Genomic DNA, 132,234 nt, shown 5'->3' on the forward strand with positions numbered 1-132,234 from the left:
AAACGAGATGGTGGAGCATATCCACTTGTTGCTGCAAAAGGAGACAAAGAAGTACGAGAAAAACAGAGTCTTCCTCCAAAACCTCAAACGCCTCGAAGACCCAAAGCAAGAAACCAAACTGAGCCTAGAAGTGTGCCGGCCACTCAAAGTGACGCTGTACGAGGCTCTGCCTAACACCTGGCTGAGCAGAGCGGGCCTGATGAAGGAGGTTCAGATCGCCTTGTTGGCCTGCAGCTTCATAGCCACAGAGATCGTAAACCACCTCAAGCCCACTGTGAGCTTTGCGGCCGACACCAAGCCTGGAGATGAGACTCCATATAGCCTCAACATCCCCATCAAGAGAGAGGGAACAGAGCCTGAAAGAGAGCTGAGCCAGCTGGAGCTGTGTCTGCAGGAGGAGCGAGCACGAGCCAGAGAGGAAGTCTTCTCTGCAGCTGTGACAGAGCCGAAAAAGAAGCCCAAGAAGAACAACGAGTTCCTCTCTTGACTCCATAAACTGGTCAGATCACATATAAAAACATAAACAGAGACATTAACCCCAAGCACCAAGAGCTTTCTATACCTTTTGTGGTGAAAGCGGGAGGTTGATTCTTTATTGTACCAGGAGCTCATGAAGTGACTGTAGAACTGGAGCGCATTGCATTGACATCCCTCCCCACACACACACACACACACTTTGGAGCTTTGCAGAATTATTTGTGCACCAGTAGGTGGCAGAAACAGATAACTGCTGTCTGCAGGATGATATAACTGTTGAACAGCTGGGGAAAGCTGCTCTGATAAACAAAATTAATGACACATGTAGGAAATTTACTAATGTTGACAATTTACAAATTTAAAAGCCTTGTTTCTGCTTTATATTGGAGGCACAATCATTCCCACAATGTCTGACTGGACTGAGACAAGTCGTTTCTCTCTGAATCTTTCACTTCAACTTTTACCTATGTTTGATGATTGACCTATTAATATTCTTTGACATTAACCCCAAGCACCAAGAGCTCTCTATACCTTTTGTGGTGTGTGTTTTTTTTCTTGTTTTTATTTGTGCACATTTCATTTGTTGCATTATTGCATTTGATAAATATGTTTAGCATGTGCTTTAAACTAAAATTGGTTCCGTTTTGTACTGTGAGCCAATGACGTGGCTCAAGTACTGTGAGTAATATGAACACATGAACACACACACGCACACCAGTAGGTGGCAGGAACAGACAACTGCTTAAAATGATATCAGTTTGTTGGTTGGTTGCTGCAATTGTCGCTGCTCTGGCCATCAAGAGATCTGCTCCTAATGCGCTTTCAATATAAGTGATGTGGGACAAAATCCACAGTTTACAGTCTTGTGTAAAAAAATACTTATTATATTTTTTCTTAATACTTTTTTCAATTTCTTTCTCCCAGTTGTTGCTTTAAATGTTTGTTAAGTGTATTTCTTTTTAGTTTTTAAGTGTGCTTTCACTCTCTATAAAACCCTACCTGCTTAATTCTAACAATGCAAGAATTTTTCCGTATGAGTAAAGTTTGATTAATTGAATTAAGAAATGTGATCACGATACAACTGTCGTGATGGCCGAGAGCTACGCTTCAGGTCAGTGTGACACTGAAACAGCATCACCAGGTTATCCATTATTCCAAGGCTTAGCATAAACTCATTTTACACAAGCAGGGAGGTTTAAGCACTAAATAATCATGCCTGATGTTTGCACTCCCTTCCTGTTGGCCTGATTTCTTCAGAAAACCCATAAAATCTGTATCTCTAACTCAAAGCTATACCTGATAGGATAGTAAAGGACAGCCCACAGAGGAGAGTCACCCAGAGGACGACAGAGAAGCACTGGACATCACTTAAGCGCAAACCATTGTAACCACTGAGAGCTGCATCCTTGTAACAGAACTGGAGTTGTGCTAAGCCTTTTTTCCAGCAGAGGATGAGCAAAGAGAAAGACTCGGGGGTGGAGGAGAGACCAAAATGGGACAACAAGGTTCAGTACCTGTTAACATGTATTGGCTTTGCAGTTGGACTTGGAAACGTCTGGCGTTTTCCCTACCTATGCCAAGTCTATGGAGGAGGTGAGATGCTATTATATGAGCTGCATTACATTTCTCTCATCTTACATCACACCATTAAATTTGCTGTTAGAAATTTTATTATTTATTTTATTTTTTCACTGTATTTCTGGAATTGAATTGCTCTGAGTATTTCATCCCATCATGAGACACTTTAATCTTGGTGACAATTAAATTACAAAAACACTTTTTTTTTTTCTCTTTTTGTCTCAGTGTAATTAGTCAGTAAGAAATGCACTAGGGCAGTCTTTTTCACTATGCTCTGGAAATGGTTATCTATGTTTGATTGATCACGGTGAACATTAGGGATTGCTTCTGCTAAACTGCTCCAATTCCTGTATCTATTTCCTCATAGTTCTCAGTAAGATAAAGAGCCCCAAAGCCACAAAATCCTAAAGGATCTGGCTCAGTGTCAAGCTGGGTAAACGCCCAATCCTGTAAATGTATACAGGGTCTGTCAACTTCACATATTGACTGAGATTCCTGATTACCACAGGCAATGTTACACTTAGCAGAGCCTCTATTTGACCTCGGCTTAGTGATCAATTGTGCTGAGTACCTTCAGCCTAAGACATGGTATTTGAAGCGGTGCTGTGTTTTACACATTTTTAACAAGCTGAAATATTCCAGTGATCACCTCACATGTAAATGTATTTTAATGTCTGGAGGTGTTTTAGCATTGCAGTGCACTTACTTAGCATGGGCTGAAATCTCACTTAGCATGGCTTGACCAAGATAATAAAAAAGTAGTCATCATTTGTTTCTTTAAGATGGTTCAAATAGCCACTCGTGATCATGGCCCTCATTTTAAAATCTCTCTGTCTAGCTGTAAATGTTTACTTCATGTCTTCAGGTGCATTCCTCATCCCCTACCTGATAGCGCTGGTGTTTGAGGGCCTCCCCCTGCTCTACCTGGAGCTGGCTATAGGACAGAGGCTCCGCCTGGGCAGCATCGGTGTCTGGAACTCAATCTCACCACTGCTGGGTGGAGTCGGTGCGTGGCCTAGAAATATCAAAATCACAACATATTAGAATTTCTATTTGTTAGATGTTGCTTATCATATATTTCCTGTGTGTAGGAATTGCCTCCATGTTGGTGTCATTCCTGGTGAGCATTTTCTATAACACCATCCTGGCCTGGGTGCTCTGGTACTTCTGTCACTCTTTCCAAAACCCTTTGCCGTGGAGCCAGTGTCCACTCAATGAAAACAAGACAGGTAACAAGAAAACCCACTAGCAGTCATCGTAGCTGCTCTTGAGACATTTATTGTCACACACACTGATTGTTACTATTGCAGTTTGAGAATAAGGATAATTACAATCAAGATTATAACCAAGAGGAGGGGTTACCTCTAAGGCTCCACGTGGCATTTCAGGTCGAATTTAATAGGAAAACTACTGGACTGTTTTATGGCACAAAGCGATATTGTGCCACAACATAAAATAGAAAGAGCATGCTTTTCTTTTCCGAGGTAAGCTTCAGAGTCTTACCTGGAGACAGATAGCTGAGAGAGCAAATCAGGATCTCAGCTGTTCTCAATTATCACATCAAGACATTAAAATCAGTTTCACAGTGATAAATAGTGTTTAAAAGCTACACTTTTCCACAATACAAAAGATATTTTAATACTAAGCCTTGAAAGTACATGAACTTAACTGTTCCAAAATCAATGCATGTTTAAAGAAAAAATAAACACTCATAACTTAAGCCCATGTAGATCTCATGTTGTCATTGTCATTTTTCACTTGTGTGTTCATCCATATAGGCTATAACATGGAGTGTGAGGTGAGCACTCCAGTGAATTACTTCTGGTACCGTGAGACCCTGAACATCACACCTGACATCGAGATCAGTGGCTCCCTGCAGTGGGGGATGGTCATCTGTCTGGCCAGCGCCTGGTGTGTGGTCTACATCTGCTTCATCAAAGGCATCGAATCCATCGGAAAGGTGACACCTATTATAATTATAGTAAGATGTAGAAGGTGAGAGTTAATGAGAGCTACACCTCATACTTTTTTGTTTCAGGCTGTGTATGTGACGGCCACGTTCCCTTACCTGGTGCTGACTATTTTCCTGATCCGTGCCCTCACTCTGCCTGGAGCCACCGATGGATTGATGTACCTTTTCACTCCTGAGGTGAGTTTGGCTAGTTGCTCCCAGCACAGGTGATGTAAGATTCAATCTTCCAACCCAGAAACACTCCCCTCGTGTGTTGTTTTTGCTCTCGCTGTAGTGGGAGAAACTGAAGAACCCTCAAGTGTGGCTGGACGCTGCCACCCAGATCTTCTTCTCACTTTCTGTGGCCTTTGGAGGTCTCATAGCTTTCTCCAGCTATAATGCAGAAAGGTGAGGGGCGACTCCTTTAGTAAAATTGGGATAGTTTATGTGACGATTTACAAAGCTGTTTTTTTCCTCTTCTGTGTCCATTAGAAATAACTGCGAGAGGGATGCTGTTTTAGTGGGAGTGATAAATAGTGCCACATCTCTATACGCCTCCATTCCCATCTTCGCCATCCTGGGATTTAAAGCAAACACCGCCTTCAATTCCTGTGTGCAGGGGTAAATACACACATATTCTATGTCATTTCAAAGCTTCTTTTTTTTCTTGCTGACACCAGTGAGTGAGATATTTTGTATCCCACTTGCAGAAACATCTTGGATCTGACCAACCAGTTTGACTTTTCAGAAGACACCATAACGCATGACAACTATCATCACTGGGTTGAGCATTTCAACCGTACATCTCCAGAAGAGTTGGCCAAAGTATCCCTGGAGACCTGTAACCTAAAAGAATTCCTTGACCAGGTACTGTATCTATGAAAACACATCCAGGCTTGTCCATTGCATTTTTTTTGCCTGAGTCTCTAATTTTTCTCTTCTCTGAAATCCTGTTTGTTCTCTCCTCTCGCCTCCCCTTTCTTTCCCAGAGTACATCATGTGCTGGTCAAACATGTACAGTCAGTCCAAGCTTCCTCATTAGTTCCATCTTGTCTCTCTTTCATATTTTCCTCCCTCAGAGTGCATCAGGTACTGGCCTGGCTTTTATTGTGTTCACTGAAGCAGTGATAGAGATGCCAGGCTCACAGGTATGGGCCATTTTGTTCTTCATCATGCTCTTCAGCTTGGGCCTCTCCTCCATGTTTGGCAACATAGAGGGAGTCCTCACGCCCATCAACGACCTCAAACTAGTGCCCAAGTGGATCCCTAATGAAGTCATGACAGGTACCTGCAGCTTAAATTGGGTCAAAAAGATAAGAGCTTTTTCCTTTGAACTCCCTCTCTGAAAAACTTTTTTGCTCACTTCCTTAGCAATCATCTGCTTGATATCCTTCTTGACGGCTCTAATCTTTGCCCTGCGTTCGGGGAACTACTGGTTGGAGGTCTTTAACAGCTATGTGGGCTCTGTGCCACTGCTCATCATTGCATTTTTTGAGATAACTGGAGTCGTTTATGTCTATGGAATGAAAAAGTAACTTCTTCTTCATTTTGTGGTTTTATGAGATTTGTATACAATTTTGATCCCTACGGATTTTATAATTTTCTCTGGTCCCTGTGTCCTCTGACAGTTTCAGTGAAGACATCTATTTCATGACTGGAAGGAGGCCTAACATCTACTGGAAGGCATGCTGGATGGTGATCAGTCCTTTGATGCTCTTGGTGGTGCTGGTTGCCTACGTGGTGGTCCAGGCCCAGAAACACCCCACCTATCCCGCATGGAACCCAGATTATGTAAGCAAGTAAAGTGTGCTGACAGAGAAAAGTTTAACAAATCATAAGTACCAATTCCAGTATCGCACTGTAACATTTTTTCCAAATATGCATATCAAATTCTTGCAGAGAGTTTGACAGGAAAATTGATACACTCTCTGTATGCTAAATATGAGATTAGTGCCAGCAGCAAAGACCCAATGGACCAGCTTGTCCAAAAGTAAAAAGTGACGTTCAAGAACTTTTTTTTCTTGGTCAGGCACTGTCACTTTAAGCTATTATGCTATGCTAAGCTAAGCTAATCGCCTATGTGCTCTAACTTTAGAATCTAGTACACAGACAAAAGAGTGGTATGAAACTACGCTGCTCAAAAAAATTAAGGGAACACTTAAATCGCACATCGGATCTCAATGAACTAAATATTCAAGTTCTAAATCTTTACTGACGCATAACAACGGTCAATGAAAACCAAAATCGTCAACCGACTGACTCAAAATCAAAGTAAAAAACTGAAATCACAGGCTGATCCAACTTGGATTAATCTAATCATGGCAATTTATAATGTGACTCAGTAGTGTGTATGGCCCCCACGTGCCTGTATGCACTTCCAACAATGTCTGGGTATGCTCCTGATGAGACAGTGTCCTGGGGGATCTCCTCCCAGACCTGGATCAGGACATCAGTGAATTTGTGGCGCTACTTGCCGGTGTCAGATGAACCAATACATTACGTCCCAGAGGTTCTCAATTGGATTCAGGTCTGGGGAACATGAGGGTCAGTCAATGGCATCAAAGCCTTCATCATCCAGGAGCTGCCTACACACTCTGGCCATATGAGGCCGGGCGTTGTCCTGCACCAGGAGCAACCCAGGGCCCACTGCACCAGCATAAGGTCTGACAATGGCTCTGAGGATTTCATCCTGGTACCTAACAGCAGTCATGGTACCGCCGGCTAGCACGTGAAGGTCTGTGTGACCCTCCAAGGATATGCCTCCCCAGACCATCACTGACCCACCACCAAACCAGCCATGCTAGATGATGTTGCAGGCAGCGGAACGTTCACCACGGCGTCTCCAGACACTTTCACATCTGTCACATACCGGTCCTGCTGCTGGGCTGATGCCCTTCTACGGCCCTGTCCAGCTCTCCTCGTGTAACGGCCTGTCTCCTGGTGCCTCCTCCATGCTCTTAAGACTGTACTGGGAGACACAGCAAACCCAAGCATGGATGTGCCATCCTGGAGCAGCTGGACTACCTGTGCAAACTAAATGGGCTGCAGGTACCGCCTCATGCTACAAGTAGTGACAAGGAAACTAGCAAAAAGCAAAACTACAGAAGAATCTGTCAGGATTAGAAGAGAGCGATCGTCTGTGGCCACCACCTGCAAAACCATTCCCTTTCTGGGGGGTAGCCTTGCTGTTGCCTCTCCAGTGCAATGATTCACTTATCGCTTATGCTTCCTAAGTGGATAGATTGATATTCCTGAAGTTAAGTGTTCCCTTAATTTAACTTAAGAGTATTTTTTACACTTCATTGGAAAATGAACTTGTATAATATTCTACACATTACATGTTTCATTGCTGTTTCTCTTTAGGAAAAATTCCCCGAAAGTGAAATGAAGCCCTACCCCGACTGGGTGTTTGCCATTATCATCCTCCTCTCTGTACTACCCGTCATCTCCATCCCTCTGGTGGCTCTCTACAGACTGATCTGCTGTAGAATGAAGAAGTCCTCTGATAGCGCTGACCTAAATTCCTACAGCAATGACGGCTTTGAGGTTGAAAGACAGGAACAGCACAGGGGAGCTTGAGAAATGATATAAAGTTACTGCATTCCTGAACAGAAAAGGACATCCTGACAACCACATCGCTGCTTTTATGGGATTTTCATCCTGATATACCGAAAAGCTGACATATAATCACTCACACTAAGCCGTATATCAGACACTCCTATTGATTTTTTATGTTTACATTTATCAGGACCTGGGCCCAGTTCTTTGTATGTGGGTAACTGAATTATCAAGATTAAATGTGGACATTTTGACGTGAGTCTGGAGCTTTTGGTTCTTCAAAGCTGGTTTAAAAGTCATTTGGACCAGTTGTCAGAGCAACAAGTCAGTAAGACAAAACCTGAAAAAGTGCAGGTTTATTAAGATTTAGCTGGATCATGACCAAGACATTTTAGGCTGAAAACCAAACATGAACCCATTTTCACAAATGCCACACTTTCTCAGATTTATAATCAGAGTGTGATTATAATTATTATTTTTGAAGGCACATGCAGGTTATTGGAAAATCACTATGGTCTTTGGCGTAATTATCACAATTAAATAAAAGTGTGTAAACAAAAAAGTAAATTTAATTTTGAGATATGATTAAAGCGACATTCACTCAACTAAAAGAATCTGCTGACCAGTGAAAGCACAACATACGATATCAAATTTTATGATGGGAATTCGTCATTTTAAGACTAACACTAATTTTAATGATTAACTACAGAATTCGATTTGCTGTAAGGGGTCATTTTCATAGCAGGCTTATGATTATCAGTCTCTTACAAGTCCATGGGAACCTCAACCCATCATGTCTGACCATATTCATTAGAAATATTCAATGCCACCACTTCCATGTTCACAAAACCTTAATTTTGATCATAATTGTATCTTCCCTCATTTTAAGTATCACGAAATATTGCATGAGATCTTAAGATTCCCCGCTATTAGAAAGAACTCTGAGAGCTTAAAACAAGTGTAATGTACAGAAATGAAGTGCATCAAATCTGAAAGCATCTTGTAAAAAAGTCACTTGGCTTATTCATGTGATGGCTGATGGATGGATTTCTGTGAACTTAGTTACATATAAATTATTTTCCAAGCGACGTGTTCTTTGTGGAAAAGTACCACAGGTGTAAATCAAAGTCCAGAGAGACAAACAGCTGTGGGATGAGACAGAGTCTGGGACAGTCGATGGTTTTCAATTATCCATCTTTATTGATCTGGTGGTTGTTGCTTCATTGGGTGTGTTTATGACTGAGGTTTTATCATTTGAGTGTTTTATATCAGAGATATAAGGACTGTATTTCTCTTTCTCGGCAGCCAGCTTTTCTCTAAAACGGATACATTTTTTTGGCAGATCAGATAGATCCAGATTACTGATTTCAACACACTTCGCCTCTCACGTCCTTGGAACCTGAGGATGAGACAAAAAAAAAAACAACTTTTGTGCCACATTTTTATCGGTGTCTACATGTTCAATGGACTTTGAAGAGAAACATGAACATTTCCGAGAAGCTGGACTGAATACTTATCTATACCTGTCAGCTGCTGACGGTCTCGTGGTTGTGTTGGGAGCTCTAATTGGATCTAGCTGGTTTCCTACTTCTGGATGGCCAAGAAGTCCAGTGGGGTCCTGGGGTTGGTGGCCTGTCGGACCCTGGCCAGCCTCAGATCCCCCAGACGCCGCTCTAAACTACGTTTCCCTGTCAAGAAGATGACAGCAGAGGATAGAAAGTTTTTTTTTTTTTTCCTCTCTGGTGGTGAAGTGTAAAATCACATTAAAAGTGGCAGTAAATTGACTTGTTTTCTTGTAAAGTCGTCTTGTACGTAGACTTGTTGGGTTGGGTGCACCTCTCTCAAAGTCCACATTCAAAGGGGTTGGCCTTCCTAGCAAGTTGGAACGAGGATGTCTTCATATTGCTCATTTAAGGAGTCTTTTCTCAAGGGGACTGAGGGCTCGATTTTCCAGCAGAAGCAAAGCAGACTGTTGTAGTCTTTCTGTCTCAGGTGGAAGTCTATGTGTTGGCCTTGTTGTAATTTCCTGGCTCCAAACCAAGGCTTTGTGCTCATGACTAAATATTGATAGTTTTAGTTGGCAGAGGCACGCACACGTACAGTAGACCTCTCCAGAATCACAAAACACCTGTCGCCATTTTGACAAATGAGCTGAGGTTTTTTTTGCAGCCGTTTATAAACCTGTTGCCAGTAATAAATCTCCCGGCATCGGTAATTAATTGTCAATTCATGGCAGTTATGACATAACTATGGGTCACTTTAACACCTTTCAACAGACATCGTGCTGACTGATGCTGGCTGTTGGTTGGACTAAATGAGACTGATCTGATCATTTAATCTCCTTTGCTTTTAAATGGTGCTGTTCCTTGTGTCCATCTTTTTATGCAGATGTTTTATCTTTTGCATAGCACATTTTGTTTCATCTGTTTGTAAGAAATGTGCTATATAAACTTTATTTCTATTGCAATTTGAAGACTGTCATGACAACAGTGTATGTGCATTGTATAGTTCCCATGTGATATTTTTGTGTATGTGCGAGTGTTTCCTGAGGACACATACGTTTGTGTAGGTGTGGGAGCAGGTCCTTATAGAGAGGACGGTGTTGTGACAGCACCAGCAAGAAGGAAAGACAGAAAAGCAGCTCCACTGCTTCATACTGCACAATGCCAGTCTGGGCCTTACAGCCTAAAGTCAGCCCTGAAGAAAGAACAAGAGATTAAAAAAAATAATGAAAATGCAAGTTTTGAACTTGATGTTGCCGAGAATATTTTCAGAAGTATGAATGTGTTGCCTTTGTTGCTGAGCCTGATAAGCTGATTGGTGTACTCAGCCATATCCCATATCATCTGTAGGAAGTACACGGGGTTCTTAGCAACCGTCTGACCAAAGGGCAGACTCTGAGCGCACACATGGAACCTAAAGAGAAAAACATAAAAACATACAAAAAAAAAAAATAGAGAGACGAGTCCTGCTGCCCATTCAGATATTTACACTGTGAGATAAAAGCATGGGTATTGATTGACAACCATCCTATGCTTATTTTAATAGCAGTGATACCTTTACAGGTAACTCTATTTACCAAGCCAAAGCCAGTGAGCACATATGAGAGAGGAAGCAGGCAGTGTGCACGGTTCCTAATTTGTGTTTATCACTACCAAATTTCAGTACTTAAAATGGGTAACGAAAACAAATTATTCTGTGCCGATTTAATTCATAAAATCTGAAAACTAATAAAGAGTGGTATCTGTGCATAATCATAATGTGTTTTACTGTGCTTTACTGTGCTTTACGTTTAGAAAAAGAGAGTCCAAAGTGGGCCACTGACTTTACCTGCATGCATGAAGCAGCACTAGCTTGTAGATGTTCTTGTAGACTGCCTCAACGGAATTGGTCTGAGAAGGAAAAGGTATCCATTATTAAATTCGGCACAAAACTGATGCAAACTGTCTTTAATATTTGTACATGATATTTAACATAAGAAATACTAAATAGCTGTATTTTCTATTCCCTGATCTGTTTCACTATTTGCTTTGTACGTAATCAATGGTATTTATAAGTTTGCAACATTGTTTGCCCTTTGTGTCTCATATAACTCACAGTCAGTTATCATGAAACTTGACAAGTCGTTTATAGCTGTTATCAACCACTCTGTTGCTGTTTGAGAATAACGTGCAGCAGGATATTTTTGACTCTACGTGCTTAGAAATGTCACCTGACTGCATCATGTGTTAGAGGAAGTGTAGGCTCAGGTTTCTACCTCTGTAGGCCGTGTACCTCAAAACAGGGCGATCTCTAAACATACAGTGGTGTTAAGAGCTTTTTTGAAGATAGTGTGAGATAATTAGAGGGCTCAAGTTCTGGCCCATTTTCAAGTAGGTCACTATTGCTTGAATGTAATGTCTACAGCTGTGCTAGTGGCTCTGTGAGGCTGTACTTGGGCATTGCAGTGCTTTGTGCTAAATGCTAACGCCAGTATGCTCACAGTGACAATGTTATTACACTGAAGTTGACTTAGTTTTAGTGTGTTGGCATTTGAGTTTTTGGGTTAAGTACAGCTGAGGCTGATGAGAATGATATTAGTTTTGAAGGTTTGGTGATAAAAAATACCTAATATTTGAATTAAAACTTTGACCTGATGATGACCTTAAAAGTATAGGATCGCCAAAGTGATTATAAGCTCATGAATGTCTTTATCACACATCATGGCAATCCATCAAATAGTTCAATCCAAACCACAAATTGTCACCAAAGGCAGTAGGAACATGGATAAAAGTCCTAATTTGTATCATATATGCGTATATACATATCATTTAGACTTGCAGCATATAAAGAAACCAGCTTCAGCGTTGATCTGTTTTTCATACGTAATAACATATATATATATTCCAGGGTGGTCACTTCTAGGCCTCTTGTTAATTGTGAGTATTCACAGGATTTTGAAAACTTTTGAGCTTTTAAAACCAGCATTCCCCTGACCTTCAGGTCCATGAACAAGGCATGGCACTTGAGTCTGAGGATAGCCGTCAGTTTCCTCCTCATTTGCTGTCCCGCTGAGTGTAAAGAGCCCAAAGTGAGGCTGTAGCGCAAAGACAGGCCTGCATAGCTGTGAGAGGTGGAAAAGTAAATGGAGAGGAAAAACAATAAGAAAACTTTCCATGACAAAATATTGCAAATGCAGATGTAGTTATAATGTTTCTGTGTTCTGTGCAAGAATACTTTTCATCCATGCTCGACTGGGAGTTGTCTCTAATGATGTTTAGTAGGTACAAGGTACACGGGGGGGTTCACTCAGCTTACAAGAAACCATAAAGACTGCAAAAAGCCCAATAAATTCTCACACAAGGAGCACACTTGAGGAAAGAATTCTACAATATAATTACATCCGACGGGCTGCTTTACCTAGAATAGTCTTTGTAGACGTCCAGGGAGTGTGTGTCCAGCAGCAGTCCACACCAGGGGAAGAGGCAGTGAGGGGGCAGCACGCGAATGTCAGGACAAGAGCCCACGTTTCTGGACACCTGAAAGTTGACCACCACCTTCTGCGGGTTGACCACCAGACCATACTGTGGTACCCCGGCCAGCAAGATCCTACACACAACGTGCAAGTGCCATTATCAGCTGCTAAATTAAAATTAAGCACCATGTTATGTTAAATGTCTCTCAACGTTTTCGTTAGTAGTAATTTATATAAATCAGATTCAAGTTATTTGAGCTTTGAGCACCATATCACAATTTAATTTAAGACACAAAGTCCATTATACATGTTTGCAAATAATTTCCTTCGGGATTAATAAAGTTGATCTTATTTTATCTTATCTTATCTTATATCTCCTGCCACCATGATTACTGCAGCAGCCTTGTCTTGTCCAAAAATCTATTCAACGACTACAGACAGTATAAAACCCAGGTCATGCTAGATCCTCAGGCAAGTCTTTTATTCATTTCAAGGGCCCAGATTAAAACTGGAGGATAAAGACTGTTTGGAGCCCAAGACTCTGAAACAACCCAAGGAAATCAGCCAATTAAGCTCAGTAACAACAAGTGAATGTGGTCCCCTTGCATTTGCCTTTTCCTACAGTCATCATAGTGTGACTGCACCATCTTAGGTCTGGTTAATAATGACGTTAATACTAGATTTTCAAAATTAATCATCATATTTGAGAAATGAATTGAAAAATAGGGTGCCATACTTGAGAAGGGTTTGTGCTTCGTTCAAGTCTGGGGTAATCAGAAGGAAGTCGTCCACCAGTCTCATCAAACATCTACAGGACACAGAGAGAGGAAAGTAACACGTACAGTAAATAGAGAAGAGTTACAATACAGAAAGACTGCCTCCTGCTGCTGCAGATGTGTTATTACATCTAGGGAAGATGAGTGAAACACACACACACACACACACACAGCCATCTGCAGTACCCTTTCTTGTCAGTAATCTCTTTGAACAGGTTGTTCTCCATGTGACCGTAGCAGAGACAGCAGAGCAGACTGGACACGACCGATCCCTGAGGAATCCCTCGGCACTGACGGTACGTTCTGAAACACAGAGGGCCAAAATCAGCTTCTAACTACATAGAGGTGTATTAAGTAGAAATTCTGCACAGAGCATTTGTAATGCTGTTGTATAGACTCCATTATGTACCAAGTTCTTCACGTGGGATCTATGACTATTTGATGTTGGTAAAGCTTACTTCTTCCCAAACTGAACAACACTGCCAGTTAGCATTTGGGTGAAGAACTGCAACGCCTCTCTGCCATAAAGATCTGAGCAGAAATACTGAAAGGAGGAAAAGGAAAGTGGAATGCTCTGGTTAAAGGAGCTATCAAACATCCTTATCTAAAAGCATACCTGAGGAGGTCACTCTCACCTGCTCTACCAGTATGGTGTGATGAACTTTTTCTCTTTTCTGCAGTGACATCACAAACCCTTTCATGTTGGTGGACCCCATGTTATCCTCCAGGAAATCTGCCTGTTTTAACAAACATTGGGTGAAATATTACGTGTATATGTATACACACACACACACACAAGCATACTGTGTACAATGTGTTACCTGTCTAACAAAGGACTTTTTCAGGCCCTCGTGAGAATCAGCCCAGATCTTGGCATAGCGGCGGATAGTGAAGAGTTCATCCTGGACAGGCGACAGAGCCTGGCCGATCACCTCAGTGAGTTTGTCATGAGGCAGACTGTCATAGGCTCCACTCACATCCACCTTAAATGCAGCGATTAGGAGGAGGAAATCAGCATTTAACAAAAAAAAAAAACTGTAACACATTTCCACAGGTTTAAGTGTGGTAAAACTACAGTTTATATACAGTTTTTATGTTCGTAGCAGCATCATCACAGAAATGTATGCATAAGACTGAATGAAATATGTCTCTAACATTGTGTCAGTCAGGACAAATGAGTAAAGACAAAAAACAACCTTGACAAAGTAGAGGGGTTGTGGCTGGTCCTTCTGGGCTGAAGCTATAGAGCGCATCACCTTGTGGATATCAGTCAACCCCCACACTGTGGAACCTAAGAGGGATGGAGAGGAGCGCACGCAGGCCCTCAGCATATCCAGCAAGTCCCGGACCCGCCCTCTGTAGAGCTGTAGGGGAATGAAAAGTCCTAAAAAATGTGCACACTTAACATGTAATAACATACGACTTGTGGATTTGTAAGGGAGGACTTTAATGTCGGTATAAGTTTTTTTAAAAATGTACCCTCGTTTTGGCATCTGCTCCTATGACTCGTGTGATGGGCCTCATGCCATCGGTCTTGGGAATGAAGCGAAGGCGGGAGATGACTGTGGCTTTGGGGAGAGATGCCACCTCAGCTGGAGTCAACTCCTCCATCTGACCCTTGGAAATGTGGCCTCTAAGTCACAAAAATGCTTTGTGAGCTTGTGGGAGCATGGCTGTGTGCACCTCTGCATGTGTGCGTACTGTGTGTGTACCTGAAGGCAAAGTCTTGCAGTTTTGCCCAGACTTCCTGTCTGTAGAACCTGACGGCGTTCTTCTGGCCTGCACTCTCAGAGACATAGAAACAGGCTCGAACCAGGCCTACAACATAGCCATCCAGAAGCCAAGCCAGGAACTGACCCAGGATCTGTGTCCGATATGAGAGCTCACTTGGCGGGACCCTGCCTGCAGATCAGAGTGGTTTCTTTTAGTCGGCTAAAATAAATGTAGAAAAACAGTTTACCACTTATGACAATCTTACCTGTTTTACTGATCTTCAACCAGTCGCAGACGTTCACCTTCATCTTCCACATTAGTTCAGCCAATGAGAGCCTCTCGAACTTGCCACTTTTTAAGAAGCCCCTGACACTGACAAAGAAATTAAGTCTGTTGTGGTTGGAGCCCCACAGCTCCTGAGGGATCACAGCGGTGAGGCATTCCCTGACAAACAGGTAGACTCTGTGAGGTGCACAGTGCTTCGACAAGAGGGAGCTTAATTCCCCTTGTCCCACATCCCTCTCCTCCATCAGCGGACACATCCTCTGTAGTATTCTGCTGTAAGGACATCGCCTGTGCTGACGCAACAGCTGACTAAACAGGGGGACCATGTTAAAAAAGCGCCTGGGAAGTTTCTTTGGCTTCCTCTCGAGCCCATTTAGATGCGCCAGTCCCTCAAAGAAGACAGTTCGTACCAAATCTTGCCCTTGTAGCCTTCTGCAACCATCGACACTCTTCTTCTTCCTATTTAGAAGGAAGCCACGCATGCCCCTTCCCCCATACAGGAATCCCAGAGTGCGGATAAAACATTGCGAAGGAGGCAAAGGCGGGAAAATCCCAGATCTCCAACTTGGTCCTCCCTCCAGTGGAGGTATGGTAGTTTGCGTTTCAACAGGCTGTTTAAAACCAGGAGCTTGTGATGGCCCCACAGATAGGGGCTGCCCTTCCTCCACTGTTTCACAACATGCCTGTTGGATTTCCTGTGTCGGATCTCGCTGTCCTACTCGCCTCCTCTTTCTTGAGGAAGCCATAATCTCCTCCTCATCCTTCTGATCAGTTTCTCTCTTTCTTTTCCCCTTCTTCACTCCTACATCCTTTCTGTTCCTCTTCTTGGTGGCAGAAGGATTCCCAACTTCCTGTCTCCTTTTTAAGGTCAATGCACCTCTGTACCTCCCAAACGGAGTGCTGTAATGTCTCCTGGACCGGGGCTGGAGATGAAAGCCAGCGGAGGCAGTAGTCATTGACACCCTGTCATAGACGGGAACGCCACACACCTGAAAAACACACGAAGGAGGGACTGCCACAAACACAGAGCAGCTCTCCAACAGGTAGCGTGTGATGTCTGTGCCGAGACGTACTGAGACTTTCTTCCACAGGTCACTGCCATGGATGTAGGCAGCACTTTGAGTTACATCTCCTTGGAATTTGAAGTGATCCGCATCCCGCTCCTCCTGAGCCAGGGATAGATAATTGTAGCCATGTGCCAAGACGTTTCTTTTCCTTTTTCTTTTCAGACTGTTAAGAACAAAAGCTAGCAATTCAGGCAGGGTGCAGATCTGTGGGAGGCATAAAGTACAGTCACATCAGCATAAGCAGTGTCTCTTATTTCAGTCACATTAAATCATCAAATTCAGTCTCTCGTGAACCTGACAGCTTTCTATTTTACAATTAAATGCATCACGTTTAGAGTTCACTGTTCACTTCCTAAACTACTGCCAACTACTACTGTTGTGTAGTTACTGCTACCTTTGATGACAGTCACTACAACATCAAGTTAAACGCTTGTAACTTCAGTTTGCTACTGAAGTGTCAACTCACATTTTAACTTTTGGGGAAACGTTACCTGGTTGCAGCTTGGCACTTGCTGTAGCTCCTTGTCAAAGCACACAAAAACACCCCGGACGAAGGCTTTGAAGCGGTTTGTGTCGGACTGTTCAATGAGCTCTGCTCTCCGTCCTTCCCTGAACACGACGCTGTCCGCAAACTCCTCCAGAGTCTGAATGTGCTGATACAGTGAACGGAGAATGTCCAGAGTGCGGGACATGTCAGTCGTAGACATACTGACAGCTGTGTTATTACTCAAGACGTGGTGGACAGGGTGCTTAGCAAGAGCTATATTTACAGTTCAATAGCCCGCGTCATCCTCAGCCAATGAGACATCAGTTTACTGTCAGTGTCCAATCAGATGGCTTCATACTCCCGAGGCGAACTCCCAGTTGACCAATAGCGAACAAGAACAGGACTGTTGTCCCTTTTTCCATGAACGGATGTGAAAATTGATAGTTTCACATGTAAAAAACGATATATGAGTACAATGTAAGTATTGGCAAAAGTGAGAGCTGTTTAATTAGTCTCTGAAATGTTTCTCAAAGTTCCCGCACGGTTTGCATGTTGGTCTGATCTGGAAATAATGTGACTGAGCCAAATGATTCTAGGAGTCTTTTAGTTCACTGACAGACACTGTAACTACATACACACACACACACATCTGTGCAATAAACAATAAAACTGTATGAAACACCATAGCTGTCCGAAAAACGGCGTGTTAAGCATGAAATAATCGAATATGGAAATATTGCGCTCACTTTTGATTTGATTGATTTCATTTGACATCATATAAACAATGAACGGATCGAGGGATAAACCACAAGATGGCTACAAAGGTTCACACTAAGTAATGTCAGCAGTGCTTTAAAATGTGTTCCTTTAACTGCTTTGGATCTGGTCGTAATAGAGTCTGTATATCTGACCAAAATGGCAGCACACGCGGCCCCTGCTGGTTGACACGAGCTGCGCTCTGATTGGTGGAAGGACGCCCCCCTCACTTGTCCCGAGCGCGCGAATGTACCGACGTACCTCACAGTCAGCTCGCGCTGTTAGCTGTTAGCTGTTAGCATAGCGTCGTCCGCGCTGTGCTTCAAACGGAGCACACCAAAGGAGGACCCGAGACTAGGCTCTTTGTGTCCGCATCCCAGTTAACCTCGAGTCTCCGTGCTCTGTATCTACAATGGCGGACAAGGAAGGTAATGTGAAGGCTTTTAATTGTGCAGCGACAAATAACGCGGTTATCTGGCACGTCTTAACTAGCTAGCAGGCTAGCTTAAGTAGCAGCTAGCTGCCGTAGTTCCTGAGCTGGCCTTTTTCAGTTGTAACAAAAGCCGGGTACGTTTTCATTGTATGAGCCGCAACAATCAACGTTTTAGCTCGCAGTTCTTGTTTTTGCATTGTTTGCCGCTAGCTGACTTTGCCTACTATATACCTTGGTAGTAAATAAGGCCGCGGCACGTCTAAATTATAATCATTACGCTAACGCGAGAAAGAGGGTAATCATGATGGACAGGGAAGGGAAGCCTACGGTGACATGTTTGTGAAAACACTCTTTCCCTTCTGCTGCATACTGATCACTAGGCAGGCCGGGAGTTGATTTATGTTATCTTTGTTGTATGCTAACAGACTCTTAAACGGCAGCTGGTTTAAGTGCCATTGACTGTCATTCACACATCGACGGTCTTGCATACACCGGCAGTCTTCCTAATAACACATCTGTTAGGCATAATAGACATGCTTAGGAATAGAAATAGGTGTGGGTCATTCATCACACTGTGTCTTCTCTCAGCAGGTGCATTTGATGATGCGGTTGAGGAGAGGGTGATAAATGAGGAGTACAAGATCTGGAAGAAAAACACTCCCTTTCTTTATGACCTGGTTATGACCCACGCTTTAGAGTGGCCCAGCCTTACCGCTCAGTGGCTGCCTGACGTCTCCAGGTACAAACTTCTACTCATTGTGGATACCAACACACGCACTCTGTCAATAAGTGTGAATGGCGTTAAGAATTAAACATTTGTTTTTCCTCACCAGGCCAGAGGGGAAAGATTACAGTGTGCACCGGCTGGTGTTGGGAACTCACACATCTGATGAGCAGAATCACCTGGTGATTGCCAGCGTCCAGCTGCCCAATGATGACGCCCAGTTTGACGCCTCACATTATGACAGTGAAAAAGGAGGTTGGAGAGCTATACACTCAAATGCTAAAGTGTGAATATTCAGGCCATGTGTCTAATCATGTTGCAAAAATTATTATAAGTTATATTGCATAGTGTCTGAAAACTATTAAAACATTTTATTGTGTTTTCCTACAGAGTTTGGAGGCTTTGGCTCAGTAAGCGGCAAGATTGAGATAGAAATCAAGATCAGCCATGAAGGAGAGGTGAACCGGGCCCGTTATATGCCCCAGAACCCCTGCATCATCGCCACCAAGACCCCCACCTCCGACGTGCTGGTCTTTGACTACACCAAGCACCCATCCAAGCCAGGTATATAGATCACACACAGTGCAAGACAGTGCTAAAAGCATGCTTTTTGAGTGGGTTTTGAAAGTAAAGTGAGCTAATTAATAACTTTTTAATAACTCTTTAAGACATCCTCATTACAGTTTATCAGCTTTTGTTTATGCTGTGCAAGAAACAGACAATGGGAGTTTATTTCATTATCCATAGATGCTTCTGGAGAGTGCCGTCCTGATCTGCGTCTCAGAGGCCATCAGAAAGAAGGCTATGGTCTCTCCTGGAATCCTAATCTGTCCGGCTCACTACTTAGTGCATCAGATGACCATGTAAGTCTGGTTTTATTGCTGTACTCAAGTGTCATCAAAGATTTTCCCATATTTTATTTAGTTACTAATTTAGTATTACGTAATAAGTGACACTACCAAAAAATAGACGTATGCTGCATTTGATGAAATTAAACATGGGATCTGAAATACTGATGCATTTCTTTCTCCCGTTCTTCCCAATCTAGACAGTCTGTCTGTGGGACATAAGTGCTGTGCCAAAGGAGGGGAAGATAGTGGATGCGAAGACGATCTTCACCGGTCACACTGCTGTGGTGGAGGATGTTTCCTGGCACTTGCTCCACGAATCACTCTTTGGATCTGTAGCAGATGACCAGAAGCTCATGATGTAAGAAGTCTGTCAAATATTCACACCTGACAAGTACATGAAACTGTTCACCTGAAACATTATGTGATCTTACACATGGAATGATGTCTCTAATTTTTCTCCTCAGCTGGGACACTCGTTCAAACAACACCTCCAAACCCAGCCATGCAGTAGACGCCCACACAGCAGAGGTCAACTGTTTGTCATTTAACCCTTACAGCGAGTTCATCCTTGCCTCTGGCTCTGCAGACAAGGTAATGCACTATTCCACCACACCTCAATTGTTGCTTCTCAGTCTAATTTATAGAGGTAAATTATCTCCTTGATATCATGTGCATTGTACAACTCTTTGACCAAATAAGAATAACTGCAGTCTTATTGCAGAGATTAAGATAATCTGGCAATCTGTGTGTAATATCTCTCTGCTGCTCACAGACTGTGGCTCTTTGGGACCTGAGAAACTTGAAACTGAAGCTGCATTCCTTCGAGTCACATAAGGATGAGATCTTCCAGGTAAGATATTTATTATTCATGACATTTTCTCGAAATAATGATAGCAGGATATAGTAAAAGAAATTGATCACACTGATGTAATTTTATGAGTTCCCAGACAAAGCACTTTGGGGAGTTTTTGATGTATAAGCCAAAAAGTACATCCAAAGCATTAAAACTTGTCAAACAAACACATACTTTGACACAAACAATCTTTTATATTTGTGAAGATCGTGTCAGTGTCCTATTCAGGATGACCTATTCTGAGTTCTCTGACTGTTCCAGGTTCAGTGGTCACCTCATAATGAGACCATACTGGCATCCAGCGGAACAGACCGTCGCCTCAACGTATGGGACCTCAGGTAAACTAGCAACCGTCTTGCCCCTGATGTCCACTGAATGCGACTGTGTCTCACTTTAACATTCTTTGGTACCAAGTTCAACTCTTCTAACCATCTTTTGCAGTAAAATCGGAGAGGAGCAGTCACCAGAAGATGCAGAGGATGGCCCACCCGAGCTACTGGTGAGTCTCATTAGCCTGCTGAACTTTGGAGGTTGCTATTCTTTGTTCATTGGTAAACCTCATTTGGTGTCACTGTAATGAAAATTGAGGCATGTCTTTTATCCACTAGTTTATCCACGGAGGCCACACAGCCAAGATCTCTGACTTCTCCTGGAACCCCAATGAGCCCTGGGTCATCTGCTCGGTGTCTGAAGACAACATTATGCAAGTCTGGCAAATGGTAAGACAGCTGAGACCACATTTCACTAAAACACTCCAGCTTCTCAAAGACCATATAGAAGATAATGAATGTTACAGCAGCATCTTAAGGTCACTGACAGTAGGCGCCGCTGCCCTCAGGATCCATTGTGTCTCACCAAAACTATAAACTGTGGATCAGAGCAGGCATCAGTTTACAGGGAAATGTCTTGTGATGGGAGGTTCCTGATAACAACTGCAAAAAGAAAATCTGGCAAGATCGATTTTTGTCATAACATTTCAAGGGATTCAGTCAGGGGAAAAAGTTGTGTGTTTACTTTCGTCACTTGCAACACTTTATATATATATATTACTTCTGACTTTCCTGTAACACTGTACTGTCGTAGATGTCAGAAGAGCTAGCAGCTAAGCATGTAGTAGCTTAATTTTTGGTTAAGATGTACCTCTTTGAAATCCTTGAAAGTTTTTCTGGTTGTCCTGGAATCAAAAACTGCCTCTCACTAGTAAATGTGTCTCCACAACCCGATCGTATGAGGTTTCAGGACTGACACTGATTCTCCTGTTTTAGGCTGAGAACATCTACAACGACGAAGATCCAGAAGGCTCGACAGACCCTGAAGCCACAGCATAACACCTCTGCCTGCTGTCTGTCTTAACTTACAACCTCATCACAAACTGCCAAACTGCCACCTCAGTAGTTTTATGCAGCTACTTCTTCCCATCTCTCTTTTTTCTTTACTGGTGGGACACGTAAATCACTGTAAATACAAGAAAGACAATAATCATGTGCATCAGCCCTGGTCTCTTTTGGAATACTCAAAGTGAAGAACTCTTCACTTTTAAGTGAGTAATTTATTGCCTGAAGAATCTCACCTGTGTTTTTCACAGTGCATATAAACATATATTTTTGTAACCAAATTTGGCTCTCCCTTCTACACCAAAATGTTTTAGCAAATGCTTTTTCTAGTAATTAATAAAAGGCGTTTCTAGAACCTAAAGTGGTGATCATACTGACTGCCCACACCAAGTGGTCATTTACAATAACCTGCTGTTAAAGAGGTAACGGCTTCTTCTGCACGTATTGGAAATGTTGCGGAAACAAACATGTTTTAAGAGAAATGCAGTCCGGCTTTTTGACACGATGCACAGTGACGGTTACTGTGACTTTGGTAGAGGTTGTTTGCAGGCTAGCTTATGTCCCTTAAATATGTCTCATTTTCATTGCTTCAGTCTGGTCATCACCCAAATGTTCTGACACCGACTTTCACACCAGCTTCTTTTGAATGACGTTACAGTTTTGGAGTGAAATCTGTTTGAAATATTGATTTGTGGTCCCACCTCATTGTAGTTAGACATTAATCAGTTAGACGTTGTCGTGATTTAGATTTGTGGTTGAACTTTTTCTATGTTCAATATTTGTACAGTGAGTGCATTCTTAATAAAAATGTGTTTCATTAGTCTTTGTACACACTTTGTGCCCACATTTTTCATGAATATGTTCCCTAGGTGTTTTTTTGTTTTTTTATAAGGATCAGCATCTTGCTAAGCTTGGAAGTATTTTTAAACAATCCTAAATCCTTTCAGTGAAACAGTTGGCCATGTCTCATGACACTTTGCTCAGACTCTTTTTTTGTGTCTGGTGTGACATGTTGGAGCTTTCCTGAGTGCCAAACTCTCACTCTCACTCTATTACTCCCACTGTCTCACTGTTTAGCTCTTCAGCCATGTTGCCCATATAAGTCCATGAACCCCTCTCTGCTCTTCGTGCACAGACATTAACTCATCAGTTGCACTCAGGTTACAACAAACGCAAAGCCTTTATTCATTACAAGTACCTCATCGCAAGCTGCAGTCTAGTTCATCTTTACAGACTTCTAACAAATGTTCAAACAGTATATCTCTTAGTGTGTGTAAAGTGCATTAATTGAACCTTGAAGTTCACTAATTTGCAAATAACAAAAATGATCATTTTACTGTTAAATCGCAAAACTTAAAATCAAGATCATACGCTCATGTTTTTTGCTTCTCACACTTGTTCTGGTCCTCAATGGCAGCTCTGTAAGAAATAAAATGTTCTCATTAGACCTGTTCCCCAAAGGTAATTACATTTGGATTATGGTTCAGAATAAAGGAGCACATCTCACCTGTAAAGGAGCAGTTGTTTGGTTAGGCTCTCTCTCATCTCCTCTATCTCTTTGGTTTTTCTCTTCTGGATCTTCAGCTCGGTCTTCAGCTCTCTGCTGCTCTCCTCCAAATAGCTCACTGTCTCCTATAAGAAAGGCAGAGCTTTATTTTCTTTGCAGTTCAGGTGATAGAGCCTTCCTAAACTCCCCTCCCTTCTGCCTCTGCCTTTAATCTTTTTTTGTATTTTCATTCTTCTTACCCATTTTACACGCACCCCTGACCTGCTGTCTTGCTTACCTTGTACTGCTCAACATCTTCTCTCCTCTGCGCGTAACTTAGGTTGAGTTTTTCCTCCAGACAAACCCTCTGGAGGTTCAGTTTTTGGATCTCCTCCTTCAGGGGTCTCAGCTGGCCCCTCAGCTCCTGGGCCTGCTCTTTGGCCTTCACTAGTGCTGCGGCTGTTATCTCTCTCCTCTTCAGCAGCGCCAGCAAAATGGGCTCATACCTGGCCAAGACAATAATTAAAATCAGCCACTACAGGTCTGTGTTTAAAATCCTAAAAACATTAAAAGGCCTAGACAGTGGCATCACCTCTCCTCCAGCGCTCTCAGCCCACCCTGCAGGTACTGCTGGATGTCCCCACAGGAGTGCCTCCTGCACTGGGTGAGCTCGTCCTGGGTGTTGGAGGTCTGACTGGAGCTCTGGACGTGAAGCGCTGCTTGTAGGTCTGAGAGCTTTTGTTGGTGGGCTGACCTGAGCTGGGAGCCCTCTTCTGTTAGCTGGAGAACAAGTGACTGCAGCTTCTCCTGGAAGAAGAAGCAAATTCTAATATTGAGTTTTCTTCAGAATTGTGATGAACAGAAAGCTTTTTTTCTTGAGTTCCTTACCTCTTCCCTCTTTAGCAGCTCCACCTCTCTGTGCTGGTTGTTGAGGGCAAACTGGCTCTGAGCACAATCCCTTGCCATGGCGAACAGCCTCCTCTTCAGCTTTCTGAGCTCCTCCTGAAGGCCCTGTCTCTCCAGGTTCACCTTCCACATCCTCCTCTCCTCCTCTGCTCTCTCCTCCCTGAGGCTCTGAATCTCCCTCTTCCTCTCCTCTCTTCTGCCCTGTTCCTCGCTCTTCAGTGCTTTCATCAGCTCTGCCACTTTGCTATCAATTGACTCCTCTGTCTCCTCTTCATTGCTCCCCTCTGCCTCCTCTATATCTCTGTTCCCTCTCAACTCCAGCACCTCCGCCAGCAGTTCCTTCCGTCTCTTTTCTAAACTCTGTACCTCTTGTATGCAGTCCTCCATCTGAGATCCCAGTGTGTCTAGTTCATTCCTGCTGGATCCCAGATCAATGGTGTCCATCTTGACCTCCTCCATCTCTTCACCTGGCTGACCTATTTCAATCCCACTTACACCTCCCTTTGTGTACTTGCCTTCATTTGTAGGCATATATCCCATCGTCATTGCCTCGCAGTATGTTGGATCTGAAAACCCGAACTGAGGATCAAGAACCATCTGGTCTGTTTTCAGATTCCCTTGCCTCTCCAGTCTTCCTACTGAGAAGCCACCCATGTTGTCACAGCTAAACTCAGGATTCTGCCTGCTCTCATTTGTCGCTGAACTTACTGTCACTACATTTCTGTTTCCATCGGACGCTTTATCTTCCCCTGCACGTTGACAAGCCCAGGATGCTGATTGCATCGCCTCGGTCTCTGACTTCACTGGCCTCCCTTGCTGAATGGGCACCAGTGTTGTGCCTCTATAAAGATGAGGATTCTTGCTGATGTGTACATACTCTTGGCTTGCATCCGTAGCCCAGTCTTGGGGCTCGAAGTCCATCCCAGCCTCCTCCATGCAGCCTTCCAGCATGGCCAACATCCCCAACAGCTGGCCCTCGTACTCCACCATGGTTTCACTCAGTTTATTCCCCACTGAAGTGAGAGGCATTTCTGTCTGGCGAGGAACTTCTGTGGTCACTCCAGTCCTGTCGAGGATGGTGTCCGGTCCTTGCGACTGGCCTTGCGCTGGCTGATCTTCTGTCGCAGCTCCATCCATGTGTGTGTCCATGTAGCTTGGGGAAAGATATGCGTGGGGAGAAGTTCTTGTTTCTCCGTAGCTCTCCATTGTGTCTCTCTCTTTGCCGCGGCTGAGAGTTGATTCAGTCAGGCTCGTTTCATTGTAACTTGCTGAGAAGTGAGAGCCAAAAGGGATACCGGTGAGCTCCTCGCAGCTTTTCAGCAGGTCATCCATCTCCTGTAAGTATGGCTTCATCAAAGCTGATTGATTCAGCTGTGTTCCTGTGAAGGTGAGTCCAGACTGTGCTGTATCCTCCTCTTTAATGAAGAGAGGGTCAAGCTCAGTAGGTGACATGTTATCGTCCACGTCCTCCATCGGTTCAGCTTAATTCTTGTAGCCCTTTTAGATGTAGAAGACTCTTTTACAGCCCTCTCATACCTTGACAAAAGCAGATTAATATGTTAGACAATCCAGCTGACGCATATTAAGCATGGTTGCTGTGGCTGTTGGGAGTTGTGTTGCATGTCACAAATACTAGTCCTGGCCTGTACAGCAGACATGTCAACAGGGCAGTGGGGCTAATATTTTGGCCAGGCTTCTGTGCAAGCTATGCTGATGTCATTAGCACATGTAGGCATGCAGAGCTGGGCAGGGGGGTAGTTTAGCACAGGGTATGCAACCAGCAGCTGTCCCGCTAGTCTGAATGCCCCAAGGACCAACAGACTGCTTGCCAGTGATTAGACACACACCTTAAACAAGCCAACTCATGCACTCACATGAACACTGCATCACTACTAATATAAACACATAGAAATGGCTTCTGTCTGAAGCTCCAGGAAGTGGCATTACAGATTACATTAGGGAGCAGGCTATCATAACACGCCATTGTGCCGATGGATGGGCATTTGCACTCTCCCTTGGTGAATAATGTAGCTGTAATTTCACCCTTTGAGGTGTTTGCCAAGACAGGCCAGAGACTCCCAGAGAGTAAATTGATCAAATTGACCCAATACTGTCATCTGCAGAGATCAGCAATGTATAAAGGGCATGGAAGACTGGTGTGCCATTTATTTGATAGCTGCTGTTTCCCCACCAAAATTCAAGACACGGCATTTGTGTTAAACTAGGTCAGATAATACAAATAGTACTCAAGTTCTTAAATCTTTACGGCATGAACAACTTTCTTCGTTCTTTGGCTGTGTTTTGTCTTTTTTGATGTTCCAAGTGCACAAGGACTGGACATTGTTATGCTATGCATGCTGACCCCTGGGGAAGACATGACAGCCACCAGCTGTCTCGCTGCAGGACAGGCGTGGGCACAAGTCACATTCCTTTAGACCTCCACCACCCAAAGACAGAGCTGGCCTATACTTGCTGGGTATTCTGAACACTAACTTTACTTCTTATATTAAACATGAAAACCTAACTTCATTTTAAGCTTTTTTCAACTGCTAAGTTAGTTTACAGAGTTAGTTATTGAAAGATGGCTCTCTCTCAGGTAGTGTTTGAATTTTCTTCAGAGGTTTTCATTCAGATTTGATCAACGTCAATCACACAAGCCCTCATATATATATATATATATATATATATATACACACATGAAATATAATTGTACTTACTTCTGTGAGCGCTTGCTTTTTCTGCTGTGTGTGGTGCCCTCAGGTTGGATCCGTTAGAAATATGTTGTGGTTCAAACGACAAAAGCAAAGTGAGCGGGAGCGGTGTGTGCAGATGAACTGGGAGAGATGTGTGTGTGGGGGGGGTGGTGGTAAAGACAGTTGACCCAGCCCCTCTCTCTCAGCCATAGTGCTGCTATGTGTGACCATGACTACCTCAAATCTGTTTAGGTTTATTAATAAACACTGGGCTGGGAGAAAGAGGAGCCACAGCGGGCTGTTTTAATCCAAGAGAGATACAGGATTTGCCAAAGTGGACCAAGAGTTATACTTAACACCTGTTAGCCAAATGTAGTTCATATTCACTTGGTGTAGTTTTGTATCTGTTGAAAGGTTTCACAATGACCTCTTATTGTCTGAAACCTTCATTAATTAAGTGACATTGTCTTTATAAAGAAAGAGTAATCAGCCTTATTCCAAGATAAAACAGTGCTTTTAGATTGAACTATAATGCCAGATTGACAGGTGGAGTTACAGCTGGATGCATCTATTATGGCTGTGGGGAGGAGGGTGTGTTCGGAGGGTTTATGGTGCGTGTGTTTATGATGAAAGAGGACATGGCTCCAGGATTCCCCTCGTGCCTCCTCATTATCGAGAAGTCTTTAAATAGCTCTCAGCACTTTTTTGGCTGCTTCCCACGGGAGGATTGGTTTTCGCGTAAACTCCTGACCCCGACAATGGACCACAGGCGGTCCTCCATGGTCTGAGGAGAGGGCAGGGAGGATGAGCTAGGGCTGTAAAAGACATGAAAAGAAGTGGCAGGTGTTGGGTAGGGAGGGGAAAAAGGACGGAACAGAAAAGAAAAAAGACCGAAGGATAAAGGAGAAGACGGTGGAGATGGTGAAATGTTGAGAAAGACAGATAAGTGAAAAGCAGATTTCACTGCGACCTGAATCTGGAGCTGTGAAGACTACTTGATTTTTAGTTATACCCCTAAAATTATGATTTAAATTTGCCCCGCTTACTTTTACGTATTAAGAGTTCATCACTCATTTGACGTCCAAGGGTTTTGGTTTTTGCTTCATATTTCATGCCTTTCATAACGCACCATTTTGGAAAATTTCTCAATATGTAGGAACACAAGTAACAAACAGTCACCACTAGATGGCCTCACAGTTTAATTTAATCTCTTCTCATCCAAAGAGTGACATAAAAGAAAATGTAGAATGTCTAAAATTCAGTTTAGTTCAGACAGCCCTGTCTTCCTGTGCTCTTTTTTCTGTAGGAATACAAGCAAATAATTCAATAAGTCATGATACAAGTTTACCTTAATGCTACAGATAACCCTATTTGCTATGCATTTGTCTGTCTTGTTATTTTCTCAAATTCGTCATTGAAGGCTGTTTCTGCTATAAAATGAACAACACTATCCAAGATTGATTTACTGCAAGTCCCACTTCAGAGTATTTACATGACCCTTTTCTACTGAAGATACTTTTATTTGCAGTTAGCACCCTACGGTCATTCCTGTGACATACTGTTTCCATGACAAGATTACATCCCTTGTGCTCAAGAAAAGATGTAATGTTTATCCAATATCTAATCTGTGACTTCGTGTTTTGGCATGTCTAGGCTTTGGGACAGAGACAGTCATTTAGATGAAGTTATGTCCACGGTTTATCTGTTTCAACACACTGTTTAACTCTGTTGTGCTGATACACGCCCACACAGCCACTGGGATCTAGAGAGAGACTTTGAGACTCTCCTTCACTTGCCTGCCAAAAAAATCATCTTCTTTTTAGCTCTTTTCTATCATTTCCTTCCTAGAGGATGGAGAGATCGTCAGGGTGTGTGCGTGGGTGTAGATTAGGACAAGGGGGAAACCAAATATTTAAGGGGGCGTTGTGGTTGAAGACTAAATGTCCCGCTGAGATAGGCCATATGCTGGACTTTGAGTTGGACTGGTCTGTTACCGTCTGCTCTAATGTGCAGTACTGTCCAAACTCACCAGAACATCCTGTCAGTGTGTCTTCTTCTTCCTCCTGTTTCTCTTCTCTTTCCACCCCTTAATCTGTCTCACAAACAGCAATAATGCATCACTATCCAGAGAGAGCACAAAGCTTTTTATTTTTCCAGCTTCCTTTGGTATAGTGGTACAGGGTTTCTGAAGTTCATATTGTTCAAATTCCTATTGTTTTCTGCCATTAAGGGTCAGTGGGACAGTATTCCTTGGCTCAAAATTGGGCTTTGGTGGGAGACCACCTGTGCAGAACAGTGTGATAATGTGTATAATTCACTAAAATCTGTTCTGGGATCAGTTAACCTTCCTAGTGATGATCCGTTCATGCCTCTTCATAATATACTGTCCATTCAAAACAATGTGCATACGGTCTAACCATGTTTGGTCATCAGGGATTTAGCGTTTTATCTTGGGCGATTTGGAAACAAAGTAAGGTTAAGGCATTGCTGCTGATTACTTGTAATACAAGATAGTAGTTCATAAAATAGCACCCAAACAAACCACTGTAATCACAATGGTAGCTCCACAAGTGTTTTATTTAGAAATCAACTGAGGAGACAATACAGCAGTTTTCTTTGTATTGTATTTTTGAGAGAAAAAGTGGTCAAAAAGTCCATATTAAATGCATTAAATCAGAATATGGTCATCCTTACTAATAAAAAAAAAGTATTTAGAGGAGCGCTCCTGCAAAATGTGAAATAATGCTAGACAGAAAAAGAATTAATACATTGATGGCAACACCAGCACCTGTTCATTTAGTCAACAGACTCCAAAAACTTTGAGTCATTAAGAAAGGATTCACAACACTGACTTTATTTGGGCTGTTGCTCTATTCATTATAAAGAATAAGTCTAAGTATGTCTGAAATCATTGATTAAATGCTCCACTTATGTGCTAGAATACACTCATAACATTTTTCTTTACAGGAAGTCAGGACAGCGTGGATGCTATTGTCACTCACAGTCTTACTTTATAATCTCACTTTCACACTGGTCCTTTCCAGTACAGCCATTCTGCTGAAATAAGAGATAAAATGCCTTGCTCAAGGGCACCTTGACACCCATTTATTGTGGCAGGGGAGAATATTGCTCCTTCAATTTTCTCAGTTGTCTGTGGATTTGAACTGATAACAAATGCACTTTTACAAACTCCTGTTCTCTTACTTTGTTATTCTCTGCCATCTGTCACGCCGTCCATTATGCAGCATTGTCTCACTGTGGCTGAGTGTGTTTTAATGACGGTGAACTTATCGGGTGTTTATTTTAAAGAGAGTGCCTCTGCTACATAATTGTCAGCCAGCATCTTCTTACTGTCACCAGCCACCCAGTGTTTCTACCAGTTGGTTTTTCATGGTCTTAAGGGACCACTTAATATAATGTAGTAGGGGGGCCCCCATGTCCTTCTTCAGTGTGTTTTTCCACTGTTCTGGATTAAGCATGTTTCCTCTATTTGAACATGACAGACACACTTGGCCTTTAAAAGACACAGAGCAGGTACAACTTGCTCCCACGTTTTTATTTCACCCAAAAGTCTTTTCAAACTTGGCTACTTCACTTTAAAATCAAACGTTTTTACACCTTCCAGCTGTTTTTTTAAAGTGCCGGGAAAGAGCTCAGGTTTTAGTATTTAGTATTGCATCAAGCTGTTTCGACAATCGTTTATTGTTCATTGTATCACCTTTACAGTGTTGCGCAGTCACAACCGGTTCCCATGAAGAGACTCTGCAGATGAGAACAGCAGATATGGAGAGATGAGACGAGGTGACAGAGATGAGATCACATTCGCGCTTTCGAGTGAGAACCGTTCAACAATTAAACCGTCAGGAGATGCAATGTTGATCTGTATATCTTTATCCAAGGTTCAGGGATTTTAGGTCGAAATAGAGACTGGGTTTGCATCAGTGTATTGGTGTTTGTTTAGGTGTCTAGCAGGCTGTGCTTGTGTGTATGCAAAGCTGCGTGTACAAGTTTGTACGAAGTGTCCCACAGTATTCCTCCTACTAAAATCATGATCTGATAAGCTTTGGAATCTCCAGCCAACTGGGTGACGTAACACCTCCTCCCTCATCTAGGAATTATTTTGTATTCATTAATGTTGGGAGAATCCAGTGATGGCAGAGTCAGTGTCGCAAGAGCCGCATGTATTGTTCACTTGTTTTAGGAGATGTTTCGCAGTTTTAGCCACACTAATGGCATAGATGTCAACTGTTGGGCAGTCAGTTGACTGTTTGGTCCTTCCACCACTTTGGTCCCAACAACTATGACACCACCACGTCAGTGACGTTGTTTAGTTTCAAGCAAAATATCTCAGACGATGTACCCTATGATTTGCTGACTTCTTCGGTGGTGGTACCATGAGTTTGATAGTAGTGGCTTTGGGTGAAATGCCTTGACAACTATCAGAGCACCACAAAGTTTGGTACAGACATTCATGTTCTCGTATGAACTGTAATCATTGTATTGATTCTTTATTTCCTTATGTATCTAGGAGCCTCACACCTTGACTCCCACCCCCCACCATCCCTCCCTCCCCCAACAGCACGTCGGTACAACCATCGGAGAGATGCGGCGTGTCACTATTTGAGGTTGGCTGTGGCTCAAGTGAGTAGTCCATCAATCAGAAAGTTGCTGGTTCGATAATGTAAACGTGCTTGGAGTAGTCGAAATGACTAGAAAGGTGCTATATAAATGCAGACCATTTAACTAAACTTGACCACATACCCGTAAAACTAATAATATTCCCATCAGTCTCAACTGTACTTTGAATTTAGTGCTAATTATAGTACCAAACATGAAAATATCAAATCAATATATGCTAACATTGAGCTCAGAGCGCCAGTGTGCCTGAGTATAGCCGCACAGAGCTGCAGACTAGAGTAGTCTTGTTTCAATACACTTGGATCCAGACGGTGAAAGAGACAGAAAGAGCACCAACATATTATCCACCACACTAGTCAGCATGAATTGTAGCATTCCTCTGGTCTTACTCATCTCTGTCCAGTAGAGGCTCACCCAGCTCTTACTGGTGCCACTGTTGGCACAACCATGTATCACAAAGGCTCTAAGAGGACACTCTGTCCACCTGAAGCTTAGACTAAAAGTTAATGTTGTTACTGCTTTGAGTCAATGGTGTGTGTGTTCTGTGTGTGTGGATGTGTGCATGTCCATAAATGAGCTCAAATTTTCTGTTTTAATGGTGTGTTGTAAATGTTAGTTTGAGACACTACAGTAAATATTTAGAAGACTACTTGCAATAAATAAGTTTCATGACTTTTCAAAAGTTAACTAATACGTCCTTGCACACTTCCAAAAGCCTTAGACTGCACAAACATGTTCTTAAACCCTGCTGTCTTCAGATATGGGTTCAACCAGAGAGAATCACCTCTGTTTTCATCTGTCTTAATTAGATGTTGTACGAGTGCCAATCCTGTTATTTTGATAAAAAATCGGCAGAGGTCACCCCAGGTTTCCTGGTTGTGACGTCATTTGCCTCATTTAAACGACCCCCCAGAGAGAGTGAAAACAGGCGGATAGTTCCTCTGCCAATGCAGAGAGGGAGAGACAAAGAAATAAAGAGGGAGAGATGGTTGGATGGATGCATGGAAACTTGTGGCCTGTTTTTTGTCCAGTCCCAAACAACCCAGCAACCACACCCTCTCAGGAATTCCTGCAGCAAAAATATTTCATGTCGTGTTTTTAAAGGAGCAGTTCACCCTTAACATAACATGTTCAGTGTTTTCTCACTTGAAAAGCCTCCATGTTGCCTTCCGCAGTTGAGAAGAGTTGGTTTTGACGTTGATGTTTTATGTGGGGGGGGGGGGGGGGTACTTTACAAGATGAATAGAAATGAGGATAAATGTAAAGTAAGTCAACGAGAGAACAAATTTTACACTAAAAAAGAAAGAGATGCGATGAATGTTTTTTGGAGTTACCAACCATATCTAACCCTAACCGAGACATAGACCTTGGGGTTAGTCAGTTAAGACAGCGAAACATGCCAACAACCAAAGGTTAAATTAACAGTTTAGATGAAAAGAAAAGAAAACAATTGCATGATGTAGTCTAAAACCAAAACAACAATGTTGAGTGTTATCAAAAGTATGTTGTATCTTAATATTTCTCTGTGTATTTTTGTGTGTGTGTTTCTTCATGTGAGTTGCCGGCCAGATGTCTGTGTACACAGCCGGTGTTTTTTGGCTCTGAACGCTCCTTAATGTCCATCGTGCAGAAAGTTTCACTGTGAACATTGGACACACAGGGCTTTGTATGTTTGCTCTGACTATGTTTTATTATTTCATCTTATAGTCAAAACACAAGGTCCAGTGTAGCTGGTCACGGACCATTTATAGCATTTACTGTTCCCTTTATCTAATTTATGTCTATCTTTGTATGTACAGAAAGAGCGATGTCACCTTAGAGCACGAACCGTCAACAGGCCAGCTTCAACTTGTCCAGGCAGAAACAAACACTCATTGGCCAATAAAAACTGACGGACGGCTTAAGGGTCACAAAGCTGATCTACGATCTACGTTACACACACATGGAGATCCCACCCACCTCCTCTTCTCTAGATGGTATCAGACAGATAGACACACTGAACCAGGGTCAGCATCACAGTTCAACTTCTCCAGTTCCTCCATTACATCACAGCTTTTTAGTTGGAAGAACTACAGCTGATAAACATGTGTTTTAGAGGCACCTTCAAAGCAGCGAGAAGAAGCCATTAGTGGCAGCAGTGAATACAGTTTACAATATGGTGATGTACAGTATACGGTGTCCTTTCTGGATTATAGGCGCATTTTGTAGTTTGTATCAAGGAATTGAATAGCACAGGCTTACTTTAGAATGACAGTGTAGTAACTTTAAGAGTCACAAACTGCAGTGTTTCAAGGGTATTACTTTGTTTTAGGGTAGAACTCTCAGCTCGTCTGAAAATGACCCTCCTTTAGCCTTATTGCCTCTGTCGTCTGGCTCTTGGATGAAATTGCTCCCCAAAGGCACCATAAAACAGACAAGAGCCAAGTCTTACAGCTTCACTTTCAGCAGGCTCAACCCATGTTTTCTCCTTCCTGTCCTCCTCATCCCACTTAACCAGAGACGTGACTCAACAATATTTCCTCTTCGTTTGCCCTGTTCTCATGAAAGCAACGGAATGGACACCTCTCTTCTGCTTATATACTGTATAACCGAGGCTTTTTGTGCCTCCATTAAAGGCAGGTCAGAGGAATGCAGAGGGGACAGTGAGAGGCTGCTGCAACAACATGTCTGGATAGGGAAAACTGGAGTGCAGCGGGGTTAGAAAATAGTTTTTTTTGCACTTTTACACTCTTCTTCTTCTTCTTCTACACTGCTTTGGTTCCTACTTTTGCTCAGTCGTCCTCTTATACCCGCTCTCCAACCAGACCTCACTGCCAGCAGAGACTGTAACATCTATTCTCGTCGTGGGCTGGTGAGACAAAGCTGTCTCTGTTGCACACAGGAATCCCCTCTGTGTGTTTCACAGCTGCGTATCAACCTGGAACCTCTCCCTCTCCTCTTTAAAACTATTATTACATGCCACGATTCTCTCTCTGCCCTCATTTCTCTTTCTCTCACAAACCCCTTTCCACCCCTCCCATCCTCTCAGTTGGTTGACGTTAAAAATAGTGCCCTGTGGAATGCCATTTTGGAGAGTTTTTCTGTGCTTTTGATTAGTCACTCGTGCTCAGAAACGCACGCTCACTCATGTTATAAAGGCGATGGAAGAAAACAACAGATTAGACCTGTTTTTGGTGCAGTTTCAGTGTTGTACGCTTTTGTTTGAGGAATGGACAGAGAGAAGCAGTCGGTGCAGAAAGAATGCGTCTGTCGCTGGACAAAGGCAGGTTGGGAATGATAATGCTGGTCCGAGAGAGCTGGGCTTATCCCAGCCGGCAGTATGGATTTCCTGCCTGCAGCCTCCTTTCAGTCACATCTAACACACACACATACACACAAATCACTGACAGAAAGTCTGTGTTGCTGTTCGTAGTGATAAGAACACTGACTGGAGAGCGAGGTCCTTGAACTGGGTGCTTACACCAAGTTACTCCATTGTTTGATGTCGTTATACCCATTCAATCACTTGTATTCTTTAACTGCAGTATATCGGTGTGGATGTCATAATATTACATTAAAATGTTAACGGCATCCAGGAGTTTTATCTGCAAAACAGCATGTTCACATTGTGATTGTGGGCACGTTAGCACGCTGACTTTAGCATTCATCTTAACCCTAACCCATGGCTGAGCCTAATTGCAGTCTCACAGAGTTGTATTCATGACTCTATTTCAGTTTAATTCACTGAATCGGCCAAAACAAGCTTGTTGCGTGGGATTATCTTATCAATAAGACAATCCAAAACTTTTCCAGAAAATGTACTATACCATGATATATACCAATATTGTTATATAAGATTTATATTATCCTTGATATAAGATTTTATCCATATCGACACCTTAGTCTCTTTGTGTTTGCTGTTATTTTTTGGGCTTCTTTTGGGCTGTGGTTTTCTCTTTTACGCACACGGTGCTCCAGATACTAACTCATTTTCTGCAATTTACTTATTTATGCATAACAGGCTGACTGTATGTCTCTATAATCACGTGTCCACGAATAAACAGAATCCTTGCATGTCTGTATCACTCCACTAATGATATAGAATTACGTTTGTTGCAACTACATCTGAAATGGATTTCAATACTTGCTCTGACTTATACTGCATCTTATCATACAACTGTTTGCATGAGAGTCTGCCTTCAGCACAAAAATATCCATGTTTCATCGTTTCTCTTGCAGAAGGAAGGCTTTGAAAAAGTATACGGGTGTGCGTGTAAACATGGCGAGCAAATGTAGCTGCAACTGTTAGAAAAGTAGAGATGGAGAAAGAGGGATACAGAAGGAAACAGAGTAAGGGAGGATTGGTGATACATTCCCCAGTAGGCTCACAGTGTTCTGCTGGTTAATGATTTTGTACCTCTTACACACACACACACACACACACACACACACACACACACACACAGACTGTACAGCTACTTTGTAGACATGCAGAGGGTGGCTGTTTTCTATTGTATCACCATGGAAACGTTAAAACATTTCAATCTGTTAGGCATGAGTGAACTAAACTATGACTCATTTTAACCCCTCCCAACACACCAGCACACACATACAGTACGAATTCCTCGACCACACCAACCAAAAAACCCCATCACATACAGAGAAATCATGAATCATCACTCGCTCAAAAATGTGCAACAGGTCAAAACTCTTGAGGAAAAAGCAAATGAATATTTCATTTAAGGGAAACAAAGGGCAGCATGGTCTTAATGTGACAATAGTTGTAAGCAAATGTACTCCATGTGTAGAAATCCACTCCTGGCTGAGGACTATGCTTACGATTCTCCATCATGTTTGCTCATTGGGGTACAGCAAGATGCTGTGAGTGTATGATCTACTTAAGGGAAGAAGGCCATTGAAGTTGCAGCACATCAGCACTGTACTGACTGTGATCTCCTCAGGTCCTGGCGCTAGGATTAGCCCAGGAGTCCCAACGGACAGGTAATTTAGCCGCCTCATCTAAGGAGCTAAATGAAGACAGTGACCTACTGGCAGATGAAACAGACCTTGTGAGAGTTCGGTAATATTTGTCACACATAATATGACAAAGATACACACGTATTTTTTCTGATGTCAACTGGATCCAGATGCAAATGTAAAACTGGATCAAATTTACAACCCGTTGGTAATAAATTAGTATAGATTAATAATAGTAGCAGTTTAGTTAGAGTTAATAGCTGGAAAAGTGATAAAAAATCATGTCACCTTAAACAGTTATTGATAAGTGTTGTTACGCCAGTTGCTTTGGAGATTGAGACAAAAAAACTACAAAAACAATCAGCATAATCATACCTGTATTTTGCATGTGGATGTATTCTGCTTTAATTAACAAATGTACTTCTGCAATGTTGGTTATAGGGTGCTGTTCAGCAAAGGGGGTTTTACAGTTCTTTATGGTTCATTGTTTAACAATGATATTTATGTTCAGTCTACAGACAGTGCTGAATTTACATAAGTTGAATGAAGACCCTTACTGCTAATACACACACTGGGCTATGGTCACAGGTGTGTCTCAGGCTGTTCCCCCAAGGCTGCTACACCTCCTCCTCCTCCTGCTTCCCCTTCCTTCCCTAGTCTAGTGGGTCTTCTCCACACTCAAACCAGATGAGCCAGTCCCACAACACACACACACACACACACACACACACACTCCACCCACTTATGACAAGTGTCTCCACCCACCCACATACATACAGTGATGTCAGCTTGTCTCGTCACCACCACAGTGCAATTTGAATCACACTTCAGTGTTCAGCAGCACAGCTTGAATGTTGAGTACAAATGGACAAGAGCTGTAGCTCACTGGCCCCTTGTGACTACCTGTCTGCCTGATTGTGTGTGTCATGTTTAACAAGGGGTGTCAGGTTTCCACCTGGCTGCACAGTGACAGGAAAGAGCCACTCCCGCGTACCTTTACCAGGCCACCTCTCCAACACTGGAGTGCTCAGTAGTTCCCCATGACTTTGTCATTAGATTTCCTTTAGACACCTTTTTTTTAACTAAAATCCCCTCTCTCCTCTGTGAAAACTACACAAGAGTTGTTGGGGTTGTTTTTGCTTATAGAGTGATCTGTCTATATATACACTGGTCCAAGGTGTGAATTATTCTTTCCAAGCTGCCATGATGCTTCATGACCCAGGGGTTCCCCTCCTGAGGGAGACTGGATTGACTGCACCTGATCCCTGGAAAGGAGGCTGGGAGAAAAGACAAAGGGGAAGCCAGCAGCAGGACAAGAAACTGCTAATGACCCATGCAGCTCAAGTGAAAGACTCAATACTGGAGCTAAAATGGTAAATACCAGTTGTCTGGAACACGAGGAGAAGCAGCTCGCGCTGGAATGGTGTGGCTAACTCCTAACAACACTGTGTGAGGTGGGAGGAGAGGCTGGCTCTCATACAGAGGGAGGGACTCAGAGAGCATGGAGCTTCATTCACTCTGCTGAACACACACACACACACACACACACACACACACACACACACATTCATACACACACACTCTGCAAAGCTGTTCTCAGGCTGAGAGAAAAGAGGGAAGCAGAGGACAGGACAGCACGCTCGCTGAGTAAGTGATATACAGTTATGTTCTGTCTGATCATTTCACAGCAAATACTCGGCAGTGTTTGCTAATGCAACAACACATAGACAAAGAGCATGTGTTCATCTCTTTTCTTTCTGTGTGTCTTTATGAAGTAGAAAGTATGCATTTGAAGTATTTTTTCCACTGCTAGTTTTATTGAATTGAGGTTCTTTCTCTTCCTCACTCACTCACCCATACACCATTTTCTGCTGATGTGAACCACATGTCTCACACACACACACACAAACACACACATAGACGCTGCAGAGGTCCAGCTCCCCTCCCTGGGGCTTCTCCTCTACATATGCAAAAATGAGAGAATAGGAAAAGGGGGAGTGGGGGTGGACGAGAGGAGGAAAAACTTTAGTAGGACAATGTGGGAATATTGGTGTTACATTGTTAACAGTTAGCCTGGTGTATTTTTTCGTTTTATCCTCTGCGTTTTATAATTTGCTATTTCATAATGTTTTTTTTTTAAACTTTTTAATAATCCTCTGTGAGTTTGACTTATTCCAGTTAATCCCCCCATTCTAATGAAGCTCTTTTTCTTCATCTTGTTCTTGCTCTCTCATGTCACTCTGTCCTCCCTCTGGCTTTGGCTTTATCCTATTTTTCTGTCTTCCATCTCGCCATCTCTCTCTCTCTCTCTCTCTCTCTCTCTCTCTCTCTCTCTCTCTCTCTCTCTCTCTCTCTCTCTCTCTCTCTCTCTCTCTCTCTCTCTCTCTCTCTCTCTCTCTCTCTCTCTCTCATCCTGCTGATCTCATTGTTGTCCCAGGTGGTGACAGACAGGAAAAACAGAGACACTGAGGGCCAAAGAGGGACGGAGGGGTTCATCAGACCCTGGAGAGAAGGGAGGTTTAGCATCCTGGGACTTGTTCCCCGACAGAAGATACACTGATCTGGGTGGAGGTAGCGGGCCGTAGCTCCACGGATCAACCTCCAGGATGTCCCGGAGGAGGTCTACAGGCGACCTGGTGCCCAGGGACGTCACTGAGACCTTAGCCCGTGAGGCGAGGGCTCAGCGTGGGCAGAGGAAGCCGGGAAGCTCCCTGGGACAGGCCTTAAGCTGGTTAAAGGGGAGCCGGAGGAAGAAGAACATTGGCAATGGGCTAAATCGAACCGGTGTTGCAGTGACAGATGCCAAACTGGGACTTCAGAACCATGACCCTGCAAAAGGTGAGCAGGTCAAGATGTTTCACTTAACCTTTTTGTTGTTCTGCTAATGCCTCCATACAGCGTGACAATAGGTAAGACAACAGAAGAAGCTTTATGTCCTTTATGTCCTAAATGATTTTAGGCTTTTACCATCACAGGCACATTAAATGTTGAGTTGAGGGAGAGGCGGCCCACTGTCCTTTTACACATCAACAGTGAATAATCACTGGACTGTGCAGCTCCCATCAGCTCTGTGAATCATTTTATTGTCCTTCAGCTCATTCCTTTGATTGATTTGTTGGCTCACAATAACTGTTCACGCTCGCTGCTCTCATGCAACTCATTTTTAGCCATAGCAGGCAGCGAAAAACTAAAAGTAAACCCACCGTACAGAACTCAGCCAGCACTAAACAGCTGACGAACAAAGTTGGCAACTGGCTGGTGAACATGCATAACAGCTAAAAAGCCAGATATCGTAAGTTGGTGGAGACATAAACAGAGCTAAAAGTTTCCAGGTGGTCAGATACACAACTCCAAATATAAAGTAACGTTGTATCTGCTGGAAGTCAGATGTGTTAACTGTGTTCACCGTAACACCTTCATAAGATGTAATAGAAACTTAATAATTATTTAACTTATAATGACTATTCATATATAATTATGATATAATGTGTGTAATTATAATTATGCACAATAAACTGCTAGCAAGAAATGCACTTTGTTCATTAGTAAAGTGATCAATGTTATTGTTTCTCAGTCAACACAGAAGCTCTTAAACAGGATTTTGAGTTGAAAGGATCGTATACAGAAATCAGCCCGATATCAATGAGAGAAGTTTCTGTCTCTAATAAAAGGTACTTGGAAGTTCTGTCAGGATGGATGTTCCTTGTCGAGGCTCCGTTTAGTTGAGGATCAGTTTTGAGGCCACGGCTTTTCTTGTTTGGCAACTCGACTATATAATTCTGTCTTGTTTTGTCTGCCATGATCACAGGCTGTCTGGCCATGATGTTTCCAAGAAATGTGTTGACTTTTGGATTAAGATGGAAAGGTAAAAGGGATTTAGTTATCCTCAGGACATCGGTCTGTACTTTTATAACTTGGCAAATGTGACACACGCACGTAGACTGACACAGGGGTCTAATCCCCCTTTCTGTTTACTGATGCGTTTGCTTGGTCGGCAGCATAGAGATTACCCACAGTCCCCATTTCCTGTTTTTGTTCCACCTCTAAAGCCATCTCTTTCTCCTTTCTCTTCTGTCATTGTGTGTGCATATATATGTGTGTGTGTGTGTGTGTGTGTGTGTGTGTGTGTGTTACTCTAGTAACTATCCAACAACTCTTGGAAATTCAGATTCTCAGTCTTTCAGACCTTTTTTGGTAGTTTGTGGTTTTGTGCTTGTACCACCTCAAAGGGACTTCCATGATCCCTTACGATGTCTTACACAGTGGTTTTGTAAAGACTGTGGAGAACTATGAAAGCTGGATGGGTAACAGACAGTGATTCCATTTAAAACCCAAGATTAATCAGGAGTGGGGCTAATAATTCCCCAGCAGAGGATGTGGTCAAAGGCTGATGGTAAGAATGTGTGGGAAACATGTTTTTTGGCATTTTGTCTCAGTGATTTTCTGATTTTACGACTAGAGGGTCACTGTCAAGCATGTCCAAGAAACAGATTGGAGATAATCATGAACGTCCAGCCGCTCAGGAGTTGCATATTCAAAAGTAACAATAATAGTAGTAGTGGTGGTGGTGATATAGTGTTACCGAGGTTTTTGCCCATTCCCTGTATACGCGTCCAACAGAAGGCAGCAAATGCATTGTTGTTGTATTATGGAACTGCAGACGTGTGTACTATTGGTCAAAAGTTTTATTTTGGAGAAAAAAAATCTGTGGAATCAGAAAGTGGAAGGTGAGCAGGACGCTGTCCTCTGTTTTGTCTTAACTCTCGCACTATTCCAAATTGCAGGCTTGACTGGATCTTGTCAAAGTTAAGCTGCTGTCAGCATATGCAGGAGGTCTGTAGCCCGGTCTTGTGCCGTCTGTCACAATGATTTGTTCCTTATTTCACGAGCATGAACAGCTGGTTCTCTCTGTCTCACCTGTGTGTGTGGACGAAGTGTTCGGTTTGAATTGTCTTGAAACATGTTTTCCCACCAGTAAATAATTATTACTGTTTCCCTCTTTCTGTTTCTGAACCTGCTGGGCAACTTTACCAACCTGACATGACAAAGCATAATTCTGTACAAAGAAACAGACACACGGACACACATATGGTCGTGTCTCTCAACACAGACATTACACACATCCTCTAGTCCCCTTTTCTATCTGCTCGACATATATGACTTGATGATGACTCATTAAATCTTTATCATTTGGAAACTAGTGAATGCATAATGGACAAATGATTCTAGTCTTGTTGTGTGCAGACATTTGGCATGTTTCAGCCACTGCACCTTTTTTATCCTGTAGCAGTGACATGTAGCTCTTACTCTAATATGTCTTTGTTGCTCGCTGTACATTGGCTTTGTTGTCCCTGCAATACTGGGTCAGATCTGCTCATCTGTGATGCACAGCTCTGCAGTCCAGCGCTGACTGCCGGCCATATTTTACAAAGATACCTCTCCTATAGAGAAAAAAAACCACACACACACACACTTTGATGTGCTGAATTCCTGGGAGCCGTGCATCAGAGCGGTTTGTGTGAGTGTGTCAAGGTCTGTTAGTCTGTTAGTGTGCATGTGTGTGTGTGTGTGTGTGTGTGTGTGTGTGCGTGGCAGCCTGGATGCCAGATTGGGCCTAGAGTTATGCGATGGAGAGGAGAGATTACAACGAATCACAAAGCCCCATTCAGCCTTGAGAGGACTCTTAGGGAACACTCTCTCAATGCTTTTTTAATTAGAGCAACTTCTCAGCACACAAACACACACATAGACACACACACACACACACACACCTATCACTATTTCTCTCAGTCTCTTTGCCTACTCATTACTGCATATTACTGTTTTTGATTTGCTTCTCAGATTGCTCAACACCCTCTATTCAGCACTGCTGCGGGTGTGTTGGTCTTCACTGCTTATTATTGTGTAATCAGCGTGTGCTTAAAAGTTTGTGTGTGGACGTCTGCAGTGCCGTCTGAGGGTGTGTGACGGAGCGCTACTCTGTATCAGAGGGTATCTCTATGTTTGTGTCAGCAGCATATTGCTGGGCTTAGGGCGGCGCCAATCCACCGCTAGTACACATTACATCACCTCCACACACACACACACACACACACACACACACACAAGGGCGTATAGAGCCCCCGCAAGTACCTGCTTTGTCCAGCACAGCCCATCTTCGACTGCTGGCTGTTTGTGCGGTGAGGTCATTTTGCACAATCCCTGGGATTCCATGTGTGCGTCCGTGTGTGAAGTCATTGTTTACGGCATGTGTGAAGTTGTGTGCGTATCTCACTGCATGAGAATAAGTTTTATTGTGTCACAAATGTAAGCATTGGTCATAATGGATCCCATTCTGTCCTTTCTGTATCTGCATGGGTGTGTGTGTGTGTGTGTGTGTGTGTGTGTGTGTGGCTGCCACATCACATCATCAGTAAGGGTGTGTGGATTCACAAACTATACTGCAGATTACAGACCTAACAGAGTAATTGAAGAGCAAACATCTCATTACATGGAGAACACCGTATACAGCCTTAGCTCTATTACAGGCCACAACTCAGGGCTACTTTAATACAGTTCGACAGGATGAAGGCAGTGAGTGGAGGGCAAAGAAAGGCATGTGGCACAGAGGGAGGAGTGTGAAACTTTAATGCAACCACATAACAATCCCCACAAGCATCATTCACCGCTCACACACACTCTCTCACACACACACACACACACACTTTGATTAGCGAGGTAATTTTACCTGGGTAAGCAGATACCTCCGAACCCTCATCCATCACCACGGACCTAAAGCCACAGCGGTGAGGTAAACGTCTCCCAGGCAACAGCATTGTGAGGAGCACGTTGCTGTGGCAGCAATACTGTGAGGCAACAATAGGGTCCGAGTGTGAGGTTGGAGCGAAGCAATAATCGTCTCTCTCCTGTCACGTGTAATGCGAGGATATACAGTAGAGTGGCATGCAGAGATGTGTTGCAGCAGAGAGCTGATGGAGAGAACATGAAGACTAGGAAAGCATCATGACTCTTAAGGTCACGATCCTCCACTGTTCGTATGTCTGGTTTTATTTCAGCCTCGTGATGTTGTGGCCCATTCACACACATACACAGAGCAGAGTAACATACTGTGTTTGTTCTTATTGTCCTTTATTGTAGCTAAAAGGGCATTGCGTATGGCTCATAACTGCATTTTTGAATATATTTATACTATATTCCTTTCATCATGCACACATACTGGGTGAAAACCCATGCAGATAACACACACGGAGATACACCTACATTTGCATACGAAGGGGTGACTAAAATTACTTGTGCTCAACATCCGAAGCTTTTCTCCAAAGGTATTGTTTATGGAATAAGAGCTAATGGGTTGTTTTGTAGGACGTGGAGTGTGTTTGATGTAGTTGGGAAGCAGCTGGAAGACATCAGTGTGGGACAGAGGGAGTGGGAGTCTGTATACACAGTGATATACAACTGATTTTACCCTCAAGGCTGTGTGTGTGTGTGTGTGTGTGTGTGTGTGTGTGTGTGTGTGTGTGTGTGTGGCTCTGTTATGTAACTTGTTGTAATAAATACACCTGTTGAACACTGTTTACCTGATCCAGCTGCGTATCGCCGCTCTCTCTGACTGTTTTCTCTGTGAAGAGAAGAATAGAGCAGACGATGACAAAGCAGCTGAGGAATTCAGTCAGTCTTGACTAAAGTGGCATTTGGGACCATATATGTTCTTACAGCTTTGGTTGGGTAAAACTTCTGGGAACACGGACCAGTGTCACTTTATCTTAATGTGTTGAATGTCTGATTTAAGCTGCAATGGTTCACTGTGATGTATCTGATTGGCCTCTTGAAGCCTCACAAGCTCAGACTCCCATATCTATATTTAGCAGGCTGCAAGAGCTGTTCAGTCATCTTACGCCTTCGAAGGCCACCAATAAGGGAAGTAACAGCAGCAATTTAGACCTACAGATGTATATTCAATGTCACTTTCTACAGACAAAGAATGAATAGCTGCTGCAATTATAACATTTGTTCCACCTGCAGGCACTGAGCACAATAGCTGCAGCTGCTTTCTGTCTCTCATAGCTGCTGTTAAATGTGTGTTGATGAGGTTTTACATGCATCAACTGTTAACTAAAATAGTAAAAGTAAAAGTAAAATATATAATTGATAGAATTAGATCACCACTCCTTTAACACTTACGTTCAATAGATGTGAAATAATAACATACAATTCACGGCGTAGTTGCAAAACAGCTTATTTAGCTTTGCATAAATTAAAGTTTTGAAAATTAATCTAGATTTTTTTTTTCATGTAATTTATTCAAGCCAAGAGCTTTTTGGCCATTTGACCATCAGATAAGAGAGCCTCAGGGCTAGAAAATAACTATTCAAAGCAGTTTAACAATCCCCTCTGGTTTAGTTTGTTTGTAAATTACACAGAGAAAAAGTCTATAGTCATGGATGGTATTTATAGTTATAGATATAGATATATTAAAGATAATATGTCTTGATATATTTGGGTCTAACCAGGAGGACAGAGGACTCACAGTAACATTCAGAGCAGTGTGAACTTTGTACTTTCCCCTGTATTCAGCAGAAAAATATGCTGCATTAACAGAACTCTTTACATTTTGCAAGTTGATGCCTCAAACACACACACATTCACGTGAACAGCAGCTATAACTTGCAGTTGAACCACACGTTACTTTCATTGCCTGTAGATGGCGCACGTTGGCATGTCTGCGTATGCATCTGCTTTCTCTGCCAGTAGGTGGCAGTAGTTAGACTGGAGCTGCATTTCCACCTCTGAAACTGCTGCTCTCGCAGGAGTGCGGCTCTGCTATACTGGATGTTATTGACTGGGCATGGTGTTGAGTGCTTTGCATCAATGTCTTTGTGTGCCTTTAGGGCTTTTATTGTGACAGCAGGGCCTTGCCACAAGATGGGAGTGCTGGGCTAAAATTGGCGGATTCATTGGATGTGGAAATTAAACTGTAGACTGGTACTACGGAGAATAGATGCCATCAGTGCCACAGAGGTCAATCTTTTAATGACTGTCAGCATTTTATGTCGCAACTTTCTTAAACAAAACTTCTCATTCAGGCCACCAGTTGCTCCAGTACACGCTCATCAATAAAAGTAAAGGTAGATCTCTCTCTTAATCCTGTTTTGAGGCCCTGGTGATAGTCACCCTGACAACCACCGTCCCTGACAACTATTCCCTAACAACGGCATTCCTCCACACAAATGTCCTTTAACGTATGTGTACGTGCACACACAGCCTCGCTACACTCTCCTTTGAGTTCCCGGCAGCTGTCAAATCCAAAAATCTCTCTTGACAATGATACGTACTTTGATCGCACTCATATTTAAATGTATCTAGGGCATGTTTGCAGCTCGTAGGTGAAGGCAGGGTACAGAGCACCCAACACACACACACACACTCACACACACACAGATACACACTGTGTAAGTGCACTAGCTCTACTACAGATGAGATAGTGAGTACTCTACCAGCACAAATGTACTGGGTGTGGTTCTGGTGGGGCTGCATTAAGAGGCAGCATCACTCTGTGAGCCTGTTATTGCAGATCATTTTACACTCAATGGGAAGCTTGACTGATATCACACTCTTTCACTTCTGTTTCTCTCATGCAGATATATTTATACACACACACTGTAAGGATTTATATTCATATCTGGAAATTCCCAGTAACTCCTCCTGCTCCTCAGACACCACATCGATTCCTCTTCCAGAAAAATGAGGGATAGTAAATTCTCTGCCCTTCCTCGCAGCTCCCCCAGTCAGTAAATCTGCCTTTTATTGGAGGCTTTTTATCTTCCAGCGGTTCCCTACACATTAGAGGGAGGGGGGGACGGGGGGGGAGGGTGGGGTGGGAAGAAACATGATCATGGTATATGGTCTTCATCATCACACAGCCTTCCTCTCTTCCTCCATTTTCCTCCCACAATGACTCCGGCGTGATGGGAGCAGTGTGCTACACGCTGATGGCGTTCATATCATTTCTCTTCTTCCAACCGTCTCTCTGACCTCATTCTGGATGACTGCTATCAATTCACAAGATGTTGGAGGGGTGTCACCAGCATTTCAGTGACGACAAAGACTATGACATCATCGTCGTGGGACATACGCTGCCAAGTCATCGTGGAATTCGAGGACTGTTCAACACCGTTAGATGTGTTTATTTTTAGGGATAGAGGATATTGGGAGGAGGCAAAGGGGAAGCTGAACATGAGGAAGTAGGAAGATGAGGAGTTTCAGTAAATGTTGGGGGTAACACAGAGTTGCCCTTGTCTGTACTTGCTTCCTCATGTTTGTTGAATATCATCATCCCTGTTTTTCAAACTTACCCATCTGGCTGAGCATCTGTATTTCCTCTAAGCATAGCTGGAATGTACTCATCTCACAGCAAGCTTTGATCTGTCTGACCGGTTGGCTGGCATATATCCTGCTCTTTTTAGTTTTTATCAGTACAACAGTAGAGCTGCACCTGTGAAGATCACTTGAATTATTGAGCATCCCTCCGCTGTTTTCAGTTTCCACTCCTGCCTTTATCTCAGTATTTATTCCCTCTCTTTGTTACTCATTCCAACACATAAACATCGCTGATATACTGCTCTGTTCCCATAGGCAGCTTTCAGTGTGTGTGTGTGTGTTGTAGAGGAATCTGTGTTTTCTCCATCACCACATTGTGTTGACAGGATCTGTCAGCTGTGCTTATAATGGTTTCCAATAAAGACAACTGAGCACTGCTCGCTAGAAAAGGAAATTAGAGGAGGTACACAACTGAGGAGTACCGTTAAAAGGGAAAGGAGTGTGAGTCATTTGATGATCTACATGATGGGGATACGTGTACGTGTGTGCGTGTGTGTGTGTATCTGTGTGTGTGTGTTTTCACCCCTCTCCAACATCTGAAAATGCTCGGCTGTGTGAATGCTCAGCTTGGGAGCTCAGCGATCACAGAGGCAGTGAGTGGGAGGGGCACTCGCACACACAATCACACACATGCATACATACACACACACACTTGGCAGTGAGCTTGTCAGCGTTGGATGCTGCCGTTGCTTCGGCAGCTGGATGTACAGGACTGGAAGTGTGTCAGCTCGGAGAACGGGAGTGATTTGAGTGTTTGAGTGTGTATTTTTGCATGCAGGCTCTGTGTGTGTGTGTGTGTGTGTGTGTGAAAGCGTTGGAGGTGGAGTGTGTTTGTTTTGTAGTAATGGTGTCAGTGGGTCTTTAGCACACATACACTATACAGTGGTGTGCGTGAGTGTGTGTCAGCAGCACTGAATCAGCGGGAACCGTTTGACCACAAGGATTCAGGAGCACGTTTTCAGCTTTTGACTCAGGGTGTGTTTTCATGCTGGAGAGCGAAGGATTGTGGGAAGGTCTTAAGAGAAGGATCACAGATGTAATATCGCAGGACGACAAGATGATAGACCCCCTTTAGGCTCCAGGACTGCCCCAAAATGGGGAACAGCGTCCAGAAGAGGAAAGTCCAAGCAGAGAAAAACTTGTCAGCACCCTTGTCTCCAAGCCCCAAGCGGGGAAAACCTAAAGGCTTCTCACTGTTTGGACGTCAAGACAAACTGAAAACAGGTAAGAGGAACGCAGGATGTCTAGAGCGGATACACAGATATCAGTCCCCATAGATAGTCAACAATAGTCTTGTTCTTGAAAGATTTGAGAAAAGTAGCATTTTATTCATATTTTGAATGTGTATTTATAAAATGGTTTTGGTTTGGATGTGGTTGGAAGTGGCTTATGTTGCTGGCTGTGTACACCTGTGGCTGTGCGGGCTTGTTTGTGTGAATTTGCTCCTACTGTAAGCTTTTTCGATGCACAATATTCCCATGCTGACTTAACCTTAGTCAGCTTCAAGGCTTCCTGCGTATTGCACAAGTGTGCAGAAGGGAGTTGTGTGTGTGTGCTTTTTTTTTTTTTCTCTCCTCTTTTCGTTCCGGTGATTTGTTTCTCCTGCTGACAGATGCATAAGGTAACAGGATTGTAATTCAGCACAGACTATGATTTTTGTCAGTTTTCCCTCAAACCTCACTGCCACAGTGTACGTCTTCTGTACATGATCCTGTGGGTAAAAGTGAGCATTATTTTCTGATTATGTGAGTTCTCAGACCACTATACCTGCAGAAGAAAACAGAGCCTGTCCCACGCTGATCATTGTCTCTGCTAACAGTCCCCGAAGCAACAAAAACCACCAGACAAACAGGTTTGACACGAGCTCACACTGACACAGACTGATTGTCAGATAATGCTCTGACACTCAGATTTGTCTTTCACAAGGCTGCTGTTGACATTTTCTGTTTCTCAGGTGTTGTTGTCTTTTTCATGTTTTCTGTCCTCACCCTGGACTATTCTTATCCTTCTGGACTTCCTCACATGATTCCATCCTGTCTCTTTTCTGCCTCTCATTATTGACAATAAAGCGCCTCCTTAAGTTTCTGGACACAGTCGCTGGTACCAGTACTAGCCTTAAAGCTGCAATACTGGATACTCTTATTATCCACGCTATATGTATACAAGAGACCACAACCTTCAAAGAATTATGACCCAACTCTGCAGTTCCTTTCATTTCTACAGAGCTTTTTAGCATCTTTCAGTGCATTGTTTGAGTTTTCTTACCCACAACTTTCAGTTTTGGTTCACTCTGTTCTCATCACCCTTATTTCTAGTCACAGAGGAAAGCTGTTTCCAGCAAAGCTCTGAAATACCCACAACATGTTTCCTGCCCAGCACCAAATAGCAGCCAAACAAATTAAACGACTAGAACAAAATGCATTTTGCAGCCAAAGGGGCCACATTTTCACACAGAAGCAGGTACAGACAATTAAAAAAACGTTAAAAGTTGAGTCAATATTGGAGTTAACATCTGTCAAAAATTCAGAAATGGCCAGAAATCTGTCTACAAGTTGTGGCCAAGTGGCCAAAAAAATCAATTACTGCCGCTTTATTAAGGGACACTTGGACCCATGCCGGTTGAATTTATAATCTGCTCTGATAAACGCAGCAAATTAGAAGCATTCAAGATGCTGATAATCTTTCTTTCTTTCTTTCCCTCTTTTGGCACATTCTCCATTGCCTCAACAAAGAATGTCATAAGTATACACCCATAAGGAACCACAATTGAGACTTTCATTTTGACTTTAGTCACTCTACTGATTTCTATCCAACTGCTTTTAAGCCAACAATGATGCACCAGGTCCTAAAGGCTACATCAGTGAGGCCACATTTTGTTAGAATACATCTACTGTTGCCAAAAACAGGTTTTTACATTTGCTTCAAGCTGATGATTTTAAATACATTCTTTTGACTTTTGATGAACGGATGCTGATGAAATCATTTGTCCACCACAAGCCTATCAAAGATCTGTGTTGTCCTCTCTGTTAGGCAGATGTCATGGTTAAATTGCCATTAGAGGAGACACATTTACCTGCTTGTTTCATTAGACAGGAACATGAAATATGATGAGCATTAGCTGGAACTAAACAGCAATAACAATCAGACCAAGACTAATCAATTGCTGACAGACTTCCATTTTGTGGGTGTGTTTCCTGTTGACGTTAGACGTTCAAATGACAGAAATACAGTGAAGCCTGTATTTAGCAAAAACGGTTCACTTATAATTGCCCTGATAGCATCTTGTGTTTCACCAGTATGGCCCCAGTGTGGTCCCTGATGCTACTGGTTTCCATCGTGGCAGCTGACCCTACTGAACCATAAGTGTTAATGGTATGGAGGTATGCGTCAGCTGTCAGTAAAACAAGACGGGGCAGTTAAGGAAATTCTCTTATCAAAACATTAGGATGGTGTTTGTGTGTGTATACGAAAAAATGGTCTATGTTTGCTCTAGGTAATGAACGTGTGTGTATGCAAACACATCTTGATTTCATTTTCTCTCAGGGTGGTCGATGCTTATGTGGGTGCGTGTGATTGTCGTCTTCTCTTTTTCTGCATTCACCGCTTCATTCATGGAGAGTTTATTCAGACTCTCGGGGTGTGAATGCATTCCTACATTCCTGCCGATTTCCTTACGCATGGTCACCCATCCAGCACACAAACACATAATTTCTCTGAGGTTCTTGAAATGAGGCTGGATCCTGTTTTTTGAGGTGATTGTTGCTGCTTTTTGCTCCACAACATCCCCAGAATGAAGCCAGAGAAAGGCTTGAGAAAGAGAAAATACGTAGATTTGTCATTGCACGCATGTTCATGTGCTGCTGTATTGATGGAATACTGCACAAAGTTGTCTCCAAGTTGTTGCCTTTATTTAGATACCAGTAAACCATAGCCAACGGATCATAGCCACAATATAGCAGCAACCGCTCCGTGCATGGTGTCTCTGTGCTGCTTCAGACTAATGAAACATGCAGGAGATGAACTCAGCGACAAGATCCTTGTGCTGAAATATGTGTCATGTCTGTGGTTTTGGCCATTTTCCAAACAGAAACCCTGCCTGCGTCCTTCACAACACCTGAGAGGTTGTGCATGTTGAGGAATGCAACACTTAACAGACTGAGCAACGACTGGATTTCGCACATTTAATGTCTGTATTTTTAGTCAAGGTCATCCATGGGTGTGTTTACTTCTTCACATCACATTTCTATTGGTGTTCGCTCAGTCACTGACAGGATCATTTTACAGAGGGATGTTAATGTGTTCAAAAAAAAGAAATGTTCTCAATTTTTCATTATCTATTTTGATTTTTTCCCCTTTATTTCATAGATGAAACTGCATCAAAAAAGAGACAAGAAACATGGTGGGGGGTCAGGGGGTGTGACCACAGTTCCATAGCTACAATCAAACTTTTAGGGTTGCAACTAATGATTTTTGTAGTACAAGACGATGTGTTCTTTTGTATTTACTATCACAAAGACGAGAAATAACAAAAATGAAAGGGTTAACTGATGGTAAAAAGTAGGTGCGTATTCATTTTCTGTCAATCAGCTGATAGGTTAGTCTACGTATTGTCTCACTGTATGAATTGTCTTATGTAGGATTTTTGAATTTTGTCCCACTATCAACTCATTGGTATTAGTTACCGATATGTGTGTGTGTGTGTGCAGAGTTGAGATGTTGCAAGCTGAGCTCCAAAGTCACAAAGATGCTAATTCACGTGGTGATGTGAGCTCTGGGACAGTGGCTGCAGCGGATACGATTAGCTCACCATGAACTCACTTCACTGCATCCACAGGTGGTCAGTGGCGCACCCACACACACAGACTGTGCACCGTCAACCTCTCACTCTTTAGCCATTTTGAGGTTTTATGAACTCATGCGGAGCAGCTGATGGGTCTCCAGATGTTTCATATTGCCTTCTCACAACTGTCCACTCTGCAGGGAGAACCTCAGCTGGCTTTCATCACAGGAGAGACTCACTCAGTTTGTCTCTGCCTGCAGTAAGATGAGAGGTCAGAACGATCCGTCTAATTAACTAGCGTGGCTAGGACATATTGTTGAAATCACACACCATCTCTGCCTTTCATCTTCCTCTCGTTCCTTCACCCCCTGCCACCCCCACCTCCTCCCCTTTATGCTGTTATCATCATAACCTTGAATTGTTGGCTGGTTATTTATCTTCCAGCATTCCAAAAGGGAGATATTTGCATTCATAAGCAGTAAGATTTACACTGACTGCTCACCTTTCACTGGGAAATAATTGTGACTTTAGAGACAATGAAGGATTGAGAGGTGAAATGAAGTGAAAACTGATGACCGAATTAGGGAGAAAGAACGGAAAGAAGGTGACTCTAGTGTAGAGAATACAATCAGCCGAGAAGAAGAGAGGAACACGTTGTATAGGGCTGTGTATAATTCGAGAACAAGGCTGCCAGCAGATTTTCCTGCCATTTTCATAATGTCTGTCTTATGTAGGGTATGATATTCCATATTCCATTATCCTGCAGGGTAAGTCTTGCCTAAGCCTTTTGATTTCTGTAAGCGGGGCTAAGACGCTCTCCTCTTGGTCCTCCTTTGAAGATCCCATTTACTGTGTGCCACTGACTCCCTACAGAGAGCTTAGGCAACACACAGTTGGATAAAGAGAAGATGACTTTTCGTCTCAGCTATCTACCCCTCCTACGCCTCGCCCCGTCTCGTCCTTCAGCCCTGATCTTTCATGTTCTGTCGCTGTTTCTCTTTGTGCATCTCACTGCTCTCCTCTGCTGTTCATGCAGGCAAGCAACACCTGCACACACAGGCACATCTCGACAGTATACATATATAACTTCCATCACGCTTCTTTTCGTTTCTGTTCTGCTCTTTTGAAGCTGTATTTCCCACCACAAGAGACAAAACAATAGGAAGAATAAGGGAGTTAACCTCTGTCATCTTACTTCCCTCTTCGTCTTACTTTCCGCGTCTTCTCCTCCATCTGTAACTTTCTTTTTTTTTTTCTGCGCTTTAGATTCCTGGGTCTTGTTTAAAGTCAGCTAAGAGCCCTGTCATTCATCACTCCTCTCCTCCGTCCTGTGACATTAGGCTTTCAGCACCCTAATTGCAGCATTGACTGTCTTGGCTCTGCCCGTTTTCGCTGTCGTCATTAGTTTTTCACCTGTAGCATCATGCTCTGGCCTGTCACACCAACGTGTCGCCAAAGTGTTCTTTGGAGATGAAGGGAGATCCTCGCTCTGTCCTGTCCTCTCATGCCCTTTCGCAGTTTAAACCTTTGTCATCTTCCTTAAAACGAAAGGACATTTTCGGCAGCATGCAATTGTGGTTAGTCTGCATACTCTGGTCCTAAATGTAGCATGGGAATTTTTGTAGCCATTGGATGGCAGCTTCAGAGCACTTTAAAGTGCAGATAATTCCTTCTAAATTATCCACAACCCATTAGCAAGTCAAAAATTTATATTTGTAAGTTTGCTGTGTGATTATTTAACCCAAATTTAACTTAAGCTGCCACTGGGAGAGAAATCCTGTTATTTCTGGCATGGTCAGGAGCAGTGTTGGGCTCATTACTCGTTTAAAAAACATATGATTACTACGTAAAGGCAGTAATCCGTCATACTACTTATTAAATTCATTCTCCATTACAATAAGCACTCCTTTGCTTATGCAAAACCTGCCCTTGACAACACAGTTATACAAACAATGGATCAAATGACCTGTGTAATGTGAACTGGGGTGCTCATAGTAACAAATCTCAGAGAGTTTTCACACGACTCTGCTGTTCACCTTTTAGCATCAACCCTTCGACTCTTCCCTTATTTGCCAGGTTTCCAGGCTGCTTTTAGTAAAAATGCTCTGATCAAACCACTCTACCTGCCCACCACCACCACAGTGGAGCATTTAGCAGCTTAAGATTCAGTTGTTTTCCTCTTGAGTCGATGGGGACCAAAAACAGAGCCAAGACTGTTTGGTAACATCAACAAAATATTAATTGATACAGTTTCAAGTTTCAGAAAGGGGAATATTTGCTCAATATTATATGTAGATGAGGTGACAGGAAAAACAAATACTACATTTTTCTTTAAAAATGTTGTGTCATTGGGAGTTTGAGTCACATTTATGTCAAGAAACGTAACACTGGTTATAACCATATAAGACTGTAAGTCATGTTGTTGGTCAAAAATCCCCCCGTAGCTTCAGAGTATTGCAGTGATGTCACTGTCTTCAATATAAAAGGACCCTGTGTTTGGATTGCTCTGTAATGGGGCTCAGTCCAGTGGCTTCCTGCATCGCCACCTAAATTGAATTAAAGCATCAGACCGTTCCATTAAACAGCGCACACACGGACACACAGACCTGTGTGTGACCTTGCTTTCAAGGGTCATTACTTCAACTTTGGACATGGCTTGGTTTTGATGTTCAGCATTTTGGAACGAGAACAAAATCAGCTTTTATTTCTTATGTTAAGCTTCATTTTCCAACATCACTGTGTTCAATCTGTAATTTGAAACTTGTGACAGTCTCGACTAAGCATGCCACGCCCTGGTAATGGAGTGCAAAGCGATATCAAACCTAAGATTAAACCTTACATCAGGGGTGTCCAAACTTTTTTCACTAAGGGCCACATACAGAAAAACATCCAAAGGGCTGGGCCACTCACTAGAAGTGAGCTATATTACTAACTTTAATCCACTAGAGGTGATGTATATCGCCTCACCTCTAGTGGATTTAAGTTGGCAAAATCAATCAAATGTAGGTAAAGAAGCTCATGAAGAGCTCATTCTCTCTTCAAATCTGGTCCATTTCTGATCTCAGGGAATAAAACTGCTGCAGCACAGAGCCACGACTTAGCCAGCGCCCCCCACAGCACCAGCATCAGAGAGGGAAGCTTGAAATAGTCTGTGCTAGAGCTCTGGTGCTCGAATCAACAGACTTACCTCGACTTTCTTGCCCCTCGGCGGACACCGTAGATTCCTTTGCGCTGGCCTGTCCCAGCTGGAGCCCCATCCGTCGTACCTCCACACAGCTCGTCCCATTTAACTCCGATCATGCCAACTGCTCTTTAGACTGCTAACATCAAGCAGCTCCTCCGTAATGCAAAGTGATCTTCATTAGTTATTAGCTGTGCTCTCATCGCACACTGCGTCTGAAACTTTCTACATTCACTTGCTCTCTTACGTTTCCTTAATTCTGCCATTTTGGGTCACCTGTAGCAAATTTCTTCTTCTATTACTCATTTTATAGAGAAGCTGCCTCGCTCAAGACAGTTACTCCACCTAGTGGTGAGACTAAGAAGTACAACACAGTCCAGCGCAGGTTCCATGTGTGGGCCGTGTTCCAATACATTTTTAGAATTTCCTGCGGGCCAATGAAAATTGGACCACGGGCCGCAGTTGGCCCGCGGGCCGTAGTTTGGACACCCCTGCCTTACATCAATCATAAGGGCTTTTGCTGGTCATCTCAAAGTGCTCATTTAGAGTTTTCCTCTGACAATGATGAAAATAAATCTTTTTTACTAAGCTGCAATAATTGCATATGTTCTGTCTTCAGTTAAAAGACCAAGAAGCCAATGTTTTAGTATTGATTTAACCAAAAATCTGGCTGCCTGCTCAGTTATTCCACTTTTAGCAGCCTGAAAAAGCCTCAGAATCAGCAATCATGTTCAGCAATATTTTAAAAACCTGTTGCAGTATGTTACCCTCTATAAAACTCTTGGATTAAGTCTTTGAATGAGTAGAAAAGAATTGCAGCAATGTGAATGTCTCAGTAGAAATCTGTGCAAATTATATGAATGGTAACATGCACACAAATGCACACAAACACATTTAAGTTACAGCATTTTATCCCTGCTTTGGACAAAAAATTTTACTTGTAACTTAAAGGTGCACAGTGTGTAGTTTTGAACCATTACAAGTGCTATTCAGTGCAGTGAGCAGTGCTAACATCGCACACAGAGACACATATGCATACATATGAGCAAAAGGCAGGGAATGAAAAGACGTGGACGCAAACGATGCTTAAATCAAAATATTCAAAAAACCCAGCTTTTGTTTATTTACAAGAAAACTCTACAGGGCACCTTTAAACATGTGTGTGCATGTGTTACATCAGTGTCACACACACTTTCCTGCTTTGAATCTGTACTCAGATGTTCACCAAAACATAAGTCTTTTCTCAGAGTCCTTGTGAAACCCCATAATCAGTGCATTATGGTCTTGGCCGTATGTCTTCCACAAACTTTGAGCCCAATCAGATTCTCTTTTACATGAGAGAGTCTCAATCCTGTTATGAAGCATAAATGTAAACTGTCAATACAGCACATAATCACCGTACATGTCAGTCATCGTGACACAAGCTAGAATTAACCTCATCAACTGAAATTATGTCATCTCACTGGTGCCGGCGAAGAGGTTACTATGGGGAGCCGAGCATCTTTGCCAAGCAGATGGTGTCGAGCCGGCGCCAGCCACGGCCACTTTTTGTACTTCAGCACTTGGCAGCAGGTTCACCCAAGCACGCTGTCGTCTTTTCACGTGGATTTACAAGTGTTTTCAAACCGATTCCGTCAAAATGGTTTCGACTTGTTTACGAAAGGGGAGCTTAGCTCAATGGCCATGCATAATGGGATTTCAGCGAGGAAGAGTGATGAGGAGGTGGAGTGTGTTCCTGGGACCTTAAGGAAGGCTCATAATCGGCAGAATGAGATGTTGTTGTCTGCGGGCAGGAGGGCACATGCACGGGCTAACACACACACACACACACACACACACACACACACACACACAGCCCTTATTCTTTGCATATCTCTCACTCTCTCACACACACACATAGTAGCACTCCTATCACTGATGAACAAACTAATACTTTCACCGTCTGCGCATTTATGTGTGTAACATGTGTGGTGCATTGAAAACAGGGTGCGCTTGTTTAAGCCTAATGTGTTCAGTGTGATTCGGATGACACACGGCCAAATAAAGTTAATGAAGTTAGTCCATCTCCTCACTTGTACCTCACAGCTCAGCACGAAACTCCACTCCTCACTTCTAAGCAGCACACTTGATATTAATGAAGAAGTATTAAATAGAGACAGAGAGAGCACTTCATTCAGAAAGCATAGTGTTATATTTCCCATTGTCAGACAGCTTCTATGTCAATTATCCTGTGTTTCAGCAATTTGTGGCTGGGTCACATGAGATTAATCCATTATAACAGACAGAGAGTCCATGTACAGAAAAAGAACAAGGGATGATTGTCTCACAGAAAAGTCCGTGTCTGGAAATCGTTACAATCTCTAAAACTGCCAGAGGAGAATGAGAGCATGAAGCCATGTGAATGACATTTTGGTTAAAAGGAAAGTCAAATGCAGATATGTATTCTGATGCGCTAATGGGGACAAACCAGACTGCGACATTTTGGATTTTGTGTCATTGTAGCAACTGAGAAAAGGTCAAGGGGACAGGGAGTTTGAACAGCTGCTAAATGTGAAGCAAAATTTTTCCTGTAAAATAGACGTCTTTATCTCGGTGGAAGTTTTAGGGCGATAATCCATCCTCATGAGCCTCAGCCTGTCACAGTGGAGAGATGCATCCATCCGTTTGAGTCTCATGTCAGCCTAAGAGAGAAGGTTTCTTTGATAACAAGATGTGTGAGTAAATCCATGAAGGCACTGACTTGCAAAGTAAGCACTTTTAACTACGGGGAGGAGTGACGTGGCCGAATTCACAAAGCAAAATTGTAGTGACGTACAGTTTACAAGCTGAAAAAGAAAATGCCACGACTGCCCTTTTTCTTTGGATTTTGCTTCAGTTCAAATCAGCCGACTGAGCCCTCAGACTTTAGTGTAGAGGGATTTTAGGTCCGACAAAGGAATCAGACTTGAGGGCGTCGGGCCTGTCCTGTCCTGTCCTGTCCTGTCCCGTCCCGTCCCGTCCCGTCCTGCTCGGAGATGAGCCTGTGCGGAAGCCGTGGGTCTTTCATTAACTCATCAATCACGCTAAATGTGACCATTCACCATTAGGGAGACGTGCCCTCGAATAACCTGCAGCACCTGTGCCCTTTTTTCTATTTCCAGCTGTCGCCTGCATTTCTTACTTTGTGTCTCCTTTGTGACCAAATCCAGCTTCACAAAACAGTTTGTCTGCTATAAGCTCTTACGTTTTATTTTCCAAAGTAAACATATCTACTTACAAAAGGGTGACGTTACTAATGCAACTTAACAGAAAGTTAAATAAGAAAAAGTTTTTTGCTTCTATCCAATTTTTGTCAAGTTTCTGGCATCCGTCTCTGTGACTCTGCGTTGGAAACATAAAGAAATCACTTAAGACGTATTTTTTCGGAGCATGCTCTACACTTGCAGTCTGTCTTCTCCCAGGGTGGTTTTGTTCGGAGGCCTTTTGCGTCTCTCAATGCCCTCTAATTTTCCAGGGTCGCCCAGAGGACTCCTCTGCTCACTCCCACGCCAATTGGCAACAAATAGATTTATTATCTTGTTCTACGACTGTAGATGTACATAGTGAACAGTGGGTCAACTGTGTCTCCCCACAACTGTGAGGCATCCGTATCTGTATCTGTGTTTACAGAGCTTTCACTCAGCGCGGCTCTCAAAAAGCTTTTAAGTTGAAACGACAAGGAGGAAAAACAGCTCATCCTCCTGGAAGAAAAATACCCACAATCCCCTTATCGGGGAGGGAGAGAGAAAGGGAAGGAGGGAGAGAGCGAGAGAGGGATAATTGCAAAAAGAGTGATAGTTACTATTTTAAGCACAGTGGGTGCTGCTGCAGCTTAGTTTGGCTCCGTGTTTGTGTTCCCTCACCAGGGTCCTGAAGTGCAATCAGTCACCTCAGCTCAGGTACACAACCTGCTTCAGGTCAGGATTAAGAAGTGGAGCAAACACAGAGTTGATCTCTGCGGAAGAAGTGAGACGGCAGGGTTCAGCTGGGAATGCTTGATGATTTGGTTCAGGTTGTGCTTGAACGCAGGGATGTTCTCAGTAACACCGTGAATTTAAACACCTCCAAATCTGTATTGGGATCAGGTATTTCTCCAAATCTGGTTAAATGTCTGGCTGCCTTGCACTGATACTCACCAAAAATAAATAAACAATGATATTTTAAATGGTAGTCACTCACAGATAGACATATAGACGTGCGTATTTGAATTCTCAGCTTAGGCAATGTGATTTAGATTTTCAGCAAATATTCATTTACTATACCTAAAATGTTGTGATCACGTGGTTGCACATGTTCTCAGCCAAACTTCAACCTGCCCACAGTAAAAGCTAAACTTTATCAAAGCTCTCTGTCTCAGTCATTTATCTGCTATCTTAATTATTCATGTGACAGAGAGGGAAAATGACCTCTCACATGTTAGGTTTTTCCCTTTCGTTTGCCCTCTTTGTCCTCCTCACCATTTCTATTCAGCAGACTCTCCTCCTTTCTTGTTCCCTCTTTATCTCACTCCCTCTGTGACCCACCCAGAGGAAATCAGAAGTGCAGGTGGTTCATGGGTAGTGACAGTTACTGTACTCAGTGATTTATGTCCTTCCCCTGCCCCGCGCCTCTCTTCTCCCTCTCCTTCCACTTCCTCAGCCCCTCCACACATCTCCGCCCCTCCGTCGCCACCGCCATCTTCCCATCACCTCCAGGGTCGCGCGGCACTGTGAAAGTTTTACGTTTTGTATGTTTTGTCTGTGTGCCCCCTCTACGCCGATTAGCCCTCATCAGATAAATACAGTAAAGAATGAGCCTAATCTCACAGCTCGTATTTCACTCTGCGCAGGCCGCCTGAACAGACGGTGCCAGATATTATCGTAACAAGATACATGAAACGTGAAATATTCCACAGGATATGTGCACGGAGGATGGAGGTTAGACTGACCCGCTCTCCCCCTGGTTAATACTACACCAGGCAATGTAGGGGAGCTCATAACTCAAGTCCACCACAGCAGCCATAGAATACAAATCAGGGGAGCAGCAACGAGCTGAATAATGACACCTGTGTGTGTGTGTGTGTGTGTGTGTGTGTGTGTGTGTGTGTTGGAACGATTGGAGGTTTATTGCTGGTCACATTTTAACCCTCTCTTCCGGCACTCTGGCAGTTTCATTACCTCTGTCTGTATGGATGGAAAGAGCAACTGGGACACAAAGACACGGCTGTAGGCCACCGCTGTCCATCCACACGCATCTCTGAAGATACTGTAGAGAGTAAACCCATCTTAAAATACAAAGCTGGTGACAGTCTATATTATTCTTTCAACAAATCCCATGAAAAGACCAAAACAATGATCTTTATGTCCCTTCCTCCCCATGCCCCCCCCCACCTTGCTTTTTTCTAATTAATCCAGCATGTACTCACTGAACCACACACCCGTTGATACACACACACACACGCACAGTGGCTGTTTTCAAGCCCAGCCGGGCGTGAAGTGGAAGCCCTGTTACTCCTCATGGCCCAGTGGCCCGTATGCTCACCCGATACTGATGGTGAGGTTTTGGCAAAGGTGGAACAGCGATCACTTTTTATTCACTCTCTCTCTCTCTCTCTCTCTCCGACTCTGTTTACAGCCTTCCTCCCCTCTGCTGCAAATGAGAGGGTGAGCCGAGGACATGAGATGAGCTAATAATCGCCATGTGGTCACTGTGTTACATTTTACAATAGGTGTGTACGTGTGGCATCAGAGCGTGGGCTCGGTCAGTCCTCTGGGAGCCATTTAGCTGCCTTTTCACCCATCATCAGTACAAAACCGGTCCCGTGTCTCCAACGGTAAACGTCATCATCAGAGGGCCTGATGTTTTTGCAGTCTCATACTTGCAGTCCAAACACAGCGAGAGTTGACACAGCACTCTCTAGTGGAGCAAGAAGTTGTGTGTGTGTGTGTGTGTGTGTGTACAAGCATTGACGGTGTTGATGTAGGGCAGTTTATCTATGTGATCTCTCCTCCGAGAAATGAGGTCTGCGTCCGCTCCGGTAAAGCTGATATATCTGCCCGTTTATTGCATAGGTCAGTCAGTGTATGGTTATTGTGAGTTGGTTTTGTAAATGATTCAGTTGTGTCAAATGATCTGTTTCATTTGTGAGCAGTGTTATGTGTCAGCTATCTTCCCGCTGTTGAATAGGTGTGGTGGGCCACTTTGTCTTGACTTTAACTTGGCTTTTAATTCTTTTTTTTTTTCTTATCATTTATTTCATGGTATTTTAAAATCTTCTGTTCCTTCTTACTGATTTGATGATTGTCTCGTATCCTTTGTGGTTTTAGTGACACGACAGATTCCTGCAATACTTGGCAAGCCTCCACAACCTGAGACATAAACCACAATAAAAATGAGAACAGCATGTTAAGTCATTATCTTTTTTTTTTTTAATGTGGCTCTTGCTAATGAGGCGTTTATTTTTTTTTGGCCATTGACATTTTAACGAGCCTGTTTTTTGGCTGTCTGAACTCAGATTGTCCTCCTACAGGCTGCTGGAGCTGCTAACTAGGCCAGCAGTGTGGCTCAGTTGATTTATGATATAACACAACTTCTGAAAAGCCCATAAAAAAGTATAATAATTATAGATACAATGATTGCTGGAAGCCAGTATTTGGCAGTCTGGAGTTTTACATTTTGAATGCAAGTATAGGTTGTAAAAAACTATAAATATGAGCATTTGGGTAAACCACGTTAGCATGAATTTAGCATATGTTTCTATTGTAACGCACTGCTATTTTGCTTATGCAGTGGAATGGTGTGTTGTGTGCGCTGAATCAAAGGCATGTGACACCCCTCTCTCCCCTCTGGCCTCTCCCCCAAGACCAGATGGTGTCTCTTCAGGCCCTCTAATGAATATTGATATGAGGGGTCCTGGTTAACAACAGGCGGGGACACAGGCTGGGCCAGAGACCCCTGAAATTGGCACTTAGTAAAGGTCTGCATTGAGGGGTCTGGGTGTGGAAAGGATTTATTTTTGAAAAAGAAAGCGAGTTTTTGGCAGTGATGTGGCCTTCCAAACACTCTCTTTCTTCTTCAAAAATAAATCCTTTTTTCCTGCACGCATAAGCCCCCACATGTGCCATATTGGTAAAGTGTCACAAGTGCACAAATTATTATGGATTAGGCGTTAATGAGTAAGAATTAGCCGCTTGAGTGATATGTCAAACTTTGGTGTAGAGTAAAAAACACAAGTAAATAAATAAAGGCTAAGAATGTAAAATGAAAGAGAGATTTTTAAGCAAAAGTCTGAGATGAGAAGTGCTGATAGAGAGAAAACAAAAGTGAGGAGTGAGGGAGCGGAAGGTGAAGAGATGGACAGGTTAAGCCACTGGCAGAGTTAATCCTCTGGCATGATTCCCATGTCTAAAGCTGCTCTCCTGAAGGCCTCAGCTTATTCCACACCCAGCTCATCCCGAGGCTGAACCACCGCCAGCACCCCGTGATGGGCAGTCTGACCCTGGACGCTGGGGTGGAGGTCTCTCCACTGGTGAAGCTCAGTCTCCCCACCTGTTTTTCCAGTGCCGGGAGATCTGTGATGGTGCTGTGTGGGGAGGGACGGCGGGTGTATGGATGAAGGTAATTGTGTTACCACCCTCCAGCTGGTGCGGGTGTATGGGCCAGCTGTAGCCTCCTGCTGTGCCACTTTATTGGGAATAAACATCTATTCAGAGGACAAGTGGACCAAAGTGCTGCTTCTATAGCGGAGAGAGATAATCCTGGCACACAGCACCGGTTGTTTGTTTGGCACCGAATCAGCCTTTTTCGTTAGTTTTGGGTTGTTTTTTTTCTTATAGCCGTGTTGTATTTCCTCTGCAGTTTGTCAGGAAACATTAGCAGGCGCGTAGAATCTCATCCACACACACACACACACACAGTGCCGTGAGGGCTGATGATGAACCGAGGCTGTGTCAGCTATTTATAACTCAAACGAGACCTCTATGGCTACAAGGCAAAGGGGCAGACAGGAAGAGAAAGGCAGAGAAAAAAAGAGATGTGAAGGAGGAGAGATTGGCGTAGACGGAGGGAGGAAAGAGGGCACTGGAGAAAGTGATGCAGTGACAAAGTGGAGAGTAAGACATTACAGTACATCGAGCTGGTTGTTGTATAGCTTTTCACTGTGAGGACTCAACCTCTGCTGTCAAATGTTGGCCCTGTAGTCCTTAGATAACGAGACAGAGCGCCAGACAGATGCACAACGCTGAAGGCCTTCATTAGGGAAAGGACAAAGACAAACACAACTATGCAACCCTAAAATATATCAATGATTAAAGTGTTATTTCAGCTCTTATTATCACCACGGTTAGAATTGGTGACAGTAAAAACAAGGAGGAGCGCCTCCAGTACTGCACCCTAACCTGTAAAATACATGTTCATGGCAGAAGCTTCAGTTAATTTAACAGTTTTATCCTTTTTATTTAAATCTCTGTTTTCTTCTGGCACGAAGCAATAGGTGACATTTATTATTCTGTGCATTTTGAATTGAGAATCTTTACATTTAAGTTGTTTCAGTCATTGCAATATTTAATTTTCGTGAGACAGAAGAAAAACACTTTGGCATAGTTTTATCTTTCCAGGCTCTAAAACATATTCAAGTGAGGAGGGAGATTCACATGCGTTGTGTGTGCGTGTGTGCGCATATGCATGATCACACGTGCCAGTCTATATTGAGTGAAGTGGGGGTGGATGCCTGCTGAAAGCCAGACTTTGACAGCCGTTTTGCTGGTGGGGGGGGGTTCTTCGTTAGACAATAGTGAGGGAATTGCAAAGGAAAGAGCCAATGTGAGCGACACAGCAAAATAGAGGGAGAGAGAGAGCAGAGGGGGAAGGGAGGAGGGTATCAGACTCGGGGATAAGCCAGCTGGGACAGGCTGCTTGGCTGGAAGCAGATCTTATTGTGCACTTGTCCTTCCCAAGTCACTCGGATACTCTGCAGAGGGAGGAGAGAGCTTCTTACCCCTAGCACAGGCCATCTACTGTCACTCACACACAACCTGCTGTCGAGCGTTTTATCTTCTTTAGAGTTCTTCTGGATCTTCTTCGTAAAAGTGAACTGATTTTTCTCACCACTGACAGAAAGGGGACTTGTTGGACTTTGGCTTTGCCACGATATTTTGATATTGTGTCTGCTATGGCGCTGGTGTAGGCATGGTGGTCTACTTGAGGAAGAGCATCCACTCTCTGCTGTCTGTCTTCAAGAAGAAGGGTGAGTGCTGAGTCACATGCAGGAATGTGGCAGGCTGTAGCGTTGACTTGAGGCTGCTGACAGAGGTGAACTCTGGTTTATACGACAGTAATACTCTTAAACTTTGCTTGGATTGAGGTTTATGGAGTTAAGATGATCTTTTTCCTGTACTTAATGTACCCTAAAAAGTTTGCATTGCACAGTTGAAGTTATGACGTGACGGATTACTAAAATGATTTTTTACTGATTTTGTGAGCTGGTCACTGTGTCTCTGTCTCACACACACAAACACAGACACACTGGCACGCAAGAATTAGTGTTGAAGGCAATTTAGGGGTCCTCTCTAATAAGATAAAAGGCTTAACTGACTTTTTCGAAGATCGTCTCAATCGGCCAAAAGCCCTAAACCTCCTGCAGGGGTCTGGCAGAATCTCATGGAGGGCTTTTCCAATTAATCACAACTGGTAGTTAGAGCGCCTGTGTGGGTGATCTGCATTCTGCTGCAGCCGTTTCGTCTTGAAATTTGTCACTGCTCCTTGGATTGCACCAGACAGTCCTAGATTCACAATGATCTGAGATTTCCCACAGCCACACACAGGAGAGGGCATTGTGCCTGGACCGCATCACCTGTGTGAATACGGGAGGACAGAGGTACACACACAGACATGTACTGTACAGTATGTACATCCACACTCACACAGTGTCAGCTAACCAGGCAACACTGAGAGCCGCAGTGTTGAAAGTGACAAAGGAAGGAAAGCGGACACCTCGCGCTGACCTTTGATTAGCTAATGACAGACAATATGCAATTTTCATCACTTACACAGCCCACACACACAAACAAACAAACAAACAAACAACACATACACTAATAATAATGACAGACAAAAACACAAAAAAGAAATACATGAAAATATGAATAAACAAATTTACACCCTTTTTGCTCATTATCATTTAGCGTTACGCCCAATAGAATAAAATAGGCCTTAACAGGTGGGAAAAAAACCTTTTTGTTGTCACATCAAAACTGAATTTGTGCCAACAGTACAACAGTATTTAAGACAAGAGGGCTTCCACACCTAAATCACCAAGCAAGGCAATAGAATATAAAGCCAACCATCTCTAGGGCAATAACATGAAGACAAAACCTCCGCCGTCCTTTGACACTGAGTAAAGCCATCCTGAAGGGAGAGCCCGGTCTAGTTCCCACGCAGGAGGTCCCCCAGGAGGGAGTCCAGTGGGATCTTTGCATGCCGTCAATCCAGATTATCTAATCATCCATGGTCTAGTGAGGCATAGAGATACTACAGGAGATTAGCCAGGCAATAGTTCACAGAAAGTCTGGTCAGGTTGGACGTCTGCTCTCCAAACTGCTCGGCTGAGGAGATTTGAAGAGTGTGCTGCGTCAAAGGTGCACAGATTGACACACGCTCTTGTCACATGGAGGTCCAGAGGATTCACTGTAAAGCTGATAAATGTATTGGCCAACAGACACCTGTTGGGTCTGTTTGTATGTGTGTTGCTGTTTGTATCCTGAGAGGACAAAGGAATTACTTTGGGATGACCTCTCAGTGTAAGATAGTTTAAATGGCTTGGACAAAGCTGATGTATTTAGTGAGTAAAGTGTGGCTTGTTTGGTCCAAAGTGCAAATTAGATACACAGTGTAAGTGTAATAAGCTGCTGTTAAATGACACTTAAAGAGTGTTAGTCTGATACCCATTCCAGTCAGTTTACACTGAAATTAATATAATTAATTCTAGAGCACAACGGCAAAAACGTTTATTATCCTGTCAACCAATTACATTTGATTTTCTCTCTGTTTTCCCTCTCATCAGCTGGCCCAAAGGGTAATGAAGACCAAAAGAGGTTGGCCGTCCACTACAGCACCTCTCAGCACTACCAGGAGAATGTTTTCATTGAGGGCAGCAGGCCACAGTACCTGGAGGACCTACACACTGAGGCCCAGGAAGGCCTCAAGATACTGCAGCAGGAAGGTCACTACAAATAAGACATATAATACGTAATTACAGTAGACACTGACAGAGTTGTGCTTTATATGTAAGAAAATGAATGCAAACTCATCTAAATAAGGTTTGACACATGGTAGTATAGTGCATTATAGTATTAGTAGTAAGTATTATCTGACTGATAAAAGGCATAGGAGTGTTTTTCTGTATGAAGGTCAACAGCTGGAGCTTTAGTTTACCCACCTTTCTATCTATGATTATATCACTGATAATAAATATTTAACGATGGATGGGGGATAAGTGTATTTAGATTCTGATCCTCGTCTCTTTGGTTCACACAGAGCACAAGAATGGAGTGAACTTTCCTGACAATGAGAGCATTGCTGTAAGTGTCCTAAAAGCTCTGTGGATCATTTGTCACTTCCTTCATATAATGTACGCCACCTAACTAAACGCTGCTATGCATGCGTGTGTGCATGTGTGTGTGTCTCCCCTGCAGTCTACAGACACTCTACGTCCGGAGCAGGATATCAGCTCCAAGGACGGAGGTGGCTCTCCAGAGACGAGATCCACTGCCGGGAGCACTGATACCACAGTAACCTCTGCAGTGTCGACTAGGCCTGTGCTCACCCGCCAAGGTAAATAACAGCTCTGCTTGCGTGTGTGTTCAGAGACTTGGATAGGAAGCATTCGTATCTCGCTCATCTTGGAGAAATAGGAGCTAATCATAGCGCTTGTGCCCTTGAAAGCAGTTTGAGCTTTGTTCCTAGGTTTGCTTCTTTATTACGAGTCATTGGCGTGTACCCATTTAGCATGCACGTCTCATTCCCAGCTGCGTGGTGCCTCTGCAGATATGGTGTGAAATCAAAGGAAAAGGAATTTGACACACACACACAGCTGAAGCTTTTTTCAGCTACTCAGAAGTTCTACACATCTGAAGACAGCACTGCGGCTGCCTCTGCATATCACAGCTGGAAGGCACAATACGCTGTTCTGTGTGTGTGTGTGTGTGTGTGTGTGCACAAAGAAATTGTGATTGGTATTCTGATCCATATTTCAAACAACCTTTTTTAAAATCCCCTAGAAAAGCCAGTTCCCTAATATACTTGGGGTTTCAGTGCATTATACACATTCTACATGTTGTGCATTGCTCCCATTATTTAACCAGTGCTGAATTAAGTTTCCTCATTGCAAATATAACCCTCCTTCAATACAATTACTGCAATTAGACAGTTTTTCTTCTGTCTTTCAGGTTCTACATTCAAGCCCCTGAATCCAGTAAAACGATTAGATAAGAGCCGGAAGAGGAGCAGGAGGACCACCATCATGGGTATTCCCAACCAGGTCCAGAAAGAACTTGGTACGTCAACACGATCATCTTCATTAAACCAGTAGACATCGGGTGTCCTTGGTGGTAAACATGTTATTGACGGTGCTTTGCCCTCTTCCCAGCGTTGCACAGAAGCTCAACGTTCCAGCCACTCGTTTCTACCCAGCCCCTTAATCATGACGGACAGCAAATCAACAAAAACAGCCACTCAGGGGTTGTTATCATTCCTACAGTTGATGGAGGGACTCCAGTAGCGAATAAGGAGGGAGCAAGGGTGCACCTTTCAGAGCTGGAGGTAAAGGGTTCTCCAGAAAGTACAGTGCCAGTCAAAGGTTTGAACACACCTTCTCATTCAATGTTTTTTCTGTATTTTTATTATGTCCTACATTGTACATTAATAGTGAAGACATCAAAACTATCAAGGAACACAGATGGAATAATGTAGTAAACAAACCAGGATATGTTTTATATTTTAGTTTCATCACAGTGGCCACCTTCATTTGACCTTGATTACAGCTTTGCACACTATTCTCAGCTTCATGAAAGTGGTTCATGGAATGCTTTTCCAAGACTCTTGAGGGACTTCCCAGAGGTGCTGAGCACTTGTTGGCTGCTTTTTCTTCACTCTGCAGTCCAACTAATTGCAGACCATCTCAAATGGGTTTAGGTCAGGTAATTGTGGAGGCCAGGTCATCTGACGTTTGCTGACATATTTGCTACTTGAACTCTGTGAAGCATTTGTGTGGAATCTACATCTGAGATGCTTTTAATTTGCGGTTTCTGAGGCTGGTAACTGTAATGGACTTATCTTCTGCAGCAGAGGTAACTCTTGGTCTTCCTTTCCTGGGGTGTGAGAGCCAGTGTCATCATAGCGTTTGATGGTTTTTCTGACTGCTCTTGAGATACATTCAAAGTTCTTGAAATTTTCTGGACTGAATGACCCTCATGTCTTAAAGTAATGATGGACTGTCGTTTCGCTTTACATAGTTAAGTGGTTCTCACCATGATATGAATGAGAACAGTAGTGGAATACGGCTATTCACTCTGTAGAACTGTGTACCAACCCTGGCTCTGCACAACACAACTGATGGTCTCAACACACTTAAAGAAGAAATTAACTCTTGACAAGACACATATGTTAATGGAAAACACTCCAGGTGATGACCCAATGAAGCTGACTGAGAAAATGCCAAGAGTGTGCAAAGTTGTCATCAAAGCAAAAGGTGGCCACTTTGAAGAATCTAAAATATAAAAGATATTCTGGTTTTTGTTTACTACATAATTCCATGTGTTCCTTCATAGTTTTGATGTCTTCAATATTAATCTACAATATACAAAACAATACAGATAAAGAAAACACATTGAATGAGAAGGTGTCAACGTATTACAGGTTTTCATTACTTAAAATGGTCCTCTTTCCACTGCTAAGCAGGCATCCACAGATGAACAGCTGCTGAAGAAGCACCTACAGGCAATGCACCAAGACGAGCAGTCCTTCAACCACCAGGGCTTGGGCTCCCTGAGGCCCAAGTCCCTTGCAGTACCTGGCACGACCACTTCCTCATCATTCTCTCCTTCAGCGATGTTTAGTTTCCTCCAGGAACCCCAAGTAAGAATGAGATCAGCTAGTTTTCTGAAACTTCAGCCGTCAGTATCACACCTGAATCTGTCTTGACCATTTTAGAGGTTTAGCTGCGAAATCCTACTTCTGTTTTTTTTTTTCTAGGGCCCAGTGATGTCCATATCCCCTCAGGCCACCTACTTGTCTACAATCATCCCTAATGCAGTCTTGCCAGCCTCTATTGAAGTCATAGAGATTGACCGCAGCAGCAGCCGGACACGTGGCAGCAGTGTAAACCATGGCGGCAGTGTCCGCACTGTAAGCAAAAGCAGCCTGGCATCCGCAGACTCATCAGTCAGCCCTTTTTTGTCCAGAAGATCAGATGGAGATGGTTACCAGACAGACAATTCCCACAGCGACTCCACACCAATGCCTACATCGGCTTCAGGGTCAAACTGGAGCGAGTCAAAGTCTTCAAAGACTATTATTTCGAACTCCTCCCCTGTATCCTCCAAGGGCAGCACACATAGTGGCAACTCACAGAGAGTGCGACTAAATGGGCAGGAAAGCCAGGCAGAACAGTCCAGTGGGGACCTTCTCAGTCTCCGTAGCTCAGTTAGCATGATTAGCAGCTCTAGCAGTAAAGGTGAAAATGTTGTTACAAGTCAAGGATCTGAGTGTGGTCTTTCAGGGTTAGTGAATGCCGGAGAGGATGCAACCAAACGGAATTTCACTCGTAGTCTATCTGTGATGAAGACCAAGCAACCCCCAGCACCTCCAAGGAGAACAAACTCTCTGCATAGTAATAAGATCAGGAGCAACTCCAGGGTTCTGGTGGAGATCAAAGATCTCAATGACTCTGTGTCTGGAGAGGTGGCAAATGCCACAGAGAATATTGTAGCAAAGGAGGAGATAAAATCAGTCACTTCAGATACCAGTAAGACCCCCACCCCTGTATCGAACTCCACTGAATCCAGCTCTCTAGATGCTTCCTCCAGTCCTTTAAGCCCCACACAGGCCTCTTCCAGGGAGGCAGAACCCAGCAGCTCCTCCCCACAGAAAACTACCTCGGAAGAGGGGAAATTTGAACGGACTATGTCTCCTTCCAGTGGCTACTCCAGCCAGAGCGGCACTCCAACACTTTCCCCAAAAGGGATCTCCCCAACATCCCCTGACAAACAGAAGATGAAACCGGTCAAACCAGAGAGATCAGTGTCTCGGGCCTCATCCTCAGCAGCTTCTCCTTCCTCCTCTCTTACCTCACTATCATCGGGTACATCTGAGCCTGTCAATCCAGATGTTTCCACATGTAGCACCAGTCTGCCTCCACAGGGATCTCCACCCACTGTTGCTGCAAAAGAACTGTTTCCCAATAACAATTCTTCAACTTTGAGAGCTGAAGTCAGAGAGCTGTTTAACATCCCACCACCTCCCAAAGTCAAAGCACCATGCCCTCCTCCTCCAGAGACATGGGCTCACAACAGGCGCTCCTTTGACCTCCTGTGTGGGCCTTGCCCTAATGTCAACAGAGCAGCCCACAACCTAACACAGATACGGGACAGCACAGTCAAACAAGCAGGAACCCAGACTGAAGCCAGCAAGGAGATGCCAGTTTTAGTTGAAACCATATCATGTAAAGACAAATCTGTTTTAGAATTGTCAGAAAGCAAAGCAGAGCCTGAGACATTGTTAGCAACAGGTCCTGAAGATGTTCACGAGGAGCTGGAGAATAAGAAATGTCCAGGTATCGAACGACAAGAAGAAAGGATGGAAGGAAGTGCAGACATTCAGAAAGAAGAGCAGAGTAGTAGCCCCGTAGTAAAGGACCTAGAGGGTCAAGACACAACTCCAAAGAAAGATCCTCCTCCTGTCATGAAGAAACCCATGACAGGACTGCACAGAGAGGAATTGGTATCAACAGAGCACTCAGTGGATAGACAGCAGAAGCAGACAAGTCACTGTGCCACAACAGAAGATCATATACCTGTTGAGAACCAAACAACCTCTTCAGAGAATGGGCTCACAGTTTTAGTTGACAAAGATGATAATGCGATGGACAAATGCGAGGACACTTCCATGCAGTTGCTCACTGTAGAGGTCCCAAAAATTACTAAGGCCTCGCCACCGCCTACTCCTCCCCCGGCATACCACCCCACACCTCCTCTGTCAAGAAAAACACCTCCTTCATCAGTATCTACACCACCAGATGACTTACTGAGGGTACAGGAGGAGATCCATGTCGTAGAGTCTAGCTGGCCACCTCCTCCACCTCCAATGGAAGGAGACTCAGTCTTCGATGGAGGAGATGAGGTTGACTTTCCTCCACCTCCTCCACCCTTTGTGACGGACAATGAGCCAAAAGTGACGGATAGTTGTATCACAGAGCTGGATGTCTCAGAAATACCCACAGAGGATGTTGGTGAGACAGCTGAGGATTCAAGTGAAGCTGAGACATCTGTGCATGGACAAATTCCAGATATACCCCCTGCTGTTCCACAAACAGTAACTGACTCCAAACCAGAGGTTGTCCTGCAAGTTTCAAAAGCTAACATCAGCAATGAGATATCTTGCAGATCAGAACAGAGTTTTTTACCGGTTTCAAACAATGGCCCACCTACACAAATGGAGGCACCTCCTTTGCCGCCTATTACAAGAGCAGAGAAACCAGTCTCAGTCTCTGCTTTGGTTCCTCCCAGCAGTTTCCTGAGGCGAGACTCTCTGAAAATTGAAGATCAGTCTCCCTCAGAGCCTCCAGTCAGTGCCCAGCCTGCAGTTACTGTCCCACTAGCACCTCCTTTACCAGCAGAGAATTTAACCCACGGGATTAATTTCAGAAGGCAGCCCAGTGTAGCAAATCGAGACACCAGGAGCAAGGAGCTCCTTTCCCGTCACAAAAGTGCACCCATTCCCAAAGAGGATGCTAACATACCACTAGTCACACCCTCTCTGCTTCAGATGGTGCGTCTCAGATCAGTCAACATGACTGAAGATCAGGTGAAAGCTCCATCAGAGGACAAGTCAACACACCAGGTAGCTCCAGTTCAGGAGAACTGCCAAGTCTCGAGCCCAGGACCTCACAACATTCCACAGAAGCCTATCCGCAAGTCTCTGTCACTAAAATCTCCCCCTCAGACAGTAAAAATATCCTCTGTGACACTAAACACCCCTTCCATGCGCTTACAGGAAGCCATACGTATGAAAACTGCAGCCATGTCTTCAAGAGATAGTCTTCAATCCCGACTGGGTGTGAGACCATCCACTTACAGCTGTGTCGGAGACCAAGGCGCTCTGTCCGTGAAATCACCCGAAGGGTGTGACATGCTCATGTCCCCCGCCTCTACCGCCAGCTTCATCTTCTCCAGGAGCACAAAAAAGGTTGTCATAGAGACAGCAGCGGCCCCCTCCTCCCCTGAAGCTCAGGCAAGTCTGAAGCAGTGCTTGGCTGCCGAACTCATGCAGGTGTCTGACCAATCAAAGGCCGCCACTTTCTCCAATGGTGGGGTCAAGTCTGACAAAGTTCCTCCACCAGTAGCTAAGAAACCAGCCCACGGGAGCATCAGTCCTTCACAGAATCTTCCTGCTCGCTCAGCAAAGATGGACTTAAGCCTTGAAGGAAATGGAGCAATAGGAGGAGTACAGCATACGAGTGGAATAACACCCCCAGAGACAACAAGTAAGAGCAGCAACATTATTTATCATGATTTCCTGTCATTGTCTTTGTGAAAGTCATGATGGATAGCCACTGCCGTGCTTGATGTGTTTCAGGGTGATGCTGCTGAGTGTGTAAACTCATTAAGGCTGAGTCAGTGCTCGCATCAATCAATAGCTAACGTGCCACTCTCTTGACATGAAGAGTGCAAATTCTAGCATTAAAATGATCTCGAGCATCTAAGCAGTTTAACATAGCCTTAAAGAGCATATTTTTTGCTCTCCATACCAACAGGAGAAAACTGCACACTCAAGCCTCCCTTCACACAAATACAACACAAAAGCTGCCAGCTTGCCTGCAGCTTTTTCCTTGTCAATGTGCGAGCATGTGCTTCAATCTGCCTTAACCTGGAGCTCATGATCATGTCTGTGATTGAATTCGATTAGGACAGAATATTCATTACATGTGTTCCTGTGACTGTATTACCCTGATGCCATAACGTCAAACCTTCTCTGATCTTTCCCCTTTCAGCTACACGAGTGACAGCAGACACAATAGAGACACTGTTTTGAAAGACTAACTAAGAACCAGGCTCATGCCAGAGGAACAAGCAAAGACTACAAGCAAGTAAAAGGACAACTCACAGCAAGGACTGACATCACTGAGAGACGTACAACTCAGCTATCAGAGTTTTGTGTGTGTTTAGTCTTCTCCAAAAGCCTTAGCCTGTAATGGCCTTCCTACATATTTATGCAAAAAAATGTCTCGCTCCCACTTTCTTATGATAGCTTTATTCTGGAGTATTTTTCTAAGCTATAGTTTATCTCTTATTAAGGCCCCTCAGGATGAAATGGTGTACATTAGCTGAACTGTAAATAGTTGGCTTGAGTAAGATCGCCTCCCAGAGGTAGAATTTGGTAGTGGTCACTGCAGCTCAGAGAAAAAGACTTGTCTTGACAAAGCATTTCTGTACAGAGTTTTATTGTCTGTGAAGTCTTTTTTTTCCCTGTTGTAATAGAATATATAATTTTCATGGGGATATGAGCCGTTGTCAGATAAGGCTGGCAATGGCATTAACTACAGGACAAATCAGCATTTTATCACTTTTTTTGCTTAAAGATTTGAGTAAAAACATATTTGGAACAGTGTTTGAGAAAAAGGGACGCTGCAGATTCACAAGAATCAAGAATGAGAGTATGAAATTGTAGGACAGAGGCACTTGTGTAGAGTTAAAGATGACAAACCATTAAGATTTAACACAGAAAAGCAACTGATTACAGCGACTGCTTAAATGTCGATTAGATGCTTCTGCGTAAACCTGCACAATCTTCTTGGGTTTAGTTAAAGGTCAGCCCAACACATTCTGAAAAATCTTGCATCCTATTTATTTATGTGTTGTTGTTTCCACTAGTAGCACTGTCACCTTTTCCTACCAAATCTGAAATATTTTATAATCCGTTGCATCTGAAAACCACTTTTAGGGCTTATGGGTGTGACGGTCAGCCCTGGATGATTCATACACTGGAGTAGACTTGGTGTGAGGTCAGTGTTTTTATCAAACATTCTCTATCTAAAACTCTGGCCCGAGCTTTTTATGGTGGAAAATCCAGCTCATCACTATTTGCACAAAATGCTTTTCCCCAGCAAAATCATTGGAGAGTGAAATATACTGACTCCTCCCGATGGGTCAGAAATCAACACCTTGATGATTATAAAGAATTATGTACAGTAATTACTTCTATAAATAAAATCTAAGTGTATCAAAAATGTGGTTTGTTGCATTCGTTCTTATAGACAGATTTTACACTTAATACATACATCTCACCTAAAAAAAAAAATATATATAACCTCTGCAGACCACAGAATTCAACCAGCGTTTATTTCATGTTAGAGATGATGCATTATTTGATTATATGACAGATATTGATTTCTGTACAGCACTACCCCCAATACAACCGTCCTACATCTTACAGTACATGACATACTGATTTTTATATACATCTGATATCTGTAACCCATAAAACTATTGATTTTAATTAGGTTTGGCAGATTGGCCATTTACCATGAGGGCAATGGACACAGTGCAATATGACCAAGAAAAGTCGTGAAACATTAAATCCCTTTTGAAACACCTGAGATTCCTCCTCAGATACTTCCAGGAATGAGCCGCCAGAGCTGCAACATTCAAGAAAGTAATCCGAGTAGCAGAATGTCTCTTTTGCAGAACTCTGTCATGTTGTATTTGTATATGTAGAAACACCAAACTTCCAAAAGTTGATTAGTTATAGTAATTCTTGTTGTACAAGGCTCTTATTTTTCCAATGAAGTCGAAGCATGGTAACAGAATTTGTCTGAGCCAGTCCAAACCATCTGAGACTTTTGGCATCAATGTCCCATCATTCTCCGGGAAAACATCCAGATGAAGTTTGACCGTTGTTGCCATGGCGATTTGTTGTTGTGTGTTCTTGGTGTGATGTGACCGGCAGGAGCAGCTTCAGTGGTGAAAGTAATGTGTGTGTCTAACTGATGTTGCCTCCTTTGAGTGTCTTACATGTGATCTGTCCTAGTTTGGTCATCAGCTGCTTGTCTTTCCACTGAGCTCCACACTCGTCTGATATCTTCAGGTCGACCTGAAGAATAACACGATCATTATAGACATATAGTCATAAAGAAAACATGACTAGTTTTATTTCAATATGCAATTCTTGTTCTTCTTGTTGGATTTTGAAGAAACACTTTACTGGTATTTCCTGTATTAGTCTTTCTGAATAGAGAAACGGTGAAATTGGACTGAAACATACCTGTAGTTTCTCCCACACCTTCTTCTTTGGGTTGAGTCTGTCGTCCGCTTTGCCTGTCTCATATCCCTCAAAGAAGACTCGTTCTCCTGGCGATGACCCCTCTGGAGGGTCCAGAGGCTCCACCCTCCTGGGCTCCCCTTCACTAAGAGTCAACCAATCAGACACGGTCAGGGACTGTTACATCAATGAAGCTGAAGGATGTGCCGTGCATGCTTGTGCAAATCAGAAATAACACTCACATAGAGGCACATAGCAGCATGGCTTGAGATTCAATCCCTCGCATCTTCTGGGGTTTCAGATTGCACAGCACCAACACCACTCTGTCCTGTAAGTCCTCCTGTGAAACGTAAGCTACCAGGCCGCTGACTACTGTCCTTGGCTCTGGCTCTCCCACATCGATCTTCTCCAGGTATAGAGAATCAGCGTCTGGATGCTGGAAGTTGGACAATAAAGAACCCCATGTGAATACGGGGGGGCATCACCTGGAGAAACGTAACACTGATCAGCTCAACAGGTGCCGACATCCTACCTTCTCCACACTGATGATCTTCCCCACCCTGATGTCCAGTCTGGAGGGGACCAGCTCATCGTCCTCTCCTTCCCCTCCACCTCCTCCGGCCTTGGCACCCTTTCCTGCTGCTTCTGATCTCCCACACACAAATGAAGACTCCACATGAAGCTAGCTGACATCCCATTTTCAACAGAACCAGTCACACTGCTATATGTGGATTAATGCAAGAGAGGGAAGACTGAAATACTGACTCGTCTTAGAGGGGGCAGGGTAGGCTGAGTTAGTGAGTTTGCGGAGCTCAGGAGACTGAAACTTCTTCCTGATTGGATCCAGCAGTTCGTTTAGTGCTACTTCCACTGAGGCCTTCAGGTCTCCTGGATGGACCAGCTAACAAGGTCAAAGATTACCAACAGTTAGACCAGAGCACAAAGGGAAAAATAAGCATTTAAGACAAGTCTTCAATTTAGCCAGTGTGTTCATACCTCCTCAGCAAAGTCCTTCTCCACCTCTTCAAACACCATATAGGTTTTGTCTCCACCCCATTTAGGGTCTCTTTTGATGGAGAAATCTGAAACACAATGATACCAATTACCAACTCATTTTATATTCTTCACACCATTGGAGGAGTTGTCAGAGGCCAAGACATCAGATGGAAGTTGACGGGGGAGTTTTCTACCTCCACGTAGAGGGAAGATGACATATTTGACAAAGGAGAGGACCCCGTTGTTCTGGATGTTGCCTGGCTCACAGAAAGCTTTCTTCAGCTTCTTCTTCACATCCTCTTTGGAGTCCAGGAGATCTATTTTTGACTCCTGTGGCCAAAAGAGACAATGTTATGACGGGCTCCAAGCATTAGACGACAATGTTCACAGAAATCTGAAATTACGTAGTTGTTTTTTTGTTTTACTCTACATACTTCTTCTGAGGAGCTCATCTTGGCCCCCGTCAGTCCTGGTACCATCGGGTTCATCAGATGGGCGCGCTTGGCGTAGCCAAGGGAGGGCAAGTACTGGAGACGATTGAAATGACAGTTACACTTTTACATTGTTTTTTATTTATTTATTTATTTATTTATGTCAACACCTGTAAAAGATCAGAGATGTGGAGAAGAGAGAGGGTGAAGGGTTGAAAGAAATATGCAAAGATGGAGAGAGCGGGTACCTTCTCTGCCAGAGTGAAAATCTTCCTCTGATCAACTCCTCCAAACTGTGCATCCACCTTGAGGTACTCCTCATCCAGAGCCTGCCAACAAAGAGAAATCACATTGTAACACCAAATGAGAATTTTATGGAAAAAAAAAAAAACATCAGGAAAAATGAGTCCGAAAGAGTTAAATATGTGAGGGTGCCCTCAGGATCAGATCTGATAACTGTTCTAGTTTAAACAACTTTCATCTGGAGTATTTCTATCACAATAAATGGACATTGTTTCTGTAAATACAGTAATACCTGTAGTTAATGTTTATTATTGGGGGGTTGAGGATACCAAAAGTAATCTTACATCACTCCTCAGTAGCTGTTATTACTCCATCTAGACCAATGCTATTACCTGCAGTCCAGGGTAGAGCAGACCACTCAGCAGGGGGTGCTCCACCTGTTTTACGACCTCAGCTCCAGCCTTCTTAGCATCATGCTCCGTCACCATGGACGACAGACGGTACACGTCCAGAGTGTACTCTCTGAAAAACATGGGCATAGTTTGAGTATCGGCTGCAGCTACAAAAGCCTGTTCCAGGGAAGTTAAAGTTACATGAATGCACATGAAGACAGACTCTCGGCACAACTGACCTGCTGAGCTGGTAGTCAGTTCCTTTGACAAATTTGAGTTTATCCAGAGGCACACCAATGCTCTCCAACATGGCCTTGATAACCTGCTCATAGTATTTCACCCTGAGCTCCAGCAGCTCCCACGGGGCCTTCATGTTGTCCAGGTAAGCATGCAAGTCTGCAAACAGAATAGTGACCTGTGGAAAAGAAGAAGAAACAAAAAACATGTATATGAACTTCTGGCAAACAGAGCTTTGATTTTAGCAGGAAGTGCTGATTAAATCATATTCCTTAACAACAGACAAGATGCTCAGCGAGATCCACCCACCTCACATCCAGCCTTGAGGAAGTCTGCTATCTTGGACATGGGGACAAAGTAAGCGACGTGGGGTTTGCCAGTGGTCGCTGTGCCCCAGTACACCTTCAGCTCCCTCTCCTGAAGAACCTGCTTCAGCTTGTCCTCGCCAAGGACCTCCTGCAAAACACATGCTCAACAGGTTAATGAGACCAAACCACTGGGTGCTCACTTTGACTGTATGTTTGGTTGTGTGTCCCACCTGGAGGTTCCTCGTAATGAGGTTGAACTTCTCATCCGGACTCAGCTGGTCTGACATGGTGCAGGGCCTTCTGACTAGAAAGATGGGAGTTGAAGCATTGTTGTGATCCGATGGCAGCAGCTTCGTTTCATTTAGTCGTCTTAGCGAATAACCCGTAAAAATAAGGGTTCAAACTCTATCAAATCTCTTTCAGTTTAGTGCTGCCCACAGCCACAGACAGGAGATGACTTGGTAACATCTGTCAGTCCAGTTTGGGCAGTTTCCTTAATAATCTGCTTTCACCAAACCTGCACCTTACTGCGCAGTGACAAGCAGATATCACATTAATTATGGGCATTTTGAGTGGAAATAAACAGCAGCCACACTAATTTACCATACGCCGAATTCATCAGAAGACCATAACAGTGTGAAAACATATAACCTTGATCTGTCCGAGTCAGTTAGACATTGAGAAAGATGACGTTGACGTTAAACTGACCCGAGTCCTAAAGTAAATATGTTAACATTGCAGCTATGTTAGCTATGTATTTACAAGTTAAGTCCCCAATTTCCCTCCATATGTTAGGAATAGGCCCTTCAGTCAACTTTAATATAATACTCTTGCTACCTTATTGGCCAGCTACCCCTCACCGTCACGCTGATAATGAATGAACAAGCCAGCTAAATGTCGCTAGCTAGCAAAAAAAAAAACATGTGCAGCTAACGTTACTTCGCTTTGGTGATGTTCGGGGTTAAAACTGCGACAAATGTATTATCTGAGTTTTCAGTTTATCCGATATTAATACTAATCAAGCACAAAACCAGGCTGTACAACCTGCGGACTCACCTCAAAACCTGTCTTCCGACAATGAGACTCGACTCGTGTGGGAGAAGCCGGTTGGGTGTACCTGCCAGTGTGTTGCATCAGCATTAGCATCAGCTCTGCTATCGATTCACTTTAACCTGCAGGGGAGAGCAATCGAGTGCAGATTGCGGAGCCTAGGATTAGGTTAAAAGCGAAACTTCTGCTTCTTCCAGGGGAGCGAAATATTAACTGAAAATGATATGTTTTCGGTGGAAAATAGATGTTGTTGGACGGCTATAGACTAACAGTATGTTACACCAGTTATCTCCAAGTTCCCACTGAACACAGAGCACACAGCAGATAAATACATGGTTTAATTATTCACACTCGTGATCACAAATCACAACATATGCACCAAGCAAACACATTGTGAGTGAATTCTTGACAAAATGGGCAAAATGAGTGGCCTTGATCTTGTATTTAAGTGTTGGAAATTCCTGTTTTGCACATAATCAAGTTATGTGCAATAAACTGACACACAGTGAACTTGGGGCTTTGGTACCCTTCAGTCTGGGCTCCTATGGCAGCTGCCTCCTTAGACAATTATCATCTCCTCCTGGAGGCATGCAGCTTCCTAAAAGTATTAAAAATGTATTTTCTTGCGGAAACTCTCCCCCTCTGTCCTCCTGCACGTCTGTTTCCATCACCAGCTTCCACACAGAAGCCTGGACTGTAGTAACTACTGTGGTATTCATGTGTTGTTGCTCTCTTATGGGACTACATGTACCACGGCAGGGCATCTTGTATCCATGGCAGCGTGTAAAAGACGTCACTAGTGAAGAGAAAGGTAATGGTGATTGCATGTTTCAACATATATGTATGCACCACTGATTGCGTTCATATAGCACATTTTATTCTGTTGCCTAATAAGACTAAAGGTTTTACAGGACGAAGGACGCTTAAAAGAGAGACATAAATGTATGGCGTGCATGTGAGCTGTTGTTAATCATGTCCATCCGGGCCGGAGCACTGGTCAGTACTTGTGGGGAGGTGCCCAGTCAGAGGTCGGGCTCCAGCCGGGGGAGCACCGGGAGGATGAGGTTCCCAAACGAGGAGTCCTGAGTGATGAAGAAGCCGGACGAGTGGACGTGAGCGTGCTGCAGGGCGGCCTTCTGCTGGGCGGCGATGTGCTGCTGCTCCGCGCTGTCCCTCACCTCCTTCAGGCTGGGTCTGGACGACAGGGGCAGGTTGGCTCCGGGGCTGCTCATCAGCCGCCGCTTCTCCTTGTCCAGCTCCGCCAGGATGGCTACCCGCGTCTTGTTCTGAAAGCCTGGCGCTGGAGGGTTAGCAGCCATGTCAGCCTAGCGCAGTCAGCGGGGCAAATGAAGGCTTCACAGGTCCATGCAGCGGGTAACTGAGGATGTTTTTTTATGTTATGTGTTTGTCCAGCTAACGTCGATGTGGTTTCTTTCTGACTGTGACAGACATGGAGGAAAAGCAGCCACAGTTAGCCGTGAAGTCTCAGCGCTCTCTGCTCGCTGCTACAAGCTAACAGGATGTAAATACTTCCGGCTTGACTGTTCCGTCCTTCAAAATAAAAGCGCCCGATCTCTATCAGAAGCTTTTACTGTATTCGCACGAACTCCTCCTTTATGTTGTCTCTAAATGAAAGTGGCCACAGCTCCAAGGTATGATTCATGTTACTGATGTTTAAAAGCACTTTGGAAATGTGACATTACGCTTAAGCATTAATTCGTAGGCTATCGTTCATAATTATTGTACAACATATGCGCGAATATTGTTAAAACAAATTAAAGGTATATGAAAATGACCAGGTTTGAAGTCTGAAGTTTTTAAGTCTTTTTTTTCTTCTGATCAATTACTTGGAACATGTCTATGGATAACAATACCACTAGATGGCAGTACTTTACCAGGAATATTGTATATATCAATAATAATAATAATATCTCCATGTCATGTTGTGTTTGACTGCTAAATGTAATACATGAGCATTTTTTTCTTCACTATTTTGCACATTTCTTCATTATTTTAACCCATGTGTGGGTCTTCTATGTGGGCCTAACATGTATATGCTGTTCTTGAACCAGGTCATTTAATAATTGTTGCTGCTCTTACATTATGGTTATTCATTCACACACTGTGTATCAAAATATCTTTTCTGTCATGTTTTAAGTGTTATAAAGTTGTTTCAAGTAAAGAAATGTTGGCAATTCATTCACAGTACACTTATCAATTAGTATTTATTAACTTTTTTTTTTTCAATCTCAACATTTTTTTCTTAAATAACTACAGTACAGTGTACATAAATTCATTTCAATTGCAGCCACAAATATCAAAGATATTTACAGGTTTACATACAATATATACATATGCACAGGAGGCATGTACACAAGGCTTCTGTGTGTCCCTGTGGGATTAAAGCTCACACATTTGGCTACAGCCTCGAGAGTCACGAGGGAAGTTCACTGACAGATCCATAAAAGACAAAGCACTGACAAATAAAACAAGATGAGATTTACAGGATGTACAATATTACCGGCGTAGTGAGTCAAATTGGCACCATGTTGGCATGTACAGGATCTTCTACTAGCCTCTACTTAGAAAAGGACTAAAAAAAATAATAATAAAGTAAATGAATTATGAACATTTTCACACCGTGAAACAACGTGTTGAAGACATAGCGGTATGTATAACATATGACACTGTATATACACATTTCCATATCAATGGATATGAAATATGTCAACCCACACTTTCATGGATCGATTGAGATGATCACAAAGCATCCTGCTTGTTCCTTCAATAAACACGCATATATACAAAAAAATAAACATTCAAAAAAAAAAAAAAAAAACTAAGGGAGACCACAACAAGTTCACTCCAGTCTTCCGACCTTCTGTTTGTTTTTTTTTATCATTATGTGCTTCCCTTTTTGAATGCATTTGCAGCAAAGAGAGGAGTGATGGCAACATGCGTTAAAAGGCGTGTGGAGGTTTTAAAATTTGACTCCCGGCCCCATTTAAACCGAAACTTCTAATTCAGCTGGAAGGCCTTAAATAGATTTAAATACTGCAAGAAGCATGACTTTCCAGCGAACATAAATTCAAAAACAGTAAAATCAAAACTAATAAATATTTAAATAATGATATCACTAAATTAGTACCGGCTGTAGTTACCATTTTGCACAGTATTAAGGAAATTAAAGCATGTAGAGAAAATAAGCATTTCCTGTCCTCAGTAGCTGTCCTATAAATAAAGTAATGTATGTAATGTAATAGCTAGATGGACACTGCAGTTCAGTGTGCAGACTAACTGCTTCTGCTGTTATAGTGGTTTCAGTACTATGGTGGGGAACTAAGAGGAGCCCTTCAGAGCACAGATGTTACTCCGGCCACTTGTTCCAACATCACATTGTCACGGCTTCCTAAAGGAGAAAAAAAAAGGCCAGTGGGGTGGGAATGAGATGGAAACTGGCTAACTGGCTTAAGTAAACGATGAGGATTAGCTGTAAAGATACAAAACACATTTCAACATGCTCAAAAATACATGTCAAGTCAACGACTGGAGAGCGAGTGACAGTGTCAGTATTTAGATTTTAACCCCCAATCGGGGCTGAAATTAAGGCTTCCGCTGTTTGTTCAAGTTTCTCACAATGTTTGCGTCTCTGAACTATAGCGTTGTTGAGTTGTTTATAGCGCAGTGCTCAAGGTCATTAAACTGTTCGGCTCCAGTGAGTAGCACCAAGAACGGCAGCACTGACGAAACATGCTCCCATCACGTTTCATGATTCTGTACAATTTCAACAAACATTTCCCACAGTACATGTTGTACAAAAAGTAAGGCGTTTGAGAACTGACTGAACACTAGAGGGGAATTTCATGCCGGATAACATTTGTTTTGGAGACGTGGAGCAGCAGCAGCAGCAGCAGCAGCAGCAGCAGCAGCGTGATTGGACAGGGCAGTGTCTGTATGGTCCGACAGGCCCAGGTCCGTTGGTCCCGCCCAGTGCAAAATGCCAGTCAATCACCCGACTGGTCCGTGGGTCTCTAAAAATGTGCTACACTATGTTGGCCAGTTCTGTCGAGTCCGTTTCTGAATCTGCCTCGTTGTCCCTGTGAGAAAATAGAGTTTCCTCAGTTGGACTTTTTGCTTCACACATTCTTGAGAGTCGAGACATTTCAAATCGACAGACTTACCTCTGCTCCTGGAGCAGTTTGCGGTTGCCCTGCCTCCTCTCCTCATCGATTGGGTATGAGTACAAAATGACCAGGCCGATTATGATGAGAGCTACGGGGGCGGCAGAAACCAGCACTTTCAAAGTTATGTCCACTGCCTCTGGCTGAGAGCAGCCTCTGCTGATGTAGCCGGCAAAACTGAAAGTGAAGAAACATAATTATGACCCCAAAAACAGACGCACTTTTATGCATTGCACAGCGTTAATGTTGAGGCGCACGTCTACTACGGTAATGATTTTTTTTTTTAAATGTAAATCCCAGATCTTAACGTGAAGGCAAAATTCTCACCTAATCACTGATCAAAGGCCACCACTCTGCTGTAAAGTCATGTGATGCTACACTACAGCCTTACTGTACTTAATCTAATGAAAGCAAAAGGAATGCCTTGCTTTGATGTGGGATTTGGGTACTGGGAGATTTGGCTTAGCCTTATTTTCATTGTGTCCTAGTGTGTTTGAGAGAAATAAAAAAAAAAAAAACTACTGAAAACATCTTCAAATTGTTTTGAATGGCATACAACATAGATTTTGTGTGTGTGTGTGTGTTTGACACTTACTCTAAACTGAGAGTGGAGATACCGAGGGAGACTCCAGAGGCGAACTTGGTGAAGAAGACGTAGAAGGAGTAGAAGAGAGCTTCGTGGCCGGTGGACTCGGGGTTCTGCACTTGGAAATCGTCGACGACATCAGGCAGCATGGACCTGAAAAACAAGATTTACCAACTTTAAAGCTTTTGATACTGAAGAAAACGTATGGCTTAAACAAGAGCAAATCGGTGAACATTGAAGGTGTCAGATTTTATCCTTGAAGAGCCTAACAAGGGACCAGGACTGCAAATTAGCTAGGTCCTACATATATACATCCGTTTTATTTCATTTAAATGTGACCTTTATGTATCGTCCCTGTCATATAACTGAATTAAATATATAAAACAAACGATTGGTTTCAGCAGGAGTCTCACCAGGGCAGCAGGAAGGCTGCAGCCACTCCGACCCCGGCAGCGAAGGAGACGATGTAGGTGACAATCAGGTTACTCTTCATACACACCACCAGGATCATGAAGGGGACCACAGACTGGAAAGAACGGAAGCACGTTAGACCATTACAGCGAACCAGATCAGTTGCCAGTCAGAGATTTGCTCCCTAAAACAAGTCTCTTAATAGCCCTACAACTGTTTTCCTACAACTCCTTGAATATCACTTAATGCCCGTCAATCTTCCAGGCTTCATATGACTTGGAAGTGGTGTTTGGACGTGACTGCGGGCCTTACCAAGGTGCCAGCGTAAACCGCCGTCTTTTTCCCAAAGCGAGTCAGAAACCACTGCCAGAAGGGGATGGCCAGCGTAGCGGAGAGCTGAGAGGGAATAAAAAAAAGAGAAGAAAAAGAAAAACATTCAAAGTCTGGTAAAAAAAAAAGCCGTCTGGTTCTCTCTGTTGACACACACTAACAAAATTCACAGAAGTTCCAGTAAATTCTACAAGAGTTCTTCTATTACAGGTTGTGGGTAGACCCTCTGTGTCAGGTCATATAATAATATTGGCGTGCATTCTCAAAATGCCTCAGCTTCCCTTTGAGTTTGACAGCACGTGCACGGCCATGCAGAAGCACAGCTGACCTCTCGTAGAAGACAGAACACAATATGGTTTTCCCAAAACAAATTGGAGCTCAGTGTGTGTGTGTGTGTGGGGGGGGGGGGGGGGGTCATCTCATAACTTTACAAAGGGGGGCAGAGGGCCTGCTCGGATCACTTTGGCCTCTGACCTCGTCAAGGTACAGCTAACAAAGCAGTGATGCAACTGTGTTTTTCCACCTTCTTCAGTGGAACTGCCGCTGAGATGAACGAGCCACACATCACGTTTGTCTCGCTGCACATCCATGTGTGTCACAGTCGCACTTGCTCTGTGGCTTTAACACCTGTTTTATGTGGTTTGTCACTATGAGTAAACATGACTTCCATTTCCGTTTCCTTCCAACATTTCTTTTATTTTGTGCTGCATCAGTATCTGTGTCTCAAGTCCGTCTTAAAAGCCACCAGCACATGCCACTTCCTCGCACAGACGCTCCCCTGCTTTATGAGCCTTATCAGCCACCTCCTCACATATCAACCGTAATTACCATTTAATAAGGCTTTATCTTCTACACAGACCTCATAATGCACATTTTACACAACCAACATGGAACTTTGCGGTGCAGCAGCTCGACAACATCGTAGCATAGAGCATGCACTCTGCAGCTTTCCTAATGCTAGCAAAAGAGCACGCATGCTGCTTTCATTGCATTTGACTTTTACTGTTTCCAGCCACGAACTGCCAACTGGTTTGAAGTTTTTTTGCTCTAATAAGATCTGATCATCCAGGATTAGTCTGACATCTCATGAAATTACTGAAGGTGAGGATTAGCATCACTTAGCTCTGATTATGAACAACCTCATCAGGAGCAGTTTCTGTTGAAGCCTCTAAAAAGTAATTTGACTAAATAAATGTACTTTAACAGGTCACTGCCTTGGCTCCATAATCCTTTCCATGAAGTTAAGGATCAAAGCATGTAATCTTTTCAGCCTCGCTAACCTGTGCTTTCTCACCCTGTACAGTTCAGCTGTGCCCGCTACAGAAGGCACATCTATGGATTCATTGGGTTAAGCACTCGTCAAGGACTGAGGTGATTCTTTGATACGAGAAACTTCTTTCCCCCCCCCCCCCCCCCCCCCCAACAGAGGTCGAGAGAGATAAATGAAAGGATAATAAAATGGCTCCTTTAACTTCACTGTCTGTGGGAATGGGATGGCATTAAGGCAAGAGCTGTCAGAGTGCTCACACGCATCAGGAGACTGTGCTTTCTAACCAAGTACAATCCAGCCTTGTAACTGCAGACAATTTATGTGCTCGCCATGGGAGGGAGGCTTTTGTCTGCACTCTGGAGCTAATGGCTGAACTTGTTCCACAGAAATGGGCTGCTAAAGGTTTCATATACTCAGGGAAAGTTGGTCATTGCTATGGGAACAGTGACGCCTATCTGTCTGTGTGTCTGAAAATGCCACCTCTGTGTATGTGTGCACTCACCATGATGACCAGCAGAATGTTCTGGAAGTCGTTTCTGAAGCCCAGTGTGGAGCTGCAGAACAGGGCAAAGTTTCCCTCCAGGAGCTGCGGGAGGAAGCACAGAGACTCAGTCAAAATCTCCTACCTAAACACACAGATACACACACCACGGGGCCACCTCGCTAGCGCTATGTAAACTCTGACTGGAAGCCAAAAAAAACCCAAAACATTTAAGATAATATTTAACATAAGAAGAGCCAGCTGTTTACTTTTTGAATTGCCAAAAAAAAAAGTCAGGTGAGTGACATTGATTGGCTTACTGTACGTACACCAACCAAGCCCACAGTAAAATTGTGTGTGTGTCTCCATACGCACCATGAAACCTAACGAGGTAAAGAGGAAGACCATGACCAGTTTGGCGTACGGCCCATGCCCCATCACCAGCTTAATCCCCTGGAAGAAAGACATGGGCTCTGACCTGGGACGGCAAGACTCTGGAAAGCGGATAAAAAGGAAAGAAAGAACAAAAATGCAAAATTACATCCACTTGAATACAATTCAACTGTTTGGTTCATTGTACACGAGGCGTAGCCTTTAAGGCTCGTCCTTTACTGGATGTCTATTGCTGATCATGAGGCTTCTCATTTAACCAAAGGCTGTGTGCTCTCACGCAGCCCATCAGCCCACAGTCACACCACAGCACACAGCCACAGCGGAGCATCCCCATTGGATCAGAGTGGAGGCATCAATACCAGCTCTGTCACATCAAAGATGTATGTTAATGTGCATCCAATCAGGAAGTTTAACCCAACAAACATCTTAGGGGGTGTTTACTAGTGACCATTATTTATATAGTACTTAATGTAATACAGCAAAGGCACGAGTCAACATTTTCAAAAGGGGAAAAACTCTCCATGTTTCGCCACCTATGAGCTTTTTTCCTCGTTTTGGCTTTGAATGCAAGTCAAAATGAGGCAGTTAAAAGAGTGGAGAATGGCACATGAATTGAAGGATGGAGCCAGTTTGCCTGAGAGATTAATGCCTTACCTTTTTGCTCTCTGACGCCGAAGAAAAGAACAATAGCACAAAGGACATAGATTGAGCAGATGACACCAGAGGAAATCATGTAGGCCGCTCTCTGTGAGGAGGAACGAGGACAGGAAAGGACGGCGGTCAACAAACACCATTTTTGTATCCCACATTTTAGCTTTTCTCATCAACTATAAAAGTGATGGCCATCCCTCTCAAACATGTGACTGAAAGTTTGTTTACCGTGTGCTCCAGAGAAATGACGGGCTCCGAGTCATTGAGTCCGACAGACTTTGAGGAGTTGCTCAGGTCTGCCACCATGTCAAAAGGTCCCGGGAGGCAGGGAGCATTCGCCATGCCCACGATCTGCCCCTGGATAGCTGTACCAAGAACAGTACCCAAAACCTCCACCGTCATCCCTGATTGGAAGAAACGCGTGAGACGTCAGACGTGTCTTTTCTGTCAGGAGGTTCATTTAGAAACAGTTGGACATGCGGACTACAATACTCACTGTATGCAGTAGCTGAGTCTCTTTCTTTCTGCTCTGAGCTGATGAACATGGTGAGGGCAGAGTATGGCACATGGAAGCACTGATTTGCAAAGAAAAAAAAAACAATCAACAAGGTGAACACTCTTAATGTCATGTTTTGGTCATGTAAAGTAAAGACAAGTTAAAGAAATTCTTCAAAATCTTCAAAGTCTCAGCATATTTTGATGGTAAGTTAGATGAGAGGATTGATACCACTCACATGGCTGTGAGATAAGTACTAGGTTAGCTTAGCACAAAGACTGGATATGTATACATTTTGGAAAAATTGCTAGACTTCATCAAATCAGTGAAAAACAACTAGGGTTATTCTTTATTGACCCAATAATAACCTTGGATGGATTGAGGGGGTGACGGAGAGTAAATGGGAAAACATTTTAAAGGGAAGTCAAACTTTTCCACAGCCCTGTATTGCACATATGGAACAACAGTAGTACTGGGAGTATGTACATGTGCACACGTGTGGTACTCACAGTCTGAAGGGTCTGGAAGATGCAGTAGAAGAAAAGGTACCACAAGACTTTGCCGTCATCAAAGGGGGGAACGTACCATATGAGGAAGTAGGAAAGCACAGCCAGAGGGGTGGAGAGCACGATCCTTCAGACGGACAAAGGGGAGCAGGAGAGGGGACGAAAGGAGAAGACGACAACAACATCAGTGGGTGAAAACGTGACCCTACTCGAGCGTGACACACTCTTTCTGAAGCGAGGGGCCACTCATTGCATAACACACTCTGCCCATTTCAGGGAGGCTTTAGGGTTTTGTATCAACTGTTCCTCGGCTCAGCACTGTTTGGTGTTTCACTCGAGTAATCAGTTTCACACTGATGATCATTAATAGAGATCCAGTGTTGCTGGTGTTCACATGCATGAAAAACAGTTGAGCTTCACGTATGGGTGGATCTGATGGTTATGGGGAATGCTGCTACACAAAACACCACATCCTGGTGTCCTTGCATGTACAGGTGACTGAAAAAAAGCAACACGGTCCTACGAATATGAACATGTGATTTTAGTTTTCATATATCCGCAACATTCCGTACTCCTCTTCCTGGTAACATGTCGTAAATTTGATCCATGAGGTCATTTTCAGTGGAAAAACCATGCAGGAGTAGAATTCATTTGGTTAATTCCTGCCCCCTATTCACATTTTTCCTGTGGTCAGATCGACACTCTCCAATCAGATACGAGATTGCAAGAGGAACCCCACCTCCGGAAATAAGAGTCTGCCTTGAGGAGCAGGAAGCAGCCCGCGCATCCTGCTTGCATATCCTCTGCGGGAATTGTTAATCACATCTACATCAGGTGATTCATCCTTATCAGGCAGGATATGAGGTCTGAATGCATCACAATGCCACAGTCACGTACGGAAACAAAATGATGTGACTTCTCTCCGTGGCTCAGACTAACATCTGATCAAAGTGCTCTGCAACAGAGCAGCCTCACTGCGGACTCGCCGCTAATGAACTCAAGCCAAACTTTGATGAACAGTATGTGCTTTTAGGAGAGAAATGTCAGGAGGAGCAGCGTTCCTCAGGCTCTGTGTACACTAACCTGAAATCACAGAAGGCGTGTGCAAGAGTGGTGTGCAAGTTAAAGCAAGAGTTTAATCTGGAGATGACAGTACACACTGAGAAATGCATTTTTACAAAGACTATTTACTCTGTGCCAAACGAGACCAGCACCTGTTTGATTTGGCTTTGCGTGTCAAATAGTGAGAACACCTTCCCTTGAATTTCTTGGCTGCATTCAGACATCGTACAACAGGCAAAAAAAATTTAAAAACATAATCCCTGATGGCTTTTTATTCGACTCTGGTCCAATTCGACCCCCCCGTCCCAGAGTATGCTGTTCTAAAACCACTTGCGAGGCTCAGCTGAGACTTACACTGTGCTTGCAGAGCTACAGTGGCACAGTAGGCCACATAAGTACGAACCAGATGACCCTCCTGGAATCACATTTAAATGTCCTCTGAATTAGCTGTGCTGACTAGAGAGGGGTGATTTAATCTCAGCAAGTCAATTTAGCAGGTGACAGCTTTTGGTGTGGTGCATTTTAACTGTGAGAACTACTTTTATGTGCTGACAGCAATATGTAAATTATTTTCTTTTGGCAGCCATCGTTGGTCTGGGTATGTGAACAGCTGTAAGCAAGAGAACCGAGCCAATATTCTGGTTTTGAGGACACATTGTCATGCTTTGACAATCCCTTACGAAATCATAGAATTTTGAAAAGGAAACCCTGCTTTACATGATATAAAAAAGTTTTTAAAAAAAAACACTCACTTCTTCACTTTCCGCACACTTGACTCAATTTAAAAATTCATATTAGGCGATACAGGCAGTTGGAATTTGTTGAAGTAGCAATACAAACTCTGGATATTTAACAGTCAGTGTCCAAAGAAATTAATTTAAATGCATGTTTGGGGTATAGCAGGAAACCTGCAGTCTGTCACTTGTGTCTACTCCTGTAGCTCTGCAGCAACAGTACAACTCATTCTGTCCCCGCTCCACAACTTGAACTGCAGTAACCTCCTGGATTCCTCAGCCAGTCTTTAAAATTCCTACCAGGCCCTTTACAGCTGACAGCTTAGACGCCATTGGCTCACGCATGTGGTGTGTTGTGGGATGGACCAATGAGATGCTAGCCTGACTCGTATCTCCCCTCCCCCACTTCCTAAACATGCAGCATTTAAGATGGAGCAGCTTTGGCCGCCTTTCTGCTGCATCCACCCAGCTCTCAGGCACCGCACTCATCTCCTCACATCTTTACGACTGAACGGACCCTAATGTGAGCATGCAAGTCGTTCCTCCATCCTCTCCTTCTCCAACAAGCCCTGCCACCCACCTACGTCCCGTTTCTGACAACAAATGGAGGAGATGCATCTCGCTCTGCACGAGCCACGACAACAATGACCCACTTTTGAGATTCAAAAATCAGCATCTTGATGTAGGCTATAATTTACAATAATGACATACATACTTATTGTCCATTATTTATAGCCAATTTCTCTATAGCACTGTAGTTTTCAGAGGGCGGATTGTCTGATTATAAACCCAGCTTAACTTCTAGAAGAAAAAGCAATTTCAGTGTATTGTGCCAGTCTGTACCTGCCAACATTTAATTTCATTACCACAGAGGAACATGACTGACACCTCTTAGGAACTGCTAAACAACAGCCAAACAGGTCAATCATTCATTTGAATTGTAAATTAATTATGCAGGTGTTCTCGGCACATGAATGCAAAAGGGAAGATAAACAGAGGAAACTGAAGAGAGGACCTCATGAGACCTTCACAACAGGGCTCATCTCCCAGTTGTGCCCCACATTTCATGAGCAACTAGGGACACTATATTTTCAATCAAGCGAGCAAGGGAGTAAATAAGATGGTGTAGTCCTCCCAGCACTGCATCTGCTTGTGTTCCTAATTATAAAACTGTCTAGACCCTCTGAGACATTTAGCTTGCCTTCTCAAAGTGTCATTCTCCTGCTTGTCACCTTTTTGTCCAATTACTCTATGACATACAAGGACAGACAGTGGCTCTGAAATGTCTTCTGTGCTGACAGGAGCTCCCTCCTATAACCAGCAGCACTGACACCCTACACTGGACGTCTCTCACATGACAGTGTGAATTATACCCCTTAGATATGGCAAATCCAGGAAGGCCTGCACTATCTGACAATGCAGGCTCCACAGTTCATGATGCAATATTCATCATAAAGAGACAAATAACTCGTGTGAGGCAAAGCCACTGAGGTTGCTCAGAGATCGAGATGCAGGGATGTGGGGGAGGGGATGAGGGAGCTAAAAAGAAAAGGGTCAGTGACCTTCCTGTGAAAAAGCCCTGAGGCATCACAAGGCGCCCACTGCCTCAGCATGGCAGCCACACACAGACAAGGATACAAGGCAACATTTGAACATAAACTTGTTGCTCTTCATGTAGGGGGCAGAGAGAGGCCAAAATGTACTGGCCTGACTGAGAGCAAAACCAAAATGTTTTTAGGCCTAATTCGATTTATCAATTTGAACAAATAAGACAACTGTACAGATGTCCAAATTAACTATCAAAACATCAAACAGCAGAAAATTAGCTCTCTATTCAAACATACAGAGATTCAAGGATTTGAGTCGTCTAGGGGAATTCCTACTGGAAAAAAGCAAACTCAGTAGCAGGCAGGAGTTATATTTGTCAGTGCCATGCCAAAGGCCATGCTGTGGGGAATGTGCAAGACTAGTGCCTGCAGGAACTCTCTTTGTTGAGTAAAAAAAACACAGGAAGGCTTAGCCTTTGCATTTTGGCTTTAGTGGACTATTTCAACTAAAGGCATAGCATAGCTGAGGGTGTGTGTATGTGTGTGTGAGAGAGAGAGCGAGAGAGCAAGCGAGCGAGCGAGAGGGGGGGCTTGATGGACACATGTGTGGCCGATGACGAGGTGACACAGCAGTAATTGCATCAGCATGACCCATAGTAACCCTTCATGGGAGATAAGACCATACCAGTGCAGCCCTACCAAGAAGCCCCGCCCCCCAAACACTGATGCATGTACACACACAGAGGCTGACAGCAACCCCACCATTGAGCACCTCCAAAAGAAAATGTGTGACAAGTGTTTCAATGACTAAGTGGGCTTTTTATCTGCACACAAATGGAAATGGTGTGGCAGAGGATTGGACATTACAGCTGGAGGAGGAGGGTGCTCGGGAGGAAACTACCCAGATCTACGAAAAAGCTCTAAAATGTAGATCTAGTTGCCATGTATATCAAGTCAAACAGTATCAGACTGTAGCTTGCTGGTTCCCAGTTAGACCTACCAGGGCAGCATGCGTCCGAAACGGGTCCATGGGCTTCGGGAGACCAGGAAGCCTACTGTGGGATCGGTTATGGCATCCCACGCTCGGCCCACAAACAAGATGATGGAGGCATAGAAGGGATCCAGCTGCCAAAGGAGAAGACACAAAGATTAGTGCAACCATGGCAGTCAAAGAACACAAATGTCAACACAGTGGTTCATTTCTTGATGCTCCAGAAAACACATTCACTACCTCCGTTACCATAACAATATTACTCCAGGCATGAATGTCAAACTTTACATGGCTGTGGTTGTACAGTTAAAAGCTGTTTGATGAAGCCGTCAGTGGTGTGCCTTTAAAACATTACATTAAAGGGAGTAGTGTTTAGTTAACTGCCAGTTTTAAGTCAACAGTCAAAACATGGCACCGAGGAAGAATCAAGTTCAACAGCAGAGGTGCTACTTGGCAGCTCAGCCTGTCTGCTGGTCCTCTAGCATTGTGCAGAGAAGACGAGCCTGACTGGAAGCAAGGCGGGATGAATGCTCGACCCCTGACTGTACAATGTGAGCCATGCTGTGTCAGCCAATAGACTCTTAATCAACAATCTTGGTAGCTGAACAAAGCTAAACTCCTGGGAGGCAGTTGACTTACACGCTATTTTGGCCTTAACCATCAGATTAGTGTCAGAGCCCATTAAAGCGAGACCCCCCTAACTGTGCTACCCTCCCCAACGTTTTTCAGAGCCGGCCCGTGTAAGCCTTTTACTACAGTGGAGCCCCATCATGGAGTCAATAATGGAAACAACAGAGAAACTTTTTCCACTTTTTCATTCTTCCAGGATAATCGTCCCCTTTGTTGGTGAGCTTTAGTAGTAACAATGTCCTGTGTGTGCCCTTCTGAGAGAGGTGATTTGAGGGCACAGAGGGGATCATGTACAACTCCTTGTCCCCAAGTCTGTAAATGCCAATGCACATACAGCACATAGTAGAGGGAGGACTATAGCGTGTATACAGCATGTTCCCATTCCCTGAGAGGTGGTGCTCAAAGAGCAGTAGGGTGGCTATATTTGGGCCTGCTATGAAAGGGACACTAAATGTCAGGACAGGTGGGTTTATTGAATTTTTTTTTTTTTTTTTAAATAATCAACCAACTCACCTGAGCTACGTCCAGGAGATAGATCTGCAGAAAAAAGCCCAAGGCACATCCTGTGATCTGGTAGGGAGCTCCTCCAATGGCATAGCATATTTTGTTGCAGACTGACAACCTGTTTCTATGCTCATGCTGGGAAAAAACAAGGACAGAGAAGAGAAAAAACAGTTAATCAAGAACAATCATCAACCACATTAAGTTAACCAACATTAGGATATTTTTCATTACAAATGTGTAAACAAAACAGCAGACATGAGATCTGCCCACCTACTGAGAAGATAACGTCCGACAAATGAACAATGGCTTTAGGCATGTTACATATTCAACCTACTTTTGGATAAAGTGTCCCAAAGGCTCAGTATCTGCAGCTGTCTGCAAACCTTTTCAGATTTCAGCAGGGCCTAGCCCATGGAGTTATAGGAGGGGTCACATTTGCCACAACAGCAGCCAAATCCTAACAGGGTGAGTGCAATACAGCAGCATGCAGTTATATTCCTTGAAAACAGGTACCTTTCCCCAATTTCTGCAATTTAACTTGTCGTTTCTCCGATTTTCAGTGTTGCCTATTTCTCATTAGTACGATTAAGACGACAACGTGTTTGACAGGAATGTGGCCTAAATTCTTAATTGCCAGAGAGTCTGAGAGCCGAGCTGGCAAAAAGCTGACCATCATGTAGCGTATTTGGCAGAAGTCGGGGACAGCCACTGGGAAACAAGAAACCCTTGGTGTTCTGACAAGTGCTCATTCTTCCTCGTTTCTGTACTGTAGATGTGATAATTTCCTCAACAGACAGAGCCTAAACAACTCCTCCAATAGCAACACAAATCTCCCCATGCTAGTGCCAGGGCACGGCAACACCATGGTGTCACACACGCTAAATGCCAGGGTGACAGCACCTTGGCAGCAGTCTGAATTGGCTTAATATCCAAAGGGATGCCAGCCAGTTTGACCAGTGCTCTGACCACTCCTGTCCACAAAGGAGTGCAAGCACACCCTCCTCTCTGGCCAATCAAAAGAAGTTGTGTTTGGTGCTGCCTAATCTGCCCTCCTTTCAGCTGGTCAAATACCTTTTCATTGCTGGTGTTGATAGCCTCACACAAAAGATAAAACTTTCTCCAAGATAGCATCATCAGCTTGTGAAAATGACCTTGAGGTGCAGGCACATTTCAGTGTTCGTCAAGTACATGCCACTGATATGCATGAGGAGAGAACAGACACTGCCTCATCTCAGATCATCCACAACACAAAACATCATTGTGAGCGCGACTGAATAAACCTGCCTCTGTCCTGTTGATACACCCAACCCAGCCTTTGTTTAGGTGACAAAACACTCTCTGCCCGAAATGAGAAACCAGCTCCTTTAAAACATATACGCAGTTATTCAAACCTTGGTGACTGAACACAATGGCTGGAATTGCAACTGGTGATTTGGGTCATGTCTCCATGACAGTGAATGTGGGGTCTCAAGAAATAAACCTGACCCCACCATGTGATGGTCATTACACCTTAAACTAAACAGCTGTTGTCACTGAAGACTGAGACTGAAGGACCAAACCTTTTTTTGCAGACAGTGCGTGGTATCAAACTCTTTCTCCCTTTATAACCTGTTCTACCTGTGCACATTGAATCATACGCATTGTTGCCGCTCCTAGTTTTGAATTGGCATTGCAATGAGTGAACCTACTATGTTATGTAACCATCGTAGGAATTTGCTAATTTGACACTGTATTGTCTCTCTCCTCACTCAGCTTTGTGCAATCCACTTAAACGACTCACTCCTCTTTAGATGAACCATCCTAACGACATCACTTACTGATGACTGTGTCTGTTGATGTCTTCTGCAGGGACATCTGCCTCACCCAGAGTGTTCAATAAGCTTCTCTGCCATTACTACCAGGAAAGCCTGTTATCAATTCTACCAGTAATGATATGTTACTACTGTAGACTGATAAGGTGTTCAAGTCAAAGGCACATCCTGGACCAGATGGTCTTTTTTTTAACCATTCAAAGGGTAGCAAAAACGATTTTAATTAATTTTGCAGTTAGAGGTGTCAAGAGCATTGACCACTTTATGCAGGCAAAGACGGAAATGTCAAACACTCTGATTTTGAATGGGATTTTAGGAAAGCTCCCTCTGCTTGCTCCCCCAGTGTCTGACACGTCGCCTTGGTGGCTGCTTCCTGCTGCATTCACAGCTATCGGAAATATGGAAATAACACCCAAAAAAATGCACTCGAAGTACCAAATCTTCGATATCTTTTAAAGTCATGTGAAAACTAAACAGTGTGGGGAGATAGCTTATTTTGCTGCACCACACCAGCTCTCTAATATAACGGTGAATTAACATGCTGAGGCAAAATATAAATTTCCTCGTTTTGTTACTATAATAAAACCACAGTGTCACATTATTTCTGAAACAGCAGAACACGTGCAAGTAAATCAACGTTTGTTTCGTACATTTTTGTTATAAATTAGACATATATATTTATATATACGCCATCAGCGTTAAAACTGGGGCACCTCTACTTACATGTGGGGGAGCCCCTGAACGCAGCACTCTCAAACACACCTATTAGGCGACTGATTCCCAAATAAACCGATAAGGAGGTGGTGGCCCGGCAAATCACGATATTAGCCGACGACACCCTAAACCGGGGGTTTACGCTCCTATTTTCTACATGACTGCCAATTTTCATTCAGTTTGATTTAAATAAATGTAATTAAAATAAGACCACGATGCAAATGAGAAGTTCCAGTACATTTTCAGGACTATTTTTTTCTTTTTACGTTAGCTTAACGAATGCTAGTATGGCCATACTTAAAAAGGCAGCACTTGTGAAAGCAGAGCAGCTGGATTTCTGGATTTAAATTTAGCTCTATGTGGCCGGGGCAATGAGTGCACCCAGAGCCTCTATCATTACACTCCAGACAAAAATTATGACTTAAACCTACTATATTTAACCGTGTCTGACGCCTTGGTTTGTAGGATTTAACTAAAAACGATTTGAAGAGTCTCTTGATATTCAGAGGAGGGTGGAAAGGCTTGCTGAGGACTGGAGCCTGAACTACTCACGTCGTATCGACTTAAATTAACTACATTTGTTTAATATTTTAATTCCTATCAATTACTTCATTCGTTTAATAATTTATTGCGACATATTTCGGCCAAGTGTCGGGCATTAAAGCCAGTGGGAGCAGCGCGCCCGGCTAACGTACGTTAATGCTAATGAGTCACTCCCTGGAAATGTCAGCCCACCGCTGGGCTCCATTCATCCACACGCCGCCGGAGAAAAGCTGCCTCTCCCCCCGCCCTCTGTGCCCTCCGGTGAGGCCACTTAGATCAGGGACCGCCGCTAAAACATCACTTTTAAAAATCAATTAATTAACTCACCTTCCTGGCGAGTTTGATGGCGTCCGGTTTAACGTTACTCAGTAAACTGGCGTTGGAGTATTGTTCGCCTCCCTCTCCCTTTGCCATAGCAGAGTAAATAGTTTCTCAGTTAAACTTGGCACAAAGAAAAGACGGAGGAAAATCAAACAGGTTTTCCGATAAGATTTGATGGGGAAACACGTCCAGCGGAGTCGTCTACAAAATCTGTTTGAAAACTGAGAGGATGCGGAGGCAGAGAGGGTGGATGTAGTAATTTTTAGAGCTCCCCGCCCCTTCCAACGTGCCATTCACCCCATGTTTCACCCCGCCCCCCTGAAGGCGGGTCACAGCCGGCACAGATGAAACACACCCAACGACTCGCCACTAATTCAGACCATAAAGATTCAGGCTCGTCAGGCTGTTTACATTGTTGGCTGTCAGAGGGAGAAGGAAGCTGTGTGGTTTATCTATACAGCCTAATATCCCTTTAACAATGTGTGCATGTGCCACTGAGGACACTGAACTCATGTCTTTGGTGTTTTACAGATTATAGGTTCTACTTTTTGCTGCACTTTCAGTATCTACAATCTACAATCATATTCTAACCTAATAGGCAGCTAAATCAATAAGTAATTATTAATGTGAGGTCTAAATATTGTGTCCTAATGTCCCCAGTGTTTCCACACTTTAAGGTCCTGTGCATATTTGTTGATTTAGAGTATTTTTCATTTTCTAATATATATTTATATTTATTGCTAGATTCCCCCCACCCCAATATTTTTGAATCATTTAATTAATTTTAATTGAACTATTACATTTCTATATTTGTTAGTTTTGAGATAATATAGCCCCTACTTTATTTATCCATATCTCTGTATTCTCCCACATTTTACCAAAAACAGAAACAGAAACTTAAGATATCATCAGGAAAACTAAAACTGATTTAGGGGGAGGGGCAGCAATAAATATCCTTATATCAGAGTATCATCAAAATATTGCAAAATCAACACTGACCACAGTTAACGCACTAAATTCCTCGGTTAGGAATACAAACTATAAGGTCTAAATCATGTTTCTGAGGTAAGTCTCAATTCTACAGATATCATCAAAATGTATGTGCATGAGATGCCGAATTATATTTTGAATTTTGAAGTTGTTCAGAATATAACCAACATTTAAAACTTACATTTCCAAGAGAAATTCAGGGAATGTGTGTGTGTGTGTGTGTGTGTGTGTAACTGCTATGTCTGGTCAGTAAAACTCCTGCATACTGCTGTCAGCTCAAAGTGACCACCTTCCCCTGTACTGACCATCAATGACGACGCTTCAAAGCGACCGTTGTTGTAACATCTCGTAAGATGGACACACATATAGCCCAGCTGCTAAATGGAGGTATACACAAGATCCCTCATGTGTGGCTGAACAAACAACAACTTTTCTCATGCGGCCAGTCAGAGGTTGCCTCCTCGCTGCCTGAGGGTTTCTCAAATTCTCTGACTGCGGCCTTTATCTGCAAAGTGTGCTCTGCTCTGGCAAAAGGCCACGCACGTATATGATCCCGTTTTAGCTGAGCACACATACCATGAAGCCTACAGTATACATATGCAGTATGCACACAACACCACTGGTGGTCAGTTTGAATACTCATCTGTGTGTCCGGTAGCAACCTCCGGATCACAGGAGATGTATACATATTTGTAGTGTTTACTTATAGCCATGCATGCACACAGGCTTTCCACCCTGACACACGTTAATGACTGTTTATTTGCACAGGGAAAGATAGACAGGAAAGGGAATGCATGAGAGGGGATGCAGCACTGGTTTGAAAACCTGGGCCGCTGCGGTAAGGACTCAGTTCTTATAGTATCAGGTGAGTCACCTGAGTGACCCACTCACACCCACTTTCACAGGTAGGAGTGCACACACCTGCCACCTCCCATAGCTCAAACACACACTTACAAAGCAAGTTTATCTCTGAACCATACGCACATTTGTTTACACACACCTAATACACACACATACACACCTCTTAAACGTCTGGAAGTTGAACCCTGACCTTGCCAACTGTACAGTCAAGTTCAGACCACACGCTCACGTGGTCTGGATCAGAGACAGTACAGACAAATCAATGTGTGTCAACATACACCAGATTAGATAAGATTTTATGGTCCAGCACAAGTTGTGTTGGTAAATGTAGGCAACTGTACTGTGTACAAATAGCCCAAAGTGTGTCCTGCTTTTGATCACTGCAACAGATGTCTGCTCACCTTTGAGCTAATTTCAGTCAAATTAAGGGACTTGCTGTAATACCTCTGGCGCAAAGAGTAACCGATCTGTGGCAAAGTCTTGTGCGCGTGTTGAAATATTACTGGCAGTAACAGTATTCTGTCTGTCTTTGAGGCTAATTTCACAGCAGAGGAATGAAGATTTGAGATGGTATTACTGCAAGACTGCCACACAGTGTTAAATGTCATTTTCCACGCAGAAAAAGGAAAGAATGTAGAAAGAATAATGAAAGACATAGCAGTGAAGCATCACTGATATTATGAATCAATCTAACAACATCATTTGTACAAATACCTGAAGAGAGACTGACTAATATTTCTGAAGATCATCCTATTTGTTTGTGGATTTAAAGGGAAACTGTGCAACTTTCACAAGAAGAATTGACCATATAATACTGTTCCTCTAAAATAAACAGTTACACTATATTTTAGTATTTTATTGTCATCATTCCATTTTCACACACTTCTTACCATTTAAGAGTTTGTTTGAGCATCTTTGTCAGGGACAAGCATCTTCTTGCTTGTAAGGGAATACACACAGCAAATGAATGTGCTGTTCTTCCCAAAGCTCATCAGCAAGGGCAGGGAAGGGGACGAGTAGGTTAGAAACCAAGCTCCTTTATATTTTATTGCAACAAGATAAAGACTGTGCACTGCACTCTGCATCCTGAGAGACCTAATCCAACAAGGCACTTTCCCAGGGATCACCTTACCTGTACCATTCTATCAGCTTGGCGACTGAGAAAAAACACCAGAAATGGTTTTTAGTGTGTCTTCTCAAAGGAACCACTGTGACCCTGTGTGTGTGTGTGTGTGTGACTTAGATTTATCTATCAGCCACAGAGGTTTCAGCTGTTGAAAAAACGTCCTCGCTGTGACTTTAGTGTTGGAAAAGGAGTGCAAGCAGGAACACAGTGGCACTGGAAAAACTTGATCCTGGCACAGCAGCAAGTCGAGTCAAGTGACATGAATTTATGTAAACATATATCTATATATGTGTGTGTGTATGTGTGTGTGTGTGTGTGTGTGTGTGTGTGTGTGTGTGTGTGTGCGCACGCGTGCTTAACATATTAAGTGACACCACTGTTGTTAAAGCCATGCCACTTGTTGGACTGACATCACATTGACACTTGACAAATGTACTGTGTACAAGTGGATATATTTATTGTGTGTGTGTGTGTGTGTGTGTGTGTGTGTGTGTGTGTGAGTAGAGCCTCATGACTGTGTGTATTTGTTGCCAAACACAGTGTGTGTGAAAGTCTGAGAGAGCAGTACAATGCAGCGAATGCGGCGAGGCTGTCCAATCGGTCGAACTTTGTGTGCGTCACACCAGCCAAGCAGCAGGGTATACATAGCTACAGGTGGGATGGAAAGTCAGGAGGGAGGGCAATACATATAATACACACACACACACACACACACACACACACACAAAGACACAAACTCATATAAAACTGTGCAGGAGGAGTTGTTGGGGAATGGGGAGCTGTCATGTGCCTCGTGTTTTGGAGTTCAGGTGCTTTCCCATGAAGTGGGTTTCAGAGAAGACACTGGATTAGCTGGGATTCAGCTGCTGCCCTCCTGTGTCACGGTGCGTCAGAGAAAGCTCAAACAGCTGACAACAGTTCTGTTTTGTTTGTTTTTTTATTTTGTTAAAAAAAAAGGACTGAAAAATAAAAAGTACATTCAAACCCATAGGTTATTGTATAAGACCTCTGAACAAGTCTATGTGGCTGTGATCACAGACGACCCTCAAGATTCAAGATTCAAGATGTTTATTTGTCATGTGCACAGTAAGAACACGATGGTGACACTGAGCAATGAAATTCTTACTTTGTTCGTTTCCCTCCACATAGACACAAGAATAAAAGATAGAAAAACAATTATAAATATAAGAAAAGAGGGCAATGTACAGAAGAATAATTTAAAAGATAGGGCAAATATAGTGTGCAAAAAGTATACAAGTATTTATGGTAGCAGAGGTAGTGTGGTTCACAGCTTATGACAGGTTATATGTATTTATTTAAGAGCCTGATGGCCTGTGGATAGAAGCTGTTTTTCAGTCTTGTTGTTCTGGCGGTGGCGCTCCTGTAGCGTCTGCCAGATGGAAGGAGTATGAAGAGTGTGTGTTGTGGGTGTGTGTTGTCTCTGATAATGTTCTGTGCCCTCTTTGTGGCACGGCTGTTGTATATGTGATGGAGTGGTGTGAAGGCTGCTCCGCAGATGTACTGTGCGGTTTTAATGACACGCTGGAGAGCCTTCCTCTCCTGTATGGTACAGTTCTTATACCATACTGTGATGGAGTTGGTCAGGATGCTCTCCACTGTACATCTGTAGAAGTTGCTGAGAAGTTTGGTGGGCAGACCGAATTTTCTCAGCTTCCTTAAGAAGTACAGTCTCTGTTGAGCCTTCCTGATGATGTGCTGTGTGTTGTGAGTCCATTTGAGGTCTTCACTGATGTGAGTGCCAAGGAGTTTGAAGGTTTTCACCCTCTCCACCTCAGACCTGCTAATGAAGAGTGGTGCAAGCTGCTCTTTCCTCCGCCTCGGATCAATGATCATCTCTTTAGTCTTCTCAGCATTTAAAGAGAGATTATTTTCATGGCACCAGGATACCAGCTGAGCCACCTCTTCCCTGTAGCCTGCCTCTTCTCCACCGGTGATCAGGCCAATGACTGTCGTGCCATCAGCAAACTTGATGATGGTGGTCTCATCCTGGGAGGAGATGCAGTCATGGGTGAAGAGGGTGAACAGGAGAGGGCTGAGCACACAGCCCTGGGGGGTCCCTGTGCTCACTGTTCTTGTGCCTGATGACCTGTTGCCAACCTTGACTTTCTGGGGTCTGTCTGTGAGGAAGTCCAGTACCCAGTTGCAGAGGAGGGGTGTTAGTCCGAGGGTGAGCAGTTTCTCAGCCAGTCTGCTTGGGATGACCGTGTTGAATGCTGAGCTGTAGTCAATAAACAGCATTCGGACGTAAGTGTCCTTCTTTTCGAGGTGTGTGAGGGCTGTGTGGATGACTGTGTTGACGGCATCGTCGGTGGAACGGTTCTGACGATAGGCGAATTGCAGGGGGTCCAGTGTGTCCGGGACAGCCTTCTTTATGTGTGTCATTACTATTTTCTCAAAGCACTTCATCACAACTGAGGTGAGTGCAATGGGACAATAGTCATTCAGGCAGGTAACTGTTTTTTTCTTGGGGAGGGGCACTATGGTGGTGGATTTGAAACAGGTAGGCACAGATGAGTGAACGAGGGACAGGTTAAAGATGTCCATAAACACTTCCGCCAGCTCTGAGGAGCAGACGCTCAGAACTCGGCCAGGGATGTTATCAGGGCCTGCTGCTTTCCGGGGATTAGTCTTCCTGAGAACTTTACACACCTCAGCTGATGACACAGTGATGGTGTAATCTCTCTGCGTCGAAGCGGGCGTAGAACTCGTTCAGCTCATCCGGCAGTGTGTTGTTGTTGCTGCTGGTCGAGATGATGACCCTCCAGAGCATTAAAGCATAAAACAGATCTCACCAATGAAAATGGGCAAGACTCTTCTTTATGTGCGTACTCTACCTGATCAAACACTCTTTCCTTTCACCTGCCAACACTGCACATTCCTACTTAAGTGAGTTCGCGTTGCTAAAACACTACCTGCAAATTAATATTTCTACTGGTAAACTAATGCAGGAATTGTCAATATATTCGTGTAAAAGCATGTGTGTACATAAAGCTTCATTTCTGTTATCACTTGTACACTCATTTTCTGCTGAAAGCTAAGTAATTTAGTTTAGGGTTTAATGAGGGTTGATTGTACAAGATACTTCAAGCACAATATAAATCATCTCAGGTTTTCTCCTGGATTTCCTGATTCTTGATTGAATCCATCTTGACCTCCAAACGCTGCAGGTTTCCAGTATTCAGAAGAAGCAAAGCAGCTTCAGAGCATCACCTAGCCACCGCCATGCTTCACTGTAGGCAGGGTGCTCTTTTCACCGTATGCTGCTTCATTTCATCGCTCCACAAAACAGAACCCCAAAACTTCTTTGTCTTATTTATATGGTTTCAAGCATATTGGAGCCAACTTGTCTTGTGCTTATGGGTCAGAAGTGGTGAACGTCTTGGAGTTCGGGCATGGAGGCCTTCAGCGTTTAGTATGCTCCTTACAGTAGAAACTGAAACCTCAGTGTCTGCTACCACCAAGTCTGGCTGCAGGTCCTATGCAGTCACTCAAAGGTTTTTGGCCTCCTGCCTCCTCACAAATCTGGTGGCAGCCGTTGAGAGCTTCCTCTTTCTGCCACGCCCAGGTGGTGCAGCCAGTGTTCCTTTAGCTGTGAACCATGCTTCCAACAGTGTCTCTAGGAACTGCTATCTTTGCTCTCTTTTTGTATCCTTTTCCTTGTATGTGCAAGGCCATGACCTCCTCTATCAACTTTTTGGATAATTCTCTTGTCTTACCCATATCTCTAACATGTAACCAAACATCACTGTGAGCAGACCCTGAGCCAGTCAAGTTCTATCTCAAGCACACCTGATGCAACTAATGAGGACTTTGATTAATTGCATCAGGTTTGTTTGAGACAACATCTGATTTGATAATGATAATAATTATTATTACTATTATTAATTATATAATAATATAGTAATTATATAAAGAAACGTAGCATAACACTAATTCTACAACTCTAACTGCATTGTTTACCACTCTTAATTTTTGCAAATGTAGAGTAAATGATGTCACAAACCGCAGCAGAGCACAGCTCTCTCCAGGCAAGTCATGCTGTGGACAGTGTGGACATTTTTTCTCAAATGGATGTTTCTTGGATCCATTTTGAAACCCTCAGAAAGGAAGGTATGAAAACAAACTAATCACAGATTCCCAAGATGCACTGAAAATCCTAAAAACGTTAATCTGTCTTAAAATTAAGACAGATTAAGTTTAAACCTCTCTTTAAATGTCACTTGGGTTTTGATCCAGAGTTAACTGGAAACTTACACTTGCAGAGGTTTAAAAATGCAGCCTTTTTGCGATCGTCTAAGCAAAATAATTACGTTTTTTGAAGAAAGTTAAGGGAAAGACTGTTGAGTTTTGCTATTAGAGGCTTTTTTTCCCTAGAGAATAGAAACTGTTGTGGAGCTGAGCAGGAAGACTGGACCAGCCTTCAAACATGGCAGCTGTGCCACCTTGTGATGCAGCAACTTCTTGTGACCCTGAGACTTTATGCACCAGATGTTTCCAGAGGGTGGATGGCAACTGTTTGACCTGCACATTAGTCCATGGCTCTATTAAATCCACCAACAGGTTTTTCTCTAAGGAGGGGAAATTAGGGCTTCTCCACTGAGCCATCATGAAGAGCTTTTTAGCTAGTTAGCAAACAACTTACTGTTTGTACAGTGTACTTGCCTTAATACAGAGCAGCTAATAATTAATGGTTTTAGCTGGTTTCCCCTCACTTGTATACTTACCAAGTCCTGAGAGCACGCAAATGTATTTATTTCTATTTATTCTAATTTGGGTAAGAAAACATTTCCATATTGATTAAACTGTATTTGATTCAGTTTACATCAATGAACTTGGATTTACTAAACCAAGATGATTTTTAATTGTGCAACAGAGCTCTGCCAAATTTTAAATCTGGACTTATTTATTTAAACCTAGTTTAAAAACCTAATCTCAGATGAAATCTTTTTAAATACGACCCAATCTAACAGTGTAAAATATCGCTATCATCTGTCTCTGCCATAGCGCACACACATCATGTTGATGTTGATGAAGCTGAGGTGATCATTTCAAAGTCCATATTTCTTGACAGTGTGGCTCAGACAGGCAGAACATTGAACCGTGTTGTTGTTATCAGGGTGGACTGACCTCATTGGCATCATGACATCGAACCCAGACTGGTGAAGTCATTATGTTTAAGTTGGCTGTCTGTCTGCTTGCACATCTCTAGGTCACATAGGCCTCATTGGTTGGTCCAGACTGCTTTGTACTTCACTTCCTAGAAAATCACATGATGTTGTGCTAATGAACTGAACTTGTGGTTCTTTGAGTTGCTCAGGACAGAGTATGAGGGATCTATAGCACTGGGAAAGACGTACTTTTTACTGCTGGGGCCTTGTGTTCATAAGTAAAATGTTACAGCTTTAGATGCACTGACCAAGCATTATAAAAAACTTCAGAATAAAGTCAAAGGGTTGAAGAGAGGTTGAAGATTTAAGTGTCATCCCACTGCAGCAGGGGGCTGTGATCTGAGACTTTGGATCTTTTCTCGTATGCTCTCTGCACAGCAAGGTTCATAAAGTGGATAGCAACAGAAGAAAAGATCAAGATGTTGTAAAAAATAAAAGCCTCACACTGAGACATATCTATAACACAATGTGTTATTAATGTCAACAGTGCTGCATTTTTGCAAAGGACATCTTGATGTGATGATGTGGACATCGGAGAAGCTCCTGGGAATGTCAGGCACCTCTGAGAGCAGTGAATGAGAACAGGAGATTTGTGAGAAAGAAAAGAAGACAATGTTGACATGCACAGACAAAAAACAACTCACCCACAAACATGAAAAATGCGCTCCGGTTGGCCTAGTGATGGTAACAGGAAGAAAACAGCACCAACAGGTACACAGTAACTGCCAATGTGTGGTTCAGTCCAGTTAGATAATTACTTGGAACTTTATGAGTTACTTGTTACTGCGCCACACCCTCCTTACCTGATCTTACCTCAACCTCAGAAATTAACTTCATGCTTGTTTGGTTGGAAGCACAATTACAGGTTTGACAGATTTTAGAGGAACAAGATCCAACACAATCCTCTGTTGAATTTTAGACTCCACATTGAGATCATGGCTTGTAGCTTCAAAAGTTTAATTATAACCTCCATGAGGCTGCCTTTCCACATCATACGTGCTTATATAAATGTGTTCATCAGCTGCTTGTTATGACTTGTGCTCAACACGTTGTTACCTTGAATGAATGCATAAAAGACATATATGATACTGTGACACAGCCTGCAAGGATATGTAGTGCTGAAAGTCAAACGTTTCACACTTGTTTCACACTCCACTCATGACTCACCTCATCTGAAGCAGAACGAGCTGCAGATCGCAGTGAGTGTCAGCTGATAAATAAAAAGTGAATTACCAAGTTCTGCTTTGCAAAGCTTAAGAATCAACAAAAGAACATTGAAAGAAATAGTATGTAGTAGCATAAATCTTGGGGAAACTGTTTATCCAGTTGTTGTTTTTTTGCATTTAAAGGAAGACTGACACTTATGTCATGATTGGACACTAAATTTGAAGCTACAGCCGGACGCCAATTAGCTTAGTTTATAAGCCCCCACCCATTCCAGTGGAAAACAATGAAAGACATATAATCCTGTTTGAATTAGACATATGTCTGTTCATTTAAAAGATAATTCTACAAATCAAGAAAGTTGCAGTTTGTCGTAAAGATATTAAAATAAACTTCCATTTTTTGTGTAAAATCACTCAACAACATTCTCTGGTTGCAAACAATACACATCACCTGCTAAAGTAGCTATGTAACACGCTCTAATGTAACGTTATTTCATTTATTAAGATTATTGTATCTTATCCAGGAAGTCACTGCTGCCAGCTAAAAGAGGCACATAATCCTGTTTAACACTAAAACCTTTTTTTTTTTTTCTTTTTCTTGTATTTTTGTTTTTCTTTATCATGTAAATGCTTGACTACTTTGTACCATTTGGTTGGCACTGTCGTAGACCCAAAACTAGTTTAAGACTATATGCTGCCTTCGAAAGGAATTTGTGAGCTTACAATTATTGATTGCAATATGGGAAGCCGTGTATACGATATGCTCACACAGTTATACTGCTTTTACAGTTTGCAGTCATTACATATAAAAAAAAAAAAGTTACTGTCGCGCCTAGAAGCCACCAAGGCTAACAATTTGGTTGACTCGGCAGCAGGTAGTGTAATGTTAATGCAGAGAATGTGAGGCCATTGAACGGCTGAATTGAAACACTAAAATTACATTATATTAACTTACCATCCACCAAAGAATGAACATATAACATAACGAGCTGTGACTTGTCGACAGCATGTCACTACTCGAGAACTTGGAGTATCAGAAAATTCTCACCAGTCTCATGACTGGTGAGAATTTTCCCACAAGATAGGCGAGGTCACACAGACTCTTATGAGAGCATGATAAACACGACCCCCATCTGACGTCACCAATAGACTGTAGCTCCAGTATAATGTATGGTAGACATAGAGAAGCAAAGATGGCGGACTTAATGTACACAGTGATATGCTGCTATTTCAGCTGCAGAGCCATTTACATATGCCTGTGGGTAGATTTTGTTACCTTTGCCAGGCTAGCTGTTTCCCCCCATTTCCAGTCTTTGTGCTAAGCTAAGCTAACCGGCTGCTGAACCTTACCACACATACAAGAGAGTGATATCAGTCTTCTCATGTAATTCTCACCAAGACATTTCTCAAAATCTTGCTTTACATGAAGAGTAGCATGTAGCAAGGTTAGACGGGCCTGATCAGCAATGATCAGTAGTGTATGTGAAACGGTGCCTCACAGCAGCAGGTAAGCTTCATGTGGAAACATTTTACAAATGAGTAAAGGAGAAATATGATACGCATGCAAACACACTGTAAAGCCTTTATTAGTGTTTCTATACACCAGCAGTGTGGTGTGACTGGGTAATGGTTTAGCCAGAGGTCACCTCAGGCTGCTGACAGTCAATCTGAGTCTCAGATATTGTTTCAGATCAAAATATGGCCAATGTTATATCCGTCAGTATCTTTCCACACATTGGTTTGTAGCTGAGTGAGCGGAGTGGATAGTTTCTGATCTGTTAGCTGCTGAGAGCACAGCATTAAAATATTAAGTGACCGGCTCATCATGTGACGCTGTACAGCATGTAGACGAGAGCAGCTGGAGTGTCATAATGCACAGCTGACTGTGTATGGTTATGCTCTCAGGAGGGTTTATTTATGTTTAGAATGGAAAACTGTGACGTGTGCATGAGCGTGCATGTGTGTCTCTCTCTCTCTCTTTGAGTGTGTGCATGTGTTAGTGTGGGTGTAGTGCACCAACCTCACTGGCATGTCTGTCCCTTGGGAGAAAATAGACAAGGACAGTCAAGGGAAATTGCACTTCACAAGTTCACTGACAGCCTGTTGATTTGTTGACGTTTCTCTTATGTCAGAATGCCCCTTAAAATATCGGCCTAACAACGTCTCAGCATTTACAGCAACGTGAACGGTTCAGACAGTGTGCGGTCACGTAGCTCACGTAGTTCTCTCAAGTACAAACTTCCTAACACACGTTCGGATACTTTCCAATGAAACAACAAACACACTTTTGGGTTACTACTTATGTCCAAGAGTAAACCATAAGCCACTATCTTTATTACCTCTCCAGTTATTGCTTCCTGCTCTCTGTAACCTCTTCTGTCTCCTCTCAAACAAGTGTCTCTGAAGACGTGAAGTGTGGGGTATCAGTTAAAGAGTGGAAGGAAGTTTTATTTGATCTAAAGGGCAGTTATTGGATGGTATAAAGTATACAAGTCTATAAAATTATATGTTAAACAGGAGCTGCTCCATAACTGTGCAGTGCCTTGAAGGAGCAAGGGTGATTTTTTTCCGAGCATATTTTCAGTTTTACAGCTGCAGGCCTCCCCTTCAAACAGATTTTGTCAGGGTGAGTACTGGAGGTTGCACTTTACACTGGGCATGCTTGTCTCTGCCTTACATTTTTACAAGTTTGCTGCCACCTACTGGGTATTATCTTCAGTGACAGTGTCTGTGTCACCCATAAGGAGACTACTCAGGCAAACGAAACACACAATTCTTTTTTTTTCTTAAATAAGTTATGTGCATTTCTTATTGCGTGTTTTTGTGTATTATGTGTTTTTTCATTCTCAACTCACCCATCACCAAAATTCTGTGTGATTACAATCCGTTTTGCACATTTACAGACTGTTTAGATTCATAAACAAGACATAAAATAACTCTGTAAATTAAAGGTGCTTCCAGTATTGCAATATAAAATGATACATATTCACTACACATGTATAAGATAGCTAGAGATATATAGATACAGTGCAAGTCTAGCCACTATCCAGACATCCAGCATTCATACACAGTTACAAAACCGTCAAGGAATGAAAACAGGCTCAGTGTCAGTATTGGAATTGTATGGATTTTTATTTTGTTTATTTATTTATTCATTCATATTCATATTCATATTATTAATGTTTTTTTTTTCTTTTTAGATTTTACATTTAACTTAACTTTTTCCTCTGCTGCATCTTTCGCAATTTTTTTTTCCCTGCTTGTGATGTCACACGCAGGGATCTTTTGAACATATGACCTTGCTCAGCATTAGCATGTTGCCAGGCTACTGTGTTTTTTCTTCAAAGCTGATGCATGAGTTGTTGGTCCTGCTCCTGGAGCTGACCAGTTAGAGCAGAGGAGACGGGAACTGAAATGGTGGGTTCAGAAAGAGCGAACAGAACAGCATGCACAGTTTGAGAAAAATTATGTGTTTTTTGAACATTACAGCATGTAAACATATTCTAATAGGAGCACCAAATACAAATATGAACCTGAAAATGAGCAGAATATGTCTCCTTTAACAGTTCTGACAATAGCATGTTAACATGGAGTGGAAAGACAGAGTTTTGCTGGTGTTTGAGTGAAAAAACTGCTTATAAGATGCATTGGTGAATGTGTTTTGTGACGAAGCAAGGAAATGTGATCCACAGTTTAGCCCACATTGACTTCTGTTGTGCTTTTTTGAGAAAGTAAAAAGAAAAATTCATAGAAAAATGTGAGTTAGCACAAAAAACATAGAAAAAAAAAACAAACATACACATAAAACCTGTAATTTAGATGTTATCCAGGAGGGATTGGGATAATTGATCTTGTGTGCAGGAAAACAACATCCCCAGCAGGGAGCAGCAAAAGTCAATGCACCTGCCATGGTGAGCAGGGCCGAGATCATTCATGTGCAATGCAGTTATTCCAAGAAATGTTTCTTCTTCGCAGCACAAGCCGTGAATGCATATAGATATTGTTTTTTCATGACATGAATGAGTAGATCCGATAGGTATGAATGGAAAGCGGCAGGTGAAAGGTTACAGAGCCCCTGGGACTCTGACCTATATACTACACTCAAAGCAATTATAACACAAATGAGAGCAGTGGGCGTTGAGGATTAGGAGAAGTCAGTGATGAAGCTCACTCTGCCTCTCAAACTGAAGTGATGCTTTAGATGCTGAAGTAGAGCTGCAGAGTGAAGTGAACAGACCAAGGCTGTGAGACGCTGTTCCTGTTAAAGCATTAATCTGATTCTCCTCATTGCTTCACTGTCATTTGAAATTGCACCACTTGAACAAGCCATTCTGAGATGCAACAGTTACATATTGCTATATCAGGTCTTTAGATCTGATAAAGATATGAGTGATTCTGGCTTTGGATATCAGAGGTGTTGGTGTGAGCATCAGTGCAATGGATAAAAAATGTTTATATCATTATATAATGTTGACCAGCTTTAAAACATACAGTTGTCATACCAGCTTGTCACTAAAATATGAAAATACATCCAACTACAAAAAAAAGTGATTCTGTGAATGATGTGTCCACTTTTTCAGTGATTATTTAGTGAATAAAAGACAGGAAGAACGCCACCGCCAGGCCTCCAGGACAGCATGGGGAGGGGAAAGGAGAGCTGTCTGCTTTGGTAAGAAGTCTTAACTGACTACTGAAAAAAGATAAGCTGGCAGTAACAATATCTTACCAAGACACAAGACCAAACAGCCACACAACAGTGGCTCAGTTTTTGTAATTTTTGGGCAGAGATACTCATATTTGTCAATAATGACAACTGAAGTTGAATTTAATGTTATATAATGTTATCAATATTTTGACAATTCATTTTCATTTTCTATTGAAAAAAGCACTATCACTGGAATATTTGTATGGTTGGAGTGATACTTTCCACACCATATGTGGCTCATCATGGCAGGCCACACCCAGTAACTGGACACAGACAACTAGACACTTGTGTCATTGTCTCCTGTGGAAAGATTTAAAGTTGGACATGATGTTCATATCAACACTGATTATATACTAATTGTATATAATGTACAATTCACATTTGTATTATATGATTACAGTGAGCCACTGTAGGGGTGTGGCTGCTGGAAACAGTGTTATTTTACGTGTTATCGATAGAGGACAGTGTAAATAATGTGTGCAAAATGCTTGTAATCCATGACAAATGATGATTATGATAAAATTTCAATCATCAATAAAGTCATCTCCAGTGCAAACCTTCTCCCTGCCACCCTAGTAACACCCCTCTATATCATAAATCTAAGAGAATGTAAATATGATTACTTCAGGGACTGCTGGGGACGCAGAGAATCTGTTGTCATCACTTAGCTGACCACCAACTCTCAGCGTGCCTCTTTAAGTGGGGTGGGGGTGGAGGGGTAATGGATGATGTCACTGCTACCTGTCTGATGGACTGAGTGATTAATCACCAGGGGGCTTGGGCAGGGAGGAGAGGGCGAGGGGGATCGGATTGGAATGAGGGAGGGAGGGGCAGAAGGTTGATCAATCACAATGATTGACAGGCTCGATCTGAGGATCAGCATCCCTGGAGGATACTGCATCACCACAGTCAGACACACGCACACTTACACACAGAGACACACTGACGGACACAAAGTCAAACGCACATGCTATAATCACAAACACGTGTACAGAAAAGCAAGAAAATACACCCAGACACGTGCACACAAGTTGCTCCCACAGCGTCACCCACCCATGGGTGCTGCTTTCTCTCCCCCATCCACCCCTGAAGAATGTGTCAGCATGGGAGAAATACACTCAGATACAGGTTGGATAATCACAGCCTGAGTACAGATGGATTTACTGCCATGATTGGGAAACACACACACACACACACACACACACATCAGCCTGTAATCATCACCATCTATTCGTGTCAGCGGCACATTCTCATCATGGTCACTTCTGTGAGTGGAGAGAGAGAGCACATTCAGGGACAAAGACATGTACGGAAATATTAGATTTAATGCGGCCATGCCAAAATATGTGCGCAAATACTTAGAGGAGCAGTGCATAGAAAAGGCCCCATATCACACATTTTCAGGAAAAGTAAAGGAGTATTTCCGAGCTCCACTCCCTCCCTCTCCTCTCCTTCCTTCCTGTTACATCTCCTTAACTCCCCTCCTCCTCTGTTACTGTATCATCTGCTGATTAGTGGTGAATTACAGCTCTTTCGGAGAGAGAGAGAGAGAGAGAGAGAGAGAGACATCTGTCACTAGCCAGGGCTGACATGTGGAAGCCCACCCAGAGCCCCGGGGCAAGAGGCTGCCACCTGAGAGGCTACAGCCCACCATCAGAGCCTCTCCCTGGGGTCTGATCATTTCACCCCCACCCGCACCCATCTCCCATCTCTTTACCCAAAGCCAGCACCGCTTTCAACCTTCACCTCTGGTCAAAATCTGTGTTCTCTCCCTGTATTTTCTTTATCTCTCTGTCATCTTTTCACTCCATACTCTCTGTTTTTTATAGACATACAATAGGTTAATAGATTATAGAAACATTTGCATTTTTCTATTTTCATTCCACCCCCCACCTTTTACCCCTCCCCCTCCCCCGAGGTACTAGCATTACAATAGGGGTAGTGTCTATCAGAGTGTCCCTCCCTCCCCACAGTTAAGATGTAACAAGAAGCTTCTCATTGATATCTGCTACTGATTACATCTGGCTAGTCTGATGTCTGTGTGTGTGTGTGTGTGTGTGTGTGTGTGTGTGTGTTCAGTTCATACCGTTTGGCAATGACGGTTTGTTTTGTTTTCTGTGCAGAGCAGAAGACAAAGCTGATTTTTCTGTCCATGCATTTCAAAAATCTTGCTGCAGCGTTTGCATTTGGTCAAGACAACGAGGAAAGTTTTTTTTTATCTTTTTGATCTACTTGGAAAACATAATGCTCCTGAATGGACATCTACATTATATGAGTGCCCTCAAGTTTTATCTGCTTTTTCACAAAATGGCAAGGGTAGAAGAGGTGTTTAGACCCCTAAATTTCACAATGTAAAAAAACAAAACTCGATTACAAGTAAAAGTCTGTATTCTTCTAGATATGTGATATTACTGGACTATCGTCACTGAATGGTCAACATGTAAGTAACAAATGCCAGACAAAATGTTGTGGCACAGTATTTCTACAATAATCAATATTTTTACACTAACAATGGATCAAATAACTGGTGTAATGTGAAAGCTGTGAAAGGCTCACAGAGAATTACCATCTGGCACGCTCAGCTCCACAGAGCACTTTAGTGTCTTTCATGTCATTGTCTTGGTCTTACAGCCGGCAACTTTATGGTTTTGCTTTACTCTAACTCCTCTCATCAGTGTCCATCCAAAGCAGGGAGAAAAACACTGATAAACCCACTGAACACTCCCCGCCCAGCACCAAAACAGCCAATAGGTGAAGTTAGAGACTGGCAGGGGAAGATAGCAAAGCTCTTAACCACTACAGAGCCAGATATCTTACTCAGGAGTTAATGGGGCCCATGAACAGAACACGGAGTACTGGACTTACATTCACCAGGTGGCCAGAAACACATCTCGCTTGAGGCCAAAAAACAGATATTGTATGTTTAATTAGAGTATTTGAGTAAAAGTATTTCTTTACTTTAAACCACATGAAGCGTTCTATATAATAAATAGTGGCAGTACGTAGGCCTGCAATTGTTGTGTTATTGCCTACAAATATAAGGTCCACATGGGTGTGTCGAAATGAAACAGTATTGAATTGAATGACGTGTATCAAGTGAAGTGTGGCAAACGTTTGTGCTGTTTCGTACAGTGGGTGTGTGTGCGGGCATGTGGGTGCCTGTGTGTCTATGTGTGCCTCCACTGTCAAGCATGAGAGCCCTTATAACTAAGTTTCTTAAAGAGGCAGGGAGGCAGAAAGATTCCCAGAATCACTTGAATTCCTTTATCCTGTGACCTTCTGCCCACGGTGTCAGAAGGCCATATGCCCCGCAGACAATGAGCAGAAGATACACTTGCATCACACACACACACACACACACACACACACACATTTGTCGCTTCAGCCTGAAAACACTCGAGGAGGAGCTGGAGAAGGTATTGTTAAAGTCAACCATTGTGTCTTACTCAGCAGGGACGGTGAGAGACAATTGCTGGGTGTTTCTGCGGCTGTGGAGGGGGAGGAAAGGAGTTTGCGATGGGTGAAAGGAGATCGGCAAGTCTTTGTCGCGAAGTGAGGACCCACAGCAACCCAATGAATATTCTGTGGACACTGAACACAGTGAACACAGATCACAGTGTGTCATTTGAAAGACACCTTCCGTCAAATGCTGAACGATGATGAGAAACTCCCACAATTATTCATGGCCATCCCTGGCAGTTCGCTTTAGACAGACGCATTTTAGTCAAAAGCCTGTATCATATATACAACTACTTCCACATTGCAATGCTCTGTTCTCCTGCACGTGTTCTCATACTGACCATGGGAGCTTTATCGTACTCACACCACAGTTATTTCATCTGGGACACAGAGCAGATAAGTGTCCTCCTGTTAGCGATCACCTACCATTATGCAAAAAGAAAATTGGATTTTCTTCCACGCAAGAGATTGGATCTGTGATTGGACGTGGTCTACCGTCTTCTGCCATATGAAAACCAGAACACCATTTTCACCTAATAACACTTCACTCACTGCATACTTGGATCTTGTCGACATAAAGTTATCATTTCCGGGGTACATAATTATGCTTTATACCAGGGTGTGTGGCATCCTTTTTTATTCCCCCCTGAATTGTGCTGTATTCATAAAAAGCACATCAGACGAGTGAGTCATCAATTTTAACCTATGTACAATCAACCAGTGAAGAGACATAATGAAAACCACTGCAGGGATACAGTTGTAGGCTATATAATGTCTTTTATGGCTCTGGGCGAGTTTTCATCTAAACCCTGATGATGTCATAGTGATGTCATCAGGGTTATCTCAACTTGGGCTTTGAAACTGCAAACTTATGACAGAAAACCTGAGTTACAAACTCGGGTGTGAAGTTGCAATTATCAGTCACTCTATAAAACTGTATTATGGGAAATGTAGGATCCATCATTTTTGGAGCTTGATCCATATCAGCCCCTCCCCCCCTCTCTTTTTTTGGTTTGTTGACCATTCAGTCTCTCAAACCTATGACATAACCCTTTAAACATGACATAGTTTTTTTTTTATTTGATAGGGTTTCATATTGAGTTGATGTTTTGAGGGGAAAAATAATTAATTAGTACTTGAAGCTGCATTAGTTGATAGTTTCTCTGTCTGCTGTTGAAAGTTTGGCAGGTAGTGTACATTTTGGGGGGGAGTTAGCGTTCTTTTCAGCCGCCTGCTGGTTGATAAGAGCAGTGAGATTGAACCATGAAAGTTGCTGCCCAGAAAACCAAAACAATGAGCTGAAAGATGCTAAAACGCACCCCCATTCACATACAAGTAAAAAGCTTGACTACAGCAGCTTTAAATAACAGATTTGTGTGTCTTGAAGGAATCTGGGTGTTGTTTACCATACGCTGATCCCTCTGCAAACATGCTCCCAGTATTCGGTTGTTAAATAAATGCTCTTTAGTGGCACTGACATTAATGTACCAGTGTACTGAAATGAATTAGGCACTGTACTATGAGACAATGCCAACAGTGTCCACAGTTTTGTTTTGTTTCGAGTCATCCCTGTGTGGGAAATCACACCCACATGGCCAATAGGAATTACCCCAGCTCTCCAAAAGGCAATTAATCTTAATTAGAAATAATTATGAGGCAAGGTGGTCTCTCCCAGTTCCTTTCATCTCCACTTATCCTCCTCTGGTGTGCAGGCAAGTGTGTTTATAGCTGGTACATTTCTGACAAGAGCCTATGGAGGAAGAAAGGGAGAAACAAAGCGACGTAATTTATCCGTCTCATCTGCAGAGACACTCAGTCCATTTCATGTTATTCAAATTGCCTGTCGTGAAGCCTGCATGATCAGTTATACCTATTGTTACACAGCAAACAGCGCACATGTGCTGATAGCTCATTTTATATCAGGTGTGTATTTTAGTTCTGCTAAATTCCTGACTTTCTAGGAAATCCATATATTGTTTTGGCGCGTGAGTGTGGTGCTGATGTGGAAGATAATGCACAGAGGTCTGCACTTCCTCCGCTCTCCAACCAACACAGATGCCTCCCTCTATCAGTCTTCACTGCTGACAAGCCAAAGCCACTCTCCTTCTTTTGATCTGACTGCAGGGCCCTTTGTGTGTGTGTGTGTGTGTGTGTGTGTGTGTGTGTGTCTGTGTCTGTGTGCCCATCTGTGTCTGGGTGCCCATCTGTAGGTTACCACACATCCCTGCCTCCCCTGCCTCCAGGCTACAAGACCAGCTCAGGACCAGCATTGAACAGCCACTGCACACAATAAGCAACATCCCCACCCCCCCACCCCATCCTTCCTTCACAGCTACAAGAGATGAGTATTTATATATATATATATATATAAAACACACCAATCTTAGTAACAGTACAGCTGTGACAAAGGAAAAGGTTTCATCCTGGCTTACACACTACTATTGTATCTCATCTGACTAACAAAGGCTGGGCCTGTTTACCATTTCTACAACCCAGCAGCTTTAATGAGTCTTATTAGCTTAAACTCAGAGCTTAAGCTCTTCAGCTCCACGAACCCCTCTCACATTATTGAGGAGCCACAAATAAATGTCCACTGTAGACTAAAAAGAAACTTTCTCACTCTATGTTTAGCCAGGCACAGCTAGCTTCTTCTGAGGCCTGCAAATTTGGTACTTGGCAGGTATGTGAACGATGGCTTTTATCAGGCTTATTCGCTGAAGAGATGCCTGCTGCAGCCTAGAGCAGTGAGTCGAACCAAAACAGCAAAACTCAGGGCTGTAAAACCCAAACAATGGGCTGAAACACGCCGAGATGCTGCATAGAGCTGATGAACTGCAGAGTCAGGTCACAATACTCTGTGAGTTTGTCACAACAAGCTACGCCTTTTTATCACAAGCTGATATTCAACCTGTTTTAAACATGAGAATACTGATGAGTGCAGCTTTAAATGTGTCACCTGCACAACTTTGGCTCCCTTCACAGCAGCAGGGATTTTAAAGGATTTTAAAGGTCAATGGAGACCCTAAAAATGACAGAGTTTGTCTGTCTGTGCTCGGGCTGTAATGGACTTTTTTTTTAATCAGGGATGTTTGGTGAAGTCAGTCTAACTTTGGAAACCCTCCAAAATCAGTTTTAAACCAGCGTTGCAAACTGATATCTGAGAGACATTTAAGTCACAGATTCTCATTTTTTATAGAGTTCATTTTACTTTGCTTTTAGTTGTTTTTTGTTTTTTTGTACAGGCTGTTGCTTTGACATCTGCTCTTCATCAAAGTGTTTTTGTCAAGATGTTGCTGTCTGTCTGCACATACATAGACTGTTCTGCATCGGCTCGTCAAGGTTACATCTCCACTGTGTTCAAAAGCCAAGTGAGGTCGTCAAGTCTTGCAAGTAGACGCAGAGCAAATTCAAGGCTGTAGCTGCATGTCATATTTCTTTGTCTGGAAATTCTTTGGATAGGTACCGCATTCTTACTCCGATGTGCTCAGAGAAATATTATTTTCTAGATTTTGCTGCCTTGACAACTATTTCTTGTGGTGGCTCTCACATTCTGTACACCACGTACAAAACATGAAGCAAGAGAATAAGCATGAATGAAACAAAATAAAAATAAAAATAAAAAGTGGAGTCAAAATAGAGCTGCTGTCTCTGGGCATTTTGAGCTTCAAGGTCACTGTGCAAGTCAGGTTAGGAGTCAGAGTATTAGTTCTCACCACTAGATGTCTGCCACTGAACAGCATGTTCTGATCTGCGGCACAGAGGACATAGTGGGTGAGGGATACACCAGAAGTTGTACACAGTTGTACCATATTTGAAGTTATCACGGACGTTTGTGGACTGAAAATAACTCTGCATCACTGAAAGCTCGTCTGGGGTTCGTCCATCACCAGCTGGAGGCCACATGTGCTGAACCCACCTTTTATATTTATCACTGCATCATCGATAATTACTAACATTGCAAAATAACCAAAAGGAAATGCTTGTCCCCCCGCGAAACATAGCATTTTAAAACAGGAGGCATTAATTAGGTGCAGACTTTGTGTGTAATGGGAGAACTGACCAGTTGATCCTAAAACAGCTGACTGGTATGGAGACGCTGTGATATGAGAGAAAAACACACAAAGCAAAACAGCGAAGGGCACCAGGGCAGAAGTGCCTCCTCACTCTGCAGACCCGATCAAAACAATCAGCTCAGTCGGCTATAACACATAAAGACACGCAAACACACACACACATACACACACACACACGCGCTAAATTGTGTGACTGCGGAACAGCAGGCGATTTATCAGATGAAATGTTAGCAGACTGCTACTTGTTTGCATCTATTTACTACGGTTTGTATGCATATATGTGGGATTATCTGTACTCTGTGTTGACTGAGTGTGTGTGTGTGAGAGTTTGTGCACATATCTGTCTGTGTGTGCATGTGTGCATGCGTCAGTGTGCAAGAATGCTCAATAATGCTGCCCTGCCAAATATCAGTTATGTAATTGCATCGTTTTCTTCAAGTCTGTTCCTGTGAACTGCTATTTCTTCACCTCCCTAAATCTCCATCATGCTGTTTCTTTTTGCTCTCCCCCCTCTGTCTCTCCCTCTTTCCCCTTCGCTCCCTCGATATATAAAACCTTCTCCCTCCCTACCCAGCTGTCTCTACCTTCTTCTCACCCTCATCTAATTCATTATTTTGCACTGCATCTCCGTTTACCCCTCTTTTTCTCTCCTTCTCCTGCAGACACTTGTTATTCCCTTGCTTTCTGACGCAAGCGTGCGCACAAACACACACACACACACACACACTCATATATACCCCTCTCTTTTTCACACTCACACCCTCTTTCTTTACCTCTCTCTTTCTCTGTCTCTCCAGGGTACAGTCTGTGCTGACAGCCTGTTCCTCCAGAATTGATTTCTACCCACAATGCAATAAAAGTCAGTGAAGAAAGAAGAGGAGCAACTGCGTAACAACAGCTTGTCAATCAGTGCTGCTGATGTGTGTGCGTGTGTATGTTTATATGTGTGTGCTCGTAGGTAATTTGGGGTTTGGCTGCTCTGTGTGCTTTTGCAGACACACACATGCAGGGTAGGAGCTCATTTACCTGTCCACACATTACGGCGTGTTTGTTACATGTGAAAGCTCTGAGGTTTTCTCACTCTGTGTCTTCAGCGTTCAGTCGTGTCCTTATCAGGCTGAATGGATTTCCTGCCGCCTTGATGCTTTTTCTATAACTGCTAATCATTAGCTGTGCTGCCGTTTGATTAAAATCAATTTCTCATTTGATTACACACAGCTGTGGTTATATACAAACAATTATGGAAACATGAAAGATAGACACACTTTATAGAGCTGAAGATATACTGCTCTACTTTTTCACAGTGAGTAAAAATTGATGGTGAGCTGTATTTCCTGCTTTGATTTTCCAGTTAATCTTCTCCCACTCATTACTGGAAAGGCCACACACACACACATTTTTAAACCTTGGTTTAACATCCTAAGTGTGTCTCTGTGATATTGAATTTTCATGATTAAATAGGCAGCAATCAGAGGTTGTAAAAACACATAGTTATGTGTTATTTATTAAGAGTTTAAAACCCTGGAGCACCTCCGTGGCTGAATGGTTACAGCGCATGGTCGCAACCATCACCAGCTGGATCCTTCACTGTCACTGTCCAATAAAGGCAAGAATTGTCAAAAAAATGCTTCATCAACTCTGTGTCGGTGTGGTGTGGACAGGTCAAAGCAGGAAGGGCACGTGTGTGAGTCTTAACATTAATGAAGGCTGCATTCCATTTACTGTAGGTAAGCTCGGTCGAGGGTCTGGCACTGTACATGCTGGCTCACTGGGAAGGCACCCTGGGACACTTGATGGAGCGGAGACATCATTATAGTCGGTGCATGCGCGCTTCTCCTGCTGTGACAAGTCAAAATGTCTGGTGTGAAACGGTGGGTGTTGGTGCGCTGAAGTATGTGGCATCAGCTTTTTCTAGCTGAGCTTTGCCCACTTCAAACAAGTGACAAAGGAAAAGACACAAACATACACAGAGAAATCTCTCCCGTGAAATATTCACAATTGTTCCATCTTTGGCTGAGATGTGTGAGCATCAACCAGATTATAAAAAAATGAAAATAGTTTTGGTTTTATTTGTCCAGGTTTTTAGAAATCCATCTCTGCGACTTCAACCTTCACAACATTCAAAACTGTATACACCACATCGTTTGTGGTGTTCACAAATGGTGGTGGATAATCCATGTATCTCACAGTGAACAGCTTTCAAAGGAACCTCTTTTTACCAAAGTTATAGTCCCTGAGAAAACTGTATTCTGTGGATCGTCTAAAGTGAAAAAAAAATACGTTTACGAGTAACACAAACACATTTTCATTCACCTCCACAGCATTGGACGGAAGCCAGAGGCAGAAATGTGAGAGACGATATCTCAAAACTTGGACAAATAAAACCAAAACTATCTCCACTAGACACCACAAAAGGGAAGTGAGAACATTATTATTATTATTATTTTATTATGGGGAAACTGACCCTTTAAACAAAACAGGAGCATGGGATGAAAGAGAAATTGTGTGTGTGCTCAGTACGCAATAGCTCGATGTAATGAGCATCTGGACTGAAAGGCAATCCTCTCCCTTACCCTGTGTGTGTGTGTGTGTGTGTGTTAGTGTGTCAGTAGGAGGTCAACACCATCCAGTGGGTAGCAGCTGTCACTTTTCCTCTCCAGTCTCCCAGATTACATGAAGTGAACCTGTGGCGGCTCAGACACCGCAGACACACTGATGGGTGGGTCCCAGACTAGGTGTCCATTGATCAGTCTGGAAGGTCAGGGTCGGGGGGGGAGGTGGGGGGCTGTTGGAGGAATGATGTGGACCCAGGAAGAGACAGGAGAGGGACAGGGGTACGGGGGAGGTGAGAGGTGGGAGGTGGGAGGTGGGAGGTGTGGTCTGCCTTTGTCGTCTTCTCAGCTCCTTACTTCCCTCCTGCAGTAAATCATCCCTTCACACACACTGAGTATTTACCTTTTAATGTAAATCTATATGTTCTTATCAGAAGAGCTTCTCTGTATTTATATTTCTATGTTTTTGCTGCTTTTCTCTTATAATCTGACTGACATGGTGAGAACTAACATTACTGAACATTTCTAAAATCCATGTGTAAATCTAATAGGTGCACACAGGCCTGTGCATATTCAACACTCACACGCAAGGTTTATTCAAGTGAACCTACATTTCTGTATTAATTTGCCTCTGTATATCTGCTGCACTACTTTGCATAATAAGTGTGATCATTTTTATCCTCTGCAGTATTCTGTATGATAAAGTCATAAACTGCACTTTGCTGCTGCTGCTGCTGTGAGAACCCCATGGGGATCATTATAGCTCAATTTAATCTAATCTTATCTAATGATTAGGACCAACCACGTTACATTAACATGAAACACAATTCTATGCACAGTATGTTTTACCAAAAGGCTGCAGGGGAAGTGTACAGGGGGAAACGGCAACTGTTCAATATGAGAGTTATAATCCTCAGATGTCAGACTTTTCACTGACTCACTGAGCCGCCCCACCTTCAGTTACCTGAAGATGTCTTGGAAGGATAAATGTGAAAAGCAATGGAGGACAGAGGTACACACGGGACAGTGAGGTGATGGATGAGGAAGAGGAGTTTAAAAGAAGTCCAGTGGATGCCATGGATGCCCGCAGCAGCAAACAGATGTTTGTTTGACAAGTCTCTGAACTTCACACCACTGAGGACCTGTGCACAGCACCATCAGCACGGAAAAAACATTAAGTCAGTCAACTGTGTGTCTGTTTTAATGGAGAGTTCAGATTAGTCACCACATTGCTGTGATGTCAGGTGTGTTTGTGTCTGCGAACACTGACTCGCATGATTGTTTCATTGCAGTTTTCTCTGTGGGAAGTCGTTTTTTTTCCGAATTCCAACCACAATGGACCACATCGTATCTACACACCACACCCACCTCTACACCACACCGTAGGTGGGCCTTCTAATGGAGCTTGGCCCAGAAATAATCCTGCACACAACTGTCTATAGAATCGAGAGAGAGAGAGAGAGAGAGAGTTAAACAAACAAAACACACTTGCACTTATTTAACATTTGTGAGCAATTTGGTTAATTAGTCAGCTTTAAAGATACTGGTATCTTATCTTAGCGGTAGCTGTTTCCAGTCTCCACGCTAAGGCAAGGCAAGGCACATTCATTCTAGCCGTAGCTTCATATCGAACATACAGACATATGGAGTGGTTTCAGTCTTCTCATCTAACTCTATATTTACCAAAATATTGAACTACGTCAGTGTTGTTGAGGTTATCTTCAGTGTTGTTGAGGTTATCCTCAGTGCGCTTTTACTTTAAGCTGTTGCACAGCAGCATTATAATGCTGTATATTAATATGCACGGTGCAGATGAACCCTATCAGCCTCTGTGTTATGGGAGCAGATACCACCTCCAGCGATAATGTTTCACTAATCCTATGAGACCGTCTCCTGCATGTCTGTACTGTATGTAGCCTATGTGAGTTTTTCAGAGGGAGAGAAATATGGGGAAACTGATCAAAGGTTGAATGCACATGACAAGTTACCCCTCCTATTTTCATGCAAACAAGGCTCACTAATCCATAGGGGAATTACTGTAAATGAGCAATTTCCCTCTGAGCCCCACCACAACACATCCATGTTAGGATCTGCGGATCCACCTTTACATATCAATGACATGTGTCCATGTAAATAGGGAAGTGCACTTTTTTGTACATGTAAATGATATAAAGGGTGGAGACTCCTTATGGGGACTAACATCACTTAACCTACTGATTTCATCTTTAAAAAAAAAAACATGTCTTTTCTTTTCATTTTAAGGAGCAGGTCCTTGCACCCATTCACTTTTGATGATTAATTCAAACCATGGAGGCAGATTAAGCATTTCAAAGTACATAACAAAGCAGAAGACTGAGAGGAACGAGATGAAAGCGCCAAGAGAAAGAGGGATCAGGAGCAGGACGAGCCAAGAGAGAGAAAGTGATGCAGACGGGAAAATTGAAAGATTGCCGCTTCTGTTTCTCCAGTCTGTTAGTTCCGTGTCTTTGTAGGCTCTCTCCGGGGAAACAGAGGATATAACCCTCTAAAGTCTCCCCGTTTCATGTAGGGTCAAGATCTTTTTGATCAGGGGTGACTGGGGATGAAAGCGCAAGAGGGGAGTCGCGGGGGGAGTGGGAGAAAAGTAGGCAAGAGTAAAACTGAGAGGAGAAGAATAGAGGATGAGTGACAGAGGAAGGGGTATGAAGGGGGGGTTGTCTGAGTTTGATGGGAAGATGAGGTGGACAGACAAGGATTTCACGCTGTCTGGAGCTGGGGAGGGAACTTCAGGGGAGCAGTTATAGGAAGGATGTTTCTCAATCATCATCCTCAAGAGCAAGTGTGCTTAAGTTTATTGCGGCATAGTTTCAAAAATTGACAGTGTCAGTAGTTGTTGGTGTGTGTGTGTGTGTGTGTGTGTGTGTGTATGTGTGAGTGTGTGCAGCTGTCGAGGAGGAGACACACACACATGACACGGCAGACGCAGAGCTTCCATATTGACTCTCTCAGAGGGAGGGCTCTACATCATAACCTCGATATTGATTACAGGGACTATGAGAAGCACGGGCGACATCTGATACTGCAGCCATATGTCCACATGAAATCACTGCGACTGTCTCTCTCTCTCTCTCTCTCTCACACACACACACACACACCCACACACACATACATCAATAACAGCTAATCTCTCCCTGTTGAGGAAGATGCCCACCTAATTAAAGCGTTTTTAATGAGGTATGATGGTGACACACAAGTGCTCCTGCATTTGCACAAGAGTGTTTACATTCACACACACACACACACACACACACACACACACACACACACACACACACACACACACACACACACACACACACACACGGGTTGTTATTATGTTCGCATAATTATTGCAAAAGCAGTGCCACCTTATGAAATCAGTGTCACATAACCCTCTGCTCTCATAACACTCCCTCTGCAGCGCGTCTCTAGTATTTTGAGTGCGCTGCGCCTTTAAACGGCAGGCGTGGCTCTCCTACTACGACCCGCCTTTTATGCATAATAGCCAACTCTCCTTCCCCCGGATCATATAGTGCAGTAGTCGGCAAAGAAAAGTGACCACAGCCAAAGCCTATCCAGCCCTTTGAGCCGTGGGACTGCGACCAAACGGACTCATTTACCTCAACGGCTGTTTACAACCTGGACAAAAAAAAAAAAGAGAGAGAGAGGGAGGGAAAGACACCAGTCCGACCAGCGAGAAAACGCACGTTTGAGGCAGATCACACGGAAGGAATCACTGTAGCTGCTGCGTTTGGACACTTAAATTGCGCACGGTGGATCTATGAAGACGCAGGCAGGTTTTTCACTCTCGGCACCAGGTAAAACTCTTGGATGACTCTTTGGCTCTGATGTGAGCGCACGGGCATGGGGAGAAACAAGGAGGGGGGGAGGGACTTCGGGTGATGATAGACGAAATGAGCCGCATGAAGTTTTGGGTTTCCAGCGCGCCTGCTGCTTAATTAACTGATCGGCGCTTTTTAGTCGCAGCTGAATTCTCTGAGCTTGATAAGGAGTTGAACCGAGGAGGAGTCACATTAAACTACTTTACATACGACTCCCCTGTCTGACCAGGTCCATCAGCAGGCAGGACGGCTGCCTGTCTATCCAATTAATGTATTTCAATCTAATTTAATCACTCTCTTCTGCTAAGCAGTCAGCAGAAAATATAACCCCCCCCCCCCCCCCGTCTCTCCAAACCCTCCTCCCCTTTCTCCTTTTCTCTGTCACAGTATACTACTAAAACACTGTTATGTAATGAAACACTGTTGCGAAACTTGAACTTCTCTGCAGCAGCAGCGGCACAGAGTAGTTTAACTTTACTTTGCGGCATTTACGCGTAGGTTACTTTATATTTACGCAGGAAACCCCCCCTAATTTATAGGGTGTCCATTGACCTTATAAGGATTGTGTTGTCTTAATTGGCACACCATGTTCTGACACAGGCACTTAGTTGATCTGTTGCACCTTGTAATGGGTCTTTTCTTTCTGTCTTTTTGCTGTAAACAATATAATTAAAGTACCGCGATGCATCCAAAATAGCTGCATTATGCGCGGCCACAAAATCAGCCCTTTCCCCCCCAGAGGGCAACACGTCTGCGGACAGGGCTGTGATTATTTTGATGAGAATAAGGCTCAGTTCTCACACAACTGTTGGCTCCATCTCTCCGCAGACAGAGGGAACAGGGAGTGATTCACCCCCGTGCCTGCAGCCCCCATGCCGGGCATTAGCTCCGCCGCGCCCCGTTATGAAAACTGGGACATGGACCACCTCGACCATTACCAACATTATTTCTACGACGACCACCACGACCCGGACGAGGATTTCTTCAAGTCCACGGCGCCCAGCGAGGACATATGGAAGAAATTCGAGCTGGTACCGACCCCGCCCATGTCCCCTATCCGGGCGGTGGAGGGGTCGGGCAGGGTCGGGCTGCTGCACCCGTCTCTGGGGGACAAGCTGGAGTGGGTCTCCCAATTCTTAGGGCAGGAGGACGATCAGCAGCAGGACCTGCCCTGCAAGCTGACCACGGCCAGTGACTCTTTCGGGAACCTGAGCTCCATCATCATCCAGGACTGCATGTGGAGCGGCTTCTCGGCGGGGCAGCAGCTGGAGAGAGTTGTAGGGGAGCGGTGCGCCTCCTGTCCCGGGACGGGGGCCGCTGCCAAAGTCGCAGCGGCGTCTGCCGTGACATCCCCGGGGAGAGCGCAGAGTGCCCCCGCCGACGCGTCGGCCCTCGGCGGTTTGGCGGCGGACTGTGTGGACCCGGCGGCGGTGCTCACCTTCCCGTTAACCGGTGGCTGCAAGAAACAAGTGTCCTCTGGTTCAGAGTCTCACACCGACTCCTCAGGTCAGTAACAGATGGAGTATGCAACATAAATGACTTGCGGAGAAACATGCCACTGTAATGGCTGGTCATTGACTTCTTGTGTGTCTGGACTGAGCTTTATAGTTATTATATCCTATTTATATGCTGTAATGTAATATGTAGTTTAGTGACCACAGCATTGCTTTAATCCCCCCAACAGACATCCACTTTGTAGTTTCTCTCCATTTGTCTGCCCACATACATTTTACTTGGGGACTTGGGGGTTTATTTGACCTGATATGTCATGTCTCCCTCTCTCATTCAGTTAGTACTTTAGCTTTGATTAGCCATTATCTATTAATAGGGTTGGCAGGGCACATGATGACTGCATTGCGTTACCTTGGTGCATGCAACACATGCTTCAAGACCAGAGAGCGACACGCCCATTGAAACATCTGCTGCTTGGCTGGGCTCCAGCAGACCAGCTGCTACCTCTCCCTGTTCCTCCAGTCTGACTTATGATAACAATATCCTCTCTCCGCTCCCTGGCTCACATTTGACATGAATTCGATAAGAGTGCTCAGCATTATTGGAACTTTATGTAATGAGGAGGGAGGGAAAATCAACCCTTCTCATGAGGAAGAAGGTCTAGCCCGCAGTTTTTCCCCTGATTCGAGATCTACTTCTTCTGTTTCCACTCCGTGAGCCCATATGATAGCGATTGGTATGTAGGCTGCCTTGTGATGTTGAGCCTGGACCATGCATAATGGTGTGTGGAATGTCACAAAGGGAACTTGTTGCTGCATTCCTCCACTCAACAGGCTGCAGCGCCAATTGTGTCAGTGGGTGGATTTTGTCCGAGCCAGCCCGGGCTGTGAATAGAGTGGGATTAGCCATTTAGGAGGCCGGCTAGGCCTGCAGAATTCTTTGACATGAGTTTGAGGCAGTATTTCACACCATTTCAGGGGATAATATGCGCTTAAAGAAAAGAAGGAGCAATCACAGGAAATAAATGTATGCCCAAGCTCCAAGAGCCATTATAGAGCTATTTCAGGGAGTTCATTCTGTATGCCCTGTAATATGAGATGTCATCTTTTGTCACATAAATGTTGCTGTAAATAATAGGCAGACACCCCTCCCTCCAAAGCTCTTTGTCCACCACCTTTTCACGGTGTAATTCACACAGAGGTAACTACTTTCTGAGCAGTCAAATACACAGAGGTGCAATTACTGTTGAAGTGTTTCAATTTACAAGAGCACTGAAAATATCCCAAGAGTCTAATCAGTTGGCGGGAATCAAGTCGATAAGACCTTTCCTCATGTTTAATGTCCCGTTTCCACTCTAGTAAATAGAGCAGCAAATGGGTTTTACATGCGTGCGGCGTTGAAAATCTGTCGGCTCATTTGAACAAGTTGAGGAGTTGCTGATTTGTGTCTTCACCTAACCCCTCTCTGCCCCTCATCCCCACCCAGTCCACATGAGAGGGGAGAACTTCCTCTCAGGGAGCTGACCTAATGTAGTGAATCATCACTGTGACAGTGTGTGAGGTCATGTAGGTTTCATGGGATTGTGTGCATTTAATTGGTTTCAAGAGGAAGGCGAGTGTGTACAGCGAGGGGACTCTTCTTTCCAGGTCGAGCTGTCACCAGCAGTCATCAGCAGGTATGTTGCATAATCAAAGACATCATGTGATACCTTCCCTTTTGCCCTTCCAGATGATGAAGATGACAAAGACGAGGATGAAGAGGAGATTGACGTGGTCACGGTGGAGCACAAGCAGCAGCAGCGCAAACCTCGTCGACTGGTCAACACTCGTAAACCGGTGACCATAACGGTGCGAGCCGACCCCCTTGACCCCGGCATGAAGCGTTTCCACATCTCCATCCACCAACAGCAGCACAACTATGCTGCCCCCTCCCCGGACACACTCCCTCCGCCGGTCGAGCCGCCTCGGAAGAGGGTTCGACAGGAGGCCTCCACCCAGGCCGCCCAGCCACACCAGAACTCTCACTACCACCAGCCCCGGCCCGGCCACGCCCCTCTGAACTTAGACAGCAGGAAGTGTCATGTGACCGTTGCTGGGGTCAGGTCAGAGTCGCCCAACCTCAGCGCCTCCTCTCCTACATCCTCCAGATCACCTTCTTCTCCTCCCTCCTCGTCTTCCTCCTCCTCCTCCCCCTCGAGCTCCTCCCATCCCCAGAGCTCTCCCTCCAAGACCCACTTCTTCTCCCACCTCTCCAGCCCCCAGTCCTCCGACTGCGAGGACACAGACAAACGTAAGGCGCACAACTTCCTCGAACGCAAGCGAAGGAACGACCTGCGCTCGCGTTTCCTGTCGTTGCGGGACGAGATCCCGGGCTTAGCGGACTGCCCCAAGACGCCGAAGGTGGCGATCCTGACGCGAGCCACGGAGTACCTGCAGCAGCTGCACGCCAGCGAGAGGCAGAAGGCTCAGGAGAGGAAGCAGCTGAAAGCCAGGCAGCTGCAGCTGCTGCAGAGGCTGGCACAGCTCAAACGATCCTGAGCGACGGGGTCGGCTGTCACCACACACGTGCACTCCCAGACCTGAGCGGGACAACATGAAGGAGAAAAGACACTAATGTTCACTTTGAATTGGTCACGTTGGAATAGTGCGGGTGGATTTTTTTTCTTTTCTTTTTTTTTTGGTTTTTGTGGTTTGCACATTAGCTTCTGAGTGACTGACGAGGCCGTAAGCTGGTCAGGACAGCGAGCTAGGGACTGATCTGATGGGGCATCTTACGGGCAGATTAATGTGTCCATGGTTACTCAATATAGGTTTGTCAAACTGCTATATTTCCCCTTGCTAAAATGTGTCGCCTGCTACAGGAAGTCTTGCTGTGACTGCAGCAGCTTCTAGTCAATAAACTGCTACAACTGTGCTGTTAAAGTGCTGCATGGTCTGGTCAGCCGTCTCCTTGGTTGTTATTGGGGCTTGGTGTGTTTGCATGACAGCAATGTCTCCTCTTCCTGTCAGTCTGAAGGGCCCCCTGAAGTTTCTCTGTAGAGCCTCCTCTTCATTCTCAGCTCCTTTACAGCCCCCTGCTCTTCAGCGCTCGGCATATAACTTGTACAATTTATTATCAAGTTGTGCCTTTTTTTTTTTTCTTCTTTTTTTCCCCCTGCTGCATTTTTTCCCTCCTATTTTCCTTTTCTCTCTCTCTCCATAGCAGCCAACCTCTCCCCTGTTTCCTCTCGTTCTTTTCTTCACTCCTCTCCGTGTCAGCAGTTGGAGTTTCTGGCTGTTAGTGGGGATGCAGGGGGCTGTAGGTGGGACTGCACCGAGCCACGTTACAACTAGAAGGACACAATACACTCCTCACCTCCCGGGATAGCTCAGGTTAAGTCCAAACTTCTGTGCCTGCAGGTTTCCATTCAGAAACTTCACTGTGTTCTTGTTGTACATGTTTCCACTGCAGCACCATGCCCACAGTGACGGCCTGTTTTTGTAGCATTATTTGGAGGAAATGAGAAAATATGTTGTTGTCGTTTGAGCTGTATCTTATTGTCAATGAAAATCTGCAAAAAACACTATGAAGATCTTTACCAAGATTTCACTCTCTTTATTGTTGTTGTGCCATGGAGACCAGCCAAAAGGTGAACGGTGGCTTCGAATGATCGAACCTGAAGAATCTGTTGGAGAATGGCTTAGATTGAATCCGTTTGTTTAGCAGCATCAAAAATGCCAACGTTTGCTCAGATATGAAGCCCACTGAGTGTCCAACTGTACATTTCTTTCATCTTGCTGTCTGATATATTTGTAAATTTGAGGGTTTTTTTCTTTTGCATTTGATGTAATGCCTATAGAAGCCTTTCAATGTACGTAGACTATCCTGTTGGATGTTCTGTATATAGTACCCTTACTGTACAGTCCCTTCCAAACCAAAACCAGAGCTGTCTACTATACTCATCCTAGTTTTCGTTGGGCCCTGCATCTAAAAACCGGGGCCAAGCTTGCTGGCTTTTCAAAGATAACTCAAAGCTTCTATTTTTGTTAATAAAATGATAATGAAAAGAGTCAAAATAAAATACTTACTGAACATTGATCACACTAGCCACTTTGTCACCACTTTTTTTTTTTTTTTTTCTTTTCGCAATACCTTCTTGTTTTCTTTATTGTTAATTACTCTTTTCTGTCTCTGGGGTTTCTTTTATTTGTACAAGTCAGAGTTGACAAAAGTTTTATACTATATTTTCCTACCGAGTTGTGTTTCAGTGTGAGCTAATGACTGTTTTTGTTATTGTAGCTGGCGGGGCTTTGCTGGTGGTTATGTGCTGAAAATTGGCATATGTGGTCCGCTTTCTCTCAGGAAAGTGGAGTGGAAAGCACCTGGATGCTCCTGTATTCAATCCAATCACTTTAGCTGTAGCACTCTCTTAAATCTGGCGCGGGTGGTGGGGAGGGGGACTTAAGAGGATCTACCGATTTAAACTTCTGGCCCTGTGTAGCCTTTAGTGACCTGAATGTCACAGCTTTCTGTCTGCTTTTTTTTTTTTTTTTTTCGCAAGCCTGGCGCTCCCTGTTGTCCCATAAGCCATGCGACAGAGAACACTGTAGCCCTGGAATAGTACTGTAAATGACTCGTTTGCGACGAGTAGCATGCCCTGCTCTTACCAGCACTCAGGAAACTCCCATGTAGTTTGTAGCTCCGGTGATCGGCCATCGGTTGTGCTTGAGAAAAATGCCCTGCTATGATATGCTGTGTGTGTGTGTGTGTGTGTGTGTGTATAACATAAGGCCACACTCACACAGAGAGAAAGAGAACATTAGATTAGAGGAATGTTAATGTACGCGGTCACAAATACTTCAGTTTCCCCTCTTCCACCCTCGGTAACATCCTTTTCTGCTAATTAATTCAGCACAAACCACCATCAGCCCTGATTTCTATTTTATTTTTCAACATGGTGCAGCCACACCAGTGGTTTGCCCCATGTTTTTTTTATTTTTTTTTATTTGTTTGACTTGTGTTGGTCACTGGTCTCTGCTGTTGGCACAGTCATGGTAGCAGTGGACGTTGCTTTGGGAGTTCAACTATGGTGATTTTGGAGCCTTGTTTCAGCACTTTGTTTTGTTTCTGTACCTCATAAGCCTCTATGTATGAAGAGTAAGTCAGAAAAATAATAAATTCATGGTTTGACATCATAAATTACCTGATTGCTTTGTTTGTTTGTCTCTTTCACCCACCCACACACACCAGAAGAATAATTCTCATAGCTCCATACTTGTAGCTGCATTTAAATCCAGAGTCTTATTTGTATTAGAGAGTCTGTTATTGTATTACGCACATTTGTTTTCCATTGAAACCACCTGTATGAGTGAGCGCACATCTCTCCCCCATCCACCATTTGTTCTGAGTAGTCTCCAAGGTAACCCATTCTGGCATCTTTGCCATAGCAACAAGCACCTTTTCCCACTGGTGCAGAGCTCATACAGTTTCCATAGAAACAATGCTAACCACTCTGCAGTCCTCGCTGTAAAGACATTTTCCAGACATTATAAATGTGATCAACAGTCTGATCTGTTCACAAATATAGCAGCATGGAGAGATACGTCCATTCAGAAGCCTTATTGACTGGTGTTTTTTTTATTTTCAATTTGAACTGGTTTTAA

General features: G+C 43.5%; 8 protein-coding genes and 1 pseudogene across 13 annotated transcripts; 4 read left to right on the plus strand and 5 right to left on the minus strand.

The window, feature by feature from the left end:
• The first annotated feature begins 1,808 nt into the window (after positions 1–1,808).
• Positions 1,809–8,264, plus strand: LOC139215103 (sodium-dependent neutral amino acid transporter B(0)AT3-like). The gene is made up of 13 exons (XM_070845947.1): positions 1,809–2,070; positions 2,921–3,061; positions 3,147–3,284; positions 3,834–4,015; positions 4,094–4,204; positions 4,302–4,414; positions 4,499–4,627; positions 4,717–4,873; positions 5,086–5,290; positions 5,378–5,537; positions 5,635–5,797; positions 7,370–7,819; positions 8,144–8,264. Exons 1-12 carry the CDS (start codon positions 1,929–1,931, stop codon positions 7,583–7,585), a joined length of 1,857 nt encoding a protein of 618 aa, XP_070702048.1. The 5' UTR covers positions 1,809–1,928; the 3' UTR covers positions 7,586–7,819; positions 8,144–8,264.
• Positions 8,265–8,541: 277 nt separating this feature from the next.
• tert (telomerase reverse transcriptase) lies at positions 8,542–17,066 on the minus strand. 3 transcript variants are annotated; one of them, XR_011585515.1, is made up of 17 exons: positions 16,851–17,066; positions 15,273–16,563; positions 15,007–15,196; positions 14,774–14,927; positions 14,491–14,658; positions 14,116–14,277; positions 13,930–14,031; positions 13,753–13,838; positions 13,481–13,597; positions 13,255–13,326; positions 12,464–12,652; positions 12,041–12,167; positions 10,895–10,956; positions 10,356–10,480; positions 10,124–10,261; positions 9,088–9,252; positions 8,542–8,963 (listed from the first exon to the last, which is right to left on the minus strand). XR_011585515.1 is itself a non-coding variant. In XM_070846235.1 (16 exons), the coding sequence occupies exons 1-16, from the start codon at positions 17,064–17,066 to the stop codon at positions 9,149–9,151; spliced, it is 3,303 nt and encodes a 1,100-aa protein (XP_070702336.1). In that variant the 3' UTR covers positions 8,970–9,148. The 3 variants fall into 3 exon arrangements, 1 of the variants encoding a protein (XP_070702336.1); XM_070846235.1 differs by lacking the exon at positions 8,542–8,963 and having other exon boundaries at positions 8,970–9,252; XR_011585516.1 differs by lacking the exons at positions 8,542–8,963; positions 9,088–9,252; positions 10,124–10,261; positions 10,356–10,480; positions 10,895–10,956 and adding an exon at positions 12,281–12,376 and having other exon boundaries at positions 12,130–12,167.
• Positions 17,067–17,882: 816 nt separating this feature from the next.
• rbbp4 (retinoblastoma binding protein 4) lies at positions 17,883–22,617 on the plus strand. 2 transcript variants are annotated; one of them, XM_070846521.1, is made up of 12 exons: positions 17,883–18,030; positions 18,624–18,774; positions 18,869–19,014; positions 19,150–19,323; positions 19,507–19,622; positions 19,808–19,968; positions 20,075–20,201; positions 20,383–20,460; positions 20,725–20,801; positions 20,905–20,962; positions 21,072–21,182; positions 21,729–22,617. In XM_070846521.1, the coding sequence occupies exons 1-12, from the start codon at positions 18,015–18,017 to the stop codon at positions 21,789–21,791; spliced, it is 1,278 nt and encodes a 425-aa protein (XP_070702622.1). In that variant the 5' UTR covers positions 17,883–18,014; the 3' UTR covers positions 21,792–22,617. The 2 variants fall into 2 exon arrangements, with proteins under 2 accessions (XP_070702622.1, XP_070702623.1); XM_070846522.1 differs by having other exon boundaries at positions 18,627–18,774.
• Positions 22,618–22,996: 379 nt separating this feature from the next.
• Positions 22,997–26,982, minus strand: sync (syncoilin, intermediate filament protein). Its single transcript, XM_070846608.1, has 6 exons — positions 26,907–26,982; positions 24,172–25,725; positions 23,876–24,090; positions 23,582–23,789; positions 23,305–23,429; positions 22,997–23,216 (listed from the first exon to the last, which is right to left on the minus strand). The coding sequence occupies exons 2-6, from the start codon at positions 25,660–25,662 to the stop codon at positions 23,171–23,173; spliced, it is 2,085 nt and encodes a 694-aa protein (XP_070702709.1). The 5' UTR covers positions 25,663–25,725; positions 26,907–26,982; the 3' UTR covers positions 22,997–23,170.
• An 11,086-nt stretch (positions 26,983–38,068) lies between these two features.
• nhsl3 (NHS like 3) lies at positions 38,069–73,141 on the plus strand. 2 transcript variants are annotated; one of them, XM_070846591.1, is made up of 10 exons: positions 38,069–38,123; positions 38,914–39,314; positions 65,871–66,029; positions 66,344–66,387; positions 66,502–66,640; positions 67,255–67,362; positions 67,455–67,627; positions 68,762–68,941; positions 69,059–72,566; positions 73,074–73,141. In XM_070846591.1, exons 2-10 carry the CDS (start codon positions 39,083–39,085, stop codon positions 73,112–73,114), a joined length of 4,584 nt encoding a protein of 1,527 aa, XP_070702692.1. In that variant the 5' UTR covers positions 38,069–38,123; positions 38,914–39,082; the 3' UTR covers positions 73,115–73,141. The 2 variants fall into 2 exon arrangements, with proteins under 2 accessions (XP_070702692.1, XP_070702693.1); XM_070846592.1 differs by having other exon boundaries at positions 68,765–68,941.
• Positions 73,142–74,400: 1,259 nt separating this feature from the next.
• yars1 (tyrosyl-tRNA synthetase 1) lies at positions 74,401–79,194 on the minus strand. Of its 2 annotated transcripts, none has more exons than XM_070846270.1 (14): positions 79,004–79,194; positions 78,178–78,247; positions 77,949–78,095; positions 77,642–77,817; positions 77,403–77,532; positions 77,016–77,096; positions 76,771–76,863; positions 76,531–76,666; positions 76,337–76,422; positions 76,106–76,241; positions 75,873–75,985; positions 75,583–75,776; positions 75,344–75,485; positions 74,401–75,172 (listed from the first exon to the last, which is right to left on the minus strand). In XM_070846270.1, exons 2-14 carry the CDS (start codon positions 78,232–78,234, stop codon positions 75,062–75,064), a joined length of 1,602 nt encoding a protein of 533 aa, XP_070702371.1. In that variant the 5' UTR covers positions 78,235–78,247; positions 79,004–79,194; the 3' UTR covers positions 74,401–75,061. The 2 variants fall into 2 exon arrangements, with proteins under 2 accessions (XP_070702371.1, XP_070702370.1); XM_070846269.1 differs by having other exon boundaries at positions 78,178–78,251.
• A 140-nt stretch (positions 79,195–79,334) lies between these two features.
• LOC139215680 (SOSS complex subunit C pseudogene) lies at positions 79,335–80,504 on the minus strand (annotated as a pseudogene).
• Positions 80,505–81,211: 707 nt separating this feature from the next.
• mfsd2ab (MFSD2 lysolipid transporter A, lysophospholipid b) lies at positions 81,212–97,352 on the minus strand. The gene is made up of 14 exons (XM_070846909.1): positions 97,166–97,352; positions 93,780–93,905; positions 92,646–92,770; positions 88,306–88,429; positions 87,797–87,875; positions 87,529–87,704; positions 87,304–87,394; positions 86,632–86,750; positions 86,278–86,361; positions 84,488–84,571; positions 84,178–84,290; positions 83,774–83,917; positions 83,179–83,355; positions 81,212–83,094 (listed from the first exon to the last, which is right to left on the minus strand). Exons 1-14 carry the CDS (start codon positions 97,250–97,252, stop codon positions 83,040–83,042), a joined length of 1,584 nt encoding a protein of 527 aa, XP_070703010.1. The 5' UTR covers positions 97,253–97,352; the 3' UTR covers positions 81,212–83,039.
• Positions 97,353–124,846: 27,494 nt separating this feature from the next.
• Positions 124,847–129,130, plus strand: myclb (MYCL proto-oncogene, bHLH transcription factor b). Its single transcript, XM_070846760.1, has 3 exons — positions 124,847–125,116; positions 125,969–126,646; positions 128,321–129,130. The coding sequence occupies exons 2-3, from the start codon at positions 126,013–126,015 to the stop codon at positions 129,127–129,129; spliced, it is 1,443 nt and encodes a 480-aa protein (XP_070702861.1). The 5' UTR covers positions 124,847–125,116; positions 125,969–126,012; the 3' UTR covers position 129,130.
• The last annotated feature ends 3,104 nt before the right edge of the window (positions 129,131–132,234 follow it).

This window comes from Pempheris klunzingeri, chromosome 16, assembly GCF_042242105.1.
Source record: "Pempheris klunzingeri isolate RE-2024b chromosome 16, fPemKlu1.hap1, whole genome shotgun sequence".
In the NCBI taxonomy this organism is placed as follows: Eukaryota; Metazoa; Chordata; class Actinopteri; order Acropomatiformes; family Pempheridae; genus Pempheris; species Pempheris klunzingeri.

Coding starts and splice junctions, on each gene's coding strand:
- LOC139215103 (XM_070845947.1), top strand. CDS start 1,929: ATGAGCAAAGAGAAAGACTCGGGGGTGGAGGAGAGACCAAAATGGGAC. Junction 2,071..2,920: donor ATGCCAAGTCTATGGAGGAG/GTGAGATGCTAT, acceptor TCATGTCTTCAG/GTGCATTCCTCATCCCCTAC. Junction 3,285..3,833: donor ACTCAATGAAAACAAGACAG/GTAACAAGAAAA, acceptor TCATCCATATAG/GCTATAACATGGAGTGTGAG.
- myclb (XM_070846760.1), top strand. CDS start 126,013: ATGCCGGGCATTAGCTCCGCCGCGCCCCGTTATGAAAACTGGGACATG. Junction 126,647..128,320: donor GTCTCACACCGACTCCTCAG/GTCAGTAACAGA, acceptor TTGCCCTTCCAG/ATGATGAAGATGACAAAGAC.
- nhsl3 (XM_070846591.1), top strand. CDS start 39,083: ATGTCCCGGAGGAGGTCTACAGGCGACCTGGTGCCCAGGGACGTCACT. Junction 66,030..66,343: donor CAAGATACTGCAGCAGGAAG/GTCACTACAAAT, acceptor TGGTTCACACAG/AGCACAAGAATGGAGTGAAC. Junction 68,942..69,058: donor GTTTCCTCCAGGAACCCCAA/GTAAGAATGAGA, acceptor TTTTTTTTCTAG/GGCCCAGTGATGTCCATATC.
- rbbp4 (XM_070846521.1), top strand. Junction 19,015..19,149: donor TTATGACAGTGAAAAAGGAG/GTTGGAGAGCTA, acceptor GTTTTCCTACAG/AGTTTGGAGGCTTTGGCTCA. Junction 20,802..20,904: donor CTCAACGTATGGGACCTCAG/GTAAACTAGCAA, acceptor CATCTTTTGCAG/TAAAATCGGAGAGGAGCAGT.
- sync (XM_070846608.1), bottom strand. CDS start 25,662: ATGGAGGACGTGGACGATAACATGTCACCTACTGAGCTTGACCCTCTC. Junction 23,790..23,875: donor CTGAGAGCGCTGGAGGAGAG/GTGATGCCACTG, acceptor TGTCTTGGCCAG/GTATGAGCCCATTTTGCTGG. Junction 23,430..23,581: donor AAGATGTTGAGCAGTACAAG/GTAAGCAAGACA, acceptor CCTTTCTTATAG/GAGACAGTGAGCTATTTGGA.
- yars1 (XM_070846270.1), bottom strand. CDS start 78,234: ATGTCAGACCAGCTGAGTCCGGATGAGAAGTTCAACCTCATTACGAGG. Junction 75,986..76,105: donor CCCTGCCCCCTCTAAGACGA/GTCAGTATTTCA, acceptor GTGGGAGATCAG/AAGCAGCAGGAAAGGGTGCC. Junction 75,777..75,872: donor AGATCATCAGTGTGGAGAAG/GTAGGATGTCGG, acceptor TCCAACTTCCAG/CATCCAGACGCTGATTCTCT.
- tert (XM_070846235.1), bottom strand. CDS start 17,066: ATGTCTACGACTGACATGTCCCGCACTCTGGACATTCTCCGTTCACTG. Junction 12,653..13,254: donor GAAGCACAAACCCTTCTCAA/GTATGGCACCCT, acceptor CGTTGTGTGTAG/GATCTTGCTGGCCGGGGTAC. Junction 9,253..10,123: donor GCTCCCACACCTACACAAAC/GTATGTGTCCTC, acceptor TCTTCTTGACAG/GGAAACGTAGTTTAGAGCGG.
- mfsd2ab (XM_070846909.1), bottom strand. CDS start 97,252: ATGGCAAAGGGAGAGGGAGGCGAACAATACTCCAACGCCAGTTTACTG. Junction 93,906..97,165: donor CCATCAAACTCGCCAGGAAG/GTGAGTTAATTA, acceptor GTTTTTTCCCAG/CATGAGCATAGAAACAGGTT. Junction 84,291..84,487: donor CGGTTTACGCTGGCACCTTG/GTAAGGCCCGCA, acceptor CGTTCTTTCCAG/TCTGTGGTCCCCTTCATGAT.